The sequence below is a fragment of the Watersipora subatra genome, chromosome 4 (genome assembly GCF_963576615.1).
Source record: "Watersipora subatra chromosome 4, tzWatSuba1.1, whole genome shotgun sequence".
Classification (NCBI taxonomy): domain Eukaryota; kingdom Metazoa; phylum Bryozoa; class Gymnolaemata; order Cheilostomatida; family Watersiporidae; genus Watersipora; species Watersipora subatra.
This window is the reverse complement of record NC_088711.1, coordinates 53,376,593-53,491,293: the sequence shown is the minus strand read 5'-3', so window position 1 is coordinate 53,491,293 and position 114,701 is coordinate 53,376,593. Positions and strand designations below refer to the sequence as shown.

The 114,701-nt window shown below is 36.3% G+C and overlaps 3 protein-coding genes and 1 pseudogene across 3 annotated transcripts; 3 read left to right on the top strand and 1 right to left on the bottom strand.

The window, feature by feature from the left end:
- Positions 1-17,102: 17,102 nt before the first annotated feature.
- On the top strand, positions 17,103-18,855 carry LOC137394829 (tetratricopeptide repeat protein 28-like; the record flags this gene model as incomplete). The annotated part of the gene is made up of 2 exons (XM_068081601.1): positions 17,103-18,028; positions 18,428-18,855. Coding segments are annotated over exons 1-2 (1,308 nt in total), but the record flags the coding sequence as incomplete, so codon positions are not given.
- Positions 18,856-30,965: 12,110 nt separating this feature from the next.
- Positions 30,966-32,021, bottom strand: LOC137395017 (uncharacterized). The gene is made up of 3 exons (XM_068081801.1): positions 31,824-32,021; positions 31,507-31,581; positions 30,966-31,379 (listed from the first exon to the last, which is right to left on the bottom strand). Exons 1-3 carry the CDS (start codon positions 32,004-32,006, stop codon positions 31,005-31,007), a joined length of 633 nt encoding a protein of 210 aa, XP_067937902.1. The 5' UTR covers positions 32,007-32,021; the 3' UTR covers positions 30,966-31,004.
- An 11,649-nt stretch (positions 32,022-43,670) lies between these two features.
- On the top strand, positions 43,671-44,582 carry LOC137394346 (uncharacterized). The gene has a single exon (XM_068081059.1). The coding sequence runs from the start codon at positions 43,671-43,673 to the stop codon at positions 44,580-44,582; it is 912 nt and encodes a 303-aa protein (XP_067937160.1).
- A 4,085-nt stretch (positions 44,583-48,667) lies between these two features.
- On the top strand, positions 48,668-92,761 carry LOC137394345 (dolichyl-diphosphooligosaccharide--protein glycosyltransferase subunit STT3A-like; annotated as a pseudogene).
- The last annotated feature ends 21,940 nt before the right edge of the window (positions 92,762-114,701 follow it).

Below are 114,701 nucleotides of genomic sequence, written 5' to 3'. Positions count from 1 at the left end.
GGCTAAAACAAAATAAAACGTCGCACAAATTACGGCTAGTTGACGCTAATAATTTAGATGTAATTCTAAGTATTTCTACTTAGAATCTGAGTCAGCTGCCTCAGACTATAGTGAAAGCGATGATGAGGATTGTGATAATAGGGAAACCTCAGAAATACAGCTGCTTACGCAATATGTGGCTGCTAACGATAAGGAGAGTAACAGCGATCATCCTAACTAATTAAATTACAGAGAATAACGATCAGCCTATCACTGCTGATAACTTTCCCATTATAGCTGTTGACATTAAACTAATAAGTAGATGCAAATGTAAGGAATTCTGCACTAGTTTTATGTCATCTAAACAAATAAGCCTCGTTAGAACTGTGTATCAAGGATTACCGAAGGACACATTTGATATGGTTGTGTTGGGACAAACTGCCACTAATATAACAAGCAAACCCGTTGAATGAGCTACAACAAATCTTCGCAGTGTACTCTGTGTTACAATGTGTGAGTGTTAAACTACATAAAAATAGCTCTAGATTGAATGGTCACTTGATGAGTTGGGTTGATATTTCCGCATCTTGATGCCCTCTGTGGTCACCTTTCGTTGACCTTACCATGACCTTCTGTATAGATGGACAATTTTGAATACAGTTCCAACATTTTGATAAGTCGTTGGATTATCATTATATGCAGTCATAGCAATATAGCTTGATGAGAAGTGCCCAGTTTGAAGCATACCCTTTTAATATAAATCTCCAGGAAGGTGAGCTTTTAGCCACATATATTGCTGACCTTACCCTGACCTTTGGAAGGTCAACTGTCAATCAAATTTAAATAAAAATGTGACCATCATCTTTTTCAGGGTTTTAATGTGTAGAATGCCAGGTTTCATCAATATAGGTTGAGATTAAGTGGTCTGTTGCTATGGCATTTTGATTTGTAAACAAATACCATGATTTACGATTCATGAATCGGCAACCTTATCCTGCCTAAACTCAAAACAACAGTTTTAGTTCATCGTGAGACCTTCTCTACTAAATCTTGCATAACCTGGGCATATATAATCCGATTTAAAAAATTTAAATTGCATTAAAATCCTCAGATATTGCAGATTTTGAATATGTAAATAACTCAAAAATGTTGTTTTAGCACGATTGTACATTCTGACTGCCTGGGTCACATATCAGGTATCTGATACCAGGGCTCAGGTATCTGATACCAGGGCTCGGGTATCAGATACGATGGGTAGATACATATCAGTTCATAAAGGAGTCTTTTGTTTGAATAAAGGAGAATATTGTTTGAGTAATCTCCTAGTAAACACCAGGTAAATGAACCTATTAATATTTAGCAGGCCAGTACTAGCTGAATACAAGGCGGACCAAACTAATGTCTAAACAGCTCAATCCATCTCTATAGAATACAAATTCATATCTTCTGACCACGAAGTAGGCTGACCTCCCACCTTCATCATAAACAGGCTGTATAACAGACTAGTTGTCTAGGTTAACCCAGGTTCATAAAGACATTTACATGGGTTATTTCTGTGTTAATAAATCCCTCTTGGCAATAGGTTACTATTGAGAAGCATTAGGCTACTATTGAGAACAGGTCAGCTCCATACCACTATTCACAGTATCTCCTTACAGTTTACTGTTCTACTGTTAGTCTTGCCGAATTTGAGTAGAAAAGACCGTTTAGAAGCTTCCATTTCTATAGAATACGCATTTGTATTACATCACATATTATTAACTAAACATGGTGGAGTTGTAAATACCCAACATAATCTACTAATAGTTTGGAGTGTGTTCTACAATGGATGGAAGCATTAACATGTCAGAGCTTTGAGCATGCCACTAAGGACTAATTGTTGTCTACTCTAATACTTGTACTATGATTAAGTACTAAAGTTAAAGTTTACTAGCTGATTCACACTCCATACATTGTATCTATTAAACATCAATTTGTGATTATTATCATTATATACCCAATTGCACTATGAATGTAGTAATGCTCATTCACTTGGTTGTGGACGACCAGGTCTATAGCTGAGTATGTCCTACACAGCTAGCCGGCCAACCGACGGATAGAGGGTCAGCCAAAGAGACTTGGACCAGACCAAGACTAGCAGAGATTGGGTCGGGTGGAAGTATGACCGGCTTGATGCCAGACAGTGGAGAACAGACTGGCTGGCCACTGAGCTGGCACCTGGAAGACCAATCAAAAGATCGCCAGAAGAAGGCCATCCTAGAGATTAAATCGGAGCCTAAACCTCCTGCGATATAAAAGAGGCAAGACGATTGATAGCCGGGCAGAGCATGGAAGATGGCAGATCACTGTATGCACAAACATTGACTGTATCTTTATATACATTCGACACTCCTATACCGCATACCTACTATTACGTAAATTCTAGATAACGTATAGAATTTATGTGAAGTTTCTGCTTCGCACTGCGTAAAAAATTCCATATAATGTAAAGTGTATAGTCTGATGAGTTCTCAAATTCAATTTGAATGTTGCTCAATCTCGCCGTGGCTCGTCCGAAAAAAAACGAGTCGCGTAAAGTGTTATAACTACATTTAGTATGCATGCAACTTTTACAACATTCTAGTTTGTCATGATAGATTGTCAGATGTGTCAGCAGAAAAGAGAACAGAATAGCTGCACAATTGTTCCCAAACACAAAGGCGATCGATTGGTGCAGGGGTTACAGCGTCGATCTACCAATTGGAATGTGACGAGTTGGAGTATCATCAACAGTTCTGTTTTATCCTAACTTTGACCCCTGGGTTCAAATAGACAACCAACAGTTAGTACCGCTCTTCATAGTAAACATATTTTTTGCTTTGCTTTATTGTAGGTGTATAAAATATTTGTTATCAGTTTTACTTCGCAGAATATACTTTGCAAATTGTTGTAAACGATCGTCGAAGGTATGCCGTCCCCATCAACTTATTGTAAAAATTACCGCAATCATGGTCTATAAAAACAGGGAGATTGATCAGAAATAGGAGAAAAGCTGTCGATGCAAACCAATAATACTGCAGTTACGGTACAGCCCACAAATTAATGGAGTGGTGTCAAGCTTTTCCTTTTTGTTTAGCCAGAGGCGTGAGTTTGGAAAGATCTTGTAATTGATTATGCATATTCCGTGTATCTTACTATTCTTATATCGTAAAGTCCCTATAAAGTAAATGTTCCCGGAACGAATTATTTACGCTGTAGGAGTGCCTATTGTATTTATTTATATAAATATATCCATACCTCTCTACTCAATCAAGCGGTTGGTCTATTGGATAGCAGTAAAAGGTTGGCGGCAGTACCTCAGCAATAGTATGTCTCAATGTATATATATTAGCTTAGTTCACTTTCGTGTTACACAATTTATCATTATTGAACCGACTGCGGTATAAATGCAACAATGCTTATTCACCAATGTTAGCTCGGTACATAGTTCACAGCAAAACCTTTTTGATTTATTTACTCAGAAGATTAAAGTTGTTTTACCAAAGTTACTGATTTCTAGCTTTCTGTCTTACAGCCAGCCTACAGATTCCAGCAAGTGTACCTCTAAAGGCCTAAGACTCATGCAATGGCTCGCTATCAAAATATATGAATATAAGTGTTGGTTATATATTATTATATTAGTATATCGTATATAAGTGTTTGTTTGTTACTCAATGGCTCAGCTACAGTGACACGGATGTTTCTCAGAGATGTACCTCTGAGAGTATATGTATAGTATATGTCCAGTTATACGGAAACACCAGTCTTGCAGACAAGCCACGCTAACCACTTTGTCACACCGCTGCCTTCTTAAAATATGAAATAAATGTGGGCATATTTATTACACCTGTCAAATCTTTAATGGTGATTGGTTAAAATATGCAGACCTCAGCCAGCACACTTGAACTTATAGAAGAAAAGGATATGCCTAGAATTCATCAAAATTCTATATATATATATATATATATATATATATATATATATATATATATATATATATATATATATATATATATATATATATATATATATATATATATATATATATAAGGCTATTTATATAAGGATATATATTGGGATATCTATATAAGGATATTATGATAAATATTGAACTTGCGACAAATACCACGAATTCATCAATAAGTTTCTTATTCGGAAGCTCTACCACTGAGCTAGAACGGCATAGTGATCAAAGAGGTTTTCATATAGAGTATATAGAATTTATATACATGTATATGTAGCTATAGCTATATATATATACATATATATATAGATATATATAAGGCTATTTATATATGGATATATATTGGGGTATCTATATAGGTATATATACGTACTAGCTGTGCTACTCGGCGTTGCCCGGGTAATAAAAATCAACTATTAAACAATGAGAGCTAATGAGAGTTGCCTGTCCCACTTGCTATTAGCCTGGTACATTGCCAATGGAAGATTTGATTACGCTTAATAATGTGAGCCAACAGCTTTTCGCGGCGTTATGCTATGACCCTGCGTCGTACGCAAAGCCATTGGGTATTTGCTCCCATGTAGCGACAAAGATATACATGTATCAGCTGACAAAGAAATTGATTTCTGTGGCCTAAATGATACGACGCCGGACTTAGGAACGGGAGGGTCCGAGATCAAATCTTCTTTGAAGCTAATTCTTTATTCCAAGATTTTAAGATCTATAGCCGGACTACATACAGACATATCCACGGACATACTTTGAGAAATATATATATAGATTTTAGCTGTGCTACCCGGCGTTGTCCGGGTAAAAAAAAGTCTGGACAGAAAATTGATTTGTATTTAACATATAACAACATTTCCCATTCTAACTTTAAAACTACATATAATGAGAGAAGTGTTTCGTGTAGTTGAAATAAATTAGGACAAAAATAAAAACAACTGTAAAGGTTTTAAAACTTTGTCAAACAACTGTAACTTTCAAGCTACCGTATTTTTCGGACTATTAGCCGCTACTTTTTTCTGACGATTTGAGCCATGCGGCTTATATAAGGGTGCGGTATTCTGTTGCTTTTTCTTTCACCGCTAAGCTGCATTAACCGGAATCTCCGGTTAGTGTGCCTTTAGCGGAAAAAAAAACCTAGCAGCTTACTGAAATTTACCATATATTCCAGTAAGCTGCTAGGCTTCTAATACTCCATGACGTTGCGTCAGCATTGTTGTCCAGCTACAGTTATTATTATAATAGCTATAGCCGGAATGCAGACAGACATACGACACACGGACATACTTTGAGGAATATATATATAGATTGGGATATCTACATAGGAATATATATATTGGGATATCGATATGGCGATAGATATATTTGTATATATAGTATATATATCTATATTTTCTAATCAGGAGGCTCATATCAATATAAAAGCCCTGTTAGAAGGCTCTGAAAAATTAGCTGTTCAGGGAGCCTCCATATTCTACATATATATAGAATATAAATATATATAAGCATATAAATATATTTATATGTAGCATAAACCGAATTAAACTTATATCGCCCACAGAAATAAAAAAAACTCCTTCATTTAAAATGGTAAATGTTGAACATGTTTATTAAAAATTAATTTTCTGTACAAAAGCCTTTTTATTACTTGTGTAATGCTAGACATTCATCTAGTTGATATTAAAGTAACTGATTGTAGGCTAAACTTAGATGTACCACTCAAGGAAGTATATAGAACTAAACTAATATTTTAGCATGAAACTGATGTTTATACGCTCAGGTCCACATTATTATCTGTTAAATGATTGGTTGCCAACAGGCCATGATGTGATGAGACTGCATGGCTGCATTGATATTAACAAAAAACCTTTGTGTTAGCGATAGATTGTATCCGCGAAGCCATTACATTAGCTACGAGTGATACAGCTTGGAGTTCTAGCACTTCTACACTGAATGAGAAGTTATACGGTATATAATATTTGAAAAAGATCATTTATGAGTGGCGTTTGCTCTCATCTACAAACCTGACTAAAGTTGATATGCCATTTGCTGATCTCACCCAAAGTTCCACCATCCTTCTATATAAGTGACTAAGGTTAAAGACTGCCTGGTAAGTATTAAAGGTTTCTAATTTTGCAGTACCATGATGTTCTATGAAGGTTAAGGTAAACTCCATAAAAGACAGTTTTTCTTTTGTCGATAAAAAGACAGCTGGTCTTTCTGCTCTAGTCATGCGCAAGTGCTTGCTTCGGTACAAAGGTAGGATGTTTTGGTCGATTGTTTCCCTGGTTCTATTCAGTGTACCACTAATTAATATATTTGATCTGGATTTTTTGCTAATAACCTAACATCCATCCTTTCCAGGTTGTTTGCTCTTTTTGATACCTTATATATTGATGTCTCTAAAATGAGTTTGAGGTGACCTTCATAAAATAATCATGAAATACTGGAAATACCAGATATTATAACATATTTTATCTGGTTTAAAAGTACCATATGGTTATCTACAGCACTCTGTTATAGAGGTTGTCATAGTCGCAGTGACTTATATTCAGGAACTTATACTTATACTTTACTGCTCGGACTTACGTGTACATAATATCAATAGCAGGGGAAGTATTGACTACTTATCTATATATTTATCTATAATATGGCTATTCAACTAATTGTAATTAATTTTAAATTGATACGGATAATAAAAAAGTGTCAGTTAAAAATCCAAACAAATTTTGAATGAAAATATAATAATATAATATATGTCGGGTATAGTCTGCCTTATCATTGGTTGAGTCAGTGAAACAGACAGAATTTCAAGTGGGAGTCCACTGAGGTCTGGGCGCTCAAATAAAACTAATGTTTTTACTTCACTTTAGGTGCTGTGTAAGTTTCATTAGCTTGTGAACCATTCCATTAGCTCTTTACGGATAATAGATCTCTTGTGTCTTCATTAATACCAACATAGTTTCTATTCTCTACATCTCAGATTGCGCTTGTGCATAGCTTATTGTTCTGATTTGTATGCCTCGGCTTAGATCTTGCATTCTTGCTCATCTATTTGGCTTTCATAAGATGAAAGCCAAATACATGGGCCAAATTTTCAAATGAAACGCCGGGCTTTCATCTAAATGCCCCGTGTTTAATTTGCTGGTTCACAAGTCTGAAAGCCGTTGTCTCCTACTAACACTTGACGCAAACTTAAATTCTATACAAATAATTGCTTCAATAACATAATTTATATATTATCTATGTAAGTAGTGCAAGACAGTGCCTCTGACTATACTGCGAAGGTTTGTGCTTCACAGACTAATTTCAGGTCCGATAGACCTTTCTCTCTGATGAGAATGTTATGAAGTAGGCTATTGCTTAAATGATGTAAGTACTAGACACCTGTGGACAGATGACACCTCCATTATGTTTGTAATGTAATATAAAGTGTCAATAGATGAAGTAGCTAATATTACAGTAGAAATTATTCAGAGAGATGGAGACTTCATGCTAAACCAGTGTGTGCATAGAGATTGTGTTTAAGACCGCTGGTATGTAGGATGAATTAAGAGAGAGGTGCATAGAGGTAGGTTAGATTGCTTTTAAGACAACATCTACTATCTAACAAATACCACCTGTGCACCCTCATTTGTTTCTTCATCTGTATAGTTCTTATGCTCTATAGTCAGATAGTATTTGATTGAGTTGGTAACAGTGCTTGTAATACTGTTAAATGATTTATTGGTTTATTAGTGTAATGATTAGATTGAAATAAGTATTGTAAGCAACAGTATTACAATTGTAATTTAACAGTATTACAAGCACTGTTACCAACTCAATCAAATACTATCTGACTATAGAGCATAAGCACTATACAGATGAAGAAACAAATGAGAGTGCACAGGTGGTATTTTTTAGATAGTAGATGTTGTCTTAAAAGCAATCTAACCTACCTCTATGCACCTCTCTCTTAATTCATCCTACATACCAGCGGTCTTAAACACAATCTCTATGCACACACTGGTTTAGCATGAAGTCTCCATCTCCCTGAATAATTTCTACTGTAATATTAGCTACTTCATCTATTGACACTTTATATTACATTACAAACATAATGGAGGTGTCATCTGTCCACAGGTGTCTAGTACTTACATCATTTAAGCAATAGCCTACTTCATAACATTCTCACCAGGGAGAAAGGTGTATCGGACCTGATATTAGCCTGGGAGGCAGAAACCTTCACAGTATAGTCAGAGGCACTGTCTTGCACTCCTTACATAGATGATATATAAATTATGTTATTGAAGCAATTATTTGTATAGAATTTAAGTTTGCGTCAAGTGTTAATAGGAGACAACGGCTTTCAGACTTGTAGATGCCTACTGTATTACCAAAATACAACTTCTAATAAACCACACTTCTCCATTAACCTCGATTTCTGCTCAGAGATTGTCAACTTTAAATGAGTATCTTCTTGTCATTTAGGTTGTGTTTTACCATGCCTTTGAATTTCAATTGCTGCCTGCCAATACCATGAAGCCATTCTCTGAGTTATGAATAAAGGCTCTATTAGGGTAGTCTGGCGTCCTCCATTATGTGAACATGGCCAGTCAATCTTAAATTCTTTTAGATGAGAACTTTATACATGTTAGGTAGGTTGGTATGAGCTAGAATATCCTCATTCGGGATGAAATCCCAAAACTTCACATTTAGAATCAGATGCAGATGTCTCATCATATAGACGTTATATTTGTGACCAGTTAGCTTGTATAATGGCCAGCTCTCCACTTCGTGTAACAGAGAAAATAGAATGATGGACCGATATACAGAGCATTTAGTTTTGAATATCAGATCCTATTCATAGCACACCTTTGCCTTTACTTGTCCAAAAGGGTTTAAAAAACATCCTGGTGATTATCCCATCATCCATTTTGCTGCTACTCATCACTGTCAACCCAAGATATTTGAACTTGTTGACACTGGCTAGCTGCTCATTGTTGAGATAAATACGCTGACCAATATGTCATGTACTTCACGGATAGGGTGGAGTAGTATTTCCATTTTTGTGATGTTTATTTCAAGTCTTAGCAAATCTTCTATTTCCTGCACAATATAACTTCGTATCACCATGAGTGTGTGCAATGAAGACAGTGCTATGAGCAAACACGAGAAACACGTGCTCATTAGTAGTCTGCATTTGAGAATTAACATCCTTGAGAGACGATGACATGCAGACACCACCTATGTAGGCTTTAGTGAGGTGAGGCTATTTCTCTGAGGGTCAAAAACTGGAAATTGACTGAGCGTGAAGCCAGCTAGTAATTTGTTGTACCTGAATTATCTTAACTTGAATAAATTCCATATTACAATACTCCGTCATATATATCATCTGGCATCAATTTAATCTTGTCAAGAATGACTAAAACTGTCCAATAGCAGCTCAGATGCGTAAGCGGATGTCCTGTCTGAATGACAAAATAAATTGTATGGTCTGTTACACTAGAGCAGGGTGAAAGGAAGGGCCGAGAAAGAGGCTACATAGTTTACCACAGCAATCTATTTTGCTTACTTTTTATGTTTCTGGAACATTTTTACAACTACCCTAGGACACTTATGTATTCGCGGCATCTAACTTTCGCGTTTTCGCGGTGTAATCCTTTCGCGAAAATTTAATGAGCGAAACTAAACAATCATAACGAACGAGCGAAAAACGCGAAGTTAAATAGCTTTGTTCATTGATATCCACAATAAAATCGTAATATTAGAAATGCAGGCAACTTTCGTCTGTGGTTAAGATAAATGGGAAATTTCTGGTAAACTCATTATAGCTAATACACCAACTGAGCAGCATGGCAAAGCAATATCAGTTTAGTCACCGAATTTGTAACTGGTGAGAATGAAAGTCTGGTAGGTTAAGTCGTAAAATTGAAGAATAATTATTGCAGTGATGAATTTTATTACCATCCAAAAACAATATCAACCTTCATCAGGTCCAACCACATTATCTCTTTCACTGCCAATCATGTACAAATTCGTTACCGGCCTAGTGCCAGCCATTTTACCGAAATTGCCGATATTGCTTCATGATATGTATACAGTATTTTTCAAGTTCTACTTTAATTATATGTATAATCACGAAAATCTAAAATGGCTATTATGTCATCAACAGCTAATTACCTGTTTTATGACTCGCGCGGGGTAGTTAATGAACTCACAGAAAAATGTTTGTTTTTAGATTAGAAATTCTCAAACAAAAGTTTAAAATTGCTTCGTTGTTTTAGGCTGATTTTATAGAGAAATCTTCGGACAACACAGTCAATTTCATAAAACACTTAAAGACCGTGGGTTATGTGGTCAACAAATAATAAAATCAGGTTACCAGACAATTGCTGAGAAAGTCAGAAAATGCGTTTATGACAGTGACCCCTAGAAAACGCACAAATGCGTTTATGGCAACGTAAGGGTTATACAGTTTTGGTTGTGAAGTTGGTTGTTACCTATCTATTTTCTTCTTCTTGGGATTAGAGTGTGAAAGTCACGGCAGGAGGGACCTAGACGTCATTGATAGTCTAAGAAACAAATGGTAGCAAGTGATCAAATTGAATTGTCGATCTCACCCACACATTTCAACCTGTGGTTTACAAATACGAACTATTTTCAAATTGAATTTTTTTCTTATTAGTGAACTGGACCTGAGGAATGTAATGTTTTTTTCCACTGCATTTATTTTCACACCACTCTATTTTCGCACTCATCAGAGCCACGAAATTAAGTTGCAGCGAAATTTTACTCTGTGTGCTACTCACGAAACTAAATACTAGCGAAATATAAGTGTCCTAGGGTACTATAAATTTATCACTAACCGCAATATAACACCAGGTTATTAGCAAACTATAGGAAAATTGTCATTGTCACAGTGACTTACAGATTAGCTGGGAAAATTGTCACAGTGCCAATTTTCCCATAATCATCTTTTCAGTTTTGACGCATATTCAGGAATTAACCCTCCATATTCAGGAATTAACCCTCCGAGGCCCCTTATATTTCGACATTCTCTCAGCTCCTTGTGTTATCTCAGCTTCATATGTTGCTTTTGTGAAGTGATGTAAAAGCCAAGTGTTTATTTTCTATTAGCAATTACCATGAAGCTTGTTCAGAGGTTGAAAGCCTCTCTTATGTTACTACTATCGCTTGTCATAACATAAATTCTATAGACGTGATTTCTTCTCAATGTAAACATTATAAAAGCTGCTGGAAGTCTTTCTCTTTAATTGACAAAAAAGGTTTACTTTTAAAAAATAGAGCACCATGGTGTTCAATTACAGGTTTGATGGTGTATTATTTACTGTATATGTTTATGTACAAAAACTCACATTTACACGTATATCTAACTGTCACTGAGCAGTTGCTTTAAGGTTGATGTAGTGCCAAGTGAAGGAGTCTCCCAGACTTCTTTTACACCTTGTATTACACGTTATATTGGAAAATAATCATATACATATATATAATATATATATGTATATGTATATATATAATAATCATATAGGTACATATACCTTGTCATATTGTCACACAATTGTGTACATTTGTACATTGCCATGTTGAAACATAATCATATACCTTGTTATATATTTGAACATAATCATATAACCATGTCATATTGGAATATAATTATATACCTTGTCGTATTGAAACGCAATCAGATACCTTTTCATATTGAAACACAACCATATACATTGTTGTAATGGAACAGAATCCTGCACCGTATTATATTGGAATACAATCATATACCTTGCCATACTGAAACACCGCGCTACTGCTGTTACTGTCAACTGCTCCAACACTAAATGGGCATACTTACACAGACAGAACCCCTAACAATAAAAATCTATGTTTCCATTACTAGACAACAAAAACTGTTTTTATTTACATCTATAATCTCTGACTATTGTAGAGAAGGAAGAAAATACCGAGTCCCTAATGGATGTGTTCTTTTACATAGAATGGTTAGCTAGAACTTACAAAGAGAAGTCAGAGCAGTCTGGCAATTGGAGACACTATCTACAGGTAAGTTTACAATATTTCAGATCAACTAGAGTAGAATGTAAAATGTATACGAGGAGACTAAGCACACTAAGATGGTGAGTCATACATTTGGTGACTGCAACATCATTTAACTGTTATTCGTGAGCAGAGGCTATTTATTTATACCCCTAACTTTAATACCATGGAACTTGAAAAGTTGTGATTTTACAAAATATTCAATCTTTACTCCTAAACGTAATATATTAGTTTAAAGGTAATTCAAACAATTACTTTTTAAATGGAGGTTATAACAAAATATAAAATTTAGTATAGATCGCATCTTAAAACATAGCCATAATGTATTTTGTCCGATTACAGGTACAAATTTAACATGTAATAAATGGGGCTAGAGTTGAATTTTATTGTATATTGTGTCATTGACTCTACAGATTACTAGCATCTAACAATTTACTAGGTGAATGATTATAACGTTATTTATTTGAGACTTTAAAATATCATTACTGAGTCAAATTCTTATAATATTGTAGAAGGTTTATTGATTCTCATTGCTGTAGCTGTGGTTTAAAACAGGAAAATTATGAACACTTCGTTATAACTGCCCATTACTAAAAATAGACCTTCTCTAAGACACCCTTGAAGTTCTTTAAATTCTTCAATTGAATTTATAGATGGTTGCTATGACATGTGATATTATCAAGTCTTTAATTGTCCGTTTTGAAAATTACCATAACTTTGTTTATTATGTTTTCTCGCATGACAGTAAAATGTCATAGCAGCAATTGCGAGGTGATGGCACAGTATTGATACTGGTTGAAACAATTTTGCTGAAAACATAAGTACGATTGAAATGTACTTGAAATTTCATGTTGCAGTGTTGACAGGGATTAAAGTACCATTGTTGAAAACAGAAGTCAGATTGAGTCGTACCTAAGGCTATGAAACACAGAATTCTTATTATTTTGCTATTAATTATTTATAATCTCTTTAGGCTCACGGGCTAGCAAACTTCTGCCTCGCACAAGACTTAACTCCAGCAAGACGTAGACTTGTATATGAAATAGAAAAAAGCTGGTACAAAGGAAACCATCCTCTCAGCTATGACCAGCATCAACAGTTAATCGATGAGCACAAACGACTTCTGACCAACTACAGAGAAGAAACTAGAGATAACTTTGCTAGTTTAGACAGCTTAGTAGGGGCTTTAGACACTGGTGAGCTATTCAGTGAAATAAGTTTAACAAACGCTGAAGAATTCTGTCAAAAACTATTTCAAGCAAGTGAAACATGTACTGATGGACTCGTCAAGGTGTCGAGAAAAATTCTCCAAGATAGTGTTGATATACTAATACAAGGAGGAAAATATCCGCCATGCCAATTTGCACTGATAGGGCTAGGATCAATTGCCAAAGGAGAAGCAACTCCCTACTCCGATTTAGAATATGCCATCATCGTGGAGAAAGAATCAGACTACTTTGAAAAATTAGCTGTTGACACTTACTTCAGGATAGGGAATCTGGGAGAGAGTCCGCTCAAAGGATTTGATATCAAGGAACTCAAATGCAATGAACATTTTGATAGTCAAATGAAACAATTCACAACTGGTTACAGAATAGATGGAATAACTAAACATTCTGGCAATATTCCGACGGGTAATTGCAGAAAAGGAGGTCACAATATGATCCTTACAGTTGACAGCTTGATGGATCTCTATCGACAAGAAGCTGAGGCTAAATTTGATAGATTTCCAGGAGACAAATCGGACATGTTCTCTTCTACTGTAGTCATTCTCTCTAATGGAGAAACGCATGATAGTAGCCAGGTCTATGATCAGTTTATTACAGCAAGAGAACATTATGAAAATTCTGTGCTGAATGGAAAGAAAGATGTTCAACAAAAGCGCCTCGATTCATTTCAAATGGATATAGAAACGTTTTCATTTTTGCCAGACTTTGTCAAATTTCAACCGCCAAATAATTTGAATGTCAGGGTAAAAGAGAAGATTTTTCGTTACCCAACTCTACTAGCAAACAACATGAAGATGTGTCTAGGATTACAGTCTAAACACCCATGGGAGATATGGAGAGAAATGCAGCAGCTTGAAATCTTGTCAACAGAGAATCAAAAGTACCTAAATATTCTTCTAGCAACTGCCATTTACTTACGAACTTCTGCTTATCTCAAGTCAAACTCTCAGACAAATGATGTGCAAATAGACAAGTACCATAAAGGAAGGCAAGATAGAGTCTACACTGTTCCCGCACACTTGTTTGTACTAATGGGCTACTTACTTGTACAAATCAAACAATTTGTTAGCTCTGCAATGCCTCAAGTAGCAACTCCTGTTGACCTATCTTTGCTACCAAAAAGAATAACAGTTTCTCTTGAAAATCATTGGTTGCTAGCTAAAGTACTTTATTTTACTGGACAGTACGAATCGGCTAAAAAGGCAGTCAGTAAATCTATAGATCAGCCACTTGACAGTGACAGCGACGACATGCTGTGGGAGATCATCAGTCAAACCACACCACAAACAAGCGACTTCCTTGACCGCAAAGATATTTCACAAAAACGAGCTGAACTTTGTGCCTACCTCTTATACTACACAAAAAAGTATAACTCAGCAGTTCGTTTCTTCAATTATTTCATCTCCACACAGAAAGGGCCGCATGGTCTTTGGAAGCTGTTGGCAGCACATTGCAGTAAAGAGATAGGAGATTACATTAAAGCTCAAGAACTACTTAGAGATGTGAGTGTTTATGTGTTGGTATAAATTCCACATCGCTTTAAACATTTAAAGTGTTTGGAGATTTTAAGTTTCAAGATGAATCTTTGAAATGCTTTCTCTCTTGATAAAATGATTTTTCATTTATAACATTTGGCAACTCAGGCTCTGTTTGTTTTTTTTTGGTTTTAAATTTCTTTTTTGAAATTCAATTTCTTTAATGTTTTATTTTATTTTTTTTTCTATTGCTCATGAGAGATATTTGCCTCAGACAGATTGATTGATTTAAAGATTGGGAAAAAGTAGTTGTGATAGCACAAAGCAGTCAGAACTGTTAAAAAAATTATTTACGTGTAACAACACGTGTCCATTATTAAATGATAAATTACTAAGGAAATGAGTCGAGTGAAATATAAAAAATATAGTAATAATACAGACCTTTAAAGATTTCATGGTTATGTATCTGTTGTGTAGCTACCACTCTTCAACACAGACTATCGACAACTCATGTTAGTCTTTGGATGACCTTAAACAACACAGAGAGAAACCTATGTTGACTTTTGCTCCAATTTTTGTACCCTTGAAGAGTGATAAACACTGTGGAAATATCAAATACTCCTCTCACAGCAGTTTTTGTTTGTTTGTCATTATCTGGTTACCTCTCCTTGCTGCCTTCCTTGTTTGTCCATGTTTGGGGTGAACGATTAAAACGATTTATTTGTCATTGTTGTAAAAGTTGTAAAAACATTATTTTCACTATTACCCAGAGATGGGTAGTCAAGTTAATATGTTTGCTTGAGCGAGCCTTAATGCTCACTTCACTAAGGAAATGGAAATAACTGATTCTCTTATATCTTTTAGTTCCTCTGGCATCCGATTGGTTCGAAGTATCTTACCAGTCCGAATTGACTCCTTACTGTCACCATATAGGAATAGATTTGAACTCTATTTGCAATAAGCAAAGGGACTCGACTCAAAATGCAAAATTCTGCCGTTTTATAATTACTAATTTGATGAAAAATCTATCAGCAATGTTAAGTAATAAGTAACACAAGTAGCTACTTGAGGCGCGCCAAAGCGAAAACCCCATTGCAGTCTCATGTTGCCACTTGCTCATGTTTTTGTAAGACTTCTATATCACTGTGCATATTTTATTGATCAATAATATGTACTATGCACTAGCTTTATGGTTTGTCTGCAAACAGACAATAAGCTTATTTATAAGCTTTATAGATGCTTGCGAATATCGTTCATTCTATATAAACAATTAAAAAGCTAGCATGACGACTTGCTTTTGTACTTATACAAAAACAGCGATCACATATTGCAGTGTTATTAGATCTGCCTAAAATTTGTGGCAATAAATTTAGGAAATTAGGTTATTATGGTGCCAGAAATGAACCAGTTGCATAAATTTTCCTTTACTCACAAAGCAGCAAAAAATCATGGATAAATCTTTTAATTTCCTGGTAAAGATACATGACAAAATTGTTGTAAATAGCGACCTAGACGTATTTCTGCGAGTGAGTCAGTGAACAGCAAGCGAGCCAATAAATCACTTGGAATAACCATTTGCACAGTTAATCTTGAACACCAGAAAATGGTTGATCAGTGCATTTGTTAGAATGTCAGTTTGACAATCTGAATGATGTGGGTTCAAGACCAACTTATAACAATCTTTTATCTCAACCTGTGACCAATGCTTTGACAGACAAATGGAAGCACAAAATCATGACTTTTTTATAAAAAATATTGCTGAAGAGTATGGCACACAGCAAGCTTTTTTGCTATCATCGTAATATATAGATAATGATATAGTATAGGTAAAGTGCCTAAGTTGAGTTACTTAGTGTGGGTATTGTTCTTGGCACTCCAATCGTGGGAGTTATAAATTTATATATTGGTGACAAGCTATGTCATACTGCATTTCCCTAAAACTAAGAACACGTTAAAGTATACAATGGTTGGTCATGAATTTCCTAGCAAAGATATCTGATATCTGTCTCAGGCTGAGAAAGACATAGAGTCATCAGATAGCAGAGACTTGTTCAAGGAGACTGATGACAACAACAGAGATACATCAGAGGCATACAGCAGTATTGGCTCAGTGTACTGTGATCTGAGTGAATATGAAAAGGCACTAGAATATCATACAAAAGCATTGACGATGGACCAAACCATGTATGGTGAAAACGTTCATTCAGACCTTGCTGTAGACTACAACAACATAGGTTTCGTATACTACTCACTAGGTGACTATGGACAAGCATTAGAATATCACACCAAATCCTTGGATATGTGTAAAGCCATATATGGTGCTGAGGCTAATCATACTAGTATTGCTGCTAGCTACAGCTACATAGGTTTAGTACACCACTCACTAGGTGACTATGGACAAGCACTAGAATATCTCACCAAATCCTTGGATATGTGTAAAGCCATATATGGTGCTGAGACTAATCATACTGCTATTGCTACTAGCTACAACAACATAGGTTTAGTATACCACTCACTAGGTGACTATGGACTAGCACAAGAATATTACACCAAATCATTGGATATGCGTAAAGCTATATATGGTGCTGAGGCTAACCATAATGCTATTGCTGCTAGCTACAGCAACATAGGTTCAGTATACAACTCACTAGGTGACTATGGACAAGCACTAGAATATCACACCAAGTCATTGGATATGTGGAAAGCTATATATGGTGCTAAGACTAACCATACTGTTATTGCTACTAGCTACAACAACATAGGTTCAGTATACGACTCACTAGGTGACTATGGACAAGCACTAGAATATTACACCGAGTCATTAGATATGCGTAAAGCTATATATGGTGCTGAGGCTAACCATACTGCTATTGCTACTAGTTACAGCCACATAGGTTCAGTATACGAGTCACTAGGTGACTATGGACAAGCACTAGAATATCACACCAATTCATTGGATATGGATAAAGCTATATATGGTGCTGAGGCTAACCATACTGAGATTGCTACTAGCTACAGCAACATGGGTTCAGTATACAACTCACTAGGTGACAATGGACAAGCACTAGAATATCACACCAAGTCATTGGATATGCGTAAAGCTATATATGGTGCTGAGACTAATCATACTGCTATTGCTAATAGCTACAACAACATTGGTTTAGTATACGAGTCACTAGGTGACTATGGACAAGCACTAGAATATCACACCAATTCATTGGATATGGATAAAGCTATATATGGTGCTGAGACTAATCATACTGCTATTGCTACTAGTTACAACAACATAGGTTCAGTATACGAGTCACTAGGTGACTATGGACAAGCACTAGAATATCACACCAATTCATTGGATATGGATAAAGCTATATATGGTGCTGAGACTAATCATACTGCTATTGCTAATAGCTACAACAACATTGGTTTAGTATACAACTCACTAGGTGACTATGGACAAGCACTAGAATATCACACCAAGTCATTGGATATGTGTAAAGCTATATTTGGTGCTGAGGCTCATCATATTAATATTGCTACTATCTACAACAACATAGGTTTAGTATACGACTCACTAGGTGACTATGGACAAGCACTAGAATATTACACCAAGTCATTGGATATGTGTAAAGCTATATATGGTGCTGAGGCTAACCATACTGATATTGCTAATATCTACCACAACATAGGTTCAGTATAATACTACTCACTAGGTGACTATGGACAAGCACTAGAATATTGCACCAAGTCATTGGATATGCGTACAGCTATATATGGTGCTGAGGCTAACCATACTGATATTGCTACTAGCTACAGCAACATAGGTACAGTATACCACTCACTAGGTGACTATGGACAAGCACTAGAATATCACACCAAGTCATTGGATATGAATAAAGCTATATATGGTGCTGAGACTAACCATACTGATATTGCTAATAGCTACCACAACATAGGTTCAGTATACTACTCACTAGGTGACTATGGACAAGCACTAGAATATCGCACCAAGTCATTGGATATGTGTAAAGCTATATATGGTGCTGAGGCTAATCATACTGATATTGCTACTAGCTACAACAACATAGGTTCAGTATACTACTCACTAGGTGACTATGGACAAGCACTAGAATATTGCATCAAGTCATTGGATATGCGTACAGCTATATATGGTGCTGAGGCTAACCATACTGATATTGCTACTAGCTACAGCAACATAGGTTCAGTATACTACTCACTAGGTGACTATGGACAAGCACTAGAATATTGCACCAAGTCATTGGATATGCGTACAGCTATATATGGTGCTGAGGCTAACCATACTGATATTGCTACTAGCTACAACAACATTGGTTTAGTATACGACTCACTAGGTGACTATGGACAAGCACTAGAATATCACACCAAGTCATTGGATATGCGTAAAGCTATATATGGTGCTGAGGCTAATCATACTAGTATTGCTACTAACTACAACAACATAATGTAGGTTCAGTATACGACTCACTAGGTGACTATGGACAAGCACTAGAATATCACACCAAGTCATTGGATATGCGTAAAGCTATATATGGTGCTGAGGCTAACCATATACTAATATTGCTAATAGCTACAACAACATAGGTTCAGTACACGACTCACAAGGTGACGATGGACAAGCACTAGAATATTACACCAAATCATTGGATATGGATAATTCTATATATGGTGCTGAGGCTAATCATACTAGTATTGCTACTAGCTAAAGCTACATAGGTTCAGTATACAACTCACTAGGTGACGATGGACAAGCACTAGAATATTGCACCAAGTCATTGGATATGCGTAAAGCTATATATGGTGCTGAGGCTAATCATACTAGTATTGCTACTAACTACAACAACATAATGTAGGTTCAGTATACGACTCACTAGGTGACTATGGACAAGCACTAGAATATCACACCAAGTCATTGGATATGCGTAAAGCTATATATGGTGCTGAGGCTAACCATACTAATATTGCTAATAGCTACAACAACATAGGTTCAGTACACGACTCACAAGGTGACGATGGACAAGCACTAGAATATTACACCAAATCATTGGATATGGATAATTCTATATATGGTGCTGAGGCTAATCATACTAGTATTGCTACTAGCTAAAGCTACATAGGTTCAGTATACAACTCACTAGGTGACGATGGACAAGCACTAGAATATTGCACCAAGTCATTGGATATGCGTACAGCTATATATGGTGCTGAGGCTAACCATACTGCTATTGCTAATAGCTACCACAACATAGGTTCAGTATACTACTCACTAGGTGACTATGGACAAGCACTAGAATATTGCACCAAGTCATTGGATATGCGTACAGCTATATATGGTGCTGAGGCTAACCATACTGATATTGCTACTAGCTACAGCAACATAGGTTCAGTATACTACTCACTAGGTGACTATGGACAAGCACTAGAATATCACACCAAGTCATTGGATATGCGTAAAGCTATATATGGTGCTGAGGCTAATCATACTACTAATGCTACTAGCTAGAGCAACATAGGTTCAGTATACCGCTCACTAGGTGACCATGAGCAAGCGCTTGACTGTTACACCAAATCTTTGGATATACTTCACATAATACACTACGAAAAACAAAATCACCCTGACATACAGCATTTACAAACTATAATCTTTACCTGCATAAATGATGTTTCTTCCTAGTAGCTATTTTATGAGTAATCTTTTGTGTCAAAATTGGCAACTTTAATACCACTACCAGTGCTTGCATCTTTCCTTTTTGATTCTACTGTATGTTTTGGGTATAATGTTTATCATTGAACATGCAGTTTAGCCTTCTGCATTAATTGTGACAGAAACATGCTTTATTATATCCTCCGTATTTTCCTATGTGTAGTCCATGTTTACTCGAACAAGTCTTTAGAGCGTTTTCTTTTGTTTAAATTTATTGCATTCCTTTTTTATTATAATATATAATAAAACTATACATATTATATATTTATGGTATAATAGAGTAATATCGACAGCTCTTGGTGAGGTATAGTGATTGTTCATAGTTGTTAATTAAGGTGAAGTCTAAAACTGGTCAAAAGGATTATACTACCCTAGGACACTTATGTATTCGCGGCATCTAACTTTCGCGTTTTCGCGGTGTAATCCTTTCGCGAAAATTTAATGAGCGAAACTAAACTATCATAACGAACGAGCGAAAAACGCGAAGTTAAATAGCTTTGTTCATTGATATCCACAATAAAATCGTAATATTAGAAATGCAGGCAACTTTCGTCTGTGGTTAAGATAAATGGGAAATTTCTGGTAAACTCATTATAGCTAATACACCAACTGAGCAGCATGGCAAAGCAATATCAGTTTAGTCACCGAATTTGTAACTGGTGAGAATGAAAGTCTGGTAGGTTAAGTCGTAAAATTGAAGAATAATTATTGCAGTGATGAATTTTATTACCATCCAAAAACAATATCAACCTTCATCAGGTCCAACCACATTATCTCTTTCACTGCTAATCATGTACAAATTCGTTACCGGCCTAGTGCCAGCCATTTTACCGAAATTGCCGATATTGCTTCATGATATGTATACAGTATTTTTCAAGTTCTACTTTAATTATATGTATAATCACGAAAATCTAAAATGGCTATTATGTCATCAACAACTAATTACCTGTTTTATGACTCGCGCGGGGTAGTTAATGAACTCACAGAAAAATGTTTGTTTTTAGATTAGAAATTCTCAAACAAAAGTTTAAAATTGCTTCGTTGTTTTAGGCTGATTTTATAGAGAAATCTTCGGACAACACAGTCAATTTCATAAAACACTTAAAGACCGTGGGTTATGTGGTCAACAAATAATAAAATCAGGTTACCAGACAATTGCTGAGAAAGTCAGAAAATGCGTTTATGACAGTGACCCCTAGAAAACGCACAAATGCGTTTATGGCAACGTAAGGGTTATACAGTTTTGGTTGTGAAGTTGGTTGTTACCTATCTATTTTCTTCTTCTTGGGATTAGAGTGTGAAAGTCACGGCAGGAGGGACCTAGACGTCATTGATAGTCTAAGAAACAAATGGTAGCAAGTGATCAAATTGAATTGTCGATCTCCCCCACACATTTCAACCTGTGGTTTACAAATACGAACTATTTTCAAATTGAATTTTTTTCTTATTAGTGAACTGGACCTGAGGAATGTAATGTTTTTTTCCACTGCATTTATTTTCACGCCACTCTATTTTCGCACTCATCAGAGCCACGAAATTAAGTTGCAGCGAAATTTTACTCTGTGTGCTACTCACGAAACTAAATACTAGCGAAATATAAGTGTCCTAGGGTAGTAGGCAAGTTTAATATTACTACAGAGTGGGGATGCAACTCCAACTTCCACTATAATAACCGAGTTTTTATTATTATAAAACTTGAGCTTTCGCGGATTTAATATAGACCAGTGGCTACATGAGTTAAATCAGTTGAATCAGCCTTTTTTTTTTGATTAGAATCAAGCATCATGTCTAACCAATTGTTATAAAGTCATAGGTTAGTGTATTTGGTATTTTGAATTTCTTTATTCAACTGAACACTATGATTACTAAAAATAAACTGCCCTTGTTGTATCCAGCAAGCGTGATCAACTAGTATGATGCTAGCCGCAGAAATAGCAAACAGCAAGTAAAAACAACAGGGCATTGAATGCAACTAAGCCACATCATGACACAAATCCGTAACCGATATCATGAGATGCATTCTGTTTTTACAGTTCTTGCTTTGAGCGCTAAACTTTACAATTATCTCAACTAACGAACTTACATTATCAATATCTTTCTCTTCCACATGTATTCTCACTATCAATAAAACTCCATCTTAAATACAAGAGTGGTAATCCCACTGTACAATAACTTTTAACAGCAATAAGGCATGGAAACGCATAAAAATGTTTTTGGCATAATGTTTTCAGAAGTTGCTTTCTCTCGTCAGTCAAATGCCTAGCCTTCCACATTAATTTTAACATTGATAATTTGGTACAATACTACAAAGCTGTTTTCAAAGAATTGCTATTCTTGAGTATTTTCCTAGTTGTCTGCTCCTATCAACTCTTATAACTCAGCACCTCAACCTCTAGTCCTATGAATTAGAAACTCTAACACTCAGTTCATGACTATCTCTAAGTAGAATCAGACATCAAACTGTGAAGGGAATTACTACCTTCTCATTGCTGATCCAACAGATGCGAAGGTAAGAAACATAAGCCATTTTAGTCTGACCTGCTGCTAAAGGTTTTAATATCTACATAGCTTATGGTCTTGTACAACTTTTACATCATTGTCACTAAACCAAGGCTATAATGATGAGCAACCCATGATATGATAATGTTGTTTTTACCATGCTACAGGGTGAGAAGCTGAACATTTCCCTTTACAAATATCTAATAAAATTATTACAGACCAGTAATCAACCTGCTGCAAGGTAAGTGATTATGTTGTAATAGCTTTTACAGGAGTTAGCTTACCTAGCAAATGCAAGTGTAAGCAACTTCAAGTTATCTTAATTCATTTGCAGCATGGTCTCTGAAAGGCCTAATCTTGGCTGAGCTTGTGTCTCTTCAAGGTTGACTTGCAACAACAGCATTACCGTTATTTGATATGAAAAGATTCACCATGTTTTACTATGTTGTGTTGTAGGGGCAAAATATGTGGAAAGGTGATTGCAAGCTCTTAAAAGCTCAAAAACGAACAGAAGATCGCAGCGTCTCGACCTTCTAATGATACTCTTTCTTTTGTCGTGTCGTTGATAGTAACATTCGTTAGTGGTGTAAGAAATTTTACCACAAGGCCTTGGTCCGAGAGCAAAACGTTAGAGTTGTTGCAGTCCATTTGCGAGTTCAGTCCTGAATTATAAAATGTTAGAGCTAGATCTCGTTTCTTAGAGACGAAGTGTGCGTCGAGAAATTCTCCTGATTCGTTGAACCATGGTGTGTATTCACATGTTTCGACTATGTCCAGGTCCCACATGAGCATCGAACCGTCGTTTAATTCACAATGTCTGTCATTGTAATTGCAGTGACTGACGTCTCCGGCTGTGCTTTCGAATTCATCCGACCCGTGTTTCTTGTACAAGTAGGTCTCCACGTAACTGCATTGCTTCGCGCTGAAGGTTTTCTGTTGGCAGCACCATACATACATACAGTGGTGTGCATAAACTTGGAATCACCAGTTAAATCTTCAAATATGTATATTTATATGCTGTTGTCTAAGAAATTCTTTGGAGTTAAGTGCCTCAACCCCATCAATATATATATCATTTGAAAGGGAAAATTCTGAAGAACAAGATGATGCCAAATATTCAAAAATATTCTCAGATTTTTATCGCTGGGGGTGGATCTATCAAAAGGCAGACTTATTGCAGGCTATGAATGTTGTTAGTGAAAATTGATAAAATAGGATACAAACAAACTCTTTTATACAAATTGGTGGCCCTGAAAAGGGCCGTTGGGTTATTGTTGGTCTTCAGAAGGACTGGTAAGGTGTCTTGAGCTGAGCATTAGTATTTTATTGGACAGCCCTTGTTGTTGATCACCATCTGACACCGTTGAGGCATGCTGTTTACCAACTTTCTGAGCTCTTCAGGAGTGATGATGTGATGCCAAGCATGAATAATCTTCTCTATGAGCTCCCGTTTAGTCTTTGGTTTATCTTTGCTGACTATCACACCAATACGCTGCAAAAGATTTTCAATGGGATTCAGGTCAGGGCTTTGTGCTGGCCAGTCTATTACCCTCACATTACTTCTGGTCATCCACTCCTTGACTCTCTTGGCACGGTGGCAGGGTGCATTGTCATCCTGGTAGTACCAGGGTTGGTCGTTGCTGGTGAACAGGCTCTGAGCACTTGGAAGCATGACATCTTCCATGGTCTTGATGTATTTGTCTCCATTCATCATGCCTTCACAAATGGAGAGTCTTCCCACACCAAAAGCTGCCATGCAACCCCATACCATGACTCCAGTAGGGCGCTTGATGGTTGGTAGCGTACAAGCCGGGCTGTACTCCTCTCCAGGTCGTCTCCTCACATAACAATTTCCAGAGTGGTTTTGGATGGTAAATGTTGACTCATCACTGAACAAGACCCTTTGCCATTGGGCTGTTGTCCAAAACCGTTTATCTTTAGCCCACTCTAGACGACGCTTTCACTGTTTCTCAGAAACTAAGGGCTTGCGCCTTGCCTTGCAGCCTTTCAAACTATTTGCAAGCAGTCTTCTTCGCACTGTATTGGGGTGAATCTCAATATCTCTGTTGTCTTTGATCTCCTTACAAAGTTGAGTACTGTTCAGATGTCTGTCAGCGAGGGATCTTCGTACCAGGTACCGATCTTCACGGATAGTCGTCTTTTTGGGTCGTCCAGCAAAATCACTCAGAAATGATTGTGTTAAATCAATCAATGCATTGTTTGAAAGCATCTTCTGCTGATCAGATTGATATATAATATCTAGCATGGCATCATAATTGGCGGGAAAATAGAAAGCAAATGGAAGATCCATTCGATATAGAGTGAACAAAACAATGTGATTCCAAGTTTATGCACACCACTGTAGCATTGGTTGGTTCATTCGTAATATACATTCCATCTCCTCCATGTAAAACTCCTGCTTGGCACTTCTTATGTATTACCATGTCGGTGCATTCTTCTAATGTTACTTTCTGGGTGCTGCTGGAGGTTGTCTTGGTCTTAATGTCTCTGAAAAACGAAATTTGTGTCGTAACGTGTGTGGTGAATTTCGTGCATTGGTAGGCGATAGTCTTTTGTTTGATCATATTCTTCTTGTAGATAGTAACGTTAACTTTCTGGGGTGCCATGTCTGATTGTTTGCTGGTGTCCGTTGAGCATTCGTATTCTTGCTTTACTCGAAATGTTTGTGGAGAATCGTTTTCTCCTGTGCCGCAAATCATGGGATTGTTTGGTTGTCTTTTGGATGCTGTTGTTCCGGTAACGCATAAGGCTAAGCATAAGAGGCTGAATTGGAAGTAGCTAGCCATGTTAAATAAGCCTCGCCGTCCTCCGGTAAATCTTCTGCGTTTAGGTCGTCGGTCTACGTTTTCCGAACGTAAAATTTTAGTAGTTTCTATACAGTTGACCGTTTCAGATGAAGGGTTGTCTCCTCGGGGTCGTCTCGCGTTTTGTGAGACAGCGCCATCTCGATTAGTTGTCAAAAAATTGTGTACGAATTCTCGTGTTGATAAGTCGTCGTCGGATTTTTGAGGAGAGTTTGATACTTCTGCGACGTGATATCTTGTAGGACATCTTCCGAATTCGTGAGTCCTACTGCAATTTCTACAGTAAGCCTGTGTATTAGCACTTCTTGGCCTTCCATATTCTTGGTTTCTTTGTGAGCTGTCATCTCTAGTTTGTGAATTGTAGCGTCTGTATTGTGGTTCTCTCGAGCGATATTCATTCTGTGTTCCTGGTTGTCTTGGTCCTCGAGGGGGAGAATATCTGTCTCTTCGTGATGAGACTCTGTCATCCCTTCTCCTTTGGTTATAGTTTCTGTTGTACGAGTTCGTTCCATGTTGTTGTTGATAACGTTGGCGGTCATCATAATTGTTCCTTGAAGTCGAATAACCTCTTCTACCTCTGTAGTTTCTCGATGTCGCCTCTCTTCTTGGAAATCTCGTTTCGTTTTCTTTTATTCTTCTTGCTTGGTCGTTCACTAGCATGGTCAGTCCCTGTACTTGTCGTGTCAATGGTGCGAGGGGGTCAGTGTCTACTTGATTAACACTCATCGTCTTGTTTCTTGTCACTGCTTTATCTATAGCTTCCAGGTTTCTGGCTTCTTTTAGAGCTTCTTGTAAAGTAATATTCCCATGCCTCAGAATCGATCTCTGATAGCTCTCCTTTAGGCCTCCAATGAATGCGGATTTTATAACTTGATCACGGTTCACCTCCGGTAAATCTTTAAAAACTGATCGGCCTGCAGCCACAATCTCAGAGTAAAAGTCGTTGATCGACTTCTTCCCTTGGCTGATGTTCCATAGGTTCTTCTCTCGGAGTGGTTGGTCGACTCGGAAAACCGATATCAATTCCTTCTTTAGGGAGCTGTAGCTCCTCGCGCAATTAGGGTTCAGATTTATAACATTTCTGTAGGTCTCCCATGCTGGTCCAACATGTTTAGCGGGTAGGGCTTGTGCTAGTCGTCTGTTATCGTAGTTGTATTGAGCCATCAGTATTTCCCATTGATCAAGGTAATCTTCGAAGTTATCTCCTTCCTTGAAAGGCTCTATGTTATCGACGTTCGGCATTACGCTGATGATGGGTGGTCCCGTCCTGGGTGGGAAGAGTAGATCTCCATTTGATGTTCTCGGTGCTACACCAGGTCCTGTGTAGCTTCCGGAGTCGTCCACGGTTGGTTTTTCACCTTGTGGGCTTTGTTCCTGGGCTTCGACATCTTCCGGCTGAGTTGTTCACCATGTGGACTCTGGTCCTGAAGGATGATCTGGCTTCTCAGCGCTCTCCTTACCGCAGGAGTTGTTTTCTTAGCTCTCTTCTTCACCATCTCGTAGTCGGGCTGTTGTGCCTTGGGTCAGTCTATCCGGTTTATGGGAGTAGCTCAATGCCGGCTTTGGCTGCTCCTTTCGGATATTCTTTTGTCACTGCTGTTTTGGCTCCTGGGTGTGTGACTAGGCTGTGTAGATTCTGGTCTGCTATAACAAACTTAGTTAACATGCAACCTACGAGTAACGTGCTCTAAAGTATATATATAGGCACTGTTATATGTATATAGTTGACAGAATTTTTTTTTAATTGTAATTATGTTAAGACGAGTATTGAGTAAGTGACGAAGACTAGGTAGTCTATTATGTCTGTCAATGAGAAAATTATTCTATATAGAGAGGGTTGTTTTCCAAATGGTTGAAGTTCAACCGCAAGTATGAGTCTGTAGCGTTTATATATCAGTAAACAGCGTAATAATATATACAGGGTTAGTGCAATTAGCATATAAACGTAGATGATTGCTGTTATAGACTAGCAGTTGTCAGTTCAGTATCTTGTCTGAAATATGTCTAGAGTTATGTGTAGTCTGTGCACTATATTAGTATCTAATTGAAAGTTTATACTCGAGTTTAAGTTTCTTATAGTAGTGTGCTTGTCTATGAGTCAAGCTGGTGTAACTTGTTTTATAACCGGTGTATTGCTATTAGGTCTTATACGTATGTGAATGTTAGGTGTAATAACCTTGAGCTCAGTATATCTACAGTCACTAATAGTTAGTATTGATATTCACTTTCCCGCCGAACGGACAGTCGGAAAGGATATGAGTTTTATTTCTCTGTGAATGAAACAGCCGGAAATAATATGACACTATGTTTTCTCTGCAAGCAAAGCAGTCAGAAAGATAGGTTGAGTGTGAGCGTGTGACTGGATTAATCTGCAGAATTGAACGTACATAAAAGGTTGCCAATGTATAAATATGATCTATGCTTACCCGCAAGCAAAACAGTCGGAAAGATAAATCAAGGTAGAGAGTGTCCTAAGAAATTTGTGAAGTTGTACGTTTATCAACTTCTGATCTGTGTTTGCCCTGGAGTAAAACAGTCAGAAGGAAGGCAATATAGTAATAACAGTGCTCAGCTGTATGTATAGTCTCGATATTCACTTTCCCGCAAACGAAACAGTCGGAAAGGATATATGAGTTTTATTTTCCGCCGAACAGCAGTCGGAAATAGAGGACACTATGGCAAATGTGAAGTGGAAGCACGCGGCTATGAAAGTTCTAGTTTTCTCCTAGGCAAATATAAATCTCACCTCAGATTTTCTTACAATACTAGGATCTGCAAGCCTATAACCAGTATGCAATGGGTGATCAATCCCAATATAGGCTGCAATTACGCGTTATGAAAGTATGAATTACGAAAGGTCTGGGCATCAGGGGGTTATTTGCCTAGCTATGTGGTTATGCTTTTAGCTAAACGGTACACTAGATAAGTCACTAGATCTCAGCTAACATAGACTTTTTAATAAGTCCCACAATAGATATGTGAATATCTACCTGCCCAGTAGAATATAGCGATCAAACTAGGTATTGTTAAATAGCTAGGCAACCAGATATGAATAAAGATGAAGATGTCAGTTCTATGGTAAGCGCTATGAATAATATTACGAAAGATTTAAGCGTTTAGGGAATACCCACTTAGCTATGTGAAAGGTTGATGACCGATAAGGCACCTCTACCAAAAATGTTATATGTGTTATCGAAGTATTTGACTTACTTGACAGCACAATAACATCAATGATTAATCACTACTAGTTCTACCTCAATCTAGACTAAGTTTGTTGTGGTTGATTAAGTATAGGCTAGCCGCCGGGTTTGTTCAATGATTGATTAAAGTGTGAGTTCAATTTATGGGACTTGACCCAGATCTTTAGTGCAAGCCTCAACTAGCTAAGCTCCGATGTTGATTGTTAGCAAATAGCAACACTCTTTATTTCATGAACCAAAACCTAGTATACAAGTAGCAAAGTTCTAGAATATGAGATAAATAACAAGTAGTAAAACACTAAGTAGTATATAAATCTCTTACGCCAACAGCAAGCTGTGTCTGCCCTTAAAGCTCAGTCTTACACGTCTGTAAGTGTCACTGCCAATGAGGCTGAGCTACTAAAAAACACTAGCTTTTATAGGCATTTAGGATAGCCTGAGGACGGGTATATAATGTTCGTATCATATACTATGTTGTAGGAGTAAGTCCATTGGAAGGAACACCGTCTTTCGATACGTCACTTGGAAAGCGCCGAGATTGTGGCTGGATGCTAGGATTACGTAATATTGTCTCCGTCAGCACCGTAATATGTCATGGAAAAATACTGGCTTAGGGTGAGGGTAAGTTCAGTTATTTTTGGTAGTGCTTGGTGATGGGTGGATAGATATAATTACTCCCAAATTCCTTGGCGGTTCCCACATAGGGTGTTGACTCATCAGTTTCCAAGATTGATGTATTCTAGTTCTGACATTTCCAATTAGAGAATCTTTTGATGTCTCTTAGGCGTCTCGATGCTTGTACAGAATATATGCATGTACGGCGGTCTGGCTACATTCCTTACTGGTATCTTGTTTTCGAAGTATTTCCATACAACAACCCAAAAGACCAGCAGAAAATTGAGGTCTGACATGGTCGCCTAAGCTTCGCTATAACTTACATGCGAATTGGTATGAAACTGCAAATGAATATGCATCTGAAAGCTGAGATATTTTCCTACAGACTGAGATATTTTCCTACAGACTGAGATATTTTCCTCCAAACAGCTTGCAAGTCTTTTCATTTCGCAATCTATTTATTCGCAGTTATGATTTTCTGCAGTCAAATATATATGTATTAGTAGTATATAGAGAGCAGATCTACACAAAAAAGTGACGGATCCAGCGGGGGGATAGAAAAATGGGGTTGCGAATTAAATTGGCTAGGGGTGTAGATTGAATTGGGTGGAGTTGAATGAGATGTTGGGGTTTGGGGGGAAATTGTGGTGTAGAGTAGGGGGTTGAATTCGAGGGGGTATGGATCCGCTCCCGGCGTAATCGGCGGATTATCTGTGGATGAGTCATCCGATTAGTGGGGGATGAGTCATCCGATTAAACGTGGATTATCGCGGATTAGTCGGGGGAATCGTTGCGGATTAGTCGGCCGAATCGTCGCGGATTATCGGTGGATTAGTGGGGGTGAATATCTGGGACATCGAGGGGCTGGTTGGTTTTCCGGAGTGGATCTCGCGGATTATCGAGGAGAGCGAGAGATTACCGGATGAGTGAGGGGGTTAATATCTGGGACACCGAGGGGTTGATTTTCCGGAGATTGTTATATATTTGAAACATTGAATATATACGAGAAAGTGTTTATGTACAAAGTTATTTTTTGAAGATTTGATGTTTTTGTAATGTTGAAGCTCTTGAATGGTTAAGAATTTTAAGGAATTTATTTTCGGTTTTTTTTTTGTATATATGTAAGATTGAAATTTGTTGGAGAAATTAATATGTTGAATGAAAGATCAGTTTTATTACAAAATTATTCACATTAAAAGATATATTTATATGTATTATTCATTATTTCCATCATCATTTTGTTTCAATAAAAATAAAATAGTTTATGTTTAACTTGAAATATATGAAAATGTTCAAGTAGATAGGTCACAATAAAGATAATATAGTATAAATGAAACATTGAATATATATATAAGAAAATGTTCATGTACAATCTTTAAAACGAAGTTTGTATCGAGATGTTTATCAATCACTCATCGTCATCGGAAATATCTATGATAGCAGAATCCTTTTTGCATTGTGCCGAACTCTCGTAAAATCTGCTTGCTTCTTCATGTCCCATGACTACTACATCGTAGTATTCGCGAGTATTGTGAGATGTTACTAGTCCCTTGTATATAATGATACCCGGATAATTTTCCTTCAACGAAAGGGCATATCTCGAAGGCATCGTTAAAGTTCCTTGAACTTCCTCTCCATCAACTTTGGTTGAAAATGCTACAGTTGGTACCACATTCACCTTGCCTTCAGCATCTTTGTATTCACTTGTTCCAACATTGTGATAGTAGAAAATAGATGGTGCTTTGAACTCCTTGAGATGACGAGTCTCGAAAAGTTGTATTTTCTGAAAGAATATCCCAATAGGACATACAGACAGACTATGACAAAATAGGACTTATAGTAAAACTAAAACATTCAGACAAATTAGTTCATTCAGTTGAACTAAGGAAATAAATACATGTAATACTTACTGAAGAAGCAAATTCTTCCATCCTTTTCTGACTATGTTTAGGGATATATCCATTTTGCTGGTGAGATATGGGAATCTACAATAGCATTGATTACAGTCAGACTACAATATACATTCAAACCATCTCATTCAATTAACTCAGAAGAACCAAATTCATCTGTTTTAATCTGAGTAGGGATATAACATACACTTTGCTAAGATATTGGAGTTTGCAATTACAATGAATACAATCAGCCTAGAACACATAGTTACTACTCAGAAGAGAAGATACATTGTAACATTCCTACATAACATCTAGATTGAATTTGTAGTACTTACTGTAAACCGTAATCTTTCGTTGAGATCTTGATAGAACTTTTCACGTAAGAGAAATCGACAAGCTTTTCGATTCCGGTCGCTTATTTCCATTCCATGAGAGCAGTAACCCCATCGCTTCACACATTTATCTGCACATTGTAATCGTTCTTGAAATATCCTTTTTCTGTTGTCTCTGGTACTCATTGTGAAGTTATGAACTGAATTGAAAAGGCATATTCGATCGAAGGTTTTATAACAAGTAGAAGTGTTGACGTGGTTCATTAATTTTGTGACCTAATGATATATATAAACAGATTTCGCGAAATTCAATTTCGCGAAATTCACTTTCGCGAAATTCAATTTCGCGAAAGTTGACTATATAATATATAATGTGTAATTTCGCGAAATTCACTTTCGCGAATTCCAATTTCGCGAAAGTTGACTATATAATATATATAATGTGTAATTTCGCGAAATTCACTTTCGCGAAATTCAATTTAGCGAAAGTTGACTATATAATATATATAATGTGTAATTTCGCGAAATCCAATTTCGCGAAATTCAATTTCGCGAAAGTTGACTATATAATATATATAATGTGTAATTTCGCGAAATCCAATTTCGCGAAATTCACTTTCGCGAAATTCAATTTCGCGAAAATCTGTTTACTATTTTCGCTTCATTGATTCTGTTGGATACGCCACTATTCTTCAATACTCTGTATAAGAAGCTTGCTCAGTGTAATTTTCCTTTTCATCACTTAGTCCTGCTCCTGATGCCTACTTATATACAGATTGAGATTTTGGGGCAATCGAGCGTTGATACCATAAGGCTTGTATGCTTCAGCTAGAATTCTGTTAGCCGGCTACTCGCGATTAAGTTCGTTGAGTGTCGCTGTGTTCAGGCTGTCGTGTGGACAAGCGCCTTGGCAATCGACCTGAGTGTTTTCCTAGGCTTGCCTATGGAATTCTCCTGTTTGGTTTGGCTTAACCATTCCATAACAGTCTCTTGCCCAGTAAATAGAGGGATGAGCAAAAAAAAGAAGGCCCAATGGACAGATGGAGGAATTGTACTAAGGTAGGTATAGGTAAGTATTCGTTTTGAAGAGAATATAAAGAAAATGAATATATGTATTGTTTTGAATAAATGTAGTATGTATCATTTATACTCTCAAAGATTGATGAATGATAACAGGGTTCTCTTTACCAAAAGTATTTTGTCATGATTTTATCGAAAGATTGTGTATTATATATCACTTCACAGTCTTTTCCATATTTTGAAGATATCAGTTAGAATGTGATGCTAGCAAGTCTACTAGTTTAATTTAATTAAAGGATCCATGGGTGCTTTACCGCTTCATGGAATAATTCTCAATATACTGATTACTCATGATGATCTCTCACAGTGCAATCAGGAGTGTTAATAAAGTACTGAGAATAAGTATATGTACAATTATTATGAAGTGTAGTAAGAGATCATCAGGTGTGTTAATAAAGTACAGAGAATAAGTATGTGTACAATTATTATAAAGTGTAGTAAAAGACCATCAAGAGTGTTAATAAAATACAGAGAATAAGTATGTGTACAATTATTATAAAGTGTAGTAAGAGATCATCAAGAGTGTTAATAAAGTACAGAGAATAAATATGTGTACAATTATTATAAAGTGCTGTAAGAGATCATCAAGAGTGTTAATAAAGTACTGAGAATAAGTATATGTACAATTATTATAAAGTGCTGTAAGAGATCATCAGGTGTGGTAAAAAAGTACAGAGAATAAGAATGTGTACAATTATTATAAAGTGTAGTAAAAGACCATCAAGAGTGTTAATAAAATACAGAGAATAAGTATGTGTACAATTATTATAAAGTGTAGTAACAGATCATCAAGAGTGTTAATAAAGTACAGAGAATAAATATGTGTACAATTATTCTAAAGTGCTGTAAAAGATCATCAGGAGTGTTAATAAAGTACTGAGAATAAGTATATGTACAATTATTATAAAGTGTAGTAAGAGATCATCAGGAGTGTTATTAAAGTACAGATAATAAGTATATGTACAATTATTATAAAGTGCTGTAAGAGTTCATCAAGAGTGTTAATAAAGTACAGATATTAAGTATATGTACAATTATTATAAAGTGCTGTAAGAGATCATTAGGGGTGTTAATAAAGTACAGAGAATAAGTATATGTACAATTATTATAAAGTGCTGTAAGAGATCATCAGGAGTGTTAATAAAGTACTGAGAATAAGTATGTGTACAATTATTATAAAGTGCTGTAAGAGATCATCAGGAGTGTTAATAAAGTACTGAGAATAAGTATATGTACAATTATTATAAAGTGCTGTAAGAGATCATCAAGAGTGTTAATAAAGTACTGAGAATAAGTATATGTACAATTATTATAACGGGCTGTAAGAGATCATCAGGTGTGGTAAAAAAGTACAGAGAATAAGTATGTGTACAATTATTATAAAGTGTAGTAAAAGACCATTAAGAGTGTTAATAAAATACAGAGAATAAGTATGTGTACAATTATTATAAAGTGTAGTAAGAGATCATCAAGAGTGTTAATAAAGTACAGAGAATAAGTATATGTACAATTATTATAAAGTGCTGTAAGAGAACATCAGGAGTATTAATAAAGTACAGAGAATAAGTATATGTACAATTATTATAAAGTGCTGTAAGAGATCATCAAGAGTGTTAATAAAGTACAGAGAATAAGTATATGTACAATTATTATAAAGTGCTGTCAGAGATCATCAGGAGTGTTAATAAAGTACAGAGAATAAGTATATGTACAATTATTATAAAGTGCTGTAAGAGATCATCAGGAGTGTTAATAAAGTACAGAGAATAAGTATATGTACAATTATTATAAAGTGTATTAAGAGATCATCAAGAGTGTTAATAAAGTACAGAGAATAAGTATATGTACAATTATTATAAAGTGTAGAAAGAGATCATCAGGAGTGTTATTAAAGTACAGATAATAAGTATATGTACAATTATTATAAAGTGCTGTAAGAGATCATCAAGAGTGTTAATAAAGTACAGAGAATAAGTATATGTACAATTATTATAAAGTGCTGTAAGAGATCATCAGGTGTGTTAACAAAGTACAGATAATAAGTATATGTACAATTATTATAAAGTGCTGTAAGAGATCATTAGGGGTGTTAATAAAGTACAGAGAATAAGTATATGTACAATTATTATAAAGTGCTGTAAGAGATCATCAAGAGTGTTAATAAAGTACAGAGAATAAGTATATGTACAATTATTATAAAGTGCTGTAAGAGATCATCAGGTGTGTTAACAAAGTACAGATAATAAGTATATGTACAATTATTATAAAGTGCTGTAAGAGTTCATCAAGAGTGTTAATAAAGTACAGATATTAAGTATATGTACAATTATTATAAAGTGCTGTAAGAGATCATCAGGAGTATTAATAAAGTACAGAGAATAAGTATATGTACAATTATTATAAAGTGCTATAAGAGATCATTAGGGGTGTTAATAAAGTACAGAGAATAAGTATATGTACAATTATTATAAAGTGCTGTAAGAGATCATCAGGAGTGTTAATAAAGTACTGAGAATAAGTATGTGTACAATTATTATAAAGTGCTGTAAGAGATCATCAAGAGTGTTAATAAAGTACAGAGAATAAGTATATGTACAATTATTATAAAGTGCTGTAAGAGATCATCAGGAGTGTTAATAAAGTACAGAGAATAAGTATATGTACAATTATTATAAAGTGCTGTAAGAGATCATCAGGAGTGTTAATAAAGTACTGAGAATAAGTATGTGTACAATTATTATAAAGTGCTGTAAGAGATCATCAAGAGTGTTAATAAAGTACAGAGAATAAGTATATGTACAATTATTATAAAAGTGCTGTAAGAGATCATCAGGAGTGTTAATAAAGTACAGAGAATAAGTATATGTACAATTATTATAAAGTGCTGTAAGAGATCATCAGGAGTGTTAATAAAGTACTGAGAATAAGTATGTGTACAATTATTATAAAGTGCTGTAAGAGATCATCAAGAGTGTTAATAAAGTACAGAGAATAAGTATATGTACAATTATTATAAAGTGCTGTAAGAGATCATCAGGAGTGTTAATAAAGTACAGAGAATAAGTATATGTACAATTATTATAAAGTGCTGTAAGAGATCATCAAGAGTGTTAATAAAGTACAGAGAATAACTATATGTACAATTATTATAAAGTACTGTAAGAGATCATCAGGAGTGTTAATAAAGTACTGAGAATAAGTATGTGTACAATTATTATAAAGTGCTGTAAGAGATCATCAAGAGTATTAATAAAGTACTGAGAATAAGTATATGTACAATTATTATAAAGTGCTGTAAGAGATCATCAAGAGCGTTAATAAAGTAATGAGAATAAGTATGTGTACAATTATTATAAAGTGCTGTAAGAGATCATCAAGAGTGTTAATAAAATACAGAGGATAAGTATGTGTACAATTATTATAAAGTGTAGTAAGAGATCATCAAGAGTGTTAATAAAGTACAGAGAATAAGTATGTGTACAATTATTCTAAAGTGCTGTAAAAGATCATCAGGAGTGTTAATAAAGTACTGAGAATAAGTATGTGTACAATTATTATAAAGTGCTGTAAGAGATCATCAAGAGTGTTAATAAAGTACAGAGAATAAGTATATGTACAATTATTATAAAGTACTGTAAGAGATCATTAGGAGTGTTAATAAAGTACTGAGAATAAGTATGTGTACAATTATTATAAAGTGCTGTAAGAGATCATCAAGAGTATTAATAAAGTACTGAGAATAAGTATATGTACAATTATTATAAAGTGCTGTAAGAGATCATCAAGAGTGTTAATAAAGTACTGAGAATAAGTATATGTACAATTATTATAAAGTGCTGTAAGAGATCATCAGGTGTGGTAAAAAAGTACAGAGAATAAGTATGTGTACAATTATTATAAAGTGTAGTAAAAGACCATCAAGAGTGTTAATAAAATACAGAGAATAAGTATGTGTACAATTATTATAAAGTGTAGTAAGAGATCATCAAGAGTGTTAATAAAGTACAGAGAATAAGTATGTGTACAATTATTATAAAGTGCTGTAAAAGATCATCAGGAGTGTTAATAAAGTACTGAGAATAAGTATGTGTACAATTATTATAAAGTGCTGTAAGAGATCATCAGGAGTATTAATAAAGTACAGAGAATAAGTATATGTACAATTATTATAAAGTGCTGTAAGAGATCATCAAGAGTGTTAATAAAGTACAGAGAATAAGTATATGTACAATTATTATAAAGTGCTGTCAGAGATCATCAGGAGTGTTAATAAAGTACAGAGAATAAGTATATGTACAATTATTATAAAGTGTAGTAAGAGATCATCAGGAGTGTTATTAAAGTACAGATAATAAGTATATGTACAATTACAGTGAAACATGGATAACTCGCCCTCGGATATAGCGAACACATGGTTAACTCGACTGGATTTGCTTGGTCCGTTCCCACGCAATGATAAATGGCTCTATATAACTCGAATTCAACACTGTTATAACGAACTGTTTTTTGCCCAACGGCTACCGAAACGGTTGCTATCGCTTTAGAAAATCACTTTATTCCAAGCCATAGAGGTAAACCTCAACTTTTCGTAATTCATAAGCGTCGTTATTACCTCCATCGGCAAAATATTTTTGTCAACGACTGTTCTAAAGGTTTAGTGAAATTTGATTTATACTGCTATACGATGAATAGCGCGGACTGGCCCGGCCACGGGCGCAAGGATTTTCGCCACGCACATACAAAACAAAAATCGCATGTTGTTTTGTATGTGTGTGGCGAAAATCCTTGAGTGCGTGACCCGGCTAGCCCGTGACGAATATTTTTCCGAAGTTGATTCCGTGTTGAATCAACGTCGGAATGTTGAATGTTTAAAACGTCTTAAAATTTGTTTTTATTAAACGTATACGTTTTCTTAGCTAAAAAAACTATTCATCGTTTGACCTAAACACAGAATACGTGTGTACATTCAATAAGTATCCATTCAAAAAGCGTGAGTGATATACAATGTACTGTTAAACCTCGTAAAACTTTTAATTGAACTGCCTCGGAGTGTTGCTCTTAACGAATCCCAGGTAAAGTAAGGTAATCTTTCCACAAACTTCAAGAAATATCGGCAAAATTGATCGTGGGTAAAACGCTCAAAAGAAAAAGATGTCTTTTCTTTGAGCATTTCAGCAACGATCAAGTTTTGCCAATGTCAATCTGAAAAACGTCCTGGCAATAACATCACCTCAAACAACAAACCAATCTCAAGTGATAGAAAAATCTCTATACTTTTTGATAAAAACGTTTTAAACTTTACATTAGAAGCATTTAATTTGAAACAAGCCATTTGTGCTTTTGATTTATATTATAGTTTGTATATGTTCATGTATCTACTAATAAATAAGTGAATACATGGACTTGTGACAGTGCTCTGATAACTTGAACACTCTGATAATTCGAACACTTTTGCTCGGTCCCTTGAAGGTTGAGTTATCCGAGTTTCACTGTATTATAAAGTGCTGTAAGAGTTCATCAAGAGTGTTAATGAAGTACAGATATTAAGTATATGTACAATTATTATAAAGTGCTGTAAGAGATCATCAAGAGTGTTAATAAAGTACAGAGAATAAGTATATGTACAATTATTATAAAGTGCTGTAAGAGATCATTAGGGGTGTTAATAAAGTACAGAGAATAAGTATATGTACAATTATTATAAAGTGCTGTAAGAGATCATCAGGTGTGTTAACAAAGTACAGATAATAAGTATGTGTACAATTATTATAAAGTGCTGTAAGAGTTCATCAAGAGTGTTAATAAAGTACAGATATTAAGTATATGTACAATTATTATAAAGTGCTGTAAGAGATCATCAAGAGTGTTAATAAAGTACAGAGAATAAGTATATGTTCAATTATTATAAAGTGCTGTAAGAGATCATTAGGGGTGTTAATAAAGTACAGAGAATAAGTATATGTACAATTATTATAAAGTGCTGTAAGAGATCATCAAGAGTGTTAATAAAGTACAGAGAATAAGTATATGTACAATTATTATATGCATGGAACTAGCAAGTCTACTAGTTTAATCTAATTAATGAATCCATGGGTTCTTTACCATTTCATTGAATAGTTCTCAATATACTGATTACTCATGATGATCTCTCACAGTGCATGGAACTAGCAAGTCTACTAGTTTAATCTAATTAAAGGATCTATGGGTGCTTTACCACTTCATGGAATAATTCTCAATTTTAAAGTGAATAATTTTGTAATAAAACTGATCTTTCATTCAACATATTAATTTCTCCAACAAATTTCAATCTTACATATATACAAAAAAACGAAAATAAAATCCTTAAAATTCTTAACCATTCAAGAGCTTCAACATTACAAAAACATCAAATCTTCAAAAAAATAACTTTGTACATAAACACTTTCTCATATATATTCAATGTTTCAAATATATAACAATCTCCGGAAAATCAACCTCCCGGTGTCCCAGATATTAACCCCCTCACTCATCCGGTAATCTCTCGCTCTCCTCGATAATCCGCGAGATCCACTCCGGAAAACCAACCAGCCCTCGATGTCCCAGATATTCACCCCCCACTAATCTACCGATAATCCGCGACGATTCGGCCGACTAATCCGCAACGATTCCCCCGACTAATCCCGCGATAATCCACGTTTAATCGGATGACTCATCCCCCACTAATCGGATGACTCATCCACAGATAATCCGCCGATTACGCCGGGAGCGGATCCATACCCCCTCGAATTCAACCCCCTACTCTACACCACAATTTCCCCCCAAACCCCAACATCTCATTCAACTCCACCCAATTCAATCTACACCCCTAGCCAATTTAATTCGCAACCCCCTTTTTTTATCCCCCCGCTGGATCCGTCACTTTTTTGTGTAGATCTGCTCTCTATATACTACTTGTATTTATTGAAACTATAGATATATGTACCAGTAACAATTTTGCATATAAACTCATTGCACAGATTCATGTGTGCTGCAGAAAAGATTAGCTGGTTGTTTACAAGAAAAATTGAGTGGAGAACCTGTATTCACACATTTGGTGAAGCATCAAAAGACAGGAAACAACATTTATTATAAGCAGAAACAGCAAATCATGGACTGCTACATTTCAAAACAATATAAAAACTGAACTCTTTGATTAGGTGAGTGCCCTGAGGAGAGCAACAATCCACAAATACAACATACTAATGCACAACAAATACAATAGGTTATGACATTTCAGCGAATGCAACGATGTACAAGCTAGCAATACAAATCAATGAAGCATTTGTAGAAACTAAACAAAATACAATTTGTAAATAAATCTAGTTAGCATGACAAGGATCAAAACATGACATGCACAAAGACACTCCATAAGTGACTCCACTGCGCCTTCAGCTTGCTCTCGCTCCTCACCGATGTATACAGACAACTTGTGCGCATAGCGAGAGACAGCATCGCAGAGTGCAAATAACTTTATTCCAAATCTAGATCTGTTAGATGGAATATACTGCCTGAAGCTGAGCCATCCTTTCCATATGCCAGCTTTCATCTATAGATATAAATTTACCAGACAGCAAAACAGAATATAACCCTGTTATGTCTATTATATATATTTGCTTTTATTTACTAGTGTTATATTACCGCGCGTAATATTATATTGGCGTATGAATATGTATGTAAGGGGTCGGAGCGAGAATTGCGGCCATGTTGCGGGCATATATGTAAACATGTATTTTCGGGCTGTGAGTTTGTAAACTGAATAATAAATATAGCTTGTTATTACTGTGAAAGTGTCTTGTAAACATAACAATTGGCGACGAGGATGGGATGGTGTTTAATAGATAATTAAACATCATCGTGAAGAACAGCATGAAGATACTCCCTACGGAGATTCACTAACAACAAAGCGAAGAGTTAAGTATTAAGCAGTTACTATTGTATTGGTTGTTGATTTAATTAACTCCATCAATCATTCAAGTCAACGGAACAAGTCAAGAGGTATACTAATAGTAGTAGTAAGTAGCTGTAAAAAAATTTTTTTTAACATTGTGATCCTGGAGTGACACTTTGTAGTAGTAGTTGTCAGCACTGGTCTACAGTCTTACCGTCGTTTGAGTAATTTCAATTTTGGTGTAAATCACAAATTTGAAATCATGGCAGACTTGGGTGATTTGAGGGGGCCAGGTAAATTTGACCCTGATGGTGATGCTAGTAATGTATCTTTCAGATGGAAAAGTTGGTTAGAAGAATTCGAATGTTTTGCAGACTGTAAGGGTGTCGCTAACCAAGCAAATGATGGAGCAAATGATGCCATTAGAACTGAAAATAGAACTAAACGCCGTGCTCTGTTGTTATATTTAGCTGGTCCAAAAGTCAGAGAAACTTTTAAGAGTCTGGAAAATTCTGGTAATGCAGACCAATATACAGAGGCCATCAATGCACTCAACAGACACTACATTGTTGCACCGAATCCGACATTCCAACGACATTTGTTTAGGAAAACCACTCAAATTTCTGGAGAGACTGTTGCACAATATGTAGCACGTCTTAGGTCTATTGCTGAGGGATGTGAATACGACAATGTTAATGTAGAAATCAAAGATCAGGTAGTGAGTAGTTGTTTGTCAGATACTCCAAGGTCGAAATTACTCAGTAAAGGGGCAGATTTAGATCTTGCTAAACTATTAGAAATTTCTGCTAATCTTGAAGCAGTTGAAAAACAGACTAGAGAGATGAAAATAAGTCATGCCCCAGTTCAAGTCAATAAAGTAAAATATCAGAAACCCAGTCATCAACAGGCAGCTTCTAAACCGGTTCACAACCTTGAATGCTATAGGTGTGGCAAGCAGGGACATATAGGTTCAGATCCCAAGTGTCCTGCTAAAGGAAAAACTTGTAAAAAGTGTGGTGGCAAAGAGCATTTTGCAGTTAAATGCCGAACAAAAACCAAGCCACAAGCTAGTAGCCACCCAAAATCAGCTGGAAATTCACAGAAACGTAAAACTCAAGTTTACCAGGTCACTGATAAGAAAAATGCCGATGGTGGTGACCAACAGGCGAGCCAATATGCTGTTGCAGTAAAGTCAAGTGTTATAGAGTCCGACAAAGTCGTTGTGAATGTCGGTGGTGTTAACATGACTTTTATTGTTGATTCCGGCAGTGACTGTAATATCCTTAGCCACAGCTTGTGGGAAAGAGCAAAAAGTGAAAACATCTCATGTAAAAGTAAAGGTGAAAATCGAGAAATCTATGCATATGGTGCTGACAAGCCTTTAAAGGTAATAGGTGTTTTTGATACTCTTGCTAGGCATAGTCAAACTGAAATACACACCGAGTTTGTAGTGGTAGATCATGATGTTGAGGTTCTATTAGGTAGAGAAACGGCTAAGTCACTGGGTGTGCTCAGGATTGGTGCGAACGTAAATAGATGTGCAGGCGATGGGTATGCAAGTTTGTGCAACAAGTACGAACGAGTTTTTAGTGGTGTAGGTCTCTTGAAAGATCGTGAAATCAAATTGTACATCGATCGGTCGGTAAAACCAGTGATCCAGCCCTACCGTCGAATACCCTTTGGGCTGAGAAGTAAAGTTGAGGAAAAACTCCAAGAGTTGGTTGAAGTTGACGTGATTGAAAAGGTTCATGAGCCTACTGATTGGGTAAGCCCAGTGGTCATAACCCCCAAACCTAATGGTGACATCCGCTTGTGCATAGACATGCGACAGGCTAATCAGGCAATCAAAAGGCAAAGACACCCCTTCCCAACAATTGAAGAAATGTTGCTGGATATGAATGGCTCCAAGTTTTTCAGTAAACTAGACCTCAAATGGGGCTTTCACCAAATAAAACTTCATGAAAGCTGGCGAGGTATAACAACTTTCAACACACACACTGGCCTATATAGGTACAAACGTCTTATGTTCGGCATAAATGCCGCACCTGAGTTATACCAATATGAAATACACAAAGTTGTTTCCGGTATACCAGGAGTTTCAAATAAGAGTGACGATCTGGTTGTGCATGGCTCTACAAAGAACGAGCATGACAACAGACTAGAACAGGTCCTAAACCGGTTGTCAGAGGCAGGGCTGACATTAAACCGAGAAAAATGTGTGTTTGGAGCCACTGAAATTGAATTTCTGGGCCACAAGTTATCCAGTGAAGGTGTGGACCCTGGTGCTGGCAAAGTTTTAGCCATTTTAAATGCAAGTCAGCCAAGCGATGTCTCCGAGGTACGAAGTTTTTTAGGTCTTGTAAACTATTTAGGACGTTTTATCCCTAATATGTCCCGCATCAGTGAACCATTGAGAATGCTCACCTGCAAAATTGTACCTTTCATTTTTGGTACTGAGCAGATTGCCAGTTTCGACCAACTCAAAGAGCCCCCCTTGCTCAACACGTAACACTGGGATACTTTGACAAGGACGCAGAGACCAGATTGTTGCAGATGTTTCACCTGTCGGCCTGGGCGCTGTTTTGGTTCAAATCCATTGTGATGCACCCCGTGTCATAGCTTTTGCTAGCCGCTCATTGACCGAGGTTGAGCGCAGATATAGCCAGACAGAGAAAGAGGGTTTAGCGCTAGTTTGGTGGCCAGGTGTAGATGCCGAAGCTGAGAAATTGTGTAAATCGTGTCATGAGTGTCAAATCACAGGGAGGGGTTTCGGTCCAGAACCTTTGAGATCCACAAAACTGCCCACTGGTCCATGGGAGGACTTGGCTATCGATTTTTTAGGCCCACTACCTTCAGGGGAATCTATGCTAGTTGCAGTGGATTATTACAGTAGGTTTTATGAAGTCGCATACCTCAAAAATACCACTGCAGAAAAGACTGTGCTAGCCCTAGATTCTATGTTTTTTATACATGGTCTTCCTAAAACTGTGAAGTCAGATAATGGACCCCAGTTTGTTTCCCAAGTATTCCAAGACTATTTAAAACACAATGGCATTGAGCACTTAAGGGTGACACCAAGATATCCACAAGCAAATGGGGAAATTGAAAGACAAAATTCCTCACTCATGAAACGCATAAAGATTGCTTACGGCCAAAATCGAGATTATAAGCCTGAGGTTCAAAAGTACATGACAGCATATAGGTCTATCCCTCATCCTAGCACTGGCAAACCGCCAGCAGAGTTGTTATATAGGAGAACTATTAGAACAAAAATGCCCAGATTCAAGACCTATGCTGGTGACCAGGCTGTGAGAGACTCTGACGAAGAGTACAAAGCTAAATCTAAATTGTATTTTGACCAGAAAAATTCTGCAGACTTTGCATCCATAATACCAGGTGACACGGTGCTCATGAGGCGGGAGGTCCAAAACAAAGTTGACACACCTTTTCAGAATACTCCAGTCACTGTCGTAGAGAAAAATCAAAATCAGGTGCCTGTTGAGTGTCCAGGTGGCCATATGTTAAAGCGCAATGTAACATGTTTTAAACCCTACGTACTGCTGAGTGATACTATTGTAGGTAGAGAAGAAACAGAAAACCAAGAGACAGGTACATCCAGTCTAGCTAAGCAGACTCCACTCCCAGATCTTGTAGATGAGACGCCTTTGGAAACTGAGCCGACTCAGGAGGCACCCACTACAACCAAGCCAAGATGGACAAGAGAGAGAAACACAAAGCCACCAGGCTATCTGAAGGACTATGTCATGGGAAAATAAATCCCACTTACATACAGTTTACTTCTACTCATACTCGTATACAGCCGAGTGATACTAATACTCCGTTACAATTACTCATATACAGTCGAGAGATACTCATACTCAGTTACACTACATACAGTTTCGCAGGTATCCATATTTTATCACATTTTGTCTTTTGTGGCATAACAAACTTCATCGAGAAAGAGAAGGATGTTATGTCTATTATATATATTTGCTTTTATTTACTAGTGTTATATTACCGCGCGTAATATTATATTGGCATATGAATATGTATGTAAGGGGTCGGAGCGGGAATTGCGGCCATGTTGCGGGCATATATGTAAAAATGTATTTTCGGGCTGTGAGTTTGTAAACTGAATAATAAATATAGCTTGTTATTACTGTGACAATGTCTTGTAAACATAACAAACCCGTCGTATATCATGGCAAAAACATCTTCCAACTTGAACAATGTATTGCCAGCAGGCTGTTCAAAATAGTCAGCAAAACGAAAACCTGTTTCTATTTTGTTGCTATTTTTAACTTTTATTAAAAATCAGCATAGATAATAAAGGATTGTGGAGCAGTAAGACAACAGAGTAGGCTCTTCGAGAATATATATGCATAGCTAAACCAATAACTCGCCAGATGTATTTACCATCAACAGGCTCCGAAGCATCGCAATGTTTTTGAAAGCCATATTTATTCGTTTCGTTAATTATAACATTTACAATGGCCGATGTTATAAAAAGCTTTAAATGATAAAAAAAAACTTACCTGTTTAAAAATTCAAACTTTTACTCCTGCCAAGCTGTCAGCAAAACGTAATTATTTTGGTTTTAAGTCAGCTCCTCTTGGAAATCCGTAAATACTCCCGGTTTCATCGCCGGCCGTTTCACTGTCACTTTCGCAATCCAATTCACTCTGTTGATCTTCTTTTCTAATTCCATCGTCTTCTCCACATTTTTCTGACCTAGTATCTTCTTCTTTACTTCCAAACCAGCCGATGTCTTCCTCTAAACAAACTTTTTAGCGGAGCTTGAACAATCACGTGCGTACACGGAGAATAACTTTCCAAAAAGGATGATCAAATCTTTTACAACGTGTTTTGCTTGCACATGCGTATTAGTGATTATTTATAGCCTCAAACAAGTAGTATAAAGCCTACCAAATTTGATGGAACAATTAATTTTAATTTTTCACGATTTTTTTTAAAGAATAAAATATTTTAAAAAAGGCCTATCGTAGACTGAATTTTAACGTGATTTCACGGGGTTCGGCCTCTGAGACATTGCCCGTTTGACGGGCTTTCACGTTCTTCGTCCTTAAAGAGTTAAAAACGTAGTTTTTTGCCATATGTGGTTTTTATAAAAATGCATTATACTTCACGTATTATACTTTTATTATGCAAAACTTGGCATTCTGTAATTTACCACAAATTTACTTAGCAATTGGTTTGCAATGATGGGAATTGCCTTGTTTTTAATTGTACTAAAATTCCAGCAAAACTCTACTTCCGCCTCAGGATTTGGTTTATTACTATTATTTACCTTGCGCATTCTCAAAAGCTAAAAAACCTCTACTTACAAAAAGGTCTACATACAAAATTTTTATATTGTATATTTGTATATCTTTTCATAAAAAAATTACTTCGACTAAATAAAGATGAAACTAGACCCAAAAACTAAAAGTAGTTGCATATTTTGACCATTTAGTTTGAAAAGCAAAATAAAAATATAAGACGACAAAGTAGACTTTAATTTTACTGTTTGTGTTTTTATGAATCTATTGGTATTGTTTTGAATCTAGCGAAGTACATTTCCTTTTCTCATCTGTTAACTGTAGCCGCCTTCTACCATTGTTGTATAAGTTGGAGTTATCTTTTAATCACTTAAAAAGTAGGAAGACTTCAAGTTTTAGGTAATTATGTTCTACGTTTCCTGTATGAAGACAACTTTTCAGTTCACGTGTATTTAAACAAATCTTTCTAATTACACTCCTAAAACATTTATTCTCAGTACAGCAAAACAAGACAACTATAAAACACCCACCTACTCTCACCACCCTCTACCTTTAGCCTCATCTCCACAGCCAACTGTAAAAAGTCAAAAAACACCGTTTGTACTTTTTATTTGCTATTTATCTGTTCTTGCTTCTGTCCATAGTTGTTTTTTTCTATTTGTTACGTTGTAATATATGAGAGCTCCAAAATTTAATTGTTCAAGGTTTCAGCCATGTAGTGTATACATATTTATAATTTGCACAGATGTTATTCTGAGTTTTGTGGAGGCGTGGAAGGAATAAAGGAAATTATATTGAGGCAGCACTTTTATACTTCATGTTTCTTGATGAGACCTTGAAAGTATTACCTTTTCAGAGATGAGAAAAATACCCTATACAGTGCACTCCCATGATTAATGTCATATGGCAAGGGTCCACTTGTACTTAGGTTTTTTAACTTGTATGTTCTACTATGTGCTTCTCCTTGTCTTTCCTCTTGCTCATACTTTCCCACCCACTCTTCCTGGCGCTTCTTCTCCCATCCCTAACTCTTCCCTTCTCCCCAAGGTGATAGTGCTGACTAGGATGGATAACATTGTTTATTTAGGGATGTTGCTCTCTCCTTCATTACTCATCCTTTTATTACTCCATCATTTTTTTGTATTTTATGAATTAACTATGGGTATCAATACTAGTGTATAACTCCCTAATTGTCTGTTTCTGCAATTAAATGAAAAGGTTTGTATATTATGCCTAATTTAAGGCTTCCTACCAACCAAATGAAAAGTATGAAACCAACAATTAAATTAGCTCTTTATATAGACAACTAGATACTTAAGCAATGTAATTTTGCCTCCAAGTCTAGTTTCAAAGGTGAAATTAGGTCAATCATAATTAATGATGTCTTTATGAAAGGATACACTGTTGCATAGGTCGAATCTGCCTTCGCGAGACGATGTCAATGTGACTTGGGTGGATAATTGTTAGATTAGGGTGCGATACAGAAGTGAAGGCGATAGAGAAAAATAATATTAAAAAGTTAAAAGAAGTTGCAAGTCACAATCGGTAAAAGAAAAATCAACACAAACTTGTAGCATTATCATATTACGTTGGTTCACATGCTATCTTTTTACTCGTATGTTGCTGATTGTATTCGGAACAAATACACTTCACTGTCTCTTCCGGCATGCTACTCAATGCTCCCGATTGTTACTTAATTAGTCTCTATGAATATCCAATGACATCCAACATGTAACAGGTGATAATACTATATGGTGGCAGTGAAACTCCTCTTCCTGACCAGTTGTTCATATTGGGAGAGGAGGAGAACTCTCAAGCAGCTGTTATTCTTAGATTTCATGCACCAAGATTGACACCTCCAGATAAATTCAATTTTGCAGATCTGGCTCAATGGACTAGATGGAGGGCAAGGTGGTTACAATATAGGGATGCCAGCAGGCTATCCTAACAGCCAGAAATTGAACAGATAAATACATTTGTATATACTTTAGTAGAGCAAGCAGAAGATATTATATATATTATATTATATATACATGTATATATATATATCGTAGAACGTGCTAAATTTAATAAACCAAATCAAGGTCAAAATGGAATGCACAGTTACATACATAAACTTTATAGACAGGCAGAGAATTGTGCAAATGGAGCGTTGAGAGAAAAAACTAATAAGAGACAGGTTAGTCGTAGGAGTTAGTGATGACCGACTGAGTGAAAAGCTGTAGTCGGAAGCAAACTTAACTCTAGCTGCTGCTGTAGAAATATGTAGGCAATTTGAAGCTGCTAAGGAAGCACAACCTGTAGTAAGAGCTAACGTTGCTGGTCGTACCAGTACGGTGGACATGGTGAGATCCAAAGGTTACAACAATAACCGAAATAAACGCCAGAATAGTCACACACAGAGACCCAAAACTGCAGAACGCAGAGCCCAAACATAGACTACGCATAAACAGCATAACTCTAACAACAACTCTAGATGCACTCGATGAGGCAAAACTCCACCGCACAACAAGCAGTCTTGTCAAGCCATCAAATCCAAATGTGACTTTTGTAACCTCACACCATCTCGCCACTGCAAGATTATGTGTCGGAAGGAAAATGCTAAACTAACTGAAGTAAACTTACCCGACCCATTCTTAGGTGAAGTTAGACATGCTAACATTACAAACAAGCCTTGGTCTGCATCATTATTTGTATCCTTAGATGACAGTCATGAAGTAAAACATGATTTTAAGCTTGACACGGGCGCGGATGTGTCAGTGTGTAGTGACTTTGGTTGGCATAGCAGCCAAATATGCCAGTCAGATAGACGTCTCATAGGCCCTGGCAACACTGTATTACCTGTTTTGGCAAAGTAAATGCTAGATTGAGAATAGCTGATAGGCATGTAAATGAAGTTTTATACATTGTACGAAACCAGCAAAATAATTTGTTGAGCAAAACCGTTTGTGTTTCTTTAGGTTTAGTTCATTGTGATACTGAGCATTTTATGAACGTTACAGCCTGTCACGCTGAACGACTTTTGTAGATTTAAAACGAAATATCCTGAAGTTTTTGTAGGCTTAGGTAAACTTTCCGGGTCATACAACATAGAAGTTAGGAACGATGTTGAACCTGTGGCGTTACGCGTTTCGTATGATGTGTCACTTCCTAGACTGCCGATAGTCAAGAGACAGTTAGACAAAATGGAGTCAAGTGGTGTGATATCTAAGGTGACGAGGCCGACCGACTGGTGTGCGGGTATGGTCCAAGAACCAAAAAAGGATCCAAATCAGATTCACATATGTGCTGATTTGTCAAACTTAAACCGAGCAGTTAAACGTGACACACATCCTAGTAGCTCAGTAGACAGTTCATTAGCCAAATTTTCAGGCTCTCGTTATTTGACTAAACTCGACGCCAACTCGGGCTATCACCAGATACCGTTAATGACAACTCACATTTATTAACGATATTCATAACGCCCTTTGGTAGGTATTGCTACAACAGAGTACCTTTCGGATTGGTTAGTGCTGGTGACATTTTCCAGAGATGTATGCAGGACATACTGGATGGATTGGATGATGTAGTATGCCATATGGTCGATTTCATAGTTTATAGTTCTGTAAGTCGATCCGAGCATGATGCTCGCCTACGCCGAGTTCTAGACCAACTCAAAGAGGCAGGCATGACACTGAATTATAAAAAGTGTAAATTTGGACACTCAACAGTTAAGTTCTTGGGGCATGTTATAAGCGCAAACGGTGTCGGTGCCGACCCGGACCGCATAAGAGACATTCTCGAACTACCCGACCCTGGTAGTTCGAGAATATAACAAAATTCCAATCACTATTAGGATCCGTCAATCAGTTAGGTAAATTTTCGCCGAGAATAACTGAATTAACCATACCACTCCGAGCTTTACTCCACAAGGACACTCCATGGGCGTGGGATTTTGCACAGCGTCAGGCTGTCATCGATATCAAAGCCGAACTTAAATCTACTCCACGTTTAGCCTGGTATTGTCTAGAACGTCCCACTATTATTATGTGCGACGCATCTAATGAAGGACTAGGAGCAGTGATGTTTCAGATTCAGAAGGACAACACTCGTCGCTTAGTAGCATGCAAGTCTAGATCGTTAACTGACACTGAGAAGAATTGGTCTCCGATCGAGAAAGAGGCTTTAGGTAGAGCTTGGGCATGCACCAAGTTCGAAATGTATATTCTAGGACACCCTGATGTCAGAATAGAGACTGACCATAAACCTTTAGTTCCAATCTTCAATTCTAAGGCTGTGAACGGTCTAACAATACGTATCCAACGCCAGAGACTACGAATCATGAAATACTCGTTCACTGTGTCACACATACCGGATAAAACCAATCACATCGCCGACCTACTTTCACGGCAACTGTCTGGAAAGCCAAGCCAGGACCATATCGAGTTGGCCAATAATGTGGAAATCAGTGCTGTTTCAGACATCAACTATTTATCATTAACTGAGCCAAGATTAGTTGACCTCAAACGCAAACAGTCTGAAGATACCACACTTCAATTAGTTATCAAATATACGCAACACGGTTGGCCGTTGTATCTCTTCGACGTGGAAACCAACTTGAAACCATACTGGCGCGCCCAGTCTGATCTAACATTAACTGATGGTTTACTATTACATGGTACACATATGGTCATATCATTCTCAGAACGTCATGATATACCATCACGGTTACATAACAGACATTTAGGTATTCAGAAATGTAGAGAACGCGCCCGCCACTCAGTGTGGTGGCCTGGAATCTCGGCTTAAGTAGCAGAGATGGTAAAGACATGCGCAACTTGCCAGAAAAACCAGTCAGAGTACCGTGAATCGTTGAAGCCCAGTACACTGCTTGACAGACCTTGGCAATGTGTAGCGACAGACTTATTCTACTGGCAGCGAACTAACTACATCCTTGTCACAGACTAATTCTCGAGATACGTAGAGATTAGTAAACTAGCCGACCTAAACAGCAGATCTGTCATAACATCTCTCAAATCTATATTTGCCCAACATGACATACCCAAAACAGTTGTATCTGACAATGGGACACAATATTCTAGTCAAAAATTTAAGGAATTCGCCAAAGATTACTCCTACCGAAATGTGACTTAGCTCTCCACATTACCCACAAGGCAATGGAGCTGCTGAGCATTCTGTACGCACTGTCAAGAACTTGCTTAACAAGTCTGCTGACCCGTACTGAGCTCTACTAGCGTATCGTAGGGTCAGGTATAATTGCAGTGGCTCAAAACCTGGTCAGTTTCTGGTTCGTTTTGTAGAGGTGGAGCTTAATCCGGAAATGCAAAAGCTTTAAAGTTAGTCGAACCACTGCAAACGTTTAGTTGTTGAGAAATCGAGTAGTTATCTTTTTGTTTAACATAATATCACATAAGCATCTTTTCCAAGCAAATTTTTAATTACAAATATGAGTTCTTTTAGCAAAATAGCATAGAGTATTTACATAGCTGTTTATCGTAGTTTTTTCTTGTTAAGAATAAATGGTAACACGCTCACAAAACGGAAAAAATCTTCTCAAAAATACACCATTAATTATTCTGTATTCGTTTATATTTGAAAAATAGTTTTATATTTTTTAAATATGAATACACTTTTGTAAAGCGGTATTACATAAAATATTGAAAAGTTACGATTATGTTCTGAACAAATAAAATGCACATTAAAACGGTTGTCCACTTTGTTACCATTCTGAGAGCCTAAAATGATTCTATTTTATTTCACTGTAAATAATAGTATTAGCATCTCGTTAGGCATTGATTGTAAAAATGAAGGCAACAGAAGACATCAGTTTCTTATCTTTACTGTATTTGCTGCAAGCACACACTTTTTTAACAACTAACTTTATATTACTACCAAGTCTCAATTGTAGCACATTTTGAAACAACGACAGTATGTAGCTACCTTAGGAACAACCATTTAATTGTGCATCTCAAATTTTATTTGAACTTGTTACTACAATGGTGCGCTGTCAGTAGCACCGCCAGGCCTAGGCTGTATCTCATCAGTTTGGTTCACAAAAAGTGTAGGGGAGGATGCAAGGTAAAGCAAGTTTTTGTAGTCTTCTGCAATGCAGGGCAGTTATATTTTCGGACTAGACAGCCTGCCTGTGATCAGTAGTCCTCAGTAGTCAGAGTCGCTTACTGCTTGCAATTTGTCTTAAAAAATTAATTGAAATGCACTGCATATTCATATTGCTTCAACCCTAAAAGAAGACCTCAGTGGGTCATCATGTATTCATAACTAACTTTTTGTATTCATCATTTCATCTTCTATATAGGCCTACCTACAGGCCTCCCGTGCCTGTAGTCGGTAATCATGTCGGTAGGTTATCGAAGCCTCGATAGCTGAATGACATGATCGCTGACGACAGTCAACTTCTACGAAGAGCCTGAGGGCCTACCAAATATATATTTTTAATTGCAGTGCATTTAAACATTATGCCACTTGTTCTTGCCTCATTGTTAGACGAGGCTGAGCAAGCCATCAAAGCCCATGAAATCGAATATGGCAACAAGGTTTACACAAACCATAAGGACGGCATATTTAACAAGCATGAAAGACTTTTTGAAGGTAATCTCATATCCTTAAAGCACTTTTTCTCCACTGCTTAATTTGTGATCTTGTGTTAAAAATGAAAACTTTACATCTCGGATATTTTAGTGTAACCTTGATTGTGAAGTGTAACCTTGATTGTAAAATGTAGGCCTATGCTTGGTTGTTGTGCAATAGAAGTACATGTCAAGTAGCTTATATGTTTTTATGCTGCAGTTTTATGAAGCCCTTTTTGGTTTGTTTTTGTACCATGTGATCTATGACGTCACAGGCCCTACTTGAAGCAGAGTTGACACAATTTTCATCAGTTCACTAGCAACTCACACTGGATACACACCATCTACCTCTCAGCAATAAAGGATTACTCTCTATAGACACTTCAACTCTTAAGCTTAACTTGATGAAGTGGATATTCATGTATACAGACATGCAGTGGATTACAATCAAGCTTATAGAGCAGCCTTGATTAGAAGATATACATAGGCTTCAGTGTACAAGCATTGGCATGCAATTGAAATGACATTAAAAATCATTGTATATATTAATAACTACATTCAAGCAAGCAATAAATGTATCAAGCATCATATACATACAGCAGTTAGTTCCCAATTGAGTGTTAGCAATCAAGTAAGGCTAAAAACCTACAACGTCTTCAGCCAATGAATCTAAAAAATCTGTACCATGTCTCTTAATTTTAAAATTTTATCTGCTCTAATTTAGCAAGGTGAAGATATTTGGAGAGGTAAGAACGTCATTCATGGCAGTCAAGGCTATTTATGTATAGCGAAGAAAAAGAGTATGGCGAAGAAAAAGAGTATGGTTGCATGTACGGCCCTGAAAGACAGCAAACCCAGAAGGAAAAGTACAAAGAACAGCGGAGGGTAAGTTACCAGTACACCAAGAATATTTTACTCAGCCTATTATAAGGGATATTTTGGACAGCAAAACTTGGTCATTGTATGTCCAATATATTTAGACAGGGCTATCCTTCCATGTCTTTGCAAATGCACAGATAGTATAGTATGGATTTTACATAGAGATAATAAATAATATTTATTACTTTTATGGATTTTAATTTGTCTTATTTCTGAAATAGCTATCTTGTAACAAAAGCCCGCATGCACATTTATATTATTGTTAGCCTGAAATCAGAGAATGCAGTAAATCTAAGTCTACACTACTGTGAGGGTTGCGACATGTCTAAGCTGTATTCGATACTTTGCTTTCGGTCTCACAGTACATCAAAGTTCAAAAACGTTTTCTCTTACTTTAATTCATCTGCACTCTCATAGAAATTCGGTAGAATTGCAAAGAACCAAGGACTTGATTGGAATGCTCAGATACCATATCCTTGACCCAATAGCCAGTGAAGTTTACGGCAATCTGTCTCATTTTTCTTGATAATTTCTCATCCCGAGGTCTCACACATGCGCCAGGTAGTATTATATCGCAGTTCACACCTTTGGTTAAACTTGGACGTAATATTTTATTTTACATTTAATATTTCACACCTAAAATTTGCAAAAACAATCATTAAAATCAAGATAAAATGAATGCTTATTTTGGAGCTCTGGCAACAAGGCCTTTGTTTGGACTCTTTTGCCAATTTGAATTTAGTTAGATTGTGCCCACAAATATAAATATGCTATGCATGTGCATAAATTCATATATGTTGGCACATGGTGTCGATATACATAACTTACGTATTGTTTACATTTTCAGTCACAGAATCCAACAAAGAGACCGCATCCGCAAGACAATACATTTGATAGTAACACGCAGGTACTCACTCACATAACCAGCAATAAAATTTTAGGCAAATCGTGCAATATTAATTATGGTTAAATGTGGAATTTCGTTGGTAGGCGGATCTTCAAGCCATTTGTAGCCCTAGATTAGTAGCTAGAAAAACGTGAAGTTGTAGTAGGATAATGCAGAAGAACCCCTTGTATAGGCAGGATTAGGTTTTAGAAACAAATTATTTGCTGCCAACTACGATATTTGTTAAGTTGCCTGTTCACACCCAGCCAAACGTTCAATGCCTCGAGCATTCTGATTTATAGCTCAAGATAAGGAGGAAACGCAGTGCTTGCTCAGGACGGGTAGGAGTAAGAGCAGAGGCTATGCGAGCTTCCATAGATGTGGGGAGCATCTACGAAACGCCACAAACGACAGCATTATAGATGTAACTCAGACACCTGATGTTATTTTCATACCTAACAGTCCGGTGAGTGGTAATATTCAGTAACTCAGTTTTAAAATTAAAACCCTGTTGCATGATGCTTTCGTGTCACTTTAGTGTAAGTGCTCAGTGTCTGAATTGGAGAGAGTTGTGCAGCGATGCTCCCAAATCTTTGATTCCAGATTTGTAAAGCATATCAAATCGCTGGCGTGCGTTTTGCTCCAAATCAAATCACTTAGAAGGGTGACTGCTCAGCTTTCAAATAAAATGAAATTAAAACCATCATCCACTATGTAATTGATGGTTTTGATTTAATTTACAAGCTGGGTAATCCATCTTTATGGTGCTTTGATACCAATCTCATGATTGGTGATTTAATGTGATTTGGAAATCTCTAATCAGGATTTGGGAGCATCTCTGGAGTTGTTATCAACTCTTTGAGAAATTGATAACAAGGTGCCACAACACCATCCGATTCGTAGACTGAGTAATTGGACTAATGTCGCTGTTGTCTTCTACAAGTCAACTCTATGGGCTAAGTCGGTTGAGCAATGTAGGATCGGAGAAGATATATGAAGCCAAGAACTAATTGTGAAATAAAACTACTGTAAAAACAGTAATAAAGTCAGGAACTAGCAAAAGCAGATTTGCCTGGTTCTTTGAGATCGCCAAATTAACTTCCAGCTAATCACAATGTCCAATGTAACCTTGCAATCTACTTCATTAAATTAACAAATAATATTCCTGTCAAAGTCAAAAATTGTCGCAAATAATGCCACTTGAATACTGCATTCACAGTACTTTACAAGTTCAAGGAGATGTAAATACACATGCTATGATTGTTTTTATTTTAGATCAAGGATCTCCAAAAGGAGTTTGCAGGGAGTAAGAAATGACAGAGCATAAATGCTTCCTGAGGCTTTCTAATACATGCAATATCTAGATAGGCATAGAAAAAGTTTGTTCCCTATCGCTGTGGGTGAACTGGCAATGAAGGGAGGGCACGCCAGAGGGCATCTGGCGTGCCCTCCACCTCATTGCCAATCCATCTGCAGTCATAGAGAACAAACTTGTTCTAGATAGGAATACTTTTATATGCAAAAACTCAAACTGTTTCAGCTTGTACTGTGCTCAATTTTGAGTGAATATATTGATCAAATTAAAACATACCTGCATACATAAAACATTCAGGATTTTCGACACTGATTTTTTTAAAAATAACCCAGACTTATATTCACTTATTTTCACATATCTACATGTAGTATATGTAGCCTTTTTCTACTGTGTTATTCTGTTCTCATTTGTGCTTGTTAAAGGCCTTTTATGGCTTTGGTGCTGATGTGGTAGTAATTAAGTTATGTGCAACATTTTCTTTTTATATCAAATAAAGTAAAATTATTAAACTTTACAATTTATCATGATAGATTTGTCCGATAACTAAAACAACCTGCTTCCCATCATTGTTCCAGTGGTCCATCATCAGACATTTTGTCATTGCGCATCGACTTTTCAAACAATGTATGTTGTACAACGTCAGCAATGCCAATAGACATACATCATGCTAAAGGTTTTGTGTGGGCTGCCCTCTGATTTTCCAGAATTGGCTACATTGTGCTTGTGGAGGTAACGGGAAAGCTGCTAACAATGATGCACAACAATTGCTGCATGCATTATTTATATTGGAGCAAGAAAATACATCATGATGCCAACAGTAAAAAAATATTTTTTGTCCAACAATTCAAGAAAAAATTTTTGGTCACACACTGCTGTACATAAATAATAAATATATAAGCAAATTGACAAATGAATAACCACCGAGTGCGGTCATGTTCAAATCTAAATAAAGTTAGTTGTTGGAGAAGTCGGTGTTTGTAGTGACGATAAAATAGGCTAATGTCTTCTGTTGCCTTTTCACAATCTTTGTCTTACGATACGCTAACACAAATAGTTACACTAAAATGAAATAGAATCTTCTTTAGCTCTCAGAATGGTAGCAAAGTAGACAATTGTTTCAATGTGCATTTTATTTGGTTAGTCTAGTCCACTATATTATCTCATTCGCGCCCGGATGGGTGCATTATAGAGATGTCATTATGTACCAGTATTTTATTTTATTTTTATTTATTTTTTTCTACAAGACAAACAAATAAACGACTTGATTAAATCAATAAAACAATTAATTATGCAAGTTAAACAAGTCAATAAAGACAGAAAATAAGGGGTTTTTGGTCTATTATAAGACGATTGCTTCAAGAGAGCAATCGGATAACGGATGATTACAGAAAACATGCAAAAACAAAAACTATTAGATTAAGTCAACAAGACGAGCAAGGAAACTAGTTAATCTAGTCAAGAAACTCAAGCAAAATATTTTTATATATATTTGTTTGTTGCTTGCATTAATAACACGATTTAAGTAAAACGATACAAGCAAGCAAGCCAACAAGTCGACAAGGCAGGCATACAGACAGGGACCTCTCAAGGATAAGTGTGATATTAGGTATTACAAGAGGGGCCTGCAACTGTAATTGCTGACAAGGCATTGGACCCAGAAGCACTCATTGTTAAGATGCGATTAAAGTACCAATATTTGGCCACATCACATGAGATTGCCTTTCTGATCAATCCCTTTCGTGTTCGACTTGTTGTGTTAAAAAGTACGTGGTTTTTAATATCGATGGCTATATTATCACTAAGAATTCTATTAAGCATACTTATATCTATATCTGACCTACAGTCTTCTAAAGCAGGCCAGTTTAAAATGTTCATCTTCAGGGAAATTGGGTCTTTCCATTTAATTTTGTAAGCCCATCTGAAGGATTTTCTATTTATACTCTCTAACTTGCTAACATGCTTTGCTTGATGAGGAGACCATGCGCACGAAGCATATTCTAGTATAGGTCTACATATAGATTTGTACGCCTGTGATCTTGTTTTACTAGATGCATGCTCTGTTTAATGCTCTCATTAACATATATAAGGTAGAGGTAGCTTTTTTAGCTACGTACTGAACATGGTCATCATTATTTAGTTTTCTATCTATGTTAATGCCCAAGTACTTTATCGTTGATACTTGCTGTATGTCTTTCCCATTTAATGAATATACTGTGCTAATAGGATCAGTTCTTGATATAGACAATTGTTCACATTAGAACATAATCACAAATATTCAATAACTTATATAATACTGCGTTACATACATGTAAGTGCAATCATATTACAACGTATGTAAGATATTTTTCATACACACTGTATAAACGAATACAGAATAATTAATGATGTATTTTTGAGAAGATTTTTTTCTGTTTCGTGAGCATGTTACTATTTCGTCTTAACACTACAAGGCTACGATAAACAACTATGTGAATACGTTATGCTAGTTTGATGAAAGATCTCGTATTTTTGATTAAAGATTTGTCTAAAACGATGTTTATGCTTTATTTTGTTACAAAAAATAAAAAGATTACAGACTCAATTTCTAACCGACTAAACATTAGCACTTGCTTAAAACCTCGTCGCTTAGTGCCGACAAAACATTTGCATTTCCGGATTAAGCTCCACCTTTACAAAACGACCCAGAAACTGACCAGGTTTTGAGCCACTGCAATTATACCTGACCCTTAGCTACATGCCGCCTCGGAAATTTATGTAGGCTTGTTCGTAACTAGGCAGACGGTCTTTTGAAAGCACATCATACCGTGCAATGATTTTTGCACGAGGCCAAACTCGGACTAATCGGCGCGGATTTAATCATCTTTCGACCGGAGTACATGTACTACACATATTATCGTTAGATTTGTTTTGAGTTAGTAATTTTATCGAATGCTTATCGCAAGCTAGTTAATAAAGAATGCAGTGCCCTCCATAGGTGTCAAGAATGCGGTATGGTTAAATGCTGCTTATTGTGTATCCATACGCTTATGCGATTGCATGCCTATGACAAGCCTAGTTAGTAGCTATCATCAGCAGCTATATTAGTTATATTGCTCTTAGTTTAATGGTTGCTTTTTATTATTGCTCACCCAATGATCGAATGATTTTAACATTCTGATGAGAATCAGCTAACTCATATGAAGTTTGATGTATGCTTGATAACGGCATTGTATTTGCCGTTTGTATAAATTTAATCCCTTTATCTAAATAGAAATGTCTGACAGTTTTCAAATGTACGAACTTTTGTACAAGTTCACAATTAGGAGCAGAGATGGGAACCTCGTGGGGGTTGGAAATGGTGTAGATTGTGGCCTAGCTCTGGGCTATCTGTCTATCAGAGTTTAGTATTTAAGCTGTTGAAATTGATTATCCTAAATAGACTGCTAGTTTATGAACCCAACCAGCTTTCACAACAGACTTTGATTTTTAGGAACTGCGAAATATACATGAACTAGAATTTTGATGTTTGTCAAATTGTGAGACATTTTTGTAGGCACAACTTATTAGCCTATAGGCTATGCAGAGAAGTTTAAACTAGCTTGGTCATTGACTCATCAATGATATACAGCCCCAAAGGATAGCCGACGGGGCTCATATGGGCGGGTCTAATGATGAAGCTCTGTTGGGATTAACCCGAACACGGCACCCGAACAAACAAATATGCTGAATAAAGCACCTTGTAAATTTACGAATATTATGAACTATAGTGGTTATTTTACTTATCTGTTGAATTCATTTTGTTGTCAAATAAATATAGTATCCCAATATTGTCACCGTTATGATCAGTCAGTTGCCATTCACAAGCATTCGTGATATTAATAGTCACAATCGTAAAATAGCTCAAATTCGGTTTTGCATTTAGATTTTGAGTATGAAAACTACACTGCACAGCTTTGCCTGCTATCCCATCTTATTGGCAAGGTAAAACAATGTGAAACCGATGAAAGACTTTGTCATTTTATATTAGGGGTGGCAAAATATTAATCAAAAACTAGAAAAGAAATGCCATTGTTCGGTTAATTATATTCAACTTTAGGCATATACTACGACCTTTACTAATTTTAGAATTACTAAAATTAGGTAATTTGAAATGTTTTATTTTGAATAGATACATTATTTTGGTTAGGTATTACCCCTACATTGCAGAAATTCAATGTTTGCTATTGTGACCCGCGGGGTCTACTGGCTGAATAAGCTAATGAAACGATAACAGCGATTCGTGTTTTCTAAAACCTAACAAGGCAACGCGACCGCCCTGCGAGAGTTGTGTTTGCTTTGAAACCCAGGCTAGCACAATCCTAATAGAGCTCCATCATTAAACCCCGCCCATATGATAGCCGTCGGCTATCCTTTTGGGCTGTATATCATTGGACTCATCAAATAATTGTTTGAAAATATAAATTGAACTGGTCACAGTTTCTGTGAAAGTTTAAAATCAGGTACAATATCGAGTTTTTTCTGTTGTGACATCTTATTGCTTACCCTTACCCTGCCATGAATTGTTAGTAAATGTGTTAAAAGAAGAACAAGCATGAAAATAAAATTTTCATACTCTTGGTAGATCTCCTGCTCATTGAAATCATTTAAAAAAAAACAAGTTCGCTGGTCAAACGCTTTCATGTGTATTTTCCGTTTGACCCATAAACAGACACAATCTGCTTGTCTTCTTGCACAGTAAACCTGTAAAAGCTTGAAATATAAGTTACCACCTTGCTGACCTGTTACAGCTGGTTCACTTAAATAACTACTTTGAAGGCATGCATAATCTCAGAATATTCAGAGCAGCATGCAGTGCACCTTGGAAAGACATAAGAACAGAATAAAACTTCTTCTGATGAATGTAGAGCCTCCACATTTGAACTCTGCATTTTTGCATGGTCATTTAATACTGTTACTTAAACCGTAACTGTCACGTGCAACTTTCACCGTATTTTCTGGGTAAATCAGCCACGCTGATTCCGATTTTGTACTCAAAATAAAGATTGGTCCACTAATCTTCAATGTCATATAGGCTTTTTTAAAGCGTTTCAATATCCGTTTCGAAAACAACACAATCGGCATTACAAGCTCCGCCCATAAATATGTGACGAAACCTAGCTTTTTCAGGAACGGAAGTTAGGAATGTTTCGTCCGATTTAGAATAATAGAGATGGGTGTCTTAAAACCCATTATTATCTAAATCCAGCCTGTAAAATAATGTCTTTTATGAAAGGTATATAAACTATTTATAATTGCTCGTAGCTTGTTACACGATGTTTAAATAGGCTGAACGCTGAGAAAAATGAGCTCAAAAAGCGTGATTTTATCACAAGCTAGCGTTGTTATCACGCTTTTTTAAATATGCAATGTTAAATAGCTTATCTATCTTTCAGAAAAGGAAAGATTATTTTTAGGCTGAATTTAGATATTAATGGGTTTTAAAGCACCCATCTCTATTATTCTAAATCGGTCTAAACATCCCTACGTAACTTCTGTTCCTAAAAAGCTTGTTGTGCCGATTGTGTTGTTTTCGAGACCGATATTAAAACGCTGTAAAAAAGCCTTAATTACTCTGAAAGTTAGTGAGCTAATCTTTATTTTGAGTACAAAATTGGAATCAGCGTGTCTGATTTACCTAGTAAATAATGATAAAAGTTGTACGTGACAGTTATGGTTTAATATTTTGTGTCTTCATTTAATATTTTACAGCTTTGAGAAATTTGGTTTTGTGACAACTGAGTCCTTTGTATGCTATTTCAGTAATAACAAGCTTACATTATAGTTTTCTGTTAATTAACACAGCAAATCTCCGTATGTAAAACTATTCAATGCAAGTAAGTGGATTTTAGGCTGCGGCTTAGGTTAAATTTACCACCAATCCTTCGCTTTTTCGTGACGTCATTCTATCGTTGTCTGCCATCTTTATGGACAACTTTTATTATTAAAAAGCTGAAACTTCTGCAATTAATTATTGCAAACAAAACTTTTGTTTGCGAATTTTTTATTTTAGTATCAAAACAACACCAAAAAGTTCTATTAATCAAGAGAATGGCGATCGTTTTCTACAAAGAAGGCGGCTTTTTCGTGGACGAGCGCATGTGCAAACAGGGTGATGACGTCAAAAAAAAGATGGATAACTGGTATTGTGCCAAGGTGTTGCTAAAGATATGAAATATTAGTCTCATTTGTAATACCGTGATGTTGTTATTACAGTGAACCCCCGTCATGCAACATTAATTTGTTCCTGTGTTGGCATCGTAAGGCGATATGACAGATCAAAATTGTATCAAAATTGTATATATATGTACCATACATTTGTATTAAAATTAGGAACAGAATAGTTTATAAACCTTAGTACCTATAGTCAACAGCGACCAATTTACTGGTTATGGTCTGCAATAAAATGTAACATTACTATGTATACTACAAACCGAATGAAATTCTTAAATTTGAGACCGATGTATACCATAAACTTTGAATCTAACTTAAATGAGTTTAGCTTACTAAACACACTTGAAGCTAAGTTTTAGTAAATATTTTACTAAACTTTAATTTCGTTATCGTCTTAATTTATTGTTTTACGAAATACAAAGAATGCTAAACTGAGAGAGGGAGAGTAAGATTTGTATCTCTTTCAGGCGTTGCGGGAGGGAATTCGGCAAATAACAGATTGGCATCTTTGTGACTCCAACGTATGCAGCATACCGACCGCTAAGTTAAAGTTTCGAAAAACATTTGTGTTAATGTCATATGGCAAAACAAATGCCATAAGGAGAGGACAAAAAAGCACACCTTGTTTTGCATAGTAAGTCGATAAAACCATAAAACAGGGTCGCCGTAACTCGGTGGTGTATTGTATAGTAGACACTCCTACAACATGAATAATCTGTTCTAGAAACGTTTATATCATACGAACAGTAAAATACATGTAATTTGTCTTTTCCGTTCCAAGATCTTTATAAACCCACCCATTTGCCCTTTCAAAAAGGAAAAACTAGACCAAACATTCATTTGTTGGCTGTAAAGTAACTGTATTTTTATTGATTTGTAGCAACAAATTTTCCCTTTTTTTATCACTTTCACTCGATTTATGGTCCATGAATGTGATAATCTATACAAACATGTATATAAATCTCAGTGTTTGTTGGTCTTTTGTCTTTCCTGTGTACAGTTATAGCAATTAAAGTCTAGAAATTAAAATCTGCATGGCAGCAGGTTTTGATCTCAAAACCTCCCATCCACAGGGGGACTAACGTAACCAATTAAGCCGCGTGGGATATAATTGGTTCATTGAGCAGATAGCTATTATTTGAGTTAAAATATGCATAAAAATGCTGTGCGTAATATGCACGGCATTGAAATGCTATGCACAGTGTTGAAAGGCTCTGCATAGCAAGGCATAGCAATGCTGTGTTACGCGCAACATCACTGAAGCTTGCTCTTATTAGGAAGTTTAGCAATGCATATGCTAGTTTACTCAAATTAGTGAATGCCAATTACATTCCCTTCCACAATTTGTAAGCTGTTTTATATTACCGTGCATTGCCGGTAATATAAAACAGCTAACAGCAACTCCCCTAACTTATAGAAAAACTAGTAAAATATTCACTAGTTATACTATAAGTTAAGGAGAGCGCATACCTCCAAAATCAATTTACAACAATTTGTTCATCTTTTTCCAGGCAGGAAAGTTTTTTCTCCGAAGAAAAAAAAATCTTTTTCAAATTTGCAATCAAGTACAACAATATATTTTTACTATTCTACTGCTAATTATTATCTGTGCTTTACTGACACACCTGATGTTACGTCTTTTATGGATTGCCAATGGAGAATGACTGATGCTTGGAATGTGTGTGTATATGTTTATTCCATTGACCAATTGAAAATGACTGATGCTTGGAATGTGTGTATGTGTTTATTCCGTTGACCTTAAAACTGCAAAGCGAATGTACATAATGAGTGCAGCTATACAGTAATTACATAAAACCTAAACAAACTGAATGTATGAACAAACAAAATGAAGCCACGTTACCTCTATTATCTGTCATTACTGATGAGCAAAATACTTGATACCAACAGTGTAGTATGACGAATGTTTATTTGATGAAGTTTTCTTTGGTCCTCTTCACAATGGTAGTAAGGTGTGCTTTCATATGGCAAGGCAAAGATTAATCCTTTAGCTTGTGTTGTAAACCGTGAGGTGCTTAACTGATAGCAAGATACTTATGCCCAGCAAGCCAACATAGCGGATTACGGAAAACCTGGGCATAGCTGAAGAATAATTCCTGATGACCTCCATTACACCCCTTACAAAAACCTGGTAGTTTTCTCAATATCTGGAGTTGTATGTAGAAGTATTAGTTTGTAAACTGGTCTCTTCAGTTTGTTCTTGGACGTTTGCAAGGTCACATGCCTCACATAGCATCACTATTTTTTTGGGCTTTAGTTACTCTCCCGAGTTGCCAGTTGCATCTAAGTAGTACATTGTCTATAACTATCACCACATCTCTAGGCTTGAGGTTCCACTTTTTCCCTCTGCGTAAATTCTGAAGATACTGTAATTTCCACTTATACCAGACTTGATCAGTCAGGTACTTCACCCGTTTCCATCGTTTGTGACTGTATAGAGGTCTGGCAAGGCAAAAGAGCCCGGTGATGGTGAGAGGTTTTTATTTTTTATTGTCAACAGGTTGCTGGGAGTTAATTTTTGACCTACTGTAGTGGATATGACCATATGTTGATTTTCCATACCCTGTATTCTTGTAGCTATATAACTGATTGTAAAGATGTTTGATGTGCGTTTAAGAGCAACTCATTTTGTGTGGTCAACTTGTAAGCCGTCACTCTCATAGCATCAGTCTTAGTGCCAGCTTTGGCGGTTGCTTGTCTTGTGCTATCTGACAAAAATTGAAAAGTAGATGTTTCGATTGTGTCTAGGCAACTAGCTTTCTCTGTAGTTGTATTACTTTGATTGGCTGATAGAACCTGTAGCGTGTCTTTGGCTATGTCTGCAACAGTAGAATATTCATGACTCCGCAAATAGCTGGTTCTATTGACATTTGTTGGCGGTTCAGGCAAAGCTCTCCGTGTGCTCAATAAAGATGCTGTTGAGCAAGGCCAGGCATAGTGTCATGCGCATAGGCAATTTTTTTTCTACTTTTTGTGATCATAATTTTCTGTCAATTAGTGAGTAAACATGTTCAGACATACAGAAACATCAATTTTTTTGTAAATGAAATCTTCTCTCATGATGATATGGGACATGTGAATAGATTTTTCTGGTATTGTGTGTGACGCGCGGGACAATAGGTCATCTTCTCTCAACTTTGCGGCACATTTATTGTCCTGCGATGACCTATTATAATTAAGATGACCTATTATAGGTCATTTTCTCTCAAACTTTGTCATTCATTCTGAAATAAATTTAGCTTTTCATTTATAATGAATACAGAGTAGATTTTAGCCCAAGTGTTTTTTCCAAACAAACGAAATTTTTCCTTACCATTCAGGCGAGCAATGAATAGTTTGTCCCACCCATCATATTTTAGTGCATTTAGTTGCAGCCTGTTCTTCCTAAGCTATCTGAAGTAAAAAATTTGTTAACCATAATTTGATTTTTGGCTGCTATGCCTCAGCCAAACTCACCAGTTTGCTGAAAATAAGGCAAGTTTCCGTTTTATAAGCACATGGAAGTATTTGTGATGCGCGGGACATTTTTTAATAATATGACGATGTCTGCCTTCGTTTGAGGTTTCATTCTAATACACTTCATGTGAAAGCAACGCTTGATATTCCAAGTCACAAAATCCAGTTTATTTGAGAGAAATGAAAAGTTGGAATTAATATGTCAAGTTTTGTAACTCAGAACATGGAGTTTGTCAAGATTACCCTGCTGATACACACTTGGGGTGATGCCGTCAAATCATGAGGTAATCTTTGAACCAAATGTGGGTTTGTAAAGTATGATTTCAAAAGATAAGATTACTGAAACAGCACAGATCTGCAAAAAACCTCGTCCACGGTGGCTATATTTCATGGCATTCAATTGTGCCATCACATAGCAAATAAAAAAGGAAGCGACGTTGTTCTGATGGAATGGTGTCTTTTTCCCTGAGAGCCAATTCCACACACACAGATCAGCGAATCTAATCAAGAGGTAACCACAAGATATATTTCACCAACACTAGCACAGTTTTCACCACAAATGATAGTCGCATTGGCCTATGACTCTGAAGTCAACATTGGATAAATTCTCACAGCGGAAGTCCATGAAAGTAGCTACACTATAAAGTATTTGCATCGTGCGGGCAAGAAGTTTATGCGGCCAAACCCCAATGACAAAAGAACCACCCAGAGAAACTTTCCTCTTAAAGCATCTCAAGTTATTGCAACAGCAGGAACTATCATATCACAGAAATGCTTTTACTAGAAAAGGAGGAAATAATATTGGCGAAATGTAATGATTTTAAGGGTTTACTTGCAACACAATTCACCTTACAGTTATTTGGTATCAAAAGGTTCACCATGTCTTACTTTGCTGTGTTGTAGGTGCAAAATATGTACAAATGTGATTACAAGCTCTTAAAAGCTAAAGAAAGAACGATTAATCGCAGCCATTACGAAAGCGCCGCAGGCTAGAATCTTTTTATTTTGCTGACGTACTCAAGCCAACTTGGTTATTATTTTGACATGTGGTGTTATCACGTGAATTAAAAGGCCACTAAAGGGCTCAATATAAAACGTCTCGTAGTATTAGCTTATGGCAAACAATTCGGGTTCTATTGAAAAGCCCAGATCAAATATATATGCTTGCTATGTTAGTTTTGTTTCGGCATGGTCTAATCATCTAGTTTTAATCTGATCATGTGACCCGGACATCTTGCCAAATAGCGCGAACAATTTCTGCAGCATTTTTTGACGATCACATGTGACCAACAGGCTCGTCATGTTTATCAGAGTATGATATGCATTCCTTCGAGCTAAGGTTAAAAAATTAAACAAACTTTTATGGCAGGTTTCGAGATATCAGTGCTCAAAGTGACAGTGTTACAATTATGATGAAATAAACGCGTAACGACCATAGACATGATTTTATTGAATGCATGAAGTATATTTGTGAAAATATGTCGACGAATCAGGTTGCATGAAAGTGTAAACAGAAGCCATCTTGTTCAACTATGTCCCATTTGAGCCGTTTTGGAGATGAATTCCAATCTAAAGTGTTTTTGTGATGGTTGCAATTGACTGTTCGTATTTTAGCTTTTAAGAGCTTGTAATCCCATTTCCACACATTTTGCACCTACAACACAGCGGAGTAAAACATAGTGAATCTTTTGATACCAATTAACTGTAATGTGAAACTTGTTGCAAGTAAATTTATAAACTAAGTATAATATATACTAATTTTGAATTATTAATTGGTTTGCCACATGTATATTCGATGTTGTAACTTCAAATCGTGACAATTTGTTGTCTAACAACTCCAAAATGTAGAGAAATTTTGGATTTTTCATAATGTTATTTTCGTCCCGCGCGCCACAGTTCTGCGCGTCACAGTTGGTTGCCTTCTCTCAAACCTCACAGAATCATTAAAAGTAGGCATGAAAATGAAACAGTACATATTTCTTGTAGGAGGGTTGTAAAGATATGAGCATGCCAAACGATAATGTCATGAGTCAAAAACTTCAGAAGATTTTTGCAATTGATTGCAAGATAGTTTTTCATGTCAAATTATGGTCCCACGTGTCACACCAGCTTTAATATTTAATAATTCTTCAATCCATTGCCTGACAAGGATGAAATCTCATCCAGTTATAGTTGGTGTCAAGTGCTGCCTAAAACAGCAAAAATTACAGCAAAAGTTCACATCTGGGCTGGAAAGTATTCGAGGAAGCATTCAAATGTCCCGCGTGTCACAATCAGGCCAAAAATGGTTTCACCTGGTTGTGTCAACTGTTTGAGGTACATCTTGTATTGTGACATGCTTGTCAGGTCCGTTTATGACCACTTCATGAGTTGCTACTTGTTGACGGGTTTCTGTGATTATGGCACTGAGGCTAATATATTAGTTGTTATGTCATTTGTTGAATCAACTGGATCAGTTGTCGCATTTACGCTTTGTCCTGGTGACTTCAAACTTTGCTTCGTAGTACCTAGGTCAGCTTCAGTTGCTTCAGAAGTGGAACGATTAACTTCAACAAGACGGTCACTATCAGTCGTTGTTACCAAACTCGTGCCAGGTTTGAAGATAATCCTGTCAGCACCTCTTGTAGTTTCTAATAAATGGTCAGTTTTGATAATATGTTCCCCAATATTCATGGCCTTTTCATCTGTAGGGTAAGTATTTGTAATAGCTTGGCCAATAACGCTCACTTTTTCTGAAGCCTAGATAGTTGTCATGACAATTAAAGCAACATTGGTTTAAGGTAGTACGACCGTGTCAGTTCCTATATCTAATGTTTCATTCGTCTAAGAGGTCTGACCGGTTGTCATGCTAGTCACTTAACAAACTTACCAAAAGTTCTGTACGTCGTGTAGAATTTACGCTATAGGATGTGTACATTATAGAGGCGTCTACAGTAATAGGTTGTCTTGAGTAAAGTATTTCTACTGTTAGCAGGTCGGATATGTTTCCTTTATAATACATTTATCTCTACACCTTATGCGATGTGTTTAGTTACCATAAAACTCCTAATTGAATGCCATGGCACTCTATTTTTCAACCCTTCCTCTATGGTGGTAGTCAGATAGAGGTGGCGTTCAAATAGAGGCGGGCGTCGTATTTTTCAAATGTCTCGTCAAAATTCTGAAGATACATTTAGCTCTTTTACGGCCGACGTGAATGCCACCTATATTTTGCCCTCCTTCTGGTGATTCGATATTAACCTTGTTAGATGCAATAAATCGGCTAACTTACCTCCGACTTGTCAAATATGTCTTCAAAATATGCATTGAGAAACCAAAAAAATCTCTACCAGTTAATATATATTGCTTGCAATTAACCCGCGATGATATTACAGCCTGTGTCCTACTTCAAATTTGTAAATGGACTTCGATACGAACAAAAACAATGAAAGAACTAATTATCGTTGATGTAACCACGTCGTTATAGTATGAGTTTGCGGACACCTTTTTACTGATCACTCGCTATTATGATTTCGCAAAGATCAAAGAATGTCCAGGTGGCGGCCAAATCAACTGGCGTTCAATTAAAAGGTGTCGCTCTTTTTTCAACTCTTCCCCTATAGTAGCAGTCAAATAAAGAAATATGATGGTTGTTCAATTAAAGGTTTTACAGTAGCTATGAAGATACAATCGTCCTAACAGAAGCCTTGCTTATTGTTTACAATCTTGTTATTCAATGATTATTAATAAGTTCGTCACACCCAACTACAATGTATATTCATGTACACAGATATAAGGAAGGTTAACATTAGGTTTATTACAGAGTTAAGATAGGTGTGAATATCAATTATGGATTAAATGCAAAATGTTGGTTCATTGATGGTTTCACAGACCTAAAACTTTTGTTTATATCGAGTGTTAATGTTTCATTGTGTAGCGAAGACTAATGTACTCTTTCAACACAGCAACACTTTGAACATACATCAAAGATTCTGTTTTATTTGTAACTTTTATTTAAAACTTGTGACATCCATTCATTAATAAATGATTGATATTATCTGTCAATTTAGCGTTTCTTGGAAACTTCCATGGTTGATAATTTGTTTTTAATTTAAAAAAATGTAATTCTTAATCAAACACCAACTGATAACTAAAGAAGAACCCTAACAGTCTCGCTGTGGCCTAGTCTTCAGCAGTCGTAGTGAAATGAAGTGTGACATTTACATTCGTGTCAGCGGAATGCGGTGTCTTATGCTAGTTACCACTCATGTCTCACACAGAGAGTTAACTAAGAGCACAGAAATTGGCAACTGCCAGTAATGAGTCCTCGGGCCATATAACATGGTGTGGCTGAATACTTTATGTAAAATGGTAAAAATACTTTCAGGGTCTATAGACCCTGCTCATTGGCAGTATGTTGCCCACATGAAGAGTCTAGACCCTGCCCATGGGCAACCTATTGCCCACTGGCAGGGGCAGTATGTTGCAGGGCAAGAGGCAGTACTTCAACCTTGCCTACAAACATTGGAGTATTGGGCAGGGGCAGGCAGGGGTCAGTACTTCAACCTTGCTTAAAAATGCACTCGTATGCTGAAAGAATTTTAGGCAAGGTTATTTCTGTTTTGTTTTTAGAATGTTTTGATTGGTTGCCAATTATTTATGAAGCTTTGTTAAAAATGGTTAAAAATCTGCTATACTGTTTCTGGCTACTTTATATATTCTGACAGTTGAGTACATTGTCAGATAGATACGTATCTGGTTTCAAATCTAGCATCCTGGTATGGCTATGCTATAATCATGTTGTCTTGACAATGGCCTAGCCTTTGACAGATTTACTGACTTTTCTCATAATAGTGATAGTAAGGAGAATGGTTTAGTTAGTGTTTGTTATCTGATATTAGTTTTAACAGGAATAAACTATGGTAATCTCTTTTAATGACACGTCTTATATATATACTCACCATCAAACGGCACAATAATAGTTGTCAAAGAAGTCTTTGCACATTAATTTTCCTTAGCTACCTATGCTTGTTCATGCTCCATATTTCCCATGTTGAAACTAAAATCACTGCGGCTTTTACAGTATTTTACAGATCAATTTTTTTAACTAGTGGCAGAAAAAGTATAGATAACTGGCATTGTGTTATTGTTATAGATAAAAATTAAAGGCTCTTGAGGTAAAGTCTGCTGTGTTTCTATTGGTCTCCTGGTTTGTGGTCACATCAGCTGCCTTGTTCAAAGTTTGCTCTATTTTAACATGGAATTTGACATCACAAACATCTGTGTTTCCCTGGTTGACATTTTTTTGAGTCTCACTCCCTTTATTAAACCTTCTCACCAAAGAGCTCAAGGTTTGTTGCAGTTCTTCTGCGTGCATCTTTGAAAGCAATAATGGCTGGCTAGCTTGCTGAGATCATGAAGGTTGAATGCATGTTCTTAAGCAACAAATACGTAGGTAAGGGTTGTAAATTTCTCAGCTGACTTGAAATGACAAAAAAGGAAATACTCATTCAACTTTTATATATTGTTCACTTATCAGGTCTTAGTTCATATCACATTTGTGTTACATCTCAACCCACCTGCACTGCCTGTCAATATTTCCTATAAAGATTGGAATCGGTAAAATTTTAGTTTAAGTTCTAACTTGTTATATGACAGTTATAGCTGGTATGAGTTTATGCTAGTCTGACATGACAATTACAATCTAAATGTAGTTATTTTACAATAACCATACAGTTACTGTACGCATCACATAATCTTATATACCTGAACCTCATGTGTTACATGAAATCTATGGAACTTTCTAACTACAACATATTTGCTACTTAGGGACTAAAAAGTGATAGCGCAAGTATATGGGAGAGGTCAAAGTTCAGAATGAGGCATCATCATAGCTTGACATCTACTATATAAATGGCAATCGTTGTCTGTCTGTCCGCTTTATAGAGTACCGTACTTTTCCGACTATTAGCCGCTACTTTTATATAAGGGCGTGTCTATTCTGTGGTTTTTTTCACCGCTAGGGCGCATTAACGGGAATTTCCGGTTAGTACACGCCTCTATTATAATACGTAACCTACTATTCATCGTAGGGATGGACGGTAAATACTGATATGCCTATAGTATGAGTTGTCTTCTCGATGTATTGAGTCACCGATAATTCCCAAATATGAGCAGTATAAATAAATTATATGGCGGTCTTTTTTTTCGATTCGATCGTACGAAGCAAACTTGTGTAAGTAGTAAAATTAAATTAGTAGTAAATATTAGTAGTGAATTAAATAAAATTTATTACTCTATAAATAAATTAATGAGTAGTAAATTACATCTAATTAATATTTACTGCCAACGTGTACCGGGAAGGTCATGTGAACATTTGTTTCTTGCAACCACTAGAAAAACGCTGTTATCTATATAGTAGATAGTTGAAATTGAACATAGGACGGAGTCTATACCGTATATTCTGAACAATAGAATGTTGCGGAGGTTGACTCACAACATTCATAGAAAGAGGAACCGTCAGTAACATTGATTTATGGGCTACAACCACGTCAACATGAACTAAGCTATATTTAGAAAGCGGAGGTAGTCTAGAATCTTGATATTCTACCAAACGACATCGTCAGTCTAACTCAACATCTTTTCTACTATTGCGTCTGAGGCTAGAACTTCCAGGTTTAAGGAAAGATCCAATAAGATTTTTACACGCTGGCAGGGCGTCTCTAACTAACCTGAGGTGGGAGATTTGGAGGACAAAAAGGTATTCTTTTGGAGTTCGGACTTCCAACGCGGTGGACGCATTGGGATCGAGATCAACTCAATAACGCTATTTGAATTATAGAAAATTTGAACTCAACGTACTTTGAATTATTACCTTGATTGCATTTATCAGTAATGTGATTGATTGAGATAGCTACGCTAGGTTTGATATAGTGTTGTTATAGCTTTGCCTTAGTTATAAAAGCATTAAAAGGAGCTATGACAATATCGTAGATTTTGCCAGCATGTTAACAAAACACTGCTATTCAAAAAATTCATTGTATCTATATTCTGTGCATTGATAAAGTGATGTGAGGCTACGAAGCGATCCCCTACTATGTTCCTTATTCTTACAAAACCAATTCTTTCACCACCATCAGAGTCAGTGCTGCTATTGCTATTTTATTGCTATTGCTAATTGCTATTTCTGCGTAATCACAAAAATCTTAAACAGCTATAATAACATCAACATAAGTAATTATTTGTTTTAAACTGTAATTAAACTGTTTGCTTTTAAGTTGGAATTGCTCAACCAAAATATTAAAATTAAATTTTAGGCTAATTTTATAGAGAAATCTTTGGACAACACTGTCACTACTATAAAACGCCCTAAAGATCGTTGGTTATGTTATCAATGAATAATAAAATTCAGTTACTAGCAATTGCTGGGAAAGTCTGCGTCTACGGCGGTCGACCATAGAAAACGCATAAATGAGTCTACTTCAGTGAAAGCGTTAAAAACGTTGGATTTGCCACTGTTTGTGATAGTAAACATGTACATTTCCTTCCGCAGCTGAGTTAATTTTACTTATTTTCCAGCTACAAGTACTGCAGAACTCCAGCTACTACAGAACTTGCATGGGTACAGCTACTGCATTATACCTACTAAATTTCTACAGCGAAAAGGTTAGTACGTCTTATTCAATGTTGTATTGTCTATGAATTGCCATACATCCACTACTTAAAAACGTTGGATTTGCCACTGTTCGTGATAGTAAACATGTTCATTTCCTTCCGCAGCTGAGTTACTTTTACTTTTTTCCAGCTATGATTACCACAGAACTTGCACGGGTACTGCAACTGTGTTTTACCTACTAAATTTTTACTTCAAAAAGGTAAACACTTCTCATTCAATGTTGTATTGTCTATGAATTGCCACACATCCACTACTTGAAAACGTATGATTTGCCACTGTTCGTGATAGTAAACACGTTCATTACCTTCCGCAGCTGACTTACTTTTACTTTTTTTTCAGCTAGGAGTACTACAGCTATTCCAGAACTTGCACAGGTACTCCAAGCGTTGCGATAGGCGACGGTGAGAAGAAAGCAAGCAGCATATATTACAAAAAAGTACACCATCTTATTCACTTTTAGAAACGGTTGAAGTAGTAAAATGCCTCCCAAAAAGCCCACCGCTCAAACGCAAGAACAGATTGATTCCCGTAGAAAAAGAGACCGAGTTCGCAAAGCAGCAGCTCGACGAGCAGAAACTGCAGAGCAAACACAGCTACGCTTACAACGAGACAGAATAGCTACTGCATCTGCTCGAAGTGCAGGAACTGCAAAGCAAACACAACTACGCCTACAACGAGACAGAATAGCTACTGCATATGCTAGAAGTGCAGAAACTGCAGAACAAACACAGCTACGCCTACAACGAAACAGAATAGCAGCTGCTAGAAGAGCAGAAACCGCTGAACAAACACAGGTACATCGAGAGCAGGCCAGAATAGATGCTGCAGCTGCTAGAAGTGCAGAGACTGCTGAGCCGACCCAGCAGCGACTCCCGCGGCAAAATACACTAACTACAGCAGCTGCTTGGCCGCCACAACCTACCAGGCGCCGTGCATGGGCAGAAAGCTTTGCACTTGACTACAATCCTGCAACGCAGTATAGGGCCCATCAGAAATTTTTTATGGGACGAATGTCTAAAAAATGTTCCAGATGTAATGCCTTACGTTGGAAAGACGAGAGGCCAGGCATTTGTTGCAACAATGGCAAAGTTCGCCTACGACCACTCTCTGAGGATATTCCACCTGTATTGACTCACCTATTCCAAGGCGCAAATCCTGATTCTGAACATTTTTTGGGGAATATACGAAAATATAACATCTGTTTTCAAATGACATCATTTGGAGCTAAAACCATTGATGAGCCTGGATTTAACCCAAATTTCAAGGTTCAGGGTCAAGTCTACCATCTGATTGGATCCTTGCTTCCGATACCGTGTGAGCAACCACAGTTCCTGCAAATCTATTTCATGGGTGACCAGCAGGCAGAGGCAGAACGTCGGCGTGGTATTGTTGAAGGAGTGCGATTAAACGTAATCCGTGAGCTGCAGGATGTTCTACACGACCAAAATAAATATGTGCGTGATTTCAAAACTGCTCGGGAGAGGCTGCCTGAAAACACGGATGATTTGCGAATTGTCATTCATGCTGACAAACACCCTGTTGGAGAGCATGAAAGGAGATTCAATGCTCCTGTCATAGATGAAGTTGCCATTCAAATAGTTGGACAGCAGTTTGAAAGGCGGTATATTGTTCTGCAGTTACGTAGCAATGAACTGCAGAGGATATCTGAGACGCACAGAGCATATGACCCCCTGCAGTATCCACACATTTTCTGGCGAGGTGACGATGCCTACAACTTTCAGCTGCGACAGACAGACATTCGCACAGGAGAGCCAGGTACACGAAAGGTTTCTGCTATGGATTTTTATGCTAGCAGACTGATGGTTCGTGATGGTAGCTTCAACTACATTCACAGGTGCCGAAAGCTGTTTTTGCAGTTTGCAGTTGATATGTACGCTAAAATTGAAGCTGAAAGACTTAGCTTTATCCGCCACCATCAGGCACGGCTAAGAGCTGATGACTACATCCTCCTGCGTGATGCAGTGGCTGATGATCGCAATGCAAACCAACTAGGTAACATGGTGATTTTACCTTCATCTTTTACTGGTGGCCCACGCTACATGCATGAGCGTACACAGGATGCCATGACATATGTGCGACATTACGGTAGACCAGACCTCTTCATCACATTTACCTGCAACAGCAAATGGGATGAGATTTCCAATGAATTGCTGCCTGGTCAGCAAAGCTATGACAGACACGATGTGGTTGCAAGAGTGTTTCACCTAAAACTAAAGCAACTAATGGATTACATCACCACTGGTGCAATATTTGGCGCTGTGCGATGCCATATGTACACCATTGAATGGCAAAAACGTGGACTCCCTTATGCACACATTCTAATTTGGTTATGCGATCGCATCAGGCCAGAACAGGTTGATTGTGTCATATTTGCAGAAATACCAAATCGAGTGGAAGACCCTGAGGTGTTCGAAGTTGTCACCAAGCACATGGTACATGGTCCATGTGGCCAGCTAAACCCCGGTTCACCCTGCATGAAAGATGGCACATGTACCAAGAAGTACCCTAAGGCTCTCATTAAAGACACAGTTACTGGCATAGATGGGTATCCATTGTATCGTCGTCGTTCCGCTGATGATGGAGGTTTCACCAAACAACACACATTGCGAGCTGTTGAAGAGGCCTACGACATCACTTTGGACAATAGATGGATAGTGCCTTACTGCCCTTTGCTGTCCAAAGTATTTAATGCTCACATCAATGTCGAATTTTGCAACTCAGTGAAATCTATCAAATACATTTGCAAGTATGTCAATAAGGGTAGTGATCAAGCAGTGTTCGGCTTGGAAAGAGATGGAGCACAGGTTGATGAAGTAGCTCGCTATGAGAGTGGACGGTACATCAGTGCAAATGAAGCAATGTGGCGCATCTTCAGTCTCCCTATTCATGCACGACACCCGACTGTCCAGCATCTGAGTGTCCATCTTGAGAATGGCCAGAGAGTTTATTTCACTGAAGCAAATCTTCAGCAACAACTTCAAGAACCACGTGACACTACCCTTACCATCTTTTTCAAGCTTTGTACACTTGATGATTTTGCCAAGACGCTTCTCTACTGCCAATTGCCAGCCTATTACACCTTTGACGCATCCACAAAATGCTGGAAGAGACGAGTTCATGGAGCTGCTGTGCCTGATCATCCTGGCATATATCAAACTGATGCCCTAGCACGGGTATACACTGTTCACCCCAACAATCGTGAATGTTTCTTTTTTCGAATCATGCTGCATCATGTAGTTGGCCCAATGTCCTTTCAGCATTTGAGAACTGTTGAAGGTCATGTCTGTGCCACTTTCCATGAAGCATGCAGACGTTTGGGGCTATGGGAAGATGATGCACAGTGGAGGGAGGCCTTGGAAGAAGCATTTACTGTACGGTCACCTGCCCAACTGCGCAAGTTGTTTGCTATTATGTTGAGCACCTGCCAGCTTTCTCACCCTCTTCAGCTGTGGCAAGAGTTAAAGGAACATTTGGCTGAAGACATCCTGTTTCATGAGCGACAACTGCTTCAGGATCAACAACTGCAGTTCACAGATAGAATGTTCAATATTGCTCTTATATTTATTGAGGACCAAGTGCTTGAGGTCACAGACAACAACCTCTCAGTTTATGGATTTCCTAGGCCTGTTAGAGTGGAGCAACCTGTTGTTTGCAGGGAAATATTACGCGAAACGGCATATGACCGTGAAGAGCTCCGTCGCCATGTTGAAACCAATGAACCGCTGCTGCTGGAAGAGCAAAGAGCTGCATATAACACAGTTTTGGAGAAAATTGAACAAAACAGTGGCGGTGTGGTGTTTCTTCATGCACCAGGTGGGACCGGCAAAACCTTTGTCACTAATCTTATATTGGCGAAAGTACGAGGGTCTGGAAAAATTGCTTTAGCTGTAGCTTCATCTGGCATTGCAGCTACCTTACTCTCTGGTGGCCGCACTGCGCATTCAGCACTGAAATTGCCTCTTAATTTGGCCAGAACTGAGAATCCTGTGTGCAATATCAAAAAGAACAGCGGAACTGCCCAACTTCTGCAACGATGTGTTCTTATTGTGTGGGATGAGTGCACAATGTTGCACAAGCTCGCATTTGCAGCTCTAAACCTTACCCTAAAGGACTTGCGTGAAAATAATAGACTTTTCGGTGGGGTAACTCTTTTACTTTCTGGAGATTTTCGCCAAACATTGCCTGTCATACAAAGAGGCACACCTGCTGATGAGATAAATGCATGTATCAAATCATCATTTTTGTGGCCATCTGTTGTGCAGCTGCATTTGACACGAAACATGCGTGCCGCTATTCTTGGTGACGAAACAAGTGCACATTTTGCTGCTGGACTGCTGCGTATTGGTGAAGGGCGTTTGCCAGTCAGTGCTGAAGATGGTTTGGTGTCACTTGATGGCTACGGCACTTTTGTGGATTCAACCGAGCAACTTCAGGAGAACGTTTACCCTAATCTGCGACAAAGGTTCCAAGATGTTGATTGGTTATCTGAGTGAGCTATTCTTTGCCCCCGGAATGATGCAGCTGCTGCCATAAACTCACAGCTTTTAGCCCAACTACCTGGCAATTCAAAAACCTTCACTTCTGTTGATACGTCGTTGACTGATGACGCTGCTGTAGAATATCCTGTGGAATTCTTAAATTCACTGGACTTGCCCGGACTTCCTGCTCATAAATTGCAGCTAAAGATAGGAACACCGATCATGCTTCTTCGCAACCTCAATCCTCCAAAGTTATATAATGGCACTCGGCTAATTGTTACGCAAATGTTTTCGCACGTAATTCAGGCCAAAATCATTTCAGCATCTGGTAGAGGAGAATACGTTTTTATTCCGAGGATTCCAATTATTCCAACCGATCTACCGTCTGCTTTGCTATGACCATCAACAAGTCGCAAGGTCAATCCCTAAAAGTAGCTGGTATCGACTTACTGTCCCCTTGCTTTAGCCATGGCCAGCTGTATGTTGCCTGCTCAAGAGTAGACACAAGCCGAAAACTGTATGTTCATACACCCGACAGAAAAACAAAAAATGTTGTCTATCCACAAGTGTTGCGTTGATTAACATTGTCTTATTGTTATGTCATGCTTGCATTAAATTAACATTATGTTATTATTGTGTCATGCTATGTTCTTCATGTACTGCTATACCTACCTATTATCCACATGCAGCATTTTCTAGCATATTTTTCAGTATATATATATATATATTTTCATGCATTTGTTTTGCTTATTGTGTCTCATAAAAAGGCTATTGTGTTGGCGTAATGTTTTATTATTGTAAGGTGCTAATGCTGTATCTGCCTTGACATCGTACAGCCTGTCCTGTTACACATGTAAATTTTACTGATGAATTTTATTAACACAACCACATTACTGCAGCACTGTTTGTATATACCATGTCAAAACACAGGCTATAGACGAAGAACTGGTGAGCCATGATTAGTGTTAGAAGTCTACATTCTATGTAGAACTGTAAAAGTCATGTATAGTGCATGTAGATGTATCCATTCAATAAATGCTGGCAATAGCTCAGCAGTGCAATAGCAAATATTTTTGTAGAATTTCTTAAAACATGAACAATTTTTCAATACTGCCAGTTTGAACAATTTCAGTTTGCCTAGCAATGTCAATTTCATTATCAGTTCTGTGTACAAAATTAGGACAACTCCGATTTGAGTGGTTCGAGACTGATGCATTGTAGACTAGCTGTAGAACACATTGCATATTTCCATTGTTCTCTCCAACATTGTTGACATGTATGTCTGCATATGTGTATGCAGTCTGATCTGCACAAAAATTTCAGTAGTTTGCGTATTTGGAGTTTTACAGAATGAAAGACAACTCTCAACAAAACTATTGCTTTACGTAAATCTGTTCCCGAACACGGGTAATTCAGCTGGTGATGTATAAATCATAACTAGAGTTTAGTATAAGGAACAAATTGGAAATGACTTGTTGACTTCATGCAGGATCAATCAGCTGGGTTGGTGGCTGCTGCCTTCATCTCCATAGTACCGGGCTATATCAGCAGGTCAGTCGCTGGTTCCTATGACAACGAAGGAATCGCCATATTCTGCATGCTCCTAACTTACTACCTCTGGATTAAAGCCGTCAAAACTGGTTCGATCTTTTGGGATGCTGTTTGCACTATCCCCTACTTTTACATGGTTAGTAGTTTCCTTTTTACATTTATCACTCAGCTAGCTTTCAGGTAAGACATGTTCTCGCTCCCAAGTATTTGGTATGTTCATTCATTTTGTTTAGTTATGTTTATTTTGTTATAATGTATGTTTATTTAGTGATAGTGGATGTTTAAATATTGGGTGTTTAAATATCAATCAATACATGGATTGTTGTAACATGTCCTAACACCGTAATATAAGTACAGTAGACGCTCTTATTGCGTTTACCTCCTATAATGTGAAATCCACATAACGGAAATAATTTATTTAAAGTTTTCGCATTGTACTCTGCCTCTCTTGCCGCAATTATGAGAGAAAATGGCGTATACGATTATCCAGCTTAACTCTATTATTATATATACTAGTACCCTGGCAGTCTACGTAGCATCAGAAATCATCAGGTGTGTCGATCAACCCTTTGAACTCTGGTCGTTTTTTGGAATGCGTGTCAGTAAGTCTGGGTAATCTGTCCAACGATCCGAAGTTTTTAAACTTCCATTAAATTTATATAACTGTGCTCATAATACAATGATATTTGGTAAAGCACTAGTAAAAAAGTTGAGCAACTGACAGCAAATGTCATCAAACAGAAAAAAGGTGCTTCACTATTATTTGGGCTAAAGCTATAAAATTTTCTACCATTTTACAAAACTCGTAGAAACATTTCCCGTAGCATTATATCCATGTAGCACTTGTTCATCATTATATCACGACTCAAAATATACCAGAAAATTATAATTAGTATTATAAAATTCTTTACTTGCATCAAAATAATTTAGGACCTACTGAAAAATGAGCCGTATCGGTTTTTTCACGATACCGTTTTAATAAAATTAGTTATTAAAACGAAGAAAGTAGGTAAAGATATTTGAAAACTGTTACAAATAGAAGCAAACTTTCTGGTCTAACATCTTGTTCCAAAATTAAACAGATTGGTTTGCGTTGTTGCTTAGAAACAGCGATTGTAAACAGAATCGTGCCAATACCAGTTTTGCGGCCACTAGGGTTTCTGACGCGCCCTACTTAATGCCGCAAACGTGGCTGTTAGGGTTCAATAGGTTAAGCACAGAGATTAAGTAGCTGTGCAGTTGTTCAGAAATATTTAAAGGCAATAAGTAGGTGCTGGATGTCACGAGTTGTAGTCTCATCTAATACTCTATTTTATCCTAACATCAAACTTTGGAGACAATAGACAGACGGTCAGACAGACACTGCTATTATTATGTATAGTAAATAATATTTAAAGGCAATAAGTAGGTGCTGGATGTCACGAGTTGTAGTCTCATCTAATACTCTATTTTATCCTAACATTAAACTTTAGAAACAATAGACAGACGGTCAGACAGACCCTGATATTATTATCTATAGTAAATAATATTTAAAGACAATAAGTAGGTGCTGGATGTCACGAGTTGTAGTCTCATCAAATACTCTATTTTATCCTAACATCAAACTTTGGAGACGATAGACGGACGGACAGACATACACTGCCATTATTACCTATAGTAGAGATATAGTTTTGTTTTACTTTATTATCCTTAACATCAATTATTAGTTAACTTTACTAATTATTACTACTTTAATTATTTATGCTTTTATATTACTTTATTTCTAGCATCCTTCTTGTCATGCTCATATTGTTATATTAAGTTAGCCATTTATTATGAGATATTTTATTTAGCCGATTTATTATAGTTCGCTAACTTTTAAAGACAGGAAGTATATTCCTTAGATGATTCAACTGAGTCATCTAATCTCTTACTGGGTTTTTTTAATTGGGTCAAAATCACTGTCAGTTTGAGACAATAGTATTAACATTGTCGATAGGTTTTACAGTGACTGCTGCTATTTGCAAGTTCATTGAGAGCTCAATAGGATTGTTCATGTCACAATTTGTGTGACTGAGTCTCACACTATTCTTTTCATGTCTGAGTTTTGCACTGGTTGTCTCTGATACATTATAGCATTTAGTATGTCCAAGTTTTGTACTACTTGCCTTGTATATAATGCATATCAGTTCTTGGTTGTCAGGTGTCATCTTGGAGAGGCTATGTATTTCCCATCAACCTTATCCCTCTTCACTTGTTGGCGCTTATGGTTACCGGAAGGTTCTCTCTTAGGATATATGTAAGCATGCAAGCATTATTCTTTAACCCTTTCACTGCCGTATGCGCATTTATGCGAAATCTATGGTTGACTGCCGTGTGCGAATTTTCTGGCAATTGCATAGTAACCTAATTTTATTATTCGTTGACAACATAGCCAACGACCTTTAGTACCTTTATGGTATTGACAGTATTGTTCGGAAATGTCTCTATAAAATTAGCCTAAATTTGCGAAGCAATTTTGAATCTTTGTTTCGGATTTTCCAACTTAAAAATGCATGCACATTTTTCATTTTTAATGTTCAAAATATTTATTGTTACATGGCTCCCTCAAGTACCTCCCAAGTCAGAAAATTGAAAAATACTTATAGTGATGGAATTATGGCCGATTCCGATTTTAGTGATTACACAAATAATGAAAGCAATAGCTCTGACGACGATGAGATTAATATTAGTGTTACAACAAGATGTCATTTTCAAAATTATAGTTTCACATAGCTTTAGCAAGCTATATAATATATCCACAAAATTATAGCTTCACATACATGTAGCTTTAGCAAGCCATGTAGTATAGCTAAATTGACAATGTTTGCATAGTGATGTATGTAAACATTTAAAACAGTTAACAACATTAACTATACTTGTAACAATTTTTTCTTAAACGATGTTTAAAATTGAAAAATTACGAGTATGTATCATGTTAAAAACGACTGTAGGTTGGAATCCCTTATTTTGATGTCGTACTCAACTTGACGTGGTTATTGTTTTGACACATGGTGTTATCAACCGAAATGAAAAGCCAATTAAAGGCACAATATAAAACGTCTCGGAACACTAGTTTAGGATTAACACTTTGGGTTCTACCAAAATGCCCTTATCAAATATACATGTAGACGCTCGCTACTTCACAGTTTCTTTTCAGCCTTGTATAATCATCGAGTCATAATCTTATCATGTGACCCATATTTCCTAAAAAATGGGGCAAGCAATTTTCACGATGTGCATTTTTCAACCAGCACAGGTGACTAACAGGCTCCTCATGTTTATCAAAGGATGGTATGCCCCTTCCAGGTAAGAGTAAAAAATTAAACTGATTTTTAGGCCAGGTTTTGAGTTATCAGTGCTCAAAGTGACAGCATTACGATGATAAAGCAATAGATGCCTAAAGACAGTAGACATGGTTTTATTGAATGCATGAAGTTAATTCGAGAAAGTATTTTGACGATTGAGGTCGCATGAAGGTGTTAACAGAAGGAAGCACATCGTGTTCAACTACGTCATATTTGAGCTGTTTTGAGAGGGGTTCCAACCTACGGCTGTTTTCGTGATGGCTGCAATTAATTGTTTGTTTTTCATCTTCTACGAGCTTGTAATCACATTTCCACATATTTTGCACCTACAACACAACAGAGTAAAACATGAGGAACTTTTTGATACCAAATAACTGTAATGTATACTTTTTTGCAAGTCAACCTTTAAGATACATCCTGTTAGTCTAGTTTTTAATTTATCTATAAACTAGCCTGGCTAGCCATTGTTTTCTGCATATTAAAATCAGTTTATAAACAATGAAAGCTGCCTGTCACTCGCTATCAGCTTGGCACATTGCCAATGTACAATTTGAGTAAGATGACCAATAAGAAGTACCCCTCTCCGTGACTTACGGCCACAATTTTTCGTCATGATCAAAAGCAGTAGCCCGTTTGCTCCCATATACCGACATATATCGCCTAGCAATTCCATCAAGCTTGTGTGGCTAAATTGGTAGGGTGTCGGAAATTGGAAGTTCTGAGATCAAATCTCCGGCGATGCGGATTCTTTATTCCAAGATTTTAATAGTTATAGCTGGACACATTCAATGACGACAAAGTTTGAAAAATATACATATAGACTAGCTGTAAAACCCAGCGTGCCCCGGGTAATAAAAAGTTTTTTAAAAGAAGATTTATTTGTATGTAACGTATAACAACATTTGCCATTCTAAATTTCAAACCAAATATCTTTAAAAAAGTGTTTTGTGTAATCGATATAAATTAACAGAGAAAATAAAAACAATTGTAAAGGTTTTCAAACTTTGTCCAACAACTTTTAAATTTCATATCTTGAGCAAAAACTTTTGTGCAGGTAAAACAAATTTAAAATATAAAACTACTATAAAAAGGTTTAAATGTAAATGTGAAATCATTAGAAGTAGTAGCTAAATTAAGTCTGTTTTGCTACAATTACAATAAGCGATGATTCGGTCATAATCAATTAATACGAACCGAGAAAACTAAATAAATGTTCGGAATATTTTGAATTAATAATAGCAATTCTTGCATAGAAGTGTGTGCTTAAAAAGTTACTGCTCCACAAGCAACTATCAAAAGTCTGAATATGACGATATACTGCTACTTCTCAATACTGGTACAAATGTAAAAATAAGATAATGTACTGTCTTTGTCTGACGGAACGGTGAGATAATGTAGAGGCCATTCTTACTTGGAATAATAAAATTGTCAATGTATTATTGACAATTGTATTATTCCAAGTAGGAATGAATAGTATTGACCCTCACCGAGATTTAGCAATTAAACCTTACGAAAAGCCGGAAATAGAAGTTCACGAAAACGCAAAAAGAGCATCGTGTTTCATAGAGTTAATAGAGTTTAATCACCAAATTTTAATTTTGAGATAATCTATTGTTGATATCGTTTTGCCGAAAACATATTAACCCCAATACGGCGAGGATGAAAATAGATGTCATAGATCTAAAAAAGTTCATAGAAATAAATTTAATACGCCAATTAAAATCAAAATTAATTTAATTTAATTTTGTATGAAAACGAAAAAAGGATGAATCCGCTATGTAGTATGTGCCATTTATTGCAAGAGTGTTCAAGGTCTTGTAGTTAGATAATAGGATTGCAAAACTGTAATCACAATCTTTGTGAGTTGAAATCCAGCATCATGTGAAATTTTAATTCCAAGATTTTAATAACTATAGCTGGACATACTTGAAAACAAAGGACAGACAACTTTGAAAAGTATGTATATAGATATATTTCTCAAAGTTGGTCGTGTGCATGTGTGCATGCCCAGCTATAGCTATTAAAATCTTGAAATAAAGATTCTGTATCGCAAAAGATGTGATCTCGGAAACCCCTATTCGCTAGTCTGACACCTTACTAACCAAGTCACACGAGTTTGATAGATTCGCTAGGCAATATATGTCGTTATATAGAAGCACTTACTCTACCGTTCTCCATTACGACGCAATGTGATGACGCAACGGCATGGATAGCGGTGGCGTAATTTTATGCTTGCTCAATCGTGAGAGCAAATAGTTAGCTCTTATTAATGAGCTTACTCAAATTAGTTATTGCCAATGGGCCAGGCTAACAGCAAGTGGCAGGGAATAGCAAATAGCAATTACTTCTTATTGTTTATAAGCTGATTTTTAATACCCGGGCAACGCCAAGCATCCAGCTAGCAGTGGCAAATGTTAAATGTTAAATACAAATAATTTTTTTGTTCTAAGACTTTTAGTACTCTGGCAGTACCGAGCAGTTCAGCTTGTTAGCATACATATACCTTATTGAGGAGTAAACAGTGTCCAACTTTGATTAATTGTTGTGATGTTAGAGTTGTCCTCTTTTTAAAATACTGCAGTTGTACTATACCTTGTTACCCTATAGTACAATTTACAAACTATATTGAGATTCAACATTTCCATGGTCTCATTACATTCACAGTAACACATATGCACAGAAAATCATCTTTTTAATAGCTAATCACGTTTTTATCACTTTCTTAATAGGCATTCGATGTGTTTGGACTTTGTCAGATTTACGCGTTCGTCGACTATGTCTGACCTCGTATGACATATGACCAGTTCACCCTTCTGCTCAGGACCATAGTGACTGTTGTTGGAGGAACAGCGTTGGTCATAGGGGACTGCTCACTGCTACAGGTATTGGTTGTCATAAAATATAATTGTAGAAGTTTAAATCTGTCACACCGTTTCTCACTAGTTTTTTTGTATGTAAAACTCTGTTTATGGGTTGTCTCAGGTACTTTTATGTAGGCTTCAATATTGACTAAAGTAACTCATGTGTATCATAAATTTTTATTTCTCTCTACAAACAGACATTAGTTTGAAGTTAATGTCTTGTTATATAAAAGTTGTCTTTTCCATCTGTCTTATGTTATGTGGAAAGCATTTTGCTGCTTGAAAATAAATCAACTTGAAGAGTTAATGTAAACTTGGAGCTAAATGAAGGCTATATGTGGTCTTCACAGTAGATACATAGCTAACATATGGTATTGTTATATTTACATAATATTTAAATTTAGTTGTGATATATACATTTTTATTCAGCGATCTTTCATGGTTGGTTTAAAGGTTGACTTGCAACAAAATTCATATTACAGTTATGTAGTATCAAAAAATTCACTATGTCTTACTCTGTTGTGTTGTAGGTGTAAAATATCTGGAAATGTAATTACACGCTTTTAAAAGCTAAAAAACGAACAGTTAATCGCAGCCACACGAGACCGCCATAGTTTGGATTCTCTTTCCAAAACGGCTCAAATGGGATGTAGTTGTTACGAGATGGTTTCTGTTTACACTTTCATGCAACCTCATTCGTTGAAATATCTTCACAAATATACTTTACAAATGCAATAAAACCATGTCTATTGTTCTTACGCGTCTATTTTATCGCCATTGTGATGCTGTAACTTTTAGCAGTGATATCTTATAACATACCGTAAAAAATGTGTTTAATTTCTTAACCTTAGCTCGAAGGAGCACATATCATTGTCTGATTATCATGATGAGCCTGTTGGTCACCTGTGATAATCGAAAAATGCTGCAGAAATTATTAGCGAAGTATTGGGTCACATGATCAAATTACAACTTGACGATTAGATCAAGCCGAAACAAAACTGTAAAGTAGCGAGCTTCTATATTTGATACGGTTCTTCGGTAAAACCTAAGTGTTTGTCGTAAACTAGTGCTATGATAAGTTTTATATTGAGATTTTATTGGCCTTTCAATTCACGTGAGAACATCACGTGACAAGACAATAACCAACTGTAATGACTACTTCAGAGAAATAAGCAGATTCCAATTTACGGCGGCTTTTCGTTTTTGAGCTTTTAAGAGCTTGTAATCACATTTCCACATATTTTGCACCTACACCACAACAGAGTAAGGCATGGTGAATCTTTTGATACCAAATAATTGTAATGGGAATTTTGTCGCGAGTCAACCTTTAAGTAAAAAGTAAAAGTAAACACTCATGTCTGTATTCATACTGAAGTGTCTGACCTCTGAGCAAGAGGTTATATTTTCATAACCAGAAAAGGCAACTGGTGTTCGCAGGAATAGTATCAAGTCTTAAGTTTCTCTCCGTAACGGAGCATGTCCAGTCATTAAATTTAGCATTCAATTGGCCTCAGACATGTTCAGCCATGACAACAGAAACATTGTTTGTATAAAAGTGCTCTTAAAACATACACAGCTTCTTCTAGCAGTAATTTAAGTATATGTCATACTTAATTTTTTTAGTATTGCTCCCACAGACATCTGGTAATTGTTTAGTTAAAATCTTTTCTTGGACCGGAAGGTTCTACTCACTGCTTGACCCGTCATACGCCAAGAACAACATTCCCATCATAGCTTCAGTTACTGAGCATCAGCCTACAGCGAAGAGCTCATTTTATTTTGACTTACAAATGCTCATTTTTATGTTTCCATGTAAAAAAAATGTTATCTAGAACATTTTTGCATCAATGGAATTTTGATGTTTTAAGATGTTTCCAGGTAAGAAAATGTTATCTAGAACATTTTTGCATCTATGGAATTTTGATGTTTTATAGTTGTTACGTTATATTGGTGATCTCAGCATGAAGACCAAAAACTATAATATAAAGACTATGTTATGAATTTGGGTACAGATAAGGTCTATGTAGCTTGAGGAAGGGTCATGCTTTCCAAAATGAGTTTTATATATAACCTGACCATGAATTGAAAAACTTATAGCAAAATATTTTCCATAACTTTGGCCCACCTGTTTTCTTCTCTGTGGTTGTTTATAAAGTTATTTCTTTTGTAGCCGGAATATACTTCTGCTTCGGCAGGCTCATGGATGCCAACATTTTTATTATTATGTATGACCTTACAAGTATCTATTTTGTGGTGAGATTCTTATCTGTCATTATGACTTAATTTCTTGTTGTTATTTGCCTAATATTTTGTTTAGTTTTTTATGATTTCAAGTGCTTCATTTATTTTACCCAAAATATTTTTAACAGAGCTAACATTGTAGTTTGTATTTGCTATCTTGGGAGTAATGATTCGTCTTATGTTGATCTTGGCTCCTGTTATGTGCATCCTCACCGGCATTGAGGTCTCCACCACACTCTCGTTTTACAGGAAAAATATGTATCCAATCTTTAGGTCAAAGAAATCTGAACCATCCAGCAAAAAGATGTATAAAAAGACGGTTGGAGCACTCAACTACCCATTTAAAAATGAGGTGGTTAACGGAGGGTTCTCAGTAGCTTGTATGTAATACTTTTAAAATGTTGAAGTATGACTATATCATGCCTACAGATCTACAAGCTTTAGTTACCGACGGAACTAGATGTGGCTTCAAAAAGTGATATTTTCTGAAACCATCACCATTGTTGGCGAGAAGAAAGTTACTTAAAAAATGGCGCTTGGCTAAATTGATCAATTCAACATTTTCTATCAGCATTGTTTCAATGGTTGTACCTATTGAGGAGTTGTTTCCTTTTGAAGGTGGTCACTGCTGTAGTCTTCATCATGACCCTTTTCCTCATCACCTATGTTTTTCACTGCACCTGGGTCACTTCAGAGACCTACTCCGGTCCTTCCATCGTTCTCTCCGCCAAATCAGGTGATGGTGGCCGTGTTATATTTAATGACTGGAGGGAAGCTTACTACTGGCTGAGCCAAAACACTCAAGAGGTAGCAAGGATGTTCTTCCCTGTGATATTTAGTTATACCGTTAAACGCAAATGTACATTCGTGTCCTATTAACTCTTGCTGAATAACATTGTAGTTAGAGTGATATTTACTTTTTGTATTCCAACATCAACTATGAACCTGTTAACAACGTCTGTTGTTCATTTGAACACTCACATTGGTTAAAGATTTTTTATTCACTTTCTACAACTTCTACTAGAACTAGGTCTTCTAGAACTTGCCTCCTCCCTTTGTAATGTGTGCTAGTTGTTCATTGACTAGTTAGTCATTAGATTCTCTTGCTAAGTTTATATACACACTTGCTTTTTTGCCCAGGATGCAAAAATTATGTCTTGGTGGAATTACGGATATCAGATAACAGCTATGGCTAATCGAACAATTTTGGTAGACAACAATACTTGGAACAACACTCACATATCCAGAGTTGGGCAGGTAGGCATCGTAGGATTGACTTTGCTTATTCTTTCATTCTGAGACATTCGAGAAATCTATTACTTGACCGCACAGTATGATCCCATTTACTATTTTGCGTCGAATGCTTTGTCATGCAGGCAGTGTCATCGCCTGAGGATAAAGCCTATGAAATCATGATAGAGTTGGATGTGGGATATGTGCTTGTTATATTTGGTGGTCTCACTGGATATTCCTCAAATGGTAAGTGCTCTTTCTTGAAATGGACTTGCATTCAAACACCTGCCTCTCGATCTCTCCCACTCATCTCTCTCCCAATCGTCTCTCACTCGTCACTCTCCCACTCGTCTCTCTTTCCCAATTGTCTCTCTCACTCGTCTCTCTCACTCCTCTCTCACTCGCCTCTCTCCCACTCATCTCTCACTCCCACTCGTCACTCTCTCTCTCCCACTTGTCACTCTCTCTTACTTGTCTCTCGCTCGTCTCTCTCACTCGTCTCTCTCACTCGTTTCTCTCTCACTCGTCTCTCTCACTCATCTCTCTCTCTCTCTCTCACTCGTCTCTCTCACTCGTCTCTCCCACTCGTCTCTCTCACTCGTCTCTCTCGCTTGTCTCTCTCGCTCGTCTCTCTCACTCGTTTCTCTCTCTCTCACTCGTCTCTCTCACTCATCTCTCTCTCTCTCACTCGTCTCTCTCACCCGTCTCTCCCACTCGTCTCTCTCACTCGTCTCTCTCACTCGTCTCTCACTCGTCTCTCTCACTCGTCTCTCTCACTCGGCTCTCTCACTCGTCTCTCTCACTCGTCTCTCTCACTCGGCTCTCTCACTCGTCTCTTTCACTCGTCTCTCTCACTCGTCTCTCTCACTCGTCTCTCTCGCTCGTCTCTCTCGCTCGTCTCTCTCGCTCGTCTCTCTCGCTCATCTCTCTCTCACTTGTCTCTCTTACTCATCTCTCTCTCACTTGTCTCTCTCACTCATTTCTCTCACTTGTCTCTCTCACTCGTCTCTCTCTCACTCGTCTCTCTCACTCGTCACTCTCACTCGTCTCTCTCACTCGTCTCTCACTCGTCTCTCACTCCTCTCTCTCACTCATCTCTCTCATTCGTCTCTCTCACTCGTCTCTCTCACTCGTCTCCCACTCATCTTTTTCACTCGTCTCTCTCTCACTCGTCTCTCTCACTTGTCTCTCTCACTCGTCACTCTCACTCATCTCTTTCACTCGTCACTCTCACTCGTCACTCTCACTCATCTCTCTCACTCATCTCTCTCTCACTTGTCTTTCTCACTCTCCCACTCGTCTCTCTTTCTCTCTCTCTCTCTCTCTCTCTCTCCCACTCTTCTCTCTCTCACTTCTCTCTCACTCCTCTCTCCCACTCATCTCTCTCTCTCCCACTCGTAACTCTCTCTTTCCCACTCGTCACTCTCTCTCACTCGTCTGTCTGAATCGTCTCTCTCATTCGTCTCTCTCACTCGCCTCTCCCACTCGTCTCTCCCACTCGTCTCTCCCACTCGTCTCTCGCACTCGTCTCTCCCATTCGTCTCTCCCACTCGTCTCTCCCACTCGTCTCTCCCACTCGTCTTCCCCACTCGTCTCTCCCACTCGTCAGTCTCTCTCTCATTCGTCACACTCTCGCTCGTGTCTCTCCAACTAGTCTTTCTGCCACTCGTCACTCTCCCACTCGTCACTCTCTTTTCCACTCGTCTCTCTTTCTCCCACTCGTCACTCTCTCCCACTCGTCTCTCTCTCAGTCGTCTCTCTGAATCGTCTCTCTCACTCGTCTCTCTCTCTCACTCGCCTCTCCCACTCTTCACTCTCTTTCCCACTCGTTACTCTTTCTCCCACTCGTCACTCTCTCTCCCACTCGTCTTTCTCCCACTCGTCACTCTCTCTCCCACTCGTCACTCTCTCTCCCACTCGTCACTCTCACCCACTCGTCTCTCTCTCAGTCGTCTCTCTGAATTGTCTATCTCACTCGTCTCTCTCTCTCTCTCTCTCTCTCTCTCTCTCTCTCTCTCTCGCCTCTCCCACTCGTCACTCTCTCCCACTCGTCTCTCCCACTCGTCACTCTCTCCCACTTGTCACTCTCCCACTCGTCTCTCTCCCACTCAGCACTCTCTTTCCCACTCGTTACTTTCTCTCCCACTCGTTACTCTCTCTCTCCCACTTGTCTCTCTCCCACTCGTCACTCTCTCTCCCACTCGTCACTCTCTCTCCCACTCGTCACTCTCTCCCACTCGTTTCTCTCTCTCACTCGTCTCTCTCTCACTCGCCTCTCTCTCACTCGCCTCTCTTTTGCACTCACGCTCTTCTCACTCACGCTTTTTTCACCCTCACTTCACTTTTCTCACTCACGCTTTTCTCACTCACGCGTTTCTCTCTCCCCTTCTCCGCTTTTTCCCATGTCCCGGTCTCTCTCCTTCTGGTTCTTTGTTCTCGCACCGTCTGCTCCCGTTCCTTCCCTTTTCCCTCCCTAGAACTTGACAGTAGTATGCCAATGTCTTGTACTAATCATTTATAATGCTATTCAGATATCAACAAGTTTTTGTAGATGGTACGTATTGGCGGCTCAACACCAGAGGGTGCTCATATAAAGGAAGCAGACTACTACACTCCGCAAGAAGAGTTTAGCATTGACAAAGATGGTTCTCCCACTCTGCTCAACTGCCTCATGTGCAAGCTCTGTTATTATAGATTTGGTTCAGTCTACACCGAGCAGAGTGAGTGTATATTTGTTTCTACAATACTGATAGTTGTATATCTCAGTTTGAGAAATAATTTGTTTGTGAGGGTGTTAAGAAAACTGTCTGTTCACCTTACTTCTCCACAAGACAGTGAAGCAATATAAATAAACACACCAGAGTCTTTAGTCATCAAGGAATATATATTCCAGTCAAAATATATAAACACATATATATATATATATAAATTGTTTCCTCACCCCGGATACCCCGTATGGGTGGTAAATTCTGCTCTAACTCGGGTCTCCTACCAGAGACCTGGGAGTTTGAGCACTCGCCTCAAGATCTTAGCTGTTCCCAATAGCGCACTTTTCTGCAACTCACCTGAGTTGATTTTTGTTGGTATTTGGGCAAGCCACAATTTATGCGCCGGTGTTATTGCGCCCAGTGCCCCCTATGTACATATATATATATATATATATATATATATATATATATATATATATATATGTATGTGTATATATATAGATATATATATATATATATATGTATGTGTATATATATATATAGATATATATATATATGTATGTGTTTATATATACATATATATATGTATATATATATATGTATATATTCCAGCGTAAGTATATACTTTGTATAAACACATGAAAGCAAATGTGTGTGCAACAATTGCCAGTCTTGCAGAGAGCCTGCGCTGCTCTTCTGGAATGAGCTAGACAGGCTTTTATATGCTTCTTTTCGCGGTAGGTTCCGGCTCTTGCTTATCGCCTCTAGACATCTTCCTTTGTGATGTAACTCGAATATGTGACTCGGCTGTTGTATCTAAATCATAATTGGGTCAGTTAAGCTAAGCCAAATGTAGCTGAGCGGACTCACTTTGTTTATAACAACTGGGACGGTCCTGTTGCCGTGCCAACTTGATTCTGTTAGTGAGCTGACTATTGCGTTGGCTTAAAATACATGCCACTACTTCTTGACCTTCCAGTCAGACCGTTTTGTGTTGGTGCTCGGCTGACTGTCACTACAATAGACAATTAGAATGTGGGTTTATCTCTTACAAAGAAAGGCACTATTTTGACAGAGTAGGTGGAATATCAGCAACTCTGTGATGTTTACAATTTTGTGCAGTTTGTTATGACATTCTCCGCTTCATCTTTTTTGCCAATTTGTAGCCAAGCCATGAGGATACGATAGAGTACGTAACGCCGTGGCATACACCACAGAGCATTGGATAGTTAGAATATACAAAATGAAAGACTTGGTCAATCGAGGCGTATAGAGAACCCATCAAACCTCTTGTATAGTTTCTCAGTCTCATGCTAGTACATTCTTTAGCTTACGCAATGGCTCAGCTACAGTGATACAGATGTCTCTCAGATATGTATAGCATCTGGTTATATTCATGTCATGGAGAACTTTTTATAGCCTGCTATTAGCTTCCTTGAATGCATGATCAAGGTGTGATTTGTAGCATCGGTGATGATACACTATGCTGTTTAAACTTAGTTGTACTGTTCAATAAAACCTATGCATTCCTTGGTGGCCTTCATTGTATAAATTTTGTTTGAGTCAAGCCAGTGGATGGTTTAAATATCAGATATTTGATACCAGTGCTCAGGCATCAGGTACTGTTGATAGACAAAGAGCAGTTTATGAAGGAGTCCTTAGACACCTTCAACTTGGATATTGTTTGAATAACCCCCTAGTAAACACCAGGTAAATGAACCTATTGATATTTAGCAGGCCAGTAATAAAAGAATACAAGGTGGACATAACTAATGATGTTTAAGTAGCTCTATTCATCTCTATAGAACACTAATTTATGTCATTTGACCACAAAATAGGCTGGCCTCCCACCTTCATCATAACTTGGTTGTATAACAGACTAGTTGTCTAGGCTAACCCAGGTTCATAAAGACATTTACACGGGTTATTTCTGTGGTAATAAATCCCACCTGGCAGTAGGTTACTACTGAGAACAGGTCAGCTCCATACCACTATTCACAGTAGCTCCTTACGATTTACTGTTCTACTGTTAGTCTTGCCGTATTTGAGTAGAGAAGACCATCTAGAAGCTTCCATTTCTATAGAACACTTAATTGTATTAGGGGGTTGACGTGAATAAAGAGCTATTTGCTGTAACATGTCTATCACAGATTATAAACTAAACATGGTGGAGTTGTGAAAACCCAACATAATCTACTAATAGTTTAGAGAGTCTGTTCTACAATGGATGGAAGCATGAACATGTCAGAGCTTTGAGCTTGTGAGTAAGGACTAATTGTTGTCTACTCTAATACTTGTACTATGATTAAATACTAAAGGTATAGTTTACTAGCTGATTCAAACTCCATACATTGTATCTATTAAACATCAAATTGTGATTATTCTCATTATAGACCCAATTGCACTATGAATGTAGTAATGCTCATCAGGGGCGGATCTACTGTGGTGCGTATGGTGCAAATGCACCACCATAAAAATGGCAAAAAATTAAAAAAAAAAAGATGTAAAATCCATCAAGAATTGAGTAAATTGCAATTCATTTCACTGAGAACTTGTTTTTGGAGGAAACGAACAAAAACGGCCTAGTAGAGCTCGTTATAATGAATCAGTTTTAATAACATTTACCTGAATTTGTTTAGCTTATAAACAAATGAGAGTGGTCCCAATAAACATCCCCAATTGAGCCACAACTTTTTCGAAAGAAGTACTACAAGCAATTTTAAAAGCAAAATGTCTCAAAAAAAGGTAAAGAACGAACTTTGGATCATTTTTTTCAACGAAAAAACAAAAATTCAAAAAAGTATGCCCTAATATGCCTGTTTTATAATAGCATCGTTATGTAGCTAATACTACAAAACATTTTTTATGGTAGTTTGCAGAAATGATGGCTAATTTCTGCACAGCCAAACCAAACGGCTATTGAGGTTTATGATTGATTTTGTCTTGATTTTATTTTATTGCATAAATGTTTGTTAACTTTCCGTTTACATGTAATTTTGATATACATAGTATAAGGAACATTATAAAACACCAATTTTATTAATCATATCTAATGTCAATTTTTACCTCTAAACTTGGTGTTTGCTGCAAATAAATGATTACACTTTTTTGGGCTCAAACAGACCTCTCCTTCATTCTAAAATGCCTAAAATTCAAAAAGTTCCGCTAGCGCGGGGCCAGGTGAGTGGGTTGCCCCGGGCACCCCCTCCGTCTCCAGATATATTACACAAATTTTGCAACACACACTTTTTTTCTTAGATCCGCCCCTGGCTCATTCACTTGGTTGTGGACGACCGGATCTATAGCTGAGTATGTCCTACACAGCTAGCCGGCCAACCGAAGGATAGAGGGTCAGCCAAAGAGACTTGGACCAGACCAAGACTAGCAGAGACTGGGTCGGGTGGAAGTATGACTGGCTTGATGCCAGAGAGTGGAGAACAGACTGGCTGGCTACTGAGCTGGCACCTGGAAGACCAATCAAAAGATCGCCAGAAGAAGGCCATCCTAGAGATTAAATTGGAGCCTAAACCTTCTGCGATATAAAAGAGACAAGACGATTGATAGCCGGGCAGAGCATGGAAGATGGCAGATAACTGTATGCACAAACATTGACTGTATCTTTATATACATTCGACACTCCTATACCGCATACCTCCTATAACGTAAATTCTAGATAACGTATAGAATTTATGTGAAGTTTTTGCTTCGTACTGAGTAAAAAATTCCATATAGTGTAAAGTGTCTAGTCTGAGGAGTTCTCAAATTCAATTTGAATGTTACTCAATCTCGCCTCGGCTTTTCCGAAAAAAAAATGAGTTGCGTAAAGTGTTATAACTACATTTAGTATACTTGCAACTTTTACAACATTCTAGTTCCTCATGATAGATCGTCAGATGTGTCAGCAGAAAAGAGAACAGAATGCTGCGCAATTGTTCCTAAACACAAAGGCGATCGATTGGTGCAGGAGTTACAGCGTCGATCTACCAATTGGAATGTGACGAGTTGGAGTATCATCGACGGTTCTGTTTTATCCTAAACTTGACCCCTGGGTACAGATAGACAACAAACAGTTAGTACTGCTTTTCATAGTAAACATATTTTTTGCTTTGCTTTATTGTACATGTAGGTGTATAAAATATTTGTTATCAGTTTTACTTCGCAGAATATACTTTGCTGTTCAAAAAAATAAGCAAATAATTGTAAACGATCGTCGAAGGTATGCGATCCCCATCAAATTACTGTAAAAATTACCACAATCATGGTCTATAATAATAGAGAGATTGATCAGAAATATGAGAATAGCTGTCGATGCAAACCAATAATACTGCAGTTACGGTACAGCCCACAAATTAATGGAGTGGTGTCAAGTTTTTCCTTTTTGTTTAGCCAGAGCCGTGAGTTTGGAAAGATCTTGGAACGGATTATGCATATTCCATGTATCTTACTATTCTTATATCGTAAAGTCCCTATAAGGTAAGCGTTCCCGGAATGAATTATTTACGCTGTAGGAGTACCTACTGTATTTATTTATATAAATATATCTATACCTCTCTACTCGATCAAGCGGTTGGTCTATTGGATAGCAGTAAAAGGTTGGCGGCAGTTCCTCAGCAGTAGTATGTCTCAATGTATATATATTAGCTTAGTTCACTTTTGTGTTACACAATTTATCATTATTGAACTGACTGCAGTATAAATGCAACAATGCTCATTCACCAATGTTGGCTTGGTACATAGTTCACAGCAAAACCTTTTTGATTTATCTACTCAGAAGATTAAAGTAGTTTTACCAAATTTACTGATTTCTAGCTTTCTGTCTTACAGCTAGCCTACAGATTCCAGCAAGTGTACCTCTAAAGGCTTATGGCTCATGCAATGGCTCGCTATCAAAATATATGAATATAAGTGTTGGTTATATATTATTATATTAGTATATCATATATAAGTGTTTGTTTGTTACTCAATGGCTCAGGTACAGTGACACGGATGTCTCTCAGAGATGTATCTCTGAGAGTATATGTATAGTATATATCCAGTTATACGGAACCACCAGTCTTGCAGACAAGCCACACTAACCACTTTGTCACACCGCTGCCTTCCTAAAATATAAAATAAATGTGGGCATACTTATTACACCTGTCAAATCTTTAATGGTGATTGGTTAAAATATGCAGGCCTCAGCGAGCACACTTGAACTTATAGAAGGAAAGGATATGCCCAGACTTCACCAAAATGCTATATATATATATATATTTAGGGATATATAAGGCTATTTATATAGGGATATATATTGGGATATCTATATAAGGTTATTATGATAAATATTGAACTTGGGACAAATACCACGATTTTATCAATAAGTTTCTTATTCGGAAGCTCTACCACTGAGCTAGAACGGCATAGTGATCAAAGAGGTTTTCATATAGAGTATACAGAATGTATATACATGTATATGTAGCTATAGCTATGTATATATATATATATATATATATATATATATATATATATATATAGAACTATATTTCCCAACTAGGAGGCCTCTATCAATATATAATCCATGTTAGGAGGCTCTGAAAAATTAGGAGGCGTCCAGGGAGCCTCCTAATTCTAGCAGTGTTTATAGTGCTTAACAACCCTATAGAAGTATTTTAAACATGATTACCATAATTGCCTTATATATCTATATTCATATATATGGAAAAGAGGAGACAACTCCAACAAAAATGTGTAATTTTCTGTCAATAAATTACAAACTCTAGGAGGCTCTTATATATGGAACTAGGAGGCATATATCAATTTTAAAATATTCTTACTTTTAATTGTTTTGGTATCGTTTCAGTTAATAGCACAATCTATTTAAAACATATTGCAATAAGCTTATGACTAATCATCAGCCAATACAAGGAATTAGCAGCTATGTCGGATACAGTCAGTTTTGCTAATATTCATGATAGCTTTATTAGATTTGGGAAATAAAGTTGTATATTAACAAACTACAATACATTACAATTTATTTGCTGACCCTCTTTATGGTTTTCAAGACTGCCATTTAAGCACTCCCTTTTTTTGCACGGTTTCTCATTGATCTGCTCTTTTTTGTGAAAATTCACAATAATTGCACATTATGGTTTCCACTGATGTTTAAGCATGGCTGTAGTAAAAGTTTAAATAAGTGTATAATCAGTACAATTCATATTTTTGCTGCCGTTGCATCCAGCCACAAAATAAATCTTTTTTTGAAACTTTTCATCCGAATGCAATACCTGAGAGATGGTTTTCTAGTCGAAGAATTGATTTTTTAAATTTATTGAAATAAAGTGGCAAAAGTATAATCACAGTATATAACAGCTAGCGAGATGTGGCTGTTATAATGTTGCTGTGGCTGTTAGGACTATTAGTTCTTCACCCATGTAGACTACTAGAGCTTGGTAACAGCGGAATAACTACATGTAAGGGAGCACGTCACATTTGGTAAGTTGTTCATGTTATTTTAGTCAATTTACAGTTTATTTACTTGAAACATACAGTTGTAGAAAAGCAGTATAAATTTTATTTGATAAAGAAATAGGACTAGCTTGAAAAAAGTATGTTTCAATTATTATAATTTTTAAGGAATGTAGCATAGAACACGTTTGACATATATTTTTTTACACCTGTTTATGTCATCCAACTGCTGATATTGTTCTGCATAGAAAAGTCAAGAATGTTCAGCATTATAATACCATAAAGGAGAATATCAAAACTTTTTGTAAAATCCTAATTTTGGACTTTATTATTGTTACACGAATGTTCGGTTTTGTAACATCAACACAGACACGCCAGCTGACAATTAATAGTTATTTTAGTGAATCAGTTAATTCTCTAACATTAATCTATTTTCAGTTATTAATATAATAATTTTTGATGTTTTTTTATAATGATAAGTAAAGTTATTAATGTGGTTCTACCAACAGTCAAAACTGTTGTTAGAATATCATGATCATTATGTAATTGTATTATTGTTATCATGAATAGTGAGAGTTTGCGTATTTCAGTTATGATTTTGTAAGTAATAGTAGTACATGCATAGGCATAAGCAAGTAAGTGGTGTATATGCGGCCTTTGAATTTTAAAACTTTTAATATTTAGTTTGAATCTTGTGTAGTAATTGTGTAGTAATTAAGAGCTTAGCTGTTTTATAGAGCTTCAGTAGTAGGAGGCAGACATTCAAGTTTGCCAAAAAACCTAACCAGTGAACTAAAATGTGTATTTTGCATTCATTTTGGTTTGTATATCTGTTTATGCTATTTGAATTATCTATTCATTTTTTTAGAAACTTGGTAAGCGTTAATGCCAGTATATTCATCAGATGGCAGAGAGTATTAGACAAAGTTGGATGTTCTTTTCTAGAAAAGGTATGTTTCTAATTACACGTTGGTTTGCATAAAAAATATGTCAAAATAATCAAGGTTTCATCTACCGAATTTTATAATATTTTTTAACATGTACATAAGTATAGATTACAAACTATAAAACATTATATCAGTAAGGTTGTATTTTGAAATGTAGTAATGTTTGACGTTTTGGCAAAGTTACTATGATAAGCAAAACTTTAAATTCACCAACACAAAATATACTGTACAAAGTTTTACTGTAACTAGCAAATGTATACCTGACGTAAGAATGTAACAGCATGCCCAAAATTAGTTTTTCTTTGTATAGTTGCAAATAATCAATGACGCTTCATAATCAAATTAATCAATTAGTTATAGATAACTGCTGGATGAGAAGCATTGATGGCCCACAACAAAGACTGATTTGCAGACATAAAATTAAAGGTATGCGATATTGCAATAAGTTGCTGTAAAATAGCACATTATACATGCGAGCCAAAAATTAGTGTGATAATTTGATATAGCCATAGCTTCAGTAAGAAAAGTTGTCAATTTTTACAGGCATTGTATTATTTCAAACGCTTACATAAACCATTATGCCACTTTTGTGTTCTATTCATCTATTATTGGCAGATTACATAATATAAATAGCGCAAACCAATCAAAGGAATGTAGCATAGCAAAGAGATTTAGTATTGCTCTTCTTAGTCTTTATGAGTCATGGTTGCAATTGCTGAGCAATTGCATAATTATATAAAATGAATAGTTTTCCATGGTTACTCATTACCACTTTTAGTTACTCAGTCAACACTGAGAGTAATTATCAGTTTTGAGATATCATGTTTAGAGGCAGGAGATTGACAAATATTTTGTTGGTTTTTACTCTTACCCTACCGTATGCGAATTTATGCTAAATCTGTCAGCAACTGCCGTATGCACATTTTTGCGAATTTTCCAACAATTGCGTGGTCACCTAATTTTATTATCTGTTAAAAACATAACGGATGATTTTAAAACTTTGATGGTATTGTCAGTGTGGTTCGAATATTTCTCTAATAGATTAGTCTAAGATAACCAAGCAGTTTCAAATTTTTTATTGAGAATTTTCAAAATAAAAATGGACATTTTTGTGTAAGTTTTGTTAAGTATCGCGCAAGTCAGAAAACATATAATTACTTACATGTATGTTGATGACACTATAGCCAATTCAAATTCAGATTTTTGTGATTACACAGATAATTAAAATAGCAGCAGTGACTCTGATGATAGTGAAAATAATAGTTTTTTAAGTGTAAGGGACATTGTAGAGCATCGTTTTAGCTTCGTAGCGATTGTAGCTTCACATAGCTTTAGCAATGCACAAAGTGAAGGTACATTGATTTTTGCATAGCACTATATGTTAAAATTTTAGCAAAATAAAATATATTACAAAAAGTTTCTAGATAAACTTTGAAGTTGAAACAAAATTGTATACATGCTTCATGTACATATCATGAAGCTAAATTGGCAATTTTCGATGAAATGGCTGGCGGTAGGCCGGTAGCTTAGTTTGTACATGGGTGGCAGTAAAAGGGTAAAGCTAGAACAGAATTAGAGATACAAGTGTATGTATTTCCTTTTGAATGATTTAGTAAACTTTGATGATTCAAGACAATGAGTTTGGGGAATGATATATATGTATAAGATGCTGCTGAAGTTGCGCAATTCAACTCATGGCTTTTAATTATTACCTCAAAATGTTGAAAACACGCGATAGGAAGGGCCAGAACACTACTAAAGCTCATAGTTACTCAAACCTGAAATACAGTAGGTTTTATACAAATTGCTATACAATAAAAAAACTGCAAAACTATTGGTTAAAATATAAATAGCAATATATATTATTATTTTTGGCCTTCGGTATCGGGCAGCATGTATGCAGTTTGTTTGCTGATGTTAACAAAAGTTTTACTAATAAGCTACATAATTTGCTCAATTATTTGTGTCAACTTTAAAATTTAAAACAAATGTAGTGTTAGCACTTTTAGAATATACTACAAACAATGCAGAGGAACTTTTTGTGGCATCTGACTTGAATTTAAAAGTTCTCTGAAAATGCAACTTGTATTTGCCCATTTTATTACTTTAAAATGTCAAAGGGAGCTCATAATGAAAGCAACTTTAATATAATTTCAAGATGCTCAAAGCGGTACGGATGTTATGTTGACAAACATTAAACGGTCATTCTGTACTATGGCTAGTAAGTTTTTACATGTATTTAGATTTTGCATTGATGCTTTCAATTAGGTAGTGTAGGAAATCTATTTACATTAGCTAAATTACCAGCATGTGCAATACCCAGCTTTGTTTCCTATCCATCCCAAACATTTTGCCAATGCTTATAATAATTCATTGCTCTTTTCAAATCTGATTTCTGAACCAAAGGTAGTTTTAGCAGTATAAGAACATATACTTCTCTTCCTATGGGTTTACTCACTTTTCTGTAGCAGCAAAGGCCATTGTTTTTAGAAGGTCTGTAAGAATTGTATTACTTATTTTGACTTCCATTGGTGCTCGTAGCAAATATAATTTCAGTACAATTTGCATCAATAAAGTTATTATTACTTGTTTGTAAAGTATTTGGAGCAAAACAATATTTTATGTGCATAGCAAACATTTTTGCTGCAAGCTTACCAAAACAAAATAAAACGTTTATTTTTATGTTACATTTTAATTAAACATCATGTTCTATTCAGTTATTGCTGTCAGTACTATGCAGTTATTGCTGTCAATGTTCTTTGTGCATTCTTAGCACACTTTTATGTTAAACTTCCAATGCATTAAACACTTTAGAAATAAAGTGTCCAAACAAGGATGCATAACATGAGATTTGTCACTGGCCTGTTTTGACCTATATCTAGCACTCTTTAGCCAAAGGTGTCTAGCTTTACTAAAAAATTTGGTAGTGAAATTGTACATAAATTCATTGCCTGCATACACGTCAATCATGATGCCTATGCTCTTATTATGTGTGTTCTACTATTGCCTTCTTAGCTAATTCACTGCTATTGTTGTTATTCCTATTCTTTGTAACTCTATAATGAAGGAGGTTGTGGTTGGGCAGCTCATTTGCTTTTCACTGTTTTAGAAATATTGCAGCACAAGTATAACTGCAGTAATAAAATCTTCACAGAATTGCATAATGTGGTCTTATTCTCCAAGGTCTTCTCACTAGCAGAAATGACCTATGTACTTATGCAATTGTGGTTTGTGCTTAAAGTGACTCATTCTCCTAATGTGGCATGGCTTGCTATCTTCTTGCATGCTAGTCAATTGATTAAATTGATTGTAAGAAATAAGCCAACCTCTCACTCCTACACAACCTAAAGACTTATCACATAAGTTCAACCTTCTAGCGAGATTGTAGCCGCTAAACATTTTGCTTTTTTCACGCGTCTAGCCATTTAGGGTTTTGCAGCAGCAGAAGAACAGACTAATCATGTCACAATTGGCATATTTGTTTGTCACATTTGTTTTATATTACTTTTGCCAATTTTGTCATTGAATTAATTGTACCATATTATGGTGAAAAGGCATCATGAAAAAGTATTTTACTTCGCCTCAATACCAATGCAAAAGGTTAGACCGGTAGTGGCCATTTTTGACCTGTAGGGCGAGCCACTTTAAATACTATATCAAAGCAACTTACTCATGTCATCAAATTGCGACGGCAAACAACAATGCATAGGTTTTCGCAGCTAATTTGGATTTGGATTTTACTGCCTTAATTGCAAGATCGTAATATTGTCAAGTTAAAAAGGTCAAGAAACCCCAACTTTATAATGCTAAAAGAATGAAATTATTACTAATTTTCATAAAATGATAACATTGTAATTATACACGAGGGTAGCTTTGTGAGATTAACCGACACACATTAAAATAGTTATGGTAACATATAGCCAGCAATTGATGAATATCTGTGACTCTGTCGATGCTCCTAACTTTTGTATTCTTCTTAATATTCTATTAAGAATATATTCTATATATTCTATTCTATTCTTCTATTCTTAAATTTTGTAACTTCAGTATTAGCAGTACTTTAGTTGTTGTTTGTTATTTATTATGGTGAGATATCCCACAATCTTTACCGAATTTTTTTTTCGTGAAACTTTAAAATCAAAGGAGTTATTTCACTTAGGGCATTTTGTTTGCTTAAATTGACAATTTACTAAGCTGGCACTAGGCAATCAAAACGCCCTATCACTGCAGATAGGGCCTTTTGATTGCTTAATTGGACTGGTTTCTCATTGTTAGTTTGCCACAAGACCATTTGCCATGACTGGATTATCAAAGGATTACAAGTTTAAATTCTGATATTAACCCGCAATTAGTCAACAAAATGATATATGTTGCAATTCCTATTACTCATCCAGTCAACACATGGATTAAAGCCCTGTAATAGCCATATTTAGCTCAAAAGTTAAGAGATGATCAAAGATCTAGGTATCCTTCAAACCTGATGTCATGAAATGAAAGGAGTAAGTAAAATAGTAGTTTAAAAAAGATCAAACGCTTTTATTGAAAATAATTTAAAGCAAACAACTGAGTGCAATAATGTCAGTATTTTAAAAAAGCAAAACCTTCCAACGGACATGTAATTAAAACAAATTTTTCATCAAATCTCTGAGTCGGATCTTTAAATCGAGACTTTTGTCACTTAGATATCGTCCTGTCATAATAAATATATTATGATAAAAAATATAGCAATAAGATGAGCACTTAGAAGTGCACTAGCTTGTATGAGCTGCCTTAAAACAACCAAATATATATGCTTCAGTTTCACTTCCCTTTGTTTATATACTCTTTGATTACATAATGCTGCTCATAATGTCCAACTTTGTGTATGTTCAGGCCAATCAAAACGCTGTATCTGCAGATAGAGAGCTTTGATTGCCACTTTATGTGTGGTAAATGTGGATAGGGCATTTTGCGCATTGTGAAAAGTGCTATTTCTGGTGGTCTCAGATATATGAAATTTCGAGACATGTTAGATCTCAACCTAAATTACATATAAGCACAAAAAAAGTGAATTTTGAAAAACTTTTCAGATAGGGCGTTTTGCTCGCTTAGGGCAGTATAAATTTATGATAATGTATTATTTTCGTTGTAATTAACAAGTTGATGCATTTTAGTCGTAATTTGATATGGATTTAAACTAGAGGCTGAGTCATAAGTAAGTGACTGGAGTAAATGAAATCCTTTAAATCGTTGAAGCTTTAAAATCTATGTTTCATTTTTGTAGAAGAATATCGCAAGAGATAAAATATTACTGCTTCATAGAATTTTAGTAATGGGAGGTAGGGACACGGATTTGCTGAAAAACCTAAAAACATCAGGCATCTTTTGCATCAATTTTTAATCTGCATAACATCTGTTTGGGCTATTAAAACTGTTTTGCTTATTTTGGTAGAAACCTGGTCACCGCATCCAAGCACTATATCCACCAGATGGAAAATGGTACGAAGCACAGCTGGACGCTTTCTTGAAGGGGGTATGTTGCTGATTAACGATTAATTTCCACAAGAGCGTGCCACATTAATAAAAGTTTTATTTCAAAAGATTTATAAGAAATAATATTACTATAAAATCTATGTTTGAATGCCATGGCACTGCATTTTTTAACCCTTCCAATTATAGTGGCAAAAATTGTCGATTGTGCTTCATAATATATGTTCAATCTTTATTAGCTTCAACTCTATCTAAAACCTTTTTGTTATAGATTTTATTTTTCCAACACGTTAAAAAATAGTACTATTCAAAAAACTTAATGCATTCCTACTTCGTGCATTGCTAATGCTATGTGAAGCTATGATCCCTTCGAATCTCGAAAAACAATGCTCTACCATGTTCCTTACTCTTACGAAACTATTACTTTGACCACCATTGGAGTCACTATTGGAGCCGCTACTTTAATTATATGTGTAATCACTAAAATCTTAATCCGTCAGTCATCAACAATCATCAATATTGTTATCAACATAAGTAATTATCTGTTTTCAATTCTGGATGTACTTGCGAGAGCTATAATAGCACTAAATATTTCGAAAATCAGAAAGAACAAATGTTTCTTTTAATGTTGAAAAGTCCTAAACAAAAATTTAAAATTGCTTCGTGAGTTTAGGGTAATTTTACAGGGAAACTTTTGGACAACACTGTCAATACCATAAAAAGTCTTAAAGACTGTTAGTTATGTTGTCAACGAATAATAAAATTAAGTTACTACGCAATTGCCAGGAAATTCACAACATGCGCATATGCCGGTGCATATGCCGGTCGTCCATTGATTTCACCTAAATGCGCATGCAGCGGTAAAAGGGTTAATAAAATATTATGTAATCTCTAATTGAATCCCCATTCATTTAAACGCCCCTCTACTAGACCTGTACTATAATATATGACGGTTAAAGATAGAACGCCACCGTTCAAGTGAACGTTACTTCTTTTGAAAAAAACACATAAAAACTATATAACACACAAACTAAGCTGTGATCCAGTGATAACATATACACTGGGCGTTGAGCTTGCAAAATACCATCGTTAACTGCTTATTCTAATGCTGTAGCATGTGCAAGAAATTTTAGCCTCAAATAGTAGTACAGATTTCATCATATTTGCTAAACGGTTTTTTCATATATGCCGAACTATCAAGGCCGCTTAAACAATAAAATTATTATCAGCCTGATAGAGTTATTAATTATTTCCACGTTGCTGCTTTCAAAGCTTCAACGAAAACACTGTAAAGCTTAGAAGTTAGAAAACTCGCTTCAATATGCATTGACAAAAGTATTAATTGCTATTGTTGTAACTGAGTCATTGTTAGTAAAAATTTGCCAACATTTTTCTATCCATCCTGTCCAAAATCGGATACAAAGATCAAAGAATGTTGAAGTCGCAGTCAGCTGGATGTGGTAGTCAATTAAAGGGTGACACTCTAGTTTTCAAGAGTAGTTTTCTAGAGTAGCACTCAAATGAACATGGCCTTCAAATTAAGATTCTACCTTATGTCAATTTAGCTGTATTTCAGAATGTTATAATATTGGAGTTTTGGGTCAAGGTTAAAATAGCAAGCATAACTTTGCAAATATCGACGCAAAAAGATTTTAGTTTTAAATAAGGCTCTGCTTTCATATATTTGCAAATCACTAATGCATGAATTTAAAAAAAGAACCCAAGGGTATATTTCTCTTTGTTTAGTAGCATCTAATCAAAAATGCATGGATTTTAAATAAGTGCAGAGTGACATACATGGATTATCAACACCGAAGAGTGATTTTCAGACATCAGATTAAATGTGGGTGATGCTATGATAAGTGGCTTTAAACTAACACAATGTACTAGGGAAACAAGCGTGATTATTTTGCTGTAGCTCAAATGCAGTAGAAAAAATAAAGGTGTCTAACTTTTCAAGTATTTCAGTCAAATTCATTGCCTACATAAATGCTGACACTAGTCTTTGTGTTCTGCTGCTGTCAGGTTACAAAACATAGCTCTCCTAGTCAGAGGCATTTAGGTATCTAGAGCAATCTAGGCATTAGTGGTTTTAATGAACACCTGAACAATGTGTGTTTAACCACAGTGCTTGACCTCATAGGTCAAGTATTAGCCTAATTAACTTTTAATTTTAGACTAATTTAACTTTTGAATGGAGCTGAGCAATGAAATGTGATTCATCAAAGCCATAGCTTATCAGATTTTTATAAATGATAATTCACATTATTTACTATTTCAGTCAGCAGAAAACGGTAAAGTGCAGAGGAAATAGCAGAATTTGACAAGCACTGGACTGAAAAATCAGGCAAACTGCCAACAAGATCAGTGTTGGATGCTATACACTCAACGCTGCCTAACAGAAGTGTTATAGTGATTCGGGCTCAAGCCAACAACTTGCTAAAGAAGGCAGCGAGAAAAAATGCCAGCTGAATTTTTATGTTGTTGAACCTTCTTATTATCATTGCGTTGTATTTGTCAATAAATGTGCTCTTTTTGAAGACTAAAAGTGACCAACTCCGCAGTAATGCACTTGTATAGCTATTTTGTATTAAGCAGTCTTAGCTATTATTTTATGTACAGAAAATGTGCATAAAACAATGACTATGATAGATAATACAATACCGACAATAGATATTATTTGTTGTACTGCACTGTACACTATTATGTATTATTCAAGAAACAAGCTCTAAGATAAATTATAATAATTCTTTTAAAGAAAAACCAAATATAAGGAAATATGCCGCAGCAGCCAGTCTACTGACAACTTACTGTCAAACCGACAAGCCCAAAAGATTACTTAGAACGCTGTGCTTGACTAAAAACAATCAGAAGTTCACTACACAATGAGAAATATATCTTTTTGGGTCATTTTCCAAATTTAAGTGAATGTGTCTGAGTAGAATGTTCTATCAATTTCTTGACAGTTCAGGGCATTATTATTACTGGTAAAATGTGAATAATAGCACTCAGTATTACTATTGATCAATAAAACCACCCAAAGTCAAGATATCTAAAGTTAGAAAAAATTTGGTACTGTGCTGGGTCCAGCCTGACTGATCATTGCTAACAATAAATTGCAGTAAGAAAGAAGTTTTGAAAAGCGAAAATGCCCTCAAGATAGAATGTTATTGTATTTTTATTGGCTCTCTATGTGACATTAAGTTTTTCCCTGGGTTCTACATAGTCACAATAGGCTTGTTTGGAATCTACCCAATTTATGGTGCTGTGGTATTGCGTCGAAATGTTTTGACTTAACGTTCTAAGAGTGGCTTAAGATGAATAGAAAGACATTGCTGTTATTGTATGTTACATTGAGTAACTAAGTATGTTGTGCAAGTAATTCATATTATTACTGTAGATAATATGCACAGCAAGCAAAGATGTGTGTGTTTCATTTTAGCAATCACAGTAACTGAGTTGAGTCCATGCATTGTTACCAACTAATTTTTTAAAGTTTTTGTATGCAGTGCAGCAGCGATATGTGACTGAATAAGAAACTATAACATAGACCATATTTATAAATATTGAGTTAAATTATTCGTTTATTTTAGTGAGCAGAAAGTTATGCAGCCTAAAAGAAAATTGAGAGTTCAAAAAGCCATGATCGGAAAATTGAGGCAAACTACCAAAAATGCCAGAGCTGTATACTGTTAAACGAAATTGGTGTTTGAAAATTATAATGATGACTTATGCCCGAGCCCACAACTTACTCAAGAAGCGGCAAAATTAAACTGGCAGCAGGGTCTTCTTGTTGTTGAGGCTTTTGTAATATCGCATTAAACTTGACGTCTGAATAAATTTACTCCGTTTGGTGACTAAGCAACGACCAGTCTATGGTACTTGACTAGTTGAATTTTTTAGTATCAAGCATGGTGGCTGTTGTTGTCTTAAATACAAATTTATTGATTCTTACGTTAAAGTTTAACATACTATACAATATGTAAGTTCTAACAACAATTATTGTTGTTTTATACAGATTGTTGTTTTATTGTACAGATTATAGCAGACTCTTAGTTGATCTATAAGTGATAGCAACATCCCAAATTATGTGTAAGCCATGGCACCTCTGCATTGATATGTAAGTTATAGCAACCTCCTAAATGATATATAAATATCAGCAGCTTCCTAATTACTATATAATTCATTGCAGCCTCCTAACTGATATATAAATAGTAGCTACCAACTATATGAAATTCAAATTATAGTAAACTCTTTTGTGATCTATAAGTCATAGCAACATCCTAAAATCTATGTAACCCATAGCAACCACTGCAATGATATGTAAGTTATAGCAACCTCCTAAATGATATATAAATAGCAGCAGCCACCTAGTTAATATATTATTCATAGCAGTCTCCTAACTGATATATAAATAGTACTGTAGCTACCAACTAGATGAAATTCAAATTATAGCAAACTCTCAGGCGATCTATAAGTGATAGCAGCATCCTAAATTATATGTAACCCATAGCAGCCTCTGCAATGATATGTAAGTTATAGAAACCTCTTAAATGATATATAAATAGCAGCAGCCTCCTAATTAATATATAATTCATTGCAGCCTCCTAACTGATATATAAATAGTAGCTACCAACTATAAGAAATTCAAATTATAGTAAACTCTCATGTGATCTATAAGTCATAGCAGCATCCTAAATTTTATGTAACTCATAGCAACCTCTGCAATGATATGTAAGTTATAGCAACCTCCTAAATGATGTAAAAATAGCAGCAGTCTCCTAACTTATATATAATTCATTGCAGCCTACTAAATGATATATAAATACTAGCTATCAACTATGGGAAATACAAATTATAGCAAGGTCTTAGGTGATCTATAAGTGATAGCAACATCCTAAATTATATGTAACCCATAGCAACCTTTGCAATGATATGTAAGTTATAGCAACCTCCTAAATGATATATAAATATCAGCAGCCTCCTAATTAATATACAATTCATAGCAGTCTCCTAACTGCTATATAAATAATAGCTATCAACGATGGAAAATTCAAAATATAGCAATGTCTTAGGTTATCTATAAGTGATAGCATCATCCTAAATTATATGAAACTCATAGCAGCCTCTGCAATGATATGTAAGTTATAGCAACCTCCTAAATGATATATAAATATCAGCAGCCTCCTAATTAATATATAATCCATAGCAGCCTCCTAACTGATATATAAATAATAGCTATCAACTATGGGAAATTTAAAATATAGCAAGGTCTTAGGTGATTTATAAGTGATAGCATCATCCTAAATTATATGTAACTCATAGCAGCCTCTGCAATGGTATGTAAGTTATAGCAACCTCATAAATGATATATAAATATCAGCAGCCTCCTAATTAATATATAATCCATAGCAGCCTCCTAACTGATATATAAATAATAGCTATCAACTATGGAAAATTCAAATTATAGCAAGGTCTTAGGTGATCTATAAGTGATAGCAACATCCTAAATTATATGTAACTCATAGCAGCCTCTGCAATGATATGTAAGTTATAACAACCTCCTAAATGATAAAGAAATATCAGCAGCCTCCTAATTAATATATAATCCATAGCAGCCTCCTAACTGATATATAAATAATAGCTATCAACTATGGAAAATTCATATTATAGAAAGGTCTTAGGTGATCTATAAGTGATAGCAACATCCTAAATTATATGTAACTCATAGCAGCCTCTGCAATGATATGTAAGTAATAGCAACCTCCTGAATGATATATAAATATCAGCAGCCTCCTAATTAATATATAATCCATAGCAGCCTCCTAACTGATATATAAATAATAGCTACCAATTATGGAAAATTCAAATTATAGCAAGGTCTTAGGTGATCTATAAGTGATAGCAACATCCTAAATTATATATAACTCATAGCAGCCTCTGCAATGATATGTAAGTTATAGCAACCTCCAAAACAATTTATAAATAGCTGCAGCCTCCTAAATAATATATAACTTATAGCAGCCTCCTCACTGATATATAGATAATTGCTACCAACTATGTGAAATTCCAATTATAGAAATTTCTCAAGTGATCTATAAGTTATAGCAACATACTTTATTATATGTAAATCAGAGCAGCCTCTAAAAGAAACAAGTTATAGCAAACTCCTTGATGATATAAGTTATGGCATCTTACCAAAGGGTATGTAAGCTATGCCATGCTATGTAATGTTTCCATTGTAACTATTACATAAGTTACAATGGTAAAATTCTAATTTATGTGTATTTTGTAGCAATCTGCTAACTGGTAATCATTATTTTTGCTTACTCATTGAGTTATGAATTATTTTACCTTCAAATTGATATGTAATTTACAACAACCATCTAGACATTCTCCAAGTTTTGATAGTTTTTCTAGTATGCATATATACAAAGTATGATAAGGCAATGAATATATATTGTATGATACCATATTCTCCTAAAATTTCCATAAAAATATATAATAATTAGGAGGTGAATAAATATATATATATCTACAATGTAGATAAATTAGACCATATAGGAGGCTTACCCATATATATTTGCGTTAACTCCTAATCCCTTATATTCCGAAACCTCCTAACTGGTATATATTTATTCAACTCCTAACTTGGAAATATGGGTATATATATATATATACTCAAAATATGTAGGATGGGAGGCCCCCTAATAAGAGGCCTTCGTATATATAAAAATTATCTAAAATGTGTATAGCAAATTGATAATAGGAGGCGGAACATTTTTGCCTCCTATCGTGGATATATTTTTAATTCGTTAGAGGTGGTTTTGAACTTGGAGTTGTCTCCTCAATGATATGTGTCCAAAATCAATAATTTCATAAGTAAAATTTGTACACACTTTAAAAGTTAAGTCTCCTTACACCAAATTTTGCAATAAAATGCACAACTGATGGCTGCCAGCTGAGCTATTATAAGCAGGTTTTTATCAGGCATGAAATCAAAGTGTCATGTGATGTGAATAAAAAAGAAACCAATTATGAATTGAATTAGCCAGAAGTTGTTTTTGAATACAAACCTTCAAAACTGATGGTTTGATTTCGATGATTGTAGTCTATCATTTGAACTTATGTGTAAACTGGCTACTATTTCTCAAATTACAAAAAACTCATAGGATTTTATTTAATGTACAACAAATATAGTTTGCAAATGTGTATGTTGGCTGACTGGTTATTGTCATGGCAAGAAAGGACTGAATGGTAGGTACCAGAACAGCTGGTTTACCTAACATTTTTATCCAAAAAATTGTAAATGCATTAAACTAATTAAAATAGTTTGTCTTTCATTACCTCACAACAGTGCCAAAAATAAATAGCAAACACCAACAAATTTATGCAAACTTAGTACGATCATGCAGAACTACGCTAAAAAATTCATCTTTTGATATTAATGTTAAGAAATCAACAACATATTGATACATAATTACAAAAACGATACAATACAAATAAATTTAAAAGATAATTTCTACAAAGTAGAGATATCAAACATTATTCAAACACATACAAAATGTTCACAATGTGTTTTTATTATTTTCTATGACTCATCAGTGTCAGTTTATAAAACATAATTACAATGTTTTTACTTTGTATTGTAAAATATAGCTATTAAACTATACGGTTATATACCCATGTACATATACATATATAGTACATGTATATAGTTTACATGTGCGTGTAACAATAAAATGATATGGAATGTTCAACAATAGATAGAAGATGAATTTTGAGTTCTCCCCTGATATTCTAAATCACTGCAAAATAATTTTGAAAAAAAGTTGCAAATCTGATGCTTCTATGGAAGAAATCGTATTTACAGGGGAGATAAATCCTAAAATGTCATTTTTGTCAGATCTTTCATAGAAATGAAAATGGCAGCTACGACAATTCTTCAGTTTTGAATTATCCTCACAATAATTAGTCTAAATCACTGCACAAATTTCAACTGAAAAACGGTGCCAATGGAAACGCAAGATAAACTGCCTTGGCCCACAGCCTATACGGCATCAAAGTGTTAATTGGCTTCATAACAAGTGTTTGGAAAACCATGAACAAGCCATTAGGCATGCCACTAATTAAAAAGCTTACACTGTTCCGGCTACATTATAACAAGCATACTGTGAGAATCGCATGCAGCTAGATTTGCGATGAAGGCAGCAAAACTTTAATTATTTTATCTTAGTTTGTTGGCTATGACTACAATGATGTATCAATAGTTACAACGAAAATATTTTCTTGCTTCTACTAGCATTTTATATTTACATAATTGTATTGAATAAAACATTGCTGTTTGCCAATAAAATGCTTCCTCACCAAACGGAGGGTGTTTAAGCGAATTACTTCATCTAATGAAGAACAAGTTCAGGCATTCATTTTTACCTGTTTTAATAGGTGAACATCAAACAGAGCAGACAGTAGTCAATAATTTCTATAGTAAACGACATTTTCGTCTGTGCCTCTGAAGCTAGGGTCAGAAATTAAAAAAACTATTTTTATTTGTTTCAAACTGGTGGTATACAGCTTAAGAGTCGACTACCCTAACACATGCAATAATGAGCTGTCTTGTTTAAGGGTAGAATAATTGTGGATATAATTATTCTCTGCACTTTATCGACATGCATGACCATCCCTCAAGGTACAGCGGACTGTCATGAGTACTAGTAATAATAATAACAATGATAACTGTAAAGTATGAAAGCCGCAGTCTGAAGAAATACACAACGACCAGAGTGAAGAAATAATACATAATTATTTTAAATGAACTTATAACTAACAATGAATAAGACATGTCAAGATAGAATTTAAAGAAAAAAAAAACGAAATCGTGCTATGCTAGATAATGAACACCAAGACTGATGAATGAACTATAACAAATGAAAGCAAGTAATCAGACAGTACGGAGACCCAAAAGTGGATGACAAGAAAAAGAGGCAGAGTGTCTAATAACAGCAGCGCAAGACTAAGCACAGCAAACCAGTTCCAGGAATGGTAACTAAATGCAGGTAGTGTAAGATGAAGGATAAAACAGCCATATTGTAAACAAGTTCTCAAAGATTGCACAAACTGAATACAACCTATGACTTGATCAAGCGGCCTCAGCAGATTACTGGAGTATCGGTAAGAAGCATAACATACCACACACAGCTTAATGGTATAACCATAGGGTAGAGCCAGTGTCTGAGAATGACAAAGTGAAAGGTTTAGTACTGATCAAAAAAGAAACAACAGATTGTCAGATTAGTTGTATAATCATCCTCTGCGATGCCAGAGTAACATAAGAAGGAAATATATAAAGGAGATGTACAAAGTGCAAGATTTGAGCATCGAAGGCTGTAGAATTTTCCTCCGAAAGTAATATACGTACTGATTGGAGTGATTGAGTCATTATTCAACCAGCTTGTGTCATATCTCACTGAGGTCAGTGCTCAACATTCTTTCAAACAACTCAGAAAACAGTGCTGCCAGGAGCTGGCAAGATTTTAAGGAAGACTCTTCAGTAGAATGACTCGTTAAATCCAAAATCATCAGGCTAAGGCCTTGGCTCACCTCCTACCAGCCACCCGGTTGTGAAGACAGTTTTTTAGAATGACACTAATTATATAAATAATAGCAGTGTCTGTCCATATGTCTGAAGCTAGATATAGAGGTTAGGAAAAACATTGCATGGGAAATTGAACTCAAATCTTTGGCTGAGCAGCTGTGCACACTAACAACTAACACTAAAAGCGGCTCAGCTTAACCACCTTGCAGGTATGTTGGGCAGTGGGCCAAGGCAGTTTATTCTTGCATCTCCGTTGGCACCCCCTTTCAGTGGCAATTTCTGCAGTGATTCAGACTAATTTTGGTATGGATAATTCAAAACTGAACAGTTGCCACAGCTGTCATTCCCAATTCTGAAAAAATTTTGATAAAATTTTATTTTAAGATTTATCACCCCTGTAAATAAGATTCTTTCCATGGAAGCATCAGATTTGCAACTTTTTATAATATTTATTTTGCTGCAATTTAGGATGTCATTATTGAATTCAAAATTCATCTTCTATCTACTTTCTAACTTTCTATATCTTACGATTGTTACAACCACATGTAAACTATATACATGTATATACGTATATGTAAATGTAAATGTGTGTATAGTTGTATGGTTTATTAGCTTTATTTTACACAAAAAATTCAAAACCTCTTTAATTATGTTTTATAACCTGAAACTGATGAATCATAGAATATAATAATTGGTGATTATTATTAGCATTATTATTAGTGGTATTATTAATAGCTAATATCAGCAGTCTTACAAAA

Excerpts from the sequence above, each read along its gene's own strand:
- LOC137395017 (XM_068081801.1), bottom strand. The coding sequence starts at position 32,006 with ATGAGTACCAGAGACAACAGAAAAAGGATATTTCAAGAACGATTACAA. Across the intron at positions 31,582-31,823 it reads ACGAAAGATTACGGTTTACA|ATTCCCATATCTCACCAGCA; the intron begins GTAAGTACTACA and ends ATGCTATTGTAG. Across the intron at positions 31,380-31,506 it reads TGGAAGAATTTGCTTCTTCA|AAAATACAACTTTTCGAGAC; the intron begins GTAAGTATTACA and ends ATATTCTTTCAG.
- LOC137394346 (XM_068081059.1), top strand. The coding sequence starts at position 43,671 with ATGCTAGTTGCAGTGGATTATTACAGTAGGTTTTATGAAGTCGCATAC.